Raw genomic sequence first — 124,202 nt, 5'->3', positions numbered from 1 at the left:
AAAAATGATGAGGTATATCCATAGCAATGAATACATATGAAATGCCTACAGGTTTCTAGCAATTATACATAGGCTTCATCAAAAGTGGATGAAATATCCAAATAAGCATCCATTTGAAGGTGGCATCCATATGCAGGCTGTTCAAGTATTGAAAGTTGTAATGTCCTCAATCCATTGCATTATAGGAAGTGAGCATTTATCCTTCCAATGTTGCAATATCAGTCTTTTAGCTGTCAAAATGGCATGGAGAATCCACTTATGCTAACCATTCATTGATTTCCATGAAGCAGGTAAATAATATAAAAGAGCATGTGCATCAATGAATATTAAAGACAGTTCCCGTACAAAATGTATCTGTCTAATAACCTCCTCTCCAAAAGAAGCAACTACTGGACATTGCCAAAACATATGTTCAAAAGAAGCAGTAGCTGCATTGCACTGCCAGCAATTAGCCAAATTAGACAATCTCTTATTAAAGAGACATTGTGGTGTCCAGTAGACACAAAACAAACGTTTTTGCTGAATAAGACGCAGCCTAAGATCCATAGATGTGACAGGCAGACCCCAAAGCAGCGATCCACTGATTAAGCATTTTGTGGTGGCGTCCACAGCAGTTTCTCAAATTCCCAAATGTGCTAATGGGTCCAAAAAGTTTGGTGACCCCTGAAGTAGACAGTGTTGAACTGGATTCTGTTCAACAGTCTGTCCTGGCATAAGGGTGCTTCCTATGGTCCTATGTAAGTCAGACATTCTGTCCGCTACATCACATCGGGTTTTATTCTGATGCATGCCTGTGTGCACACCGGTATGCAGATTCAACAACACTCTTTTTTAGCATAATTCTGAGCAAACCTTTTGGGGCATACGTTGAATCTAACCAGGCTATTTCTCACACTGGTTGTAAATGCAGCAAGCTGTGCCCTCTTATTTTGTGAAGCAGTTCCACTTCCCAAGGCCACAAGGTGGTAATTTCTGGGCAGATTCTTCTTCTCACTGACTCCCTGGTAAATTTCAGCAGGTTCTGTCTGACTTTGGATCAAGTCTGCCTTCCTTTTGTTGCCCAGATGGCTTCAGAAAACAGATTGCATCCATTGGGCGGGGTGGAGCAGAGGGGATCCCACCCAATTCTCATCACACAAAACAAGCAGTGGATGTTCTCAGAGTCACACAGCCGCTCCATCTCATGGGTCTCCAGCTGTGCTAGTCACAGTGCGCACGCCAGCATCTTAAGAGCTTCTGTCTTCTCCTACCCCCTGTGGGAAAACTGGGTGAACATTCCTGGGCCATCTTGGCCATCTTTCACTCCCTCTTTTGGGTTCCATGGCAGATGATGCCTGCAGCACTTTAATTTGCCTGGAGATGGATGCTTCTTGACTTGAAAACCTCCAGATTTTCTTGACTGCCTTCATCCAGTCACCCCTGGCTTGCGCCTCGACATGCACACATGCTAGAAAAGCTGAATGTCCTGAATAATCTGCCCCAAACAACATCCATGGCTAACTTTGAAAAGGGATTTGGCCTCTGCAGGGATGTAGACCGCATCTCTTTTATATGCGCAATATGTTATGGCTTGCTTTAAGGTTCATCATCTTTGGCGATAGAGAGACACTTTTTCATCCACCCTTAAACCCAAACTGCAACATGGGACCCATTTCACCACAGAAGCTGCCCTATACCGAGTTAGACCAGCTTTCCCCAACCTGGTGCCCTCCAGATGTGCTGGACTACAGCTTCCAGCATTCATGGCCATGCAGGCTGGGTCTTGATGTGACTTGAAGTCCAGAACATCTGGAGGCATCATCTTGGGAAGTGTGAGATAGATCATTAGTCCATCTAGCTCACTGTTGTGTACACCAACTGGCAGTGTCTCTCCAGGGATTCAGATAAGAGCCTTTCCCAGATCTACCTAAAATGATCAAGGGGCTGGAGCAACCTCCCCTCTGACAAAAGGTTGTAACATCTAGGATTGCTTAGCTTAGAAAAGAGGTGAGTGAGGGGAGACATGAGAGAAATGTACAAAATTATGCATGGTGTGGAGAAAGTGGATATGGAGACATTTTTCTCAGAACCCAGTGGGGTCATCCCATGAAGCTGATGGGTGGGAGATGCAGGACAGATGAAAGGAAGGACTTCTTCACACAGCACATAGTTAAACTATGGAACTCACTACCACAAGACGTCATGATGGCCACCAATTTGGATGGCTTTAAAGGGGGATTAGACAAATTCCTGGAGGAGAAGGCTATCAATTGAGGTCTTGAGGGCTATGTGCTACCTCCAGTACCAGAGGCAGTGAGCCTACGTACACCAGTTGCTGGGGAACACGGGTGGGAGGGTACTGTTGCCCTCATGTCCTGCTTGTGGGTTTCCTGTGGCCACTGTGTGAACAGAATGCTGGGCTAGGTGGACCTTTGGTCTGATCCAGCAGGGCTGTTCTCATATTCTTACCTGGCGATGCCGGAGATTGAACCCAGGACCTTCTGCATGCAAAGAGGGTGCTTTGCCACTGAGCACAGCGCCTCCTGAAAGGTGCCGTCCCCTCTCCTCACACTTAGGAGTTTGTCTTGGATCTCATATACGCCTGTTTCCCTCCTCCCCTCTTCTCGAGTGTTCACATGCACAGGAGGGCTGGCTCCTGTATTTTTAAAGATACTAAGGACAAAGGAACTCTGTAGTCCTTAGCATCTGTTCACCCTTTCTCCCTAGGCACATTTGCCTGGCACCGCCTTAACTACTGTTTTGGCACCTGGCAGGAAACCTGTCCTCTCTGGCTTTTGATAGCTTTTTACTTCTGTTCCAGGTATTTCTTGCTGGGTGTTTTTTTTCTGTTGTGCAGTTTTTGTTCACTACTCGGAGGCTATGCAAAAGGCGAGGATATGCATCGTAAAATAAATAAGCAAAGGTTAGGCACTCCTCATCCTGACCTGCAGCTTTGCTCATTGGCCACAAATGCAGGGTTGAAAATCCCGTCTGCTGCCAGATGGGTGGCTTTGCCCGATGCAGTAATCTTGCAAGTTTGTTTGGGGCACTGAGCGCGCACGCATACACACACACACACACACACACAGTGCAGTGGCACAGAGGGTCTTGTCTGTCCTCGGCTGTAATGGCTTGCAGAGTACTATCTTCTGCCTCAGGCAGTGGGAGAAGGTGTTTCTGGTTCCCAGGCTAGCTGAGACATCAATAGCAACCATGCAAGGAGCAGGGTCCTGCCATCGCCCCTACTGGCTCTGGACCCAAGTCTGAGATGAGCACCAGGTGTCACGTTCCCTTGCCCCCCCCCTCCTCATGCCCACACACAAGAAGAGAGGCTTCGGTCTCACACCTTTAATCCACTATCAACAGGTCCATTACAGATGCAAATCCTCGAAGACTCTCAGGCTACAAAGGAATAACAGCAGGGGATCCAAATGGGAGCTCCGATGTTGCCAGCAGTTTGAACAGGGACTTGCTGGCTAGAATAACTAAAGGAGAGAACCCCCCCCCCCTTCCAGTGATGCTCCCCTACCTCGACCCTCACGCATCGCCAACCGGGTTGACTGTCTGAGCTCCGCCTCTAACTTTTCCGGCTTCGCTCTGCGCCGCAATCTAGCATCCCGCAGGTCACACCCAGTGCTCTCCTCCTTCTACTGGGTTCTCACGGGGGGGGGGGGGCTTCAGGCCCAGCCATCTGGGTGTTAGCATCCTGAGAAGCAGGCCTATCCATATCTGAACTTCGCTTGGGAAGATGCCTCCCCCGGTTCTGGCTGTTCCCCTTCTGAAACTGAACTGCTAACTATCTCCATACGCTCAGAATCAATCCTGACACCAGGAGTGATTGCAATCAGCCACAATGAAATATCTTGGGCTGTTAGTACAGGGCTGGGAAGACTCCCTAGGCTTTTTATTTTATTTTATTAGTATCTTGGACTCTTACCAACTGGAGCCAGGTGCAAAATGAGTAGCTCATGCTAAGAATTAAGGAGCAGGGTTCCTGGGAGCACATGCTTTGCCCAGGAATTTGTGATCAGTGCCAGAACCAAGCCCATGAGACCTTTCACGCAAAATGCCACTCCTGGTCTCTCTCTCTCTCTCTCTCTCTCTCTCTCTCTTCCTCTCCCCCTCCCCCCCCCCCGCCTTCCTTTTTCAGAAACCTAATTTAGGAGAAACAAAGCTTTTTAGACACTGCCATTGTTGGAGCCAGAACCCAACTGGGAGTCAGAACCCCTTGCCAATTCATTGGAAATCACCAAGAGATTGACCAGTAGATCCCAACCAGGGAATGGACAGAAGTCATGTGATGCTACCATCCTACTGAAGCTAAACAGGTCTGGGTATAATCATTGCCGGGATCGGAGTGCACTTGGAAACTCCATGCCTTGAGCCCTTGGAGGGAAAGACGTGACATAAGAGCCATTGCATGTAGTGGTTAGAGTGCTGGACTTAGAATGGAAAGACCTGGCTTCAGATCCTTGCTCAGCCATCAAGTTTTACTGGGTGACTTTTGTTCAGTTGCCAGCTTAATTCAGCCTGACCCCTACCTCTCAGGGTTGAAGTGAGGATAACATGGGGAGGGAGGAACCATCGCTCCTGCATGGAGCACCAGGGCCACTCACCATCACCTTCAGCACGGGGTCGTTGTGGCCTCTTTCTTCCCCGTATGATATGGAGCCAGGCAAACCAGCAGGATGAGTAGAGCCAATAGAAGAGAGTTGAGCAAAGAGCCAGCCTTCTTTGCAGCCACGATTCAAACCTGGGCAAGGCATGGACTGAGGCTATATGATGGTGGAGCAAACTTGCCGAAGCTATCCAAATTTGGATCTAGAGGGGAGACCACCTGGGAACTTCATCTGCACCATCACCTTGAGCTCTGTTGTGGAATCAATGAGGGATGTACATGAAACAAAGAAATAGGCAGTGGTTCAGGATGTACCTGGAGCTTGGCGCATACTAGAGGTGTCCCATTTTATTATCTTCTGTAAGTTGTGATCTCCCATGTCATGCAATGGGGGAACAGCTATGTATGTAGGGTTCGGCTGTGCAACTGGAAAGCCCTGTCATCACGCTCACAGGAGCCACAAGACCACACGCCTTGTACCCCAAGCCCCAGAACACGTATTCCGTTGCTCAATGTGGTTACACTGTGTCTGCATCCAAGTTTGTTGTGCCATTTTAGCCGCAGAGGTGGTAATTCTGCACAAATGGAATATGTGGATGTCTAGATTTAGGACTTCCTTTTGAGAGAAGTTCTATAGTCCAAAGGGGCTTTTCATTGACCATTGCGTGTTGAATGTGTTCCCACTTTTGATCTGATACCCACCTGCCACATTATTGCTCCTGTCAATTTATCACTTAAGTTAAAACTATTTTCATTACAGGATTTATTGCACCAGACTGACCTGGCTTATTTATTTTTATAACTGTAAATGAAAATATTAAAAAATAATAATGATTGTCTACATGTTTAATTGTTTGCCTCTCTTTTTGGGGTTAGGGGAGCATTAGCCCATCGGTCCAATGCACTCAGAATTTATTTTAAGGGAGAAGTGATCACAGATGAAATCTGTTACATCCCCCCTTCCTCCCAGTACAGCCAAATTTGGGAGAAGCTTCAAGGGATGTACCCAGTTTCATGGGATGCCTCATTTAGCTTCATGGGATGCCCCCAGTTTCTAGAACATGGGTGGGCAACTTTGGGCAGTCCAGGGGCCAATTTCCAGGCCCTGGACTCCCATGGGGGCCGTACTCCTGCTGGAAAAAATTGGTGGCAAACCACTACGGAGACTCAAACCAAGTCCTATGAGGAATGGTTGAAAGAGCTGGGTATGTTTACCCTGGAGAAGATCAACAGGTAACGTAGTGGCTGTCTTCAAATATCTGAAGGGCTGTCATGCAGACGTACTCTCTCTTGCTCCAGAGGTAGGACTAGAGCTAATGGATGTAAATGGCAAGGGAGCCGATTTCGGCTAAGCATTAGGAGAAACTTCATGATGGTATGAGCAGTTTGATAGTGCAACAGACTCAGGCGCTGGTGGACTGTCCTTCCACCCTTGAAGACGGTTCGGAAGCTGCACCTGGTACAGAATGCAGCGGCTCGCCTGATTAAAGGCAGCCGCCGGCGAGATCACATCACTCCAGTGCTGAAGGAGTTGCACTGGTTACCAGTTGTTTTCCAGGCCCAATTCAAGGTGTTGGTTTTGACCTTTAAAACCCTATATGGTTCCGGGCCAGCCTATCTTAAGGAGCGCCTCCAGCAGCACCAGACAGGCCGCTTAACAAGATCAGCCTCGGATGGCCTTCTCTCTGTCCCATCAGCCAGGACAGCTAGACTGGTGGGGATGAGGGAGAGGGCCTTTTCTGTGGTGGCCCCCACTCTGTGGAACTCCCTCCCTAGGGAACTCCGCCATGTCCCCTCTTTAATGAGTTTCCGCCATGCATTAAAAACATGGTTGTTCAGGCAGGCATTTGGGGTGGGTTAGGGTATGTTAGAAAATGTTTTTATTGTAGAATTGTATTGTTTTAGACTGTTTTGTTGTATGCTGTACATTGCCCAGAGTGGCTGGGTGACCGGCCAGATGGGCGAGTAATAAATTTAATAATAATAATAATAATAGGTATTTAAGAGAAGCTGGATAGCCAGGTGCTAGGGTTGTTTTCATTGCAAGGTTCCTGCACTAAGCAACATGGCGGGACAGGAGGAGAGAGACAACTAGATGACCTCCAGGGTCCCTTCCAACTCTAATATTCTATTATTCTGTGAAAGGAACATCCATTCATGTTTTGTAAGCTATTGCGATAGTAGAGATGGTGGATGTTTCTGCACTTCAGAGTGGAAGTGGTTTCATTGTCATTCCCCCAGGGAAACCATGGAACTCTCCTTCTGTAGTGGATGGGGCTTAGAGGTCTTTCACTGAGAATATTCTGTGGGCAAAGCTGTGACAGTTAAAACTGTTATCACCCCCATCAAGTGTAGATATGCCAAGCGCAGACCAGAAGCACTGATGCAGTGCGCTGAGGTCAGCTGATGTCATTGGCACACCAGGCTTAGAGAGAAGGACTTGCTGATCCAAAACTAAGCCAGGCCTACCAGATTATTCTTGAACGGCCACCCACTGCTGCAGTGGTGTATAAATGTGCATGTTGCAAAACTCAGTACAGGTTGCTTGGTTGGTTGGTTGGTTTTCCCCAAAGGGAGAGAGAGAGAGAGAGTATTTACAATAGTTAAATTAAATTGTCTTTTTACTAGGGCTGTGCACTGGTTTGGCCCGAGGCCTGAATCCCAAGTCGAAGCGGGCTGCTTCGGGTCACTTTGTGCCCCTTCGAAGCAACCTGGAGTGGATCAGGGGCTCTCCAAAGTGCTCGGTGTGCTTCGGAGCTTCACACACATCCCGGCCCAGCCCCCCGGTGCCTCCAGGTCCTTACCTGAGCCGCTGCCACTGCCATCGTTGTCCTCGCTGCCGTCCTTGCCACCGCTGACTGCTGAGGCCTGGACGCGCGTGGCGACTCTTACTGCAGGGAGTCGCCATTTTTACAACGGCAACCTCCAGGTTTTAAAAATGGCGACTCCCTGCAGTAAGAATCGCCGCACGCGTCCAGGTCCCAGCAGTTGGCAGCAGCGGGGCTGGCGGCAGAGGAGGTGGCATGGACAGCGGCGGAGGAGGAGGAGGCGGCAGCAAGGTAAGGGGGTTTGTGCAGGGGCATTGGGGGGGACCCGAAGCGGGGTTCGACATCCAAATCCCACTTTAGGTTCAGGGCTGAGGCCGGTTGGGGGCCCCCGAATCTGCCCTAGCCGGATCGGGCCCACGTCAGACGCCGCAAAGCGGCTTCCAAGTCAGATCGGGGGGTTCCTGCACAGCCCTACTTTTCACATCCCATTGATTTGAAACAAAGTAATATCTGAAGCCATTGTCAATTGATTTAAGGTCTTTTTATTGGTGCTTCAGCAACACAAATGTTGGTAGATACTTTACTTTTCCCACCAATACTAGGAACATCTTTAATCTTAAAATATTTCCATAACATGACTAAGCCCACATCAGATCTTGTGGTTAATTCTTTGCTTTGCAAAGGCTCCATTTTTTTGGGGGGGGGGTAGATTTAAATCTTCTTTTGTGCATTCTCCCCTTCAATCAGACTTGCCTGTAATGCGTAATAAGTTTTTTATTATTATTAAAAAAAGTATAAAAATGACAAGCTTTGAACTTTTCAGATCATTTTGAATTCTAAAATTGTTATTCATTTATGAAGCACTTATTTTTGTCTAAGCGATGTATAGATATCAGAAGAGAAGACAGTTCCTACGCACAGGCTCACAATACAAACAGACACGATACAAAAGGAAAATTGGATGAGGAGGGAAGAGGAAAAGTGAGTCCTGGAGGAGCAGCTCCTTCTCCAGCTGATAGATAGTTCTAGGCTGGTCTTTCCCTTGTCACTATGTTCTTCCTGGGCAGAGAATTCAGTGTCCAGGAGGCTCCTAGTCTCCTTGCCAAAGGCAGAGGTCACGCTATGCTCCCCTTCAGCTCTCCAGTCCCAGAGTAATAGGCAGTTAGAGCGGAGTGTTCTTTCTGGCAGCGTACAGGGAAGCAAGCACCACTTTTCACATTAACAGTGCAATCCTGTGTATGTTCACTCTGAAGCAAGTACTACTGTGTTCCATGGGACTTACTCCTGGGCAGTGTATAGGATTACAGCGTACGTCTTTTCTGCTCAAGAGACAGCAATCAGTCTCTGAAGCGTTGCATTACCTGCAATAGCTGATCAATGAAACTTCCAAAAAGTTGCACGTGGCATGGGACTGGAGAGCCGAGTCATTCATCACTATTCTGGTCGCTGCCTTCCCCAACCTGGTGCCCTTAAAATGCCTTGGGCTACAACTCCCACAATCTTCATTGGCCATATTAGCTGAGGATTGTGGGAGTTGTAGTCCAAAGCATCTGGAAGGATGCAGTAGAGTGCTATCTAGGCTAGGGGCAGAAAAAATAGCATCCCGAGGTGCAAAATGTTGAGCCCCAGTGCTGGGAAAATATGTTGCAACAGAAGTGAAGGAAGATGTCTGAACTGTCTGCAAGATTAGAGTCACAAAGATGGGGTTCACTGGGAGATGCTCTTCCACCACCACCCCATGCAATTTCAGACTCCTTAAGAAAAAGATGAATCGGCCTCTGGCAATTTTACCTGGTGAGATAGAAAAGGAGACAGGTGGGATTCTGCCCATTTTCTCACAAGAAATAAACTTTCTCCAACCTTCCAGTGATCTGGCTAGCATTGCGCTGGAAATTTCTCCCACATTTTTTTCAACCATTCTCATTCAATTTGATAGAGAAGAAATTCCTTTCAAAAAGAAATTCAATGGTGACGAAATTTCAGAAAAATTCTCATGGGTTGCGTTTGGGTTTCTTGTGCTTACTTAGGAGTGTGGCTGAGGACTGAGTGTGAGTCTCTCTCATCATCATACAATTATCTCTCCAGGAGCCTGGAGCCTCCTCGGCTTCCTGCAATTCAGTCAAGGCCCAGGGGAAGACAGCAGGAGGTAATTCCTTCCATGGGGCTTTTTCAGATCAAGACGTGCAGGCAGCCTGGGATGCTGCAGAGCAATGGAGAAATGTGCCCCAGAAACAAAACAAACCCAGCGTCCTCAGCCACCTTGCAGTGATTAGGTAAGCTCAAAAACATCACAAAAAGAAATTTTAAAACACCCTGAGAATGAGGGGGAACATGGAAGCCTCTTGCATGGGGGAAGAAAGCTTTCAGGAAGTTGGAGGATGGGTTTTGGCTCAGCACTAGCTCCGCCTCTTTCCTGGAGCTGGATACAATGACGCCCCCCTCACACCTGCATTGTGGTGGATGCAAAATGGGGGCCAGCCTGCCAACACAGTTGATGTTATTGCAGCACAAAAGAAAAAGAACGAAAGAGAGAGAGAGAGAGAGAGAAGAAAGAAAGAAAGAAAAAGAAAGAAGCTGTGCTACAAAGCCTGCCAATGGTGAGCCCTACCCTTATTGAGAATTGCCCCTCCCCCTGGAGAAATTTTGTGTAATTGTCCCCTCAATTTCTCTGCGCACAAATAAGGCGGAGATTTCAAGAGGTCATGTGCGCACAGCTCTGGTGCTGGCCACTGAGCACGATGAAGGGTGCTGGAATAACTGATGAACTTGCGCAAATATGCTAATCTGTACTAGTTAGCACAAGTAGAGAGAAATTCTGGTTAAAAAAATAATCTGATTCTGTCAATGAGGGGATGACGGAACGAAAGATACCTGAGAATTTGCAAAACACAGATGGAACGGATTTAACACAGTACGTACATCCCTGCATGAGGTCAGCATCCTCTAAACAGGGCTTACTTACGAGGATGCCCTTCAGTCCCCTGAGGGTGGGGTGCTGGTGCGGCACATTGCATTCAAGATGCTGCAGCTCCCCAAGAGTGTCCATCTTGCTTGCAGTCTGCTTTGGAGGGGGGGAAAAAAGGACATATGTGGAATAGCTCACCATTAAGGCCCTGCCCAAAAGGAAGACACAGGTGTGCCTAAAATTTGCATACAATAACTTATATGTCAAGACACAAAGTTAGAAATCATTACCAGAATTTCTTTAATCATTTTTACTTAAAAATATTTCCAGGCCACCTTTCAGAGCAAAAGCCCTCCTCCCAAAGCAACTTACACAATCGAGTGCCATATATTAAAAAGCCATACAATGACAAAACAGCAAAAAATAATAAAATCGGCAAACCACCAGAAATAAAATATCTAGTACTTGAAAGCTGCAACACGATCGCCACTAAAAACCCAGAGCAGTCCAATAAAGCACAATCAGGAAAAGCCAGAGAAATTCTTCCAGGCTTTCCTGAAAGCTTGCAATGATGGGGCCTGACAGACAACTGATGGGAACCCATTCCAGAAGCATGGGGTCACTGCAGAAAAAGGCCCTCTCTTACCTACTTGTCTTTTTAACTTCCTTCAAAGGTGGGCAAGTGAGAAGAGCAATGGCACCAACAGGGATCAGAAAAAACAGCTGTAAGGCTGGAAACCAAAATCAAAGGAACAGCTGCACCAGTTGACGTCCCAATGCATTTCGACAGGGGTCTTTATCAAGGGAATTACGAACTCTTGGGGCACAATCCTATGCATGTTTAGATAGAAAAAAGGCCTACAACTCCCAGCATGCCCCAGCCAGCCTGGGTGGCTGAGGGATGCTGAGAGTTGTAGGCCTTTTTTCTGTCTTAAAATGCATAGGATCGCACCCTTAGAGACTTTTCTGCAGGATTCCCTCTCCCTTACTTCCTTGGAATCCTCCAGAAAAGTCTAGGAGTGTGTAATTCCCTTGATAAAGACCCATGTTGAAACGTGTTGGGAATTCAACTGGTGCAGCTGTTGCTTTTTTTGATTCAAGTGAGAAGAGCCTCTCTTCCTGATACGGGTGAAGGTGGCCCTTCAAGCAATTTGGCCCCACATTTACATAGAAATGCAATCATCTCACCCTAGTGGGGCAGTCTGTGACCAGGTGAGCTATGTGCCTGCTGTTCAGCTGCTAAATATTGATGGCAGCTTTGACGGTCTGGCTGCTTTCCCTTCTTAGGGTCCCTTATCTTTAAACTAGACAGCCTTTCCAATACAAGACACCTTCAGATGCAGGACTGGCCTCTGACAGCCTCGCAACTAGACGACTATCCTCTATAAAGTAAGACACGTGGCCATCCTAAAATGGAACATAAAGGGAACAGCAATTGAGCAGAGTCAGATGGCTGGTTGGTGCAGGGCCGGCTGAGGAAATTTTGCTACCAGAGGCAAACGACAAGATGGCGTCCCTCGACCAGGCCGTGTACAGAAGCTGACTGAATTGGCAATTGAATCTTATTTCAACACTGACGATGGGATAGCCATCAGGAGCTACATTTCAGGGGTCCAAGACCGGTTGTCTCTCATAGTCATATGCTATTCTGTCCTCCCACGCAATGGCTTCACTCTGCCTAATGGAAGGGCCGGCCCTGGGTTGGTGTCACAGCTGGAAGGCACTCTGAGCACCTTTCAGCAGCAGTGTCCAGCACTCCACCACCCATCTTTCCTGCTCCAGTGGAAATATACCCTGGTAAAAGGATCAGGTGTGCATCTTCACTTGCTCCCATCTCCAGGGGAAGTTACAGTCTCATTCCTGAAGGTCTTTGGTTCCCAGCCTGTGTAGCCAGAGATTCAGGAAATGGCAACACCGCAGCATTACAATATATTTTTTTAATTGATTGACTGTATTTATAGTCATATGATTCACAGCATATAATTAATTAATACAATACATAATTGGGTGTAGCCCCTAATTGCCCCACCCCCCCAGATGAGTTAATGGCCTTTGATAGAAGGACTGGGATCCAATGCCGGTGTGTTGGACTGGGACTCGAGAGACCCGAGTTCAAGTCCCCCACTCAGCCATGAAGCTCACTGGGTGACCATGGACCAGTCACTGAGTCTCAACCTACCTACCTCACAGGTTGTTGTAAGGATAAAATGGAGAGGAGGAGGATTATGTAAGCCCCCTTGGGTTCCTTGCAGGGAAAAAGTGGGTTATAAATATAATAAATAAAAATAAATGATGCAAAATAAGAGAAGTCCTGCCAATTTTCCCTAGGGGCATTATTTATTCAGTTGCAGAATGTAGTCTTTTGTCGCCGCAGAATTGCCATGACTTTGGAGCAGCATTCAGATTTGCTTTGATTGCACAACACACACACACACACACACACACACACACACACACGAGATGGACAACGTTACCTGAGTCAAGCCTTTGAAAGGTAATGCCTGATTTTCAAACCATCTTACCTCTTGGAAGGAGTCAATCAGATTGCCAGCATCCCTCTTTCCTCCAGGTTGGAAGCCGTATGACCAATGCTGACCAGTGCAGACTGACAAAGACAGGAGCATCAGGATGAAGCTTGCAAGCACAGCCCCGCTCTTCTCCATTCTGCAAAGATCCAAAGACAGTGAGGGGATCTGCATATGGGAAAATAAAATAAAACAGAGCAAGTGAATTAGCCTAATATGAATCATGCAAAATGCATTGCATTTATTGCTGTGGTATGTTACCTGACTGACAGATAATAAAAGAAAGGGAGAGAACGAGGCTTTCTCTGAAGACTCTTTTGGAGCCCTGTATCGTACTTTCTACCCTTTTATAGAAAACCATTTCCTATGCATAAAGCATCCACCACAGGCGGCCATCTCTCTCTCTCTCTCTCTCTCTCTCTCTCTCTCCCCCCACATGCTGACTATAATTGTGGCTTTTACTTATGTCATAATAAGTCTGAAAGGAAGGAAGTAATTGGACTCTTTCCTCTCTAGTTGATAAGCACAGCTGATCTTTTCCACCCTCAACGCTGCAGGGGTAACAGCAGCAGCCTTTCTTGAAAGAGGCTGTAATGCACTGAGTTGCAAATCCTGTTGATTTGTGTTGTTTTCTCCCGGGGTGGGGGTGATGCTGAGACTTTCCTTTTTCTGCCTGGTGTTAATGGCATTGAAATTTTCTAAAGAAGGAGTAACCTTTCAAGATTTCTTTGGTGATGATTCATACTGCTTGGATATCCTCGAGGCCTGTGGCCTGAGAAGAGACAAGGGAAGCCTAAAACAGCCTCCACTAAGCTATTGCCCCCCTTCATGGATCACTGCCTTGTTGTGGCGAAGGGGCTTGCGTAACTCAGTGAAGCCATAAGCTATGCCGTGCAGGGCCACCCAAGACGGACAGGTCATGGCAGAGAGTTCTGACAAAATGTGGTCCACCGGAGAAGGAAATGGCAACCCACTCCAGTATTCTTGCCAAGAAAACCCCATGGAACGTATCACAAGGCTAAAAGATATGACGCCGGAAGATGAGCCCCTCAGGTCGGAAGGTGTCCAATATGCTACTGGGGAAGAGCAGAGGGTATTTCCAAGTAGCGCCAGAAAGAGTGAAGCGGCTGGGCCAAACCCGAAAGGACACTCAGCTGTGGATGTGTCTGGCGGTGAAAAGAAAATCCGATGCTGTAAAGAACAATATTGTTTAGGAACCTGGAATGTCAGATCAATGAATCAAGGTAAGCTGGAGGTGGTCAAACATGAGATGGCAAGATTGAACATCGACATCTTGGGAATCAGCGAACTCAAATGGACAGGCATGGGCGAATTTAATTCAGGTGACCATCACATCTACTATTGTGGGCAAGAATCCCTTAGAAGAAATGGAGTAGCACTCATAGTCAACAAAAGGGTAGGGAAAGCAGTACTGGGGTACAATCTTAAAAATGATAGAATGATCTCAGTACGAATCCAAGGCAAACCATTCAACATCACAGTAATTCAAGTCTATGCCCCAACCACTGAGGCCGAAGAAGCTGAGGTTGATCGGTTCTATGAAGACCTACAACACCTTCTAGAACTAACACCAAAAAAAGATGTACTCTTCATCATAGGGGATTGGAATGCTAAAGTAGGAAATCAAGAAATCACCGGGATAACAGGCAGGCATGGCCTTGGTGTACAAAATGAAGCAGGACAAAAGCTAATAGAGTTTTGCCAAGAGAACATGCTGATCATAGCAAACACTCTTTTCCAACAGCACAAGAGGCGACTCTACACATGGACGTCACCAGATGGTCAATATCGAAATCAGATTGATTATGTCCTTTGCAGCCAAAGATGGAGAAGCTCCATACAGTCAGTAAAAACAAGACCTGGAGCTGACTGTGGCTCAGATCATGAGCTTCTTGTTGCAAAATTTCGGCTTAAATTGAAGAACGTCGGGAAAACCACTAAACCATTCAGGTATGACCTAAATCATATCCCTGATGAATATACAGTGGAGGTGAGGAATAGATTTCAGGGATTAGACCTGATAGACAGAGTGCCTGAGGAACTATGGACGGAGGTCCGTAACATTGTTCAGGAGGCAGCAACGAAATCCGTCCCAAAGAAAAAGAAATGCAAGAAAGCCAAGTGGCTGTCTGATGAGGCTTTACAAGTAGCTGAGGAAAGAAGGGAAGCGAAAAGCAAGGGAGAAAGGGGAAGATATACCCAACTGAATGCAGAGTTCCAGAGAATAGCAAGGAGAGACAAGAAGGCCTTCTTAAATGAACAATGCAAAGAAATCGAGGAAAACAACAGAATGGGAAAGACTAGAGATCTCTTCAAGAAAATTGGAGATCTCAAGGGAACGTTTTGTGCAAAGACGGGCATGATAAAGGACAAAGAAGGCAGGGACCTAACAGAAGCAGATGAGATTAAGAAGAGGTGGCAAGAATACACAGAAGAACTATACAGGAAAGATCTGAATGTCCCTGATAGCCATGATAGTGCGGTCACTGAACTTGAGCCGGACATCCTCGAGAGTGAAGTCAAGTGGGCCTTAGGAAGCATTAGTAACAACAAAGCTAGCGGAGATGACAGTATTCCAGCCGAGCTATTTAAAATCCTAAAAGATGATGCTGTTAAAGTGCTGCATTAAATATGCCAACAAATCTGGAACACTCAACAGTGGCCACAAGACTGGAAAAGGTCAGTTTACATTCCAATTCCAAAGAAGGGCAATGCCAAAGAGTGTTCAAACTACCGCACAATTGCGCTCATTTCACATGCCAGCAAGGTGATGCTCAAAATCCTACAAGCTAGGCTTCATCAGTATGCGAACCGAGAACTACCGGAAGTACAAGCTGGGTTTAGAAGAGGCAGAGGAACTAGAGATCAAATTGCCAACATTCGCTGGATCATGGAGAAAGCAAGAGAATTCCAGAAAAACATTTATTTCTGCTTCATTGACTACGCTAAAGCCTTTGATTGTGTGGATCACAACAAACTGTGGCAAATTCTTAAAGTGATGGGAGTACCAGACCACCTTACCTGTCTCCTGAGAAACCTGTACGAGGGTCAAGAAGCAACAGTAAGAACCAGAGATGGAACAACCGATTGGTTCAAAATTGGGAAAGGAGTACGACAAGGCTGCATATTGTCACCCTGCTTATTTAACTTATATGCAGAGTACATCATGAGAAATGCCGGGTTGGATGAATCAGAGGTCGGAATTAAGATTGCCGGGAGAATTATCAACAACCTCCGATATGCAGACGATACCACCCTAATGGCAGAAAGCGAAGAGGATCTTAAGAGCCTCTTGTTGAGGGTGAAAGAGGAGAGTGCAAAAGCTGGTTTGAAACTCAACATTAAAAAAACTAAGATCATGTCATCTGGCCCTATCACTTCCTGGCATATAGAAGTGGAAGAAATGGAAGCAGTGACAGATTTTACTTTCTTGGGCTCCAAGATCACCGCAGATGGTGACTGTAGCCATGAAATTAAAAGACGCTTGCTCCTTGGGAGGAAAGCTATGGCAAACCTAGACAGCATAGTAAGAAGCAGAGACATCACCTTGCCGACAAAGGTCCGTCTAATCAAAGCTATGGTTTTCCCAGTGGTAATGTATGGCTGTGAGAGCTGGACTATAAGGAAGGCTGAGCGTCGAAGAATTGATGCTTTTGAACTGTGGTGCTGGAGAAGACTCTTACGAGTGCCCTGGACTGCAAGGAGGTCAAATCAGTCAATCCTAAAGGAAATCAACCCTGAGTGCTCATTGGAAGGACAGATAATGAAGCTGAAGCTCCAATATTTTGGCCACCTAATGCGAAGAGAAAACTCCCTGGAAAAGACCCTGATGCTGGGAAAGACTGAAGGCAAAAGGAGAAGGGGACGGCAGAGGATGAGATGGCTAGATAGCATCACGGATGCAATGAATATGAACTTGAGCACGCTCCGGGAGAGAGCGCAGGACAGGAAGGCCTGGCGTGCTATGGTCCATGGGGTCACGAAGAGTCGGACACGACTGAACGACTGAACAACAACAACAAGCTATTGCCCTCTCAGTGGTTTGGACGACACCAACTCCTATCGTCCCTGACTTGGGCAGATGAGAGCTGTAGCCAGCGGAGGCTGGTGGCTCCAATTTCAGCGGGTGCTATGAATCCATTCTAGGTTTCAGTCAGAACCAGCCAGAATTCTAAAGAAGCCATCCAAGGTGCTAAACCCTATCCCCTATATAAATAGGTTCAGCACCTTGGATGTCTCCTTTAGAGTTCTGGCTGGTTCTGACTGAAACCCAGAATGGCTTCCCAGGCGCACTGAAATCGGATCCACCAGCCTCTGCTGGCTCTAGCAGAAAACATCTGGAGGGTGCCAGCATGGGGAAAGCAGCCCTAAAAAGAGGAGCAGATGTGGTGGTGCCATCAGGGCAGGTCTTGCAGCTCAGAATTCTGGGGTCCCCATCATCAGAGTGAATCATCAGGGTGCTTGCAAACCAAGATTTTTTTTTAAGGGGTGTTACCGAAGGATTGGTGCTGAAGGGGCCTCCCTCAGTGATATTCTGTTACCCAAAGGCCCACAGAATCCTGGTGCCAGACCTGCTCACTGCCATCTAAAGTTCCCCAAGTAAGACCATTAAGGGCAAATCCTTGGCATGTTTACACAGAAAAGAGCCGGACAACTCCCAGCATTCCCTAGCCAGCCATGCTGGCTAGGGAATGCTGGGAGTTGTCCAACTTTTTTCTGTCTAAACGTGCATAGGATTGCATCCTAAGTTCTTTAATATCTAACTGCACCACTGCGTGGATGTAGGGTGACCCTGTGTTCTCTTTTATAGTCCTCTATTTGACGGTGTGCCAGAGAACTGTCCTCTGTCTTGAAGGCATCCTCTGTTTGAATGGCTGTCCAGTCCAAGTGTGGTTTAAAGATAACAACTATCGGAAGGAATAGCTGGGGCTTGAAGTTGCCCATCAGCCACACCAGCAGACAGCAGATTAAACAGGCCGGCACAAAGGCCACATTCTCCTCCACTATGATAAGATCTACTACATTTTTATTTAAATTATAGTAATTATTTCTAAATGTGCACGTTATGGCTTGTATCCAATGTTAGTCCTATTTAGAGTAAACTAGTCCTATTCATTTCAATGAGTCTACTCTAAGTAGGATTAACATTGGCTAGAACCGTATATATATGCAAATTTTATGCAAACCAGTGTCCTCTTTTTTGCTGATTCATTTCCTCTTTTTTGGCAATTTATAAGTGGCTACCCTATGTGGATGGGATCTATTCAGTCTGCTGCTAAAAGGGGGAACGGGTTAGATCAGGGTCTTTAGAACAGCAGATCCTTGTAAAATGAAGAATTGCCCTCCTTCAAAAGATCCTGTGGTGTTTCTGCATATGGATTTCTGATCTTAGCATGTCTCCAGAGGTGGGGGGCGAGGTGGGGGGGGGGGAGTCTCCTATGACACCACCAGCCTAGTTTTGCTGAACCTTATTGTCTTGCTGTCTTTCATTTCCCTGGGCTGCTGTATTTTAACTGTATTTTATGTCATGTACATCTAGGAAAAACCTGCAGAGAAACCATCATAATACATAATACATGTCAGTTGCCTTACAGGCACCTAAACGTATGTCTTCTGCACCTGGCTCTGGTTGGAGGATCTCGGGGTTGTAGGCATGTCTTTTGACCCTGGCTCTGGTTGGAGGCTCTCCGGGTTTTAGGTGTGTCTTTTGCTCCTGGCTCTGGTTGGAGGATCTTGGGGTCCTAGGAGCATTTTTTGCCTTTGGCTCTGGTTGGAGGATCTCAGGGTTCTAGGCATGTCTTTTGCACCTGGCTCTGGTTGGATCTCGGGGTTCTAGTAAAATAATTACAGCCTGCTATCTGTTGACTGCTCCTATATTAGAGGGTGTGTTTGTGAGCTGTCTAAAAATGGTGCGTGTGTGCGTGCGTGTGTGTAACATGTCAGATGTGAGTGGGGAGGATGAACACAGGCTATTACACACAATATACCTGAGACTTTTGCACATCTTCCCTTATGCACTTACCTAGTCATATTTCCTGTCCTGCTGTCCACCAACGTATTAGTGGATTAAAGTAATTTGCTAAAGCTTAAAATAGTTGAGAAATATTAGAGATTAATTTTGATAAAGGTTAATGCTGTTGTGGGATTTTTTTGGTAACACCAGGATTAATGTGAGACTCCTACAGATGGTCAGAATCAAGTTCTTTTAGAAATTGTTAATAAGAAAGGGGGGTGGGAGTTCTTAGCCGGCTGAGATTATCTAACAACATGTTGTCAGCATCCCAGTGCACACTGAGACAGTAGCTGAATAGGTGGGTGGTTTTCTATAGTCATGAGAGGGCAAGCTATGGCTAGTTTCTCTCTCTGTCACACACACACACACACACACACACAGTGTAGTCTTAGTAAGATCCTTGGTATGGGATCTAAACATATGGCATTGGATCCTGCAACTAACTTAAGACCCATTGATTTCAGTGGGTCTACTCTACATGTAACTAATTCTGGATCAATCCAAAGTCCCGTATGCCCTTAATACCTTTTCTGTGATCCAATATATCATCAGAGCTGGGAAATATGCCCCCCCCCCAGAAGTTACCGAACTGTAACTCCCATCAGATCGTGCCAGCATAGCCAACAGTGAGGGAGGATGAGAATTAAAGTCCAGTAACGTCTGGAGTGCTGCACATTCCTCATCCCTGCAAACCCAGCCTCTATGTCATATTCCTACTTCTCTATCAATAGCCAAAATTAGGGCATTACAGCAAGATCCATACTGGATCAAACTGTGAACAATGAAGAACAAACTTCCTAAAGCAAAGTGTGCAAGGCCCTAAACCGCTGTCGGTCTGGGTTATTTGAGAGGCCGCCTCATCCCTTACATTCCTGCCCACTCCCTTTGGTCATTAAGGGAGGCTCTTTTGGTGGTTCTGCTTGCAGTCTGGATTCAGCTGGAGGCCACTCAAAAAAGGGCATTTAGGGCATAATCCTATGTGTCAGACAAAAAAAGTCCTACCACTCCATGCTGGGAGTTGTAGGACTCCTTTCTGTCTAAACATGCATAAGATGGCACCCTTAGGGTAGTTGGTGACCTTTAAGCATATGTTAAAATAATTTCTCTTCACCCAACCTTTCCCAGCTTACTATTTTTGTTGACTGAGTGTGTTGCTGGTTGCTCTTTTAGATATGTATATGTTTAAAAAAGGCATTATTTTTATATTTTATTTTATTCTGCTTTGTCACTGCATTTAAAAAAATTTATTTGTACACCACTTAGATAATTTCTTTGGTTAAGCAGTGTTATACATTTATTAAATAATATAATACATATATGGACCAGCCATTGGTGAACTGCAAGCAGTATCTAGCCCACCTCTCAACTGAGGTGTGTGCATGTGTGTATGTGGGGAGGGCAGCAACACTGATGCGGCATAAAACCAACCAAGTCTTGCCATCTTCCTTCTCTCTCCCCATCTCCCCCCACCCCCTTTGGGGGAATGGTGTGCAAAGTAGCAGTGATATGTGGCTAAGCCTTTGGTCTGGTAATGGGGACTGGATTGGTCCACTGTCCGATTTGCGGCCAGGATTGTAGAACTGTGTCTAAACTAGCCAAGGTAGATGATCCACCCAAGGTTGAGCAATTTTAGCTTTGGTACTATAAATCCTAAATATAGTTAGGTAGGGATGTATGGATTTTGTTAAGTCCACTGCATCTGTGTTTTGTGGATTGTCAGGCATCTTTCATTCCATCATCTGCTCATTGATGGGATTTTTTTTAAACAAGAGCTGTGCTAATGTGCGTTAGCGCAATGTGCATTTGCGCTAATGCGCATTAATTGCTGAGAATTAACACTAATGCAGATTAGCACAAATTGCAAGTCCCCAGAATCCACATGACTTGGGAAAAGCTGGTCTGCTCTGGAATCTGCAGGTCGGATTCATGGAAATCAAGACTCATTTGAATCCTTTGTGGATTTCTCTGACATCCCTATAGTTACCAGGAAGTCACCCTTGCTGAACTCAGCAGACGTTAATGCAGGGTTAAACCTGCTTCAAGTTCAACTGCACTTTAAATCTTTTTCGAAGAGAACTAAGTGTGCACTTACCTATCTTGCCTTAAAATCAGCAGGGGAGTGTTTAAATTTGCCTGGATTACCCTTAGTGCTTCTAAAGCCTCGATTCTCCAATCCCTCTTGGATGCGGTGTTTGAAAGTGGATTGACAAATATGCAAATTAAAGTCTGTCATGTGACTAAGCTTAGTAAGTGTCTGATTCAAGTAAGGGCTGTCATCACAGGATCCAAAGATCTTGTTTAGATGTGCTTTAAAGGCTCAAACATTCCTAGTAAGATATTTTGAACAGCAACCACCTTCTCCATGGTTTTTGTTTGAAGGGTGGGCATATCACAAACTGCTATGGGAAGTGACTTTCGTTTCAGAGCAAGTTTGCTGATAGGCACTCCAAAGTAGTTGCTCCTTTCTTTGGCTCCTGGCCATCTGTCTTATGTCAGGGTTGTTGGAACCGCTTTCAGCTCTATGGGCCACACTCCGGTGGTGGGTGGGGCTGAAGGTGAAAGGGGTGGGGCCAAAAATACAAGCATATTTTACTGCAAAGCTCTTACTGACAGTAAGTAGGCTGTTAAAATCCGTTCACCCCTGTGGTAGAGAAGAAGGCTGATGGATGGGTAAGGGGAGTCAGTTCCAGAGATGAGTTGCCCTTATAAAGGTCCTATTTGGTCACCACCCACCTCACCTCAGCAGGGTGGTGTTCTGCTGTGGGAGCCTCTGAATGACTTAGGAGCCAGGCATAGGCTTTTCGCCCTTTCCAGGCCTGCATTTCCCTTCCTTAGGTAACTGTCCAAGCTTACATTACAATGAAGAGGCAAGATTTCCTTGAAAACGTTTGATATTCTTTATTGATGCAGTTGCAACGCAGCCAGCAATCCATGCTCTCTGACTAGGCTTGCTGCAACTCTGGAGAAGGTCTCCTACACGCACGTGAACAATGCTGTGATTATTGAAGACGCACGAGCGCTGTGAAACGCACAGAATTTATACACGCAAGGTTTAAGAAAATAGAATTGTGCAATACAATATCTCTTACTCCTGTGTGATACAAACATGGTAAGACAAAGAAAAATAGCTACATTGATTTCTTCAGACTTGAAAGCCCACATAAAGTTCCCATGGAAGTTGGTTTGGTACCTTAGAGGAAGTAGCACCTTTTAATAACATAGCTCCGTCTCTCTCCTTCACCCCTCCTCCCAAAATTCTTTGGTGAAATCACCAGTGTTTTCAAGTCTTCTAAGCCACAAAGCGATTGCTCAAAATGCCTGAAGTGAATTTCCACAGTACCACCAAAGCAATATACCTACACCCCAATGTACGATTTCACACTGGTGAGTGAACTTTCCTACTTTCCTAGTGAAGACTGTGGTTGAGGACTTGTTTCAACCCAAGCTGAAAATGCAGCAATGTGAAACGGCACTGTGATTTTACTATTATTTGCAAACAGCGGAAGGAAAGGAATGTCAAGTTTTGGAAGGCCAACATTTCCATTGAAAATATTATAGTATAACTGTATTAGCCATCAGTTTACAAATTCAAGGGTTAAATGTGACACACATCCTTCATTGTCAGTGAACACTTTAACCTCCCTGGATGTAACATCAAGGACCTTAGGGTGGCAGTTCTAAAGCAACTGAAATCAAGTGCTTGCATGGAACATGAGATTGCAGAAGAAGAGATAACGACATCTGATTGTGTTAATCAGGGACTCAATTGGGACTATGGTTTCTATGCACATTATCAGGATAGTGCATTTTGTGGTTTGTAACTGTCACAGAGAATGGAATGCTTGCTGCAGATCTTTTAAAATGTCTTTTCATACTCAAAGGCATCAGCTCCGCTTATAGCATCTGATGAAGTGGGTTATAACCCACAAACACTCATGCTAATTTATTAAATAACTGAACAATTAAACAGCCTATATGTGTGCAACACTTAACCCTCGAATTTCCATTACAGTTACAGCAGCCTTCCCCAAACCTGGGGCTGTCCAGATGTGTTGGACAACCCCCACAATCCCCCAGCCAGCATGAGTTATCATCCAACACACCTGGAGGATGCTAGGTTTGGGGAAGGCTGAGTTAGAGCATAAAGTCCCAGGTTTAGCATTGAGAAGAAACGGACACCCCAGACTTCATCTAAGAAACAAGTTTCATTCTTTGAAATGAAATTAAACAACAACCCTGCATTCACTTGGTGGGAGTCATTTGGTCAAGGTAGAACGTAACTGTTTCTGCTACCTGAATTTAGAACTCACTGCAGATGATCCAGAGGTGCCGATTTCCTATCGGGACATTTACTTCTGCATAGAGGTAATTGCTTTTTCTGGCACCCAGTTTTACTTGGTATGGAAACTTTTGCCATGTGCTTGTTTTGACTGTAGATACAGAAATACACAAATACAAACCACTTTTGCATGGACATTTCAGTGGAAAATGTCTCTCGTGCTGACGCTTGTAGGACAAATGGTTAGGTGTTCGTTGGTACTCTCCCAAAGTCCACGATACCCTCTTTGCACAGGGAAATGAGGAGGAAGAAACTGAGCTGTTGGAACTGAGAGCCATGGTCCCTGTGCCTGTTCAAACCAGGGTTGTTCTGGTCATTCCAAAAGAAAGATCTACTAGTTCCCCATTTTCAGAACTCACCTAGATAGTTGCATAGGCTAGTATGCGCATAACTGCTACTTATTGTTCCTCTAGCACAGGGGTGGGGAACCTTTTTTGGCCCAAGGGCCAAATTGGTTCTGAGCAAGCACATTGGGGGAGGTCACATGCCAGCAGTGGCTGTGGGCAGGGGTACCCCACTGCTGACATGCAGGCCTGACATGATTGCCAAGACCCCATTCACTCTCACACACAAAATGACTAGATTAACCCACATTCAGTGGTTGAATGTGGATTGTTGTTGAACCGTGGGTTGTTCGTTGAACCATGGGTTGGCATGTTGTCTAAGCCCAGAACATTTTATGCACAGTGGCTTGTTAACCATGCACTGTGGCTTATTTTTCTCGAACAAGCCACCTTGAGAACCCATAGTTTGTTGTTGGATTGTTCAGGGTGGTTAACAAGCCACCCTGCAAAAAATGTCTTGGGTTCAGACAACACGCCAACCCATGTTTCAACGAACAACCCACGCTCAACCACTGAGTGTGGGTCAGCATGTTGTGTGAACAGCCCCATTTACACTTACATACATCACCTCTCCCCCACCCACTGCTTGATTCTAATGGAGGAGGGGTGATTTTTTGGGGGGAGGGGGTCACAGCACTGGGAAGGATAAGGTAAGACCTCATCTCACCAGCAGTGTTTGTCCCAGAAAATGTTTTCCCCACGCTGCAATGTAGCTTATAGGAGGAAGGGAACTCCAACAAGGAATAAGCCAGCAGAGAACTTCCTGTGGTTAGCAACCAGCTCACAGGCCAAAGATTCCCCATCTCTGCTTTAGAAAGAGTAGCAGTAGAGGACATGAGTACATACATCAAGGCAGGACAGCAGCCTGGGTGCCTTACTCCAGGTGCTGCTGAAAAGTCTGTGTATCTAAAATGGAGGGGGGAACCACAGCCCTCCAGATGTTGTAGGGCTATAACTCCCATCAGCCCCAGCCAGCACGATCAATAGTCAGGAATTTTGTGAGTTACAGCCCAACGACATTTGGAGGGCTGCAGGATCCCTACTCGATCTAAAGGCTGCCTGACCGTGTGTCTACATTTCCACTTCCCCCAACTAGGTGCCTGTATCTCCCAGCTTTCCTGACCACTGACTATGCTGACTGAGGCTGGTGCAGGTTGAAGTCCAAAAAGCCTGGTGGGCACCAGCTTGGAAAAGACTAGTATAAGGTATATAATGAAGTTACTGGGGTGGAGACAATTGTGAATAGTGAAAGGGTAACTGGGCTGACTCCGGCCGAAGGTTTTGATCGTTGAAAGGTAACTATTTTTTAGCCTTTCCTTTCCTTGTAGTGTTTTTCTATACATTTTTCTAGGGAAGGTTTTCTGCTGTCATAACTCCTGGACCTCTCTTTCCCAACGTCTTCGGCAACAGGTATTTTAGACTGCTCCTTCTGGTCCCTCCCTGACAAGAGACTTCCTAGCAGGACCAGCAGATGCTCAGCTTCTGGAGCTCAGCTTCCCCAAGCAGCATCAGGTTCAATTTTTGGCCAGGAAAAGCAGGAGCTCAGAGCAGGCCAGAAAGAAACATGACAGGTAACTCCACAGTGATGAAAGCCCAGCAACAGGATGAGACTGTTGCAACTTTCAGGGTCAACCCGGACAGCTCCAACGGGGTGGGGCGGGGCTTGATGGGCTACAGTTGGAACAGGGACATAGATAGGTGTGTCTGCAGAGAAATGACATGGTTGTTACAATGGAGAAGCCCACCTCAGGGATCTGGGGCAGATTCTGCCTTTGGCTTGCGTGTGCATGTCTGCATGTGTGTCCCCAATTACAAATTATCCTATACTGCAGCCTTCTGGAACCAAATGCCCTCCAGATGTATTGGCCTACAACTCCCATCATGCTCCAGCCATGGCTGGCTGGGGAATGCCAGGAGCTGTAGTCCAACACAGCTGGAAGGCAGCAGGTTCCAGAAGGCTGCCATAATAAGAAGCAGTAAGTTAGAGCACTGCACTTCTGTCTTCCATCACTGGATCAAATTGCAATTAACAAACAAGAACAGACTAACAAAACTGTGTGTGTGTGTGTGCGCGTGCGTGTGTGTACCTGCAGCCCTCAGCCTAATTTCAAAAGCCCTCTGCATGTGATCAGTTCAGAACTCTGGTAAGAGCGAGCTGTCCCTTTCCCTGGCAGCCCTCTGGGTGGAAGTGAAAGAGTGAAAGGGGTGGGGGAGGGATGGCAGAAAGAGAAGAGGGAAGACCCACCCACTTTTGGCTCCAGCCCTGCCCACCGCCACTTTGTCCCTGCCCACTGCTGACACTTGGCCCTGGCAGAAAAAAGGTTGCCTGCAATGAATTGAACCAAAGATCAGCAATTGGTGGACCGCGTACGGGGTCCAGCCCAAAGGCAGTTCTCACAGTTGCTGGCATGCTCGATTAAAGGGGCAGGGTAAGTACACACACACACATACACTCTCTCTCTCTCTCTCTCTCTCTCCAAGAATTCACTTTTCAGTTATCTTAGAACACTGCATAATTAAATTCAAGGTCATCGGCATGACACTTATGTTACCTGTGATGACTCTTTAGTCAGCAGCCATTTTTGTTTCCCAAAGAGAGGTTTGAAAGTAGACACATTTCATCCCCTCCCCCTCTCCCACACAATGTAATACACCAAAATGAGCATAGCAATGCAACTATCCCTACTGCCAAACCTGAAGTTTTGCTACTACGTATGAATTTACCATTTGAAAAAGATCCATACTGCAACTAGAAGTATAATAAATATAAATTGCATATATTGTGCTTTTATAAATAAAACAAAATATCTTAAGCTGCATTCTAGAGTGAGGTGGCCCAGAAGGGCCAACACACGCAGGGGGAACAGCAACACCTCTGGGTTCTAAAGCCAGCTAGCTTTCCCAATTGGGTTCAATATCTATTCCTATGCATATGAAAGGGAATAGGTCCCATGCCTGCATGACCAGAAGCACTTCCTTCAGCACCGCAGAGAAACCTGACCCATGGAAGTAACGCCTCTCCTAGGTCAAGGAGAAAGGACAGACTGCAGCAGGGCTCCCATTCCTCTGGACAACCTATCTGACGCTCTGAGACATGTGCAGCGGTGTCAGCATCTCTTCAAAGATGGCTCCTTTCACATTCGATCCTCTCAGGTTGGCTTCTTGTAGATCGCAACCCGATAAGTCGCAATTCTAGATGGCAAAGAGGAGCCGTTAGCCGACGCTTAAATTGCCTTTCATACATATTACACACACATTTACATCTACCTCTTACTGCTTCCATGTTATAAATGAGAAGAGATGCCAGCCTTCTTCAATCTGGCACCCTCCAGATGTGTTGGACTAGAAATCCCAACATCCCTCATATGGGGGGGGGGGGTAGGCTGACATAAGCCATGTGACAATGGGGCCGGCGTAGTTTCCTGTCCACTCTCGCCTCCTGTTAGATCCAGCACAAACTCCTCACTTTTACTTTCAAAGCCCTCCGTGAACTTCTGCCCCACGTCTCTCTCTACTTTTGTATGGTATTACACCCTTGCCTGAGACTTTTGCTCTTTCACCACCTTCAGCCACTCGTATTCCATTGCTGCTCCTTATGCCTGGAACTGAAGGATGCCACCTTTCACCATCTTCCTTCAAGTCCCTCCTTAAAACCTACATTTCCTGTGAAACCTTCAGCACGAGTTCCTGACGTTAACCACCCCCAAGCAAGTGTAAATTAACTGAATGCATATTCTTCCCCCGTTTATCCTTCCTTCCATCTCCCCTTCTCCCTGTGATGGCCTGCTGTGTTGAATTCTAGATTGCAATCCTTGTTTTTCTAAAAGTCTGTGCATATTGATAGCACTATATAAATGAATACATTAGGTTGGCTCCAGATTTAGTCATGCTTAGAGCAGTCCCACTGAATGCAATGGGCAAGTCAGTCATGACCAATGTAAGTCCCATTGATTTCAATAGGTCCATTCTAAGATGACCAACTCTGGAACAAACCCAATGCCATCCTTTTAGTGCCGGGCAAAAAACAGTTTAATTCACCCAGGCATATTAAACTTGTTCATAGTTCTTATTTGCGCTTCTGCTTTTAAGGGCTGTATTTGCAGTCTTATTTTATGATATAAATCGATTGGAGAGTGTCTTGAACTCCAAATAAGATGAAAGGCACTCTATTAAAAACAGCAAAAAAACCCGAACATCCTAAACTACTTCCATGTTAATTTAATGTTAGCCCTGAACAGGACTGATAAAATATTTTATAGACAAATGTTTGGTTTTTTATTACAAGTACAAAGGGACACTTCTTCCTTTAGCTTTCCAGAATTCTGCCAAATCAACAGTCGAACAGCATTCCACAACAATGTGAAATGCAGTTAACTGAAAAGGTACTCATAGCACTGAGAACCAGAGACCCTTTTAAAGGAAAGGAAAACTGAGATTCAAGAATATGGCAAGCAGAGGCCTGATCCATCTGTATTTCTTGTCTTAGTTGCTCATCAGCAGCTGAAAACGTTATTCACCTCTAAGTCGGTCCCTGCCAGAGTTGCTCCTCTCAGGTTGCAGTTTTTTAACTTTGCATTTTTCAGGGTTGCAACTCTCAGGTTAATGCCGGTCATTTGACTCCCTTCCATATCGACACCTTTCAAGTTGGCACCTAAGGTAGGAAATACAATGTTATGTTTATTTTTTTAAAGAAAGTGTGACAGTTTGTTCTCTCTCTCACATGCACACACATACACACACCAAACTTGGGGAACTGTGGCTTATTCTAACTGTACTTAGTTAATAAATCCAGAACATCAAACCGCAGAACAAAGTATGGCTAGTGTTAAAAACAGAGATGAAGCTCAAGGGTAGGGAATGTGTAAATCAGCCTTCCCAACCTGGAGAAATCAATCAGCCTTCCCAACATGGCTGAGGATGATGCAAGTTGTAGTCCAACACATCTGGAGGGCCCCAGGTTGGGAAGACTGGTGTAAATTTTCCAGATGATTCAGAAATTGCCCAAGTGAGTGTGAGGTTTTGTCTGAACTACATATATGAACATCTGAAGTTGCCTTATACTGGCTGGGTTCAAATGTTGGTCCCTGGCTGCATAAGCCATAGTTTTATGAAATCAGGGACAAGCACTGTGGCCGTGCGCATCTCCCTCACCTCCCTCCCTCCCTCATGCACTGGCTGTGGTACAGAGATCCTGGCTTGCATTAAGCAAGAGTGCCTTGTTGCATCCAGACCAGGGACCTCTGTTTGAATAGTAGTTAATAAAACCTGTATAAGACACCGGGTGCTCTTGACTTATTAACCAGAGCCCAGCTAATGGACCAGCAAGCCCAGTGGTGTCTACTCCAGCGTTCCCCAACCTAGCGCCTTCCAGATGGATTGGGCCACAACTCCCATCATCCCAGACAGGCCAGGGATGATGGCAGTTGGAGTCCAGGGCACGTGGAAAGCACCAGGTTGTGGCAACAGCTGGTCTGCCTTGACTAGGGCTCAGTGGTGGCTGATGACTTCAATTCTGGAGGGGATGTTCAGAACAAAACATTACTGGTACTACCCAAGGTGCTGAACGGTGCTACCTAAGGTGCTGAACCCATTTCAAAACACTGTTAGGCGTTTTGGCTGGTGGTAACTAAAACCCTGAATGAAATCACAACCCCCAGGGAACTGGAGTCACCAGTCATCACTGCCAGGAGCAGCTCTCCAGAGTTTCAAGCAGAGGTCTTTCCCACAGTCTGTTACCAAATGGTTTAAGCTGCAAATGCCCGGTGTCAATCCTGGGACATTCTGCATGCAAAGCAGGTGCTCTGCCACCCTACTCTAACGGCCATGTTTATGAAGCGATCCATCTTCAACGTTATCCAAGACCATCCATAGATCCTATATGGGAAACCCCCTCATTTCACCTTTAGCAATCCTCCAGGGAATTTCAGAACTTCTCTGTGACTGCAGCATATGTAACTTACAAAGAAAAGGCACCCAGGTGGTTTGTTTGTTTTTTATTTACCTTCCAGGTTAGCTTTAAGGCCAGAGGGGTCCTCAAAATTGCATCCTTTCAGTGATGCTCCCTCTGCATTAGAACACAGCATCTTCACACCTTGCAGGTTGGCACACTGCCAAAGAGAGAGGTAGACAAAATCATATTCGGAAGGGAGAAAGAACGTAATAGAATCATAAAATAGTGGGGCTGGAAGAGGCCTATAAGACCATTGAGTCCAACGCTCTGCTCCATGCAGGAATCCAAGTCAAAGCATCCCTGACAGATGGCTGTCCAGCTTCATCTTGAATGCCTCCAGTGTGGGAGAGCCCTCACCTCCCGAGGTAATGGGTTCCATTGTCGTATTGCTCTAACAGTCAGGACGTTTTTCCTGATGTTCAGCTGGAATCTGGCTTCCTGTCACTTGAGCCCATTATTCTGTGTAACTTGAGCCCATCATTCCATGCCCTGCACTCTGGGATGATTGAGAAGAGATCCTGGCCTTCCTCTCTGTGACAACCTTTCAAGGACTTGAAGAGTGCTACCCTATCTCCCCTCAGTCTTCTCTTCTCAAGGCTAAACATGCCCAGTTCTTTCGATCTCTCCTCATAGGGCTCTCTTTCCAGTCCCCTAATCATCTTCGTTGCCCTCCTCTGAACCCTCTCCAGCTTGTCTGCATCCTTCTTAAAGTGTCATCTGGTCCAGATGTGTATCTCTGAAGCTGGAGAGATATCTGCCCAACCTTTCCTTAAAAACCTGGAGATCCACAGCCTTCACTGGCAGCCTATGCTACTGTTGAACTGCTCCTACAGCCAGAATGCCAGTGGAGGCCGGTGGCTCCAATTTCGGTGGGGCTGCAAATCCATGCTGGCTTTTAGTCAAAGCCAGCCAGAACTCTAAAGGAGCTATCCAAGGTGCTAAAACCTATCACAGAATAACTTTGGGACCTCTAGCTCCTTTAGAGTTCCGGCTGGCTCTGACTAAACGCCAGAATGGATTGGTGGCCTACATTCCTGTACCCTAAAGCCACTGGTTCTTGTCCTATTCTACTGAACAAGGTAAAGAATCTGTGCTATCCTTTCTGAGGAATGGTTCTTGGTTCTGGCAGGAACACAGCAGGACAGTTCCGTGCCATCTCCTTTGCCTCCGTTGTACTTTACTGGTGGTGGGAAGAATCCCTGAGAGCCACGTGCATACTGGATGGAGCCACACACACAGGGAGAACTGGATCGATGACGGAGGGGGAAGCTAGAGCCTCTTCCCTCTGCCCACGACCTTGGTCGGGATTGCTGTCCTGGTACATGATCAGCTGGGCTCTCCCAGGCTCACGAGCCAAATGGAATGCATCTGAGGGCCGCAGGTTGCCCACCCCTGATGTATAGGTGGGACATTCTAGGAACACAGGCTCCCTTATACTGAGTCAGACCACTGGGCCATCTAGCTCAATATTGTTCCATCTAGCTCAATATTGGCTGCACTGAATGACAGTGGCTCTCTAGGACTTCAGACAGGAGTTTTTTTTCCCCCCCTAGCCCTACCTGGAGATGCTGGATATTGAACCCAGGACCTTTTACATGCAAAGAGGGTGTTCTACAACTGAGCTATTCCATTTGGCTTCACATCTTTTCAAGTTCTAGTTAGCAGTCGCTCAGCATGGGTACATCACTTAGGGGTAAGGCTGACATCCTATTAAATCCATCTTGGTTGATTTAATCGATCTGATTAATCTGCATAAATTTGCACAGAAAAGGGAAAAGATGGTAGTTCTAAACAGAAAGGTATACTTCCGTTGTTTTTAGCTCCAGTCGAAGCAACACTCACATCTAGAACCGATCCGGAGAGGTCTGCCCGTTCGAGATTTGCGCAGCACAAGTTGGCGTGGGCCAGGTTGCATCGGCTCAAGTTGGCCATCTTGAAGTTGATGTATCGGAGATCTAAGCGGGAGAGGTCTGCCCCGCTGAAATTTAAACCCTGAAGAAGGAAACAATAACACCCTGGTAACACTCTTCACCTTCTATGTGGCACTTCAGAGCATTCAAAGTACTTTACCTGTATGAGATCAGTAACCTTACAACCACCACCCTGTTAGCATTATCCCCACGCTGCAGGCAGAGGGGTGACACCAAGAAATCACAGCTTGCCTAAAGCCAACTAGTGTGTAAGCCAACTAAAGCCAACTAGTGTGTAAGCCAATAGCAATAGCCACTAGACATTAATTGGTAATAAAAAAAGATCAAACATGAAATGGAATCAAACATGAAATTGAATCCAATTGCCTCCTGCAATGAAGAAAAAACAACAACAACCCTAGCATATCACGGAGACAGATTCTTCTAGCCCAGCCCACTCCCCTTTGTGCTAGTTTTCTACTTGCAGGGTGTATCCAAAATTGCGATCCACCTCTTGCCATCAGAAATGGTACAGTCCAATCTACCATTTCAAAACTCTGCCACCTCGTACTGTTACAGGTGTGAGAGTCTGCACATTCCTCCAGAATAAAGTAGTAGAATTTGGAACTGTCCCACCTCAGAATGAAGAATTAAAAAAAGAATGCTGCCTCATATAAAAACCTCCCTGCATGTAGACAGCTAGCATATCAGAGATGAAGATTAAAACATCTCTCTCCCCTATATGCTGACCAGCTGCATGAAGGGAGCTTTTAACAACGGGGAGCATTGGAAAATGTCAGAGGTAGACTAGTCCCAATTCTGCCACGTAATTTTGCACGATTTATTTAAAGTATTTATGCACCACCACCAAATATTTATGCATAACCTTTCTGCTTAACCACAGGCCTCCAAAGTGGCTGACAATAAGTAAAAATTAATACATAATAAACATACTATTTTTAAAAAGAGACAGCAATGATTTATGAAGGTTCGGGGGGGGCGGGATGAGGTTAGAAAGTATCCACGCACCACGCCTTAGATGTTTTATTACTTATTAACAGTATTTCTGTGCCAGCCGGTAACTAAAGTTATCTGCATGGCACACATAAAAATGGTTAAAATACAATATCAACAATAAAAAAATATGAGAGCAACATAAAATGTATCACAGCACGGATTAAACAGTAAAACCTAAAAACACAGACAGATCTTTAAAAACTTTAAGAAAAAGGCAAAACCCATTAAGAAGCCACTAAAGGGCTCCTACAAATCTTGGGAGAATTTTTTAAAAAGTCTTTGCCTAGTGCCCAAAGTAAGTGCCAGACAATCCTCTCTGGGAAGGTTATTCCCTCACCGGGGCATTTTCACCTGCCAGCTCTTGCTTGGCGGTGGCTCCAAGGATGACCTCAAGGTCCGGATACAAATATATGGGAGGAGGTGATCCTTTAGATCAGGGGTCCCCAACCCCTGGGCCACGGACCAGTACCAGTCCACAGCCTGTTAGGAACCGGTCCGCAGGGCAGGGGGCAATCCGTCCCTCCCCCCCGGAATCATTGCCAGCCCCAGCTGGCTCCGTGGCAAGTCCGCAGAGCTGCTGGCTGGTTCTGGCCGCTGGTGGACTTGCGGACGCCATTTGAATCCCTGTTCTTCAAGTAATAGGCTATGTAAATATTTATGTAGCCTATTACTGCAAAGAACAGGGACGCAAATGGCATAACACACGCCATTTGCGTCCGTGTTCTTTGCAGTACTAGGCTACGTAAAGATTTACGTAGCCTATTACTTGAAGAACAGGGACGCAAATGGCATCTGCTATGACGGACGCCATTTGCGTCCACAGTCCAGGTGCAGCGGATGCTATTTGTGCCCACAGTCCGGGCGCAGCACCTACAGTCCGGGTGCAGCTACCCCCCCACCCCCCGAAATCCCCCCAGGATGGGCCCGGACCAGCCGCCGCCAGGTAGGTTTCGTCCTGGGGGGATTTCGGGGGGTGGCGGGGGGTAGTCCACAAAATCGATCCCTGGTGCCCAAAAGGTTGGGGACCGTTGCTTTAGATAACCGGGCCTTCAAGCCATTTAGAGCTTTACAAGTTAAAATCGGCAATCTGAATTGGGCTGGGAAATTGGCTATACGATCGGCAGGGGTTGAACAAGCCACCGTGGCTTGTTTAATCCCCAGAGCATGCAGGGTGCCATTAGCCTAGGTACCCGCCTGGGTGCAGCTTGCCGTGTCATCTGAACCTGGGCACCAACAACCCTCATGGCCGGTTGCTGGGTTATTTGAGGGCGGTCGCCCCTACCCAAGAAGCCATGCTGCCCAGGTTCAGACAACATGACAAGCTGCGCCCGGGTGGGGAACTAGGCCAATCGCGCCCAGCACGCGCCAGAGATTAAACAAGCCATGGTGGCTTGTTTAACCCCTGCCTATTGTGCAAACAAGCCCAGTGTAGATGTTGCTGCATCTTATCACCCAACCAGCTTGACAGCCTGCAGTTCTTTCTGGGGGAGGGGGACTGATGAAAGGGGGAGCATGATGGAAAATATCCACACCTCAGGCTTTAAACCACCCTTCCCCAACCTGGTGCCCTTTGGACTACACCTCTCTTCATCCTTGATTAGTCATGCTGCATGGGAATGATGGGAGCTGTAGTGCAGAACAGTTGGCAGACACCAGTTCCAGGAAGCTGCCTTAGACATTACTTGGTAATGTATACAAAGCTCTACCAAACCACACATACAGACAAACACAACCTTTTCTTTTGATACCTGACAGCGTAGCTCTGACTTGGTGGAGGTTGCAAGCAGGAACCGGACAAATTCCTTTCGGGAAATTGGAGAATGATCTTCTGCAGGTTGTGAGTTCTATAGGGAAACAGGGAGAGGATTTATATCAGGCCTGGGGGGTGGAGTGGGGCAACCTGTGGCCCTCCAGATGCTGTTCAATTACTACTCTCATCAGACCCTTGCATCCAGAATGGCCAGTGGTAAAGAATGATGGGAGTTGTAGTCAACAACCTCTGGAAGGCACAGAGGTTTGCCATCCTGATTTGCACAAAAGCAGCAAAAGATGGCACTGCTGTCATTAGCAATGAGGGTTTGAGAAATTTTTGAACTGGGATACTTTCTGATGCCCATGGGGAAATTATTATCATAAGACTCGTAAATATTTTCTTTATTTATAGCACTGGTATACCGCTCCACATCTAAACAGATTCTGGAGCAGTGAACAATAAAAGATAAAAAGAGTAAAACACCACATTAAAACATATAAATATTTTAAGACATGACCACTCAGAGATTTCCTAATGTTAACATTCTAAGGGGAGGAAAAAATGAAGGCTGATTAAAAACCAACAACTGTTACCATACTAATATTATCAATGCACAGTTCTTTGAACATGGTCTCTCTCTCTCTCTCTCTCTCTCTCAGCAGCCTTCCCCAACCTGGTGCCCTCCAGATACGTTGGACTACAACTCCCAGCATCCACCAGCCAGTCATGCAGGGAGTTGTAGTCCAACACAACAGGAGGGCACCAGGTTGGGGAAGGCTGAAATATAATCTTAAGGATAACCATATGAAAAAAAAATGTTAATTACAATTTTGATAGCACCCAAGTTGACTGGTATTGGCTCCATTCATTATGCTATTATTTAAATGTTATTGGGGTGGTGGGGCAAAGGGATTTTTAGAAATAGAAATATTTCCACAGGGGAAAAACCAAAAAATTTCCATGGAAGATTTTCAGCCTGCATCAGTAGTATTGGCAATTGGGTGAGGAAATAAAAATGGTACAAAAGCTACAGTTACCTTAATAGCTATTTCAAGATGTTCAATTAGCGAGTCAATCCCAAAGAATCTGGCTTCCTCTAGAACTCCTAGGAGAAGATCAGAGATACTTAACAAAGGACAAGAATGCAGCTTTGCAGTCACTAAAAATAGGATGGGATACACCTTGAATCTTCACATATGTTCAGTGTGCCTTGTTCCCTTAACCATGGTCACAGGTGTTGGCCACAGGGTTGTGCTCTGCAGCCCCCAAGGCACAAATCTTTCCTCCACTGAGCGAATACCCCTTGCGGGCTTATGTCAAATTTTAAGCACAGTGAGAGTTAACTGTGGTTTGTGGAACAATAAGGGTTTGAAGACAGTTTCAAGAGAATAATTAGTAATGAAGCCAGGTTAACATTAACCATGCTGGGTCACGGTGTTTTGAAATTACTGTTTTAACTACCAAAAATATTGACAGGTAGAAGACTCCAAAGAAGCAGTAATAGGTAACACAATCCACACTAGTTAAGATCAGTGCCAATGTAAGTCATCGTCATCATGTCTCCTGCGTTGACATCCAAAAGGTTAAGGTGAGCAGAAGCAGAATGTGTGTGTGGGATGTGAAGGAGAATATAAGAATCTGCACAGCATAAAGATCCCCTGACCATGAAGAGATCAGCAGCTTTATTATTACTCACATTGCTACCCACACCCTTCTGAACTCACGGTGGCACACATGGATAGGAGTTACTCCATTTTATTCTCACAACTACCCTGTGAGGTCCAGTTAGGCTGAGAGACAGAGTATGACTGGCCCAAAGTCACCCAATCAGTTTCGTTGCCAAGCAAAGGTTTGACCTGGGGTCTCTCCAGCTGAAGTCCAACACTAATGCAGCCTTCCCCCAAACTGGTGTCATCCAGATGTTTTGGGCTTCAACTCCTGTGAGCCCAAGCCAGCATGGCTAATGGTCAGAAATGCTGGAAGTTGTAATCCAAAACACCTGGAGGGCACCAGCCTGGGAAAGGTTGCTCTAACCCAGGGGTGTTGAACCTTTTTCAGCCTGAGGGCCAAATTCTATTTTGGATAAGGTCTCGGGGGCCACATTCCAGTGGTGGGTGGGGTCGGAGCCAAAAGGGGAAGGGCCAAGATACCAAAATACCCGCATAACTAAGTCTTAGGAGAAGTAATTCAACCTTTTAGAGTGGGGAATGCACAAAAGCCGAGAAACCATCAAAAGATTGGTTGTTGGGGGAAAGGAGGTGGGGCCGGGGAAAAGGGAGTTGCTTTGTGGGGAATCCCAGAGAGCTGGATTGGGACCCCAGGAGAGCCACATTTGGCCCCTGGGGCCGAGGTTCTACACCCCTGCTCTAACCCCTACTCAACCCTGGAGTACGTGTCCACTGGCCCCAAATCCAGACCTCATTTCCGCAGCAGCACAAATTCAATGTGTTTCCATTTTATGCCCATCCACATTAGCTCCTGGGAAGACGAATAGATGGTTCTCACCATTTTTTAACAATTCTGTATGAGCCACGCCATTTAATAAAAATGTCGGTCGGACATAGCTTATATTGGATGTAATTGGGGAAGGAGGAAAGGAGATTTAGTTCTTGGCCAAGAGGTCCCATAGGTCCTTCAATTTAGGACGGGTGTGCTTCCAGCACAAGCAGTGTTCTTTTCCATGAGGAATGTGGAGAGTCAGACAAAATTTAGGAGTACAGGATGCAAAGGTCCCCAATTACAGCTGCACATGACTGACTCTTCAAAGAGATGTCCCAAGCAATCATTCCAGCCTTTAATAAACTGAACAGTAACAAATACATTTGTGAGAAAGTATTGGTTCCAGTGGAGTCAAGCGGAGTTTGGGCACAGAATTCACTGATGTCATATTCAATATTATCCTTTCTCTGGTGCCTATCAATTAAGGGCCATGTTACAGATGATATGGGAGTGCCATAATCAGATCAGACTTCTTTAAAAGTTTGAAAGCAACCACAGAGGCCATGAATTGATTCAGGGCAGTGGTGGGGCGGGGGTAGTTAACCCTTTCCTCCAGCATCATCTTCCCAATTGAGAAAAAAAAATCTCATACCTCCCTCTCCCCCAAAGCTGCCAGTAGTTTCAGTAACGGGGGGCAGGGAGAAACAGGTTCCCCCCACCCTACAGCAAAACTATTAATTGCTTTAGGGCACAATTTTCGAGCCGGAAAATAGGGCAGCGGAAACAGGTTTAATCTGTGTCCCAACATCACGGTCCTAACCTAGTCTCTTCTCTCACCACTGCAACTGCTTTATATGTAAAATGTATAATTAAATTCATATAGAATTGACATAGAATTATATATTGTACGTCTGAGAAAAGAGGTCAGGTGATCCAATCACAGATCTCCTGCATCCCATGGAGTTTGTCTCTCAAGTCTGTAGGGCATACTTCCCCCCTCACCCCAAAGAAAAAGCAAAACTAAAACAAAAATGGACCAGTATTCAGAATCCCCAGCACTCCTAGCTCTACACAGGCAACACCTATCTGCCTTTTTAGGCTTGTCCGGGAACATTTGGCTGCAACACCAAACCCCACCAACACCTTATAGAGCTCCCGCCCCAGTAATACATACCCAGCAAATTAATGCCGTCATTCACAATGAGCTGTCCATGGCGCAAATAATTCAAAATCGGTTCGAAGTACTCGGGACTACGGTCAATTAGGAAGGCTCCCCTGTGATCCCGCTTGTTCCCCCAGGCATCTGTTTCCAGCAGCAAGTGTCACACAAAAATTCAATGATTTTTTTTTTTTTTAAAGAAATGCTTTCATAAATCAAACTTGTATTGCAACAAGCCAACTTTACGCGAGTTTAAGTTATTTAAAACAGACCAGGACCAAAGTGTTCGAACGGCCCCTTTATTTAAAAAAGAGATGAGAAAATAGAGATGAGAGTGTTACGCTTCCACTGAGACCTGGATTCAAATTCTGGTTCAGGCATATGGGTCACAGAGAAGTCCCTACTCTCCACAGATAAATCCTTTAGTGAAGCAGAAACATTTGCTTTATTTTGAACAACCTTCCCCATCCTGGTGCCCTCCAGATGTTTTGGACTACAACACCCAGTATTCCTGATCATTAGCCATGCTGACTGGGGCTGATGGGTGTTGAAGTCCAAAACATCTGGAGGGGACCAGGTTGAGCGAGGCTGATTCCCCAAAAGTCCATGTCCCTTTCCCTCAACCACTGATCATTTGGTAGTTTCCCAGCTTTTGTGCAGTTTTTTTTCCCCATTCGGCCCTTGGCCTGAAAGAGGTACTGCGCCCCAATGCAGGGAATAATGGAAAAAGGCCTAGTTCAGACAATCTAAGGAACATGGGTGGGAGAGTGCTGCTGCACGCATTCCCTGCTTGTGGTTTCCCGGTTGACAGCAGGTTGGCCACTGTACAAACAATGCTGGACTAGATGGACCCTTGGCCTGATCCAGCACTGCTCTTACGTTCTTACTCTAAAGCATGGTTTAGATAATTGCAAATGAACCACAGGAAACTTCACATATTCCCCCTCCCCATCTGTTTTGTGTATTTTTGAACCTGGTTTGTTTTAACTATTTATTTACTTATTACATCTCTATACTTCCCAATAGCCAAAGCTCTCAGGGTGGTTCACAAAAATTAAAAACCACAAGCACAGCATAAAATATAAAAGCTTCAAAGTGTAATATAAGTGTACATCCCGAATAAAACCTAGCAGCAATGCAGAGATTTAAAATATAGATTTAAAACAGCAGAGCTACAAGGTTAGAATGCTAAAATGCCTGGGAAAATAAAAAGGTCTTCGACCTGGCACCGAAACTAGTATAATGTAGGCGAACCTCTCTAGGGTGGGTTCACCAGGCAAACCTCTCTAGGGAGGCTTATTCCACAGATGGGGTGCCAGAGCAGAAAAGGCCCTCTTCCTGATAGCCAGCTGCCTCACTTCCTTTGGCAGGGGCTCCCGAAGTTACGTTATTGGCTGTAGGTTCTCCAGCTCTCACGGCATGCAATCTGGTAGCTTGTGAAATCTGAGTTTAGTGATGGGTTTATACAACTTTAACTTAGCACAAGGACAGAAAGGGAAGGGGCCATAGCTCAGTGGAAGAGCACCCGCTTTGCAGGCAGGAGGTCCCAGGTTCAATCCCTGACCTCTCTGGTTAAAAGGATCTCAAGCCAATAGGCTTGGGAAAGGACCCTGGAGAGTCTCTGACAGTCAGACTGGACAGTGACAGGCTAGTTCAGCCATTCCCAACCTGGTGCCCTCAAGATGTGTTGGATGGCAACGCCAACCGTCCTGAGACAGAAACTGCCGTTGTGGTCCAACACACCTGGAGGGCACCGGACTGGTCTAGCAGACCAATGGCCTGAGGCAGCGGGAGACAGCTTTTCAAGAAATTGACTATAAGAGATTTAGATGGAGGAAGAGACCCATGAAGTGGGAGCTCTTGGACGAAGGACTAAGTTCTAGAAACATTCAAACTCCTGACATTCAAATTCATGGTCCAACAAAACCAGAGTCCTCGTTGGTTCTTTTTAAAAGTCAAAGTATTATGAGTGAAAGCCAATTATACAAGTTAGACAACTTTTAAAAAAAGCATTCTACTTTTTGCGGCTCTGGTATTCTGGGGATCTGAAGCTCTTTCAGGAAGGACCAGTCTAAATTTACTCTGTAAAATGCCATATACGCTAATGGTACCATGTTAGAACAAACCACATTTTCCCCAAGCTCATACATAGCAGGAAACTGTGGTTTAGTCAAAAGTGAAAGCAGGTGCTTTCATTCTCTTCCTCTTGCACACAAAGAGGGGATGAGGAACCTCACTGCCGCAGTTTGCTCACGATCATCTAAACTGGGCCAAAGGGTATGTATGTTTACACCTTACAATAAGCAACACTCGCGAGATATAGGTTGGCGAAATCCAGCATGGGAAATGGCTCTTATGGATTCTTATAGCTGGACAGGAAGAAAAAAAGTTGCGGCAGGTACAGAACATGAGGGGGAAAGATGGTCAAACTTTCCTTGTAAAACACCACTGAAGACACAGAGGTCTGCTCTATGTTATAGAGTCATAGGAGGGTTGGACGGGGCCTGTAAGACCATCAAGTCCAACCCCCTGCTCAATGCAGGAAGTCAGAGCATCCCTGACAGATGGCTGTCAAGCCTCATCTCGAATGCCTCCAGTGTGGGAGAGCCCACCACCTCCCTAGTTTGAATCAGACCATGGAAACAACTGCCTAGGGAGGTGGCAGGTTTTCCATCACCGGTGGTTTTTCAAGCAAAGACTGCACAGCCATCTATCAGGGATGCTCTAAACTGGATTCCTGCACTGAGTAGCGGGTTGGACTTCATGGCCTTAATGGTCCCTTCCAATGCTATGAATCTGGAAATTCCACCTGAAAATCTATCTCATAAGAATCGCTCAAATATCAGCTTTCATTACTGAAGAACTTTTTTTAAAAGCTACATTCTTTGGTAGAGAACGAAGTATGTCAATATGTGCTAAAGATAAAGGGAAGAAGTGGCTGATCTGCCTCGCAGGGTTGTTGCAATGATAAAATGGAGAGAGGGAGAAACCACACGCTCCACTTTTAGTTGTTTGAAGATGGGCAGGAAAATCATTTGAGCTTCTAGCAGACCCATAATGGCCAGAACATATCAAACTAGATATGTGTGTTTGAAAACAGGTGGACAGATTCTCAGAGCAATCCATTTGGCTTTGCGAGAACACCTAATCTTCCTGCTACAATTGTAGTTAACCTCTTTATCACATAACAATTTCAATTCATACTGACCTTTATCTTTAAACATGCGAGCCAGCATGCTATCAGGTTCTTTACTAACTAAAGTGCTCCTAGAAAAAAAGCATCAACAACACAGAAGTATTAATGAATAAGTTGAAAGCCTTGCTCTTTAGATCAGCATACAGGTTGTGAATTATTATTTTGTTTGCACCCGTTCTGCTTTTGTGTGCAGAACGTATTTGTCTCTTTATGCTTTTATTTGGTACTCTTATCGCAAGCCTCCATTAGCAAAAGAATGATAGAGAAAAGCAAATAAAAGTAAATAATGGGTTTTTTTTTCCATAGCGGTGTTTCTAGAGAGGGCAAGAGCTGCCAGATACTGCTTCGAATCTCGAGCTAGCACTTTAGTGGGATGGCATAATTTTCTGGAATGTCAATATTGATTTTGCCCATCATCTCAGTGGCTTGGTAGAAGTGCGCAGTTGTCAGGAGCACCCTAGCTGCCTCTTGCAGTCCCCACCAATTGCCAACTCTGGACACAGATGACGAGGAATTCTTTCTGAGACTTTATTCCTTTATTACTTTATGACTCTTTCAGAATACTAATCACTAGCGACAAAGCAAGGAACAGCACTGGGGAAAGATAGCAGAGTAGCCTAAGCTCTGCTGGGTAAGGCAGTTACCTGGGTAAGGCAGTTACCTGGGTAAGGCAGTTACCTGGGTAAGGCAGTTACCTGGGTAAGGCAGTTACCTGGGTAAGGCAGTTACCTGGGTAAGGCAGTTACCTGGGTAAGGCAGTTGGTTCCCATTTGAAGGAGAATCACGGGACCTGAACTTATGGACTAGGGAGAGATCCTCCCTCTTTCCCTTGGGTCCTTGGGATGCGACTGTTTGCGCGCCAAACGAGCGCTATGCCTCCTTTCGGCGCCCTCCATCTGTTACCGCTCCCTGCGTCTGCGCCGAGCATCCAGCAAGCCCCCCTCCAGCGCTCTCTCACTGCCAGGGTCACTATCTATCCCAGGAATGCTGGCAGGAGGAATCTCTGCCAGCTGCTGTGCTTGTGGGAGATGAACGAGCTCCTCTCCCACGGATTGCTGTTCCTCCTCAGAATCAGAACTGCTCTGGGGCTCTATTGGCTCAGTTTCCACCCTGACAGCAGTCAAAAGAAATAGTGTTGTTTCACCAAAGTGTAAATTTTAGAGCAAGGAGACCTCTAGGTTCTTACCGGGTAGTTGTAAAGTACCGTCCTCCGACATTGAGTGTTATCCAGTCTGAATGAGATCCCGTTAATTCTTCCAGTGGGTTTACATCAGTCTGGGGATCTGCAAACATGAAATGTAAGTAAACACTTTTTGCGCCTCTGTAAACTTCTGACTGCCAATCTCTCGAGGCAAAAAACAACTGATCAAAACTCTGGATGCTTACCAATAAATGGTTCCCCTTCACATACAAAAAGAACATCATCATCCCTGTAGTGGGGCGAAAGAAAAAGCCAGCTGTTTCCATGTACAAATAAAAGGGAACATAACTCTTTCAGATAATATTAACTAGCTGATTACCGTCAATCTCGAAAGTAGTAAATCAAACTAGGGACACTAAGAACCAATGGAACTGCTTCAGAATAACTGGCTTGGTGCCCAAGAGCCAGCTAACGATACAGAAAAATCATGTGGCAAAGCCCTACTAGGACTTCTGTCATGCCACAATGTCTGTATGTTCCCACAATGCACAGAAACTAGCACATCAGGGAGAAAGCGATGCCTGAACCTTTGCAGCAGGAGGAAGATTTTGATGTGGGGTGTGGGGAACATTCTGGTCTAGTCCTAGGAGGACTGTACTATGTGACTTTCTTAAATGTATAGTTCCGCTCTTAGAAACCAAGCATCCAGTTCTGATCCCACCTTTTTACATGCTGTCACCATCAGTTATGTGAAGCTTCTCCTCATTTGCAGATGTTTAAACCAAGCTCTGTGTCTGAAATTTCTTCTTATACATCGGGTAGGGGAGGGGGCATCTGGGGGGCATCTGGGGGGCATTTTCTCCCACTGGACACCCCCCCACACACACACACCCCCCATGGCTGCACTCTGTGGGGTACCGGGAAAACAAAACAAAGGGGTTTGGGCAGGTGGAGTCGTGGTTTTAGCACTACAGAGCACTAAACAGGTCAAATTTAGCTTGTTCTGAAGCTAATTTTAACCCGTTTAGCACTCCATAGCACTAAAACTGCCATCTCCCCTCCACCTAAACCTTAGTTTATTATAAAATTATTAATTTTTATTAATAATAAACATTATATAATTATAAAAATTATTATAAAGCCTGCGTGTTGCCCACCTATACATAAAACATACTTTCTGGCTTCAAAGACAAAGTTTTTTGGGCATATTAAGTCATGTAATAGTCACTCGAAGTAGTAGTTGCCATGATTATACTCTCTGCATATTGGAGTTGTTTTGATATTCAACATATTGGCAAGAAAGTATTTTTTTAAAATGCCAGACATTAGTCCCCCCCCCCCTTTTCTTCAAATTGGAAAGGGAGAGCTATAGATTTTTCGGTAACCCATTTGATTCTTTTACACTTTTAACTTTGGATGATACTTTAGGGGAAAAAAATAGTCTTGAACTGAGTTTTAAGTATCTTTTTTTCCAAATCCAAGACTTTTACATCTGCTTTTTATCCAAAATCCTTAAGCTTAACAGCATGTATGGCTGGCAATGCTGGGAAAAGTTTGAATTAGATTCACATTCTTGCAGACTAACCCAAGTTAGGAAGATTTGCTTAAAGTACATTTTCCAGCAAATTTCTTCCAGCTTCAAAGGCATAAAACAAAGCTTTTAGCAGAGCAGGAATTATTTGTGAGAATGCAAAAAGATGAACTGAACACCCAGTTCTCCCACCCCATGCAGTGTGATGGAATATAATAATATTTGCTATCAATTCACAGTAGAATCCCCACAGAACTCTTGCCCAGTTCAGAAGTCACATAAAACACACATTTTGGCCAGCAGCTATGGGCTGGGAGCATGCATGTTACCTTCCTCCACTTCCTCATTTGTAGTAACCAGTTTACAGTAACATCTGGATTGGGCAAACTGTGGTTACCACTAACCCTGGCTCACCTCCAAACCAGAATCAGAAACCATGGTTTGAAGTGGGTTTCCATTCCTGGGATTGGATCCAGGATCCGCCTTCTTCAAGAGGAAAGACTCCGCTCGCAGAAGATCGCTCCGCCTGATTTGGGGGGGTTCCCACTCCCCACCCCCAATACCACAGCTCACCCCATTCAGCAGGGTCTCCTGACTCTCTGTAACGCATTTTCAGAGGACCGGGGGGGGGGGGGGCTGCCATGGGAAAAAGGAGGTGGTGTAGTCCATTTCCGCCACCTCAATTGATCCAGCTTAAATCTGGATCCAGCCCTTGGTTTACAGGCAGACCAATGTTAGAGATAACCATAGGTTGCTCTTTTCAGATGTTACGGGAAACTCTGTGTACTACAAGCCAGGAAATGGACAAGGGAAATCAAGGACACGAGTGGAGGAAGAAGCCCGCAACACATTCCAAAATACCAAAGCACGGTGTGGGCATGACCTCTGAATTGGGCCTCAGTGTAAGGAAATAAGTCCACAGCCACCCTACTTTCAGCATGCCAGAGAGTAATGGTGTATTCCAGTACAAATGTACTGTTTCCTGATTGGCAGTTTCATAGTCCCTTTTTTGAGTGGCTCTCCGTCCCCTTCGGTTTGTGCAAGGGAGTTCAGATTAGCAAACACTCCGTTCAGGCCAAGCTTACCTAATCAAAGCAATGTCATCAATGAGTCCACCTCTTCCATTGTACACACTGGTTGCTTTTATCCCAAGCTTACTACTAGCTACAGAAAGCAAATCAGACAGCGTCCCATAAACAGCCACGACCTATAAAGAGAAGATTAGTTTCTTAGCCCACTATGTAGCATGGTTAACTCCTTTGAGATCTCCCCCACAACCTTTTTTTTTTTTTTTACTGTGTTTTCTTTCTTTTCAAAGAGGTTGTGTCCCCCTTGTGTCCTTTGCCAAGGATAAAGCGTTCAGTTTAAGTGCAAGGACATTAGGATCTGAACCCCCAAGGACTATGTATGACTAGCAATGTTTCTTATATCTTTAAAGTCCAGTATCAGCCAAAGCAATCCATTTTTTCCAGTTATTTCTGCGTAAGTGAAATGCTGCTTTTAACAGTCCAAAATCTGATGCTTATTTACACAGAAGACAAGAGTTCAGTTTCTTTCCTTATTATTATTTCTATACTGCCCAATAGCCAAAGCCCTCTGGGCGGTTTACAAAGATTAAAAACATTAAAAATACAGCATACAAAGATTAAAAGCCATTTGCATAAAAAACCCCACACGAACAGACAATATACACAAGGGAACATATATCTAAAACAACTTCAAACAAGCAATCTCAAGCAAACAACCATAACCATAAAGCAATCCAGGATCGATTAAAAGTTATCATATGCTCCCTAATGCATGGGAGAAGAGAAAGGTCTTAACCTGGCGCCGAAAAGATAATGATGGTGCCAGGAGGGCCTCACTGGGTAGATCATTCCACCATTGGGGGGCCACCCCCTAGAAGGCCCTCTTCCCTGTTGCTTCCCTCAGAGTAGGCAGCCGGAGAAGGACCATAGATTTTCTTTCCCCCCACTCCATCTAAGTAGACCAGGGGTGTTAAGCCTGAGAACCAGCACTCTGGGGCTCCCCAGATGACCACGCCTCATTCCCCTTCTTCCACCCTCTTTCTCCCAACTATTTGGCAGTTTTCCAGCTTTTGCACATTTCTTCCCATTCCAAAAGGTTGAGATACCTCTCCTAAGCCTTAGTTACCGGCAGTAAGAGCTTTAAGGTAAAATATGCTGGTATTTTTTGTATTTTTGGCCCCAACTCCTTTGCCTTTGGTCCTGCCCACCAATTTAATGTGGCCCCCTAAGAGCTTCTCCAAAATGGACTTCAGCATTCGGGCTGAAAGAGGTGGGACACCTCTGATGTAGAACGTGACAAGGGACTCTGGTATGTTTTAGGCATTTTAAAAATACAGATAATGAAGCAAGTGGCACTGAGTTCAACAGGGAGCCAACTTGTTGGTTAAGCATGGATATGTTGGCAGTCTAACAGCATAACACTGTACAACCTTAAGTAAGCCCCACTGAACTCGATGAGACTTTCTAAAGAGTAAATATGCATAGGAGTGTGCCGTAAAAGAAGTCCAGGTTATCAAGTTGGCAGGGGAAAGGGATGAGAGAAAGGACACACACCCAGCATAAATCACTAGTGTATTGTAGCATATATTGACACTTAGGGTTGCTGGAGAAATTTGACACTGACTAAAAACAGCTCGGATATCTAAGAATCCAACCTGTGGAATCCGTTGTAGAGCAATCCCCTCAGGCTGCGCAGAGTCTGTGGACTTTCGGATGTTTTTTACTTTTCCAAAATCTGTGCATATTTATTCGTAGGAGAATGTGCAAGTTTCTGTGCAAGTTTCTGCTTGAGGACGAATGGAATGGGGGACAATATGCTAAATGTTATGTACTGAGGTAAATTATGTAAATTGTTACGAAACCTCTTGTGGAAAAATACATAAATAATTACGCATTTTTCCACATGATGGAAAAAATTTCGCATCGGCCTGTGAGTGGACGATGGAACAGAAGGCGCCTAACAATCCACGAGACACAGACGGAGTGGATTTTACACAGTCCATACATCCCTATTGACAATGCAGACATACAAATCAGAAGCATTAAACATATCAGGCAGGAAAACAGCTAAAATATCCTCAAGCCAGGAATGATGGTATGGTTGCAGGTTGGCTTATGAATGGTCCTGTTGCTGGTTGAAGCGAGTGGTGCCCATAAAACAGTCCAAAGAACAAGGTCATACCATGAGAGCAAAACAGTACATGAGGAATGCTACTACACAAGAGGGTGGGCTGAAATGGGATGACAGACCAGTGCACCATGGGCATACTTATTTTACTCACGTGGACTCTTCTTGTTCTTGGACTATTTCATTGCCGTAGCTTGCCTCATCAGTCACCAGGACCCTTCGTAAGCCAACCTGAAACTGTAGATTCATTCCTGCTTCAGGGAATTTTTAGCTGTTTTCCTATACCGGCTGCGTGATGCATTTAATGCGTGCACTTTGTACATTTCTGACATCAGTGTACATTAGAATATGCTAGAGTTTACGGGGAAGGAGAAAGTGGATGTTCCCCCTCTTGCTCTCAGCGCCTACGTTCCCCAACCAACCCAAGCAGCAGATGGAAAAGAGCCAAAAACGTGCACTGTCAAATGCAGTTATCATGAGTGTTCTGCTTCCAATCAGATCCAGCACCGATTCACACTACAAGCACAGATTCATAGGTCCGATAGGATCCTTTAAGAAGCCAGTAACTTCACAAAAACGCAGGCTACAGGCAGCCCTACAGTTGCCCACTATTCTGGTGGATGAAAAGGAAAAGGATCTTTGCTATTTGTCTCCCTAATGTTTCTTATTTATGGTTTCTGAAATTTTCCATACCCGTTCCTAATCACAGCCCTGCCAGCTGTTGTTACGATGAGCAGAAACAGCAACAGGAAGAGCAATTGCTATACATATTTCCACCATTTTCTATCTAGCCCCCTTGAGCACGTTATCACATCAAAAGGAACTTTGAATGAAAGCTGGCTGGAATGTTCTGGAAAACCCTGAATCAGGAAGTCTTCCAGAATTCTTCTGGTGCCCTAACACCATTCAGGGATCCGATTTTGCATGTTTGATTTCTATTTCGTCAACAAAGTATGCCATTTCAGTTTTATGTGCTGCATAAGGTCCCATCTCAAGGTCCCATCCCCCCCACTCCCCAACAGCCAAAAGTATTTTAACAGAAATATCTGGGAGGTGGTGGAAGGAAGGAATATCAAAAAAGTACATTGAGATGTGGTTTAAATTATATTTTAAGATGTGCAAAGCTTTACTTGGAAGCTACCTTTCCTGGAATATTTTAATTATTTTAAGATAGGACAACTCAATAGCATATACTTCCTTGCAATGGGTAGTATCCAATGTTAGACCTACTTAGAGCAGACCTATTGAAATTAATGGGCCTGTTAGTCATGACTAACTTAGAGTCATGGGTCTATTCTAAGTAGGTCTAACACGGGATACGACCCAATGGCCTGATTCACACCTAACACTTTTGCCTAGCGCACTTCCCGCCCCCCACCCCAGCATGGCCACGAGGAAGGAATTGGAAGCTTCCACTTCCATTTTAGGTATACCACAGTTTTGCATTACATCTGACCCCTAAGCTGGCCGATATTGTGTGGATGCAACGGTGGCAGAAAAATAAGTCTTTTTGGTTGCCATTGTCACCTAAAATGGTCTCTAGCTCATGTTCAGCCAGATTCATCCTGAGTTTCTTCACCATCCTTCTAGTCATTATCAGAAATGTTTAATTGGCTCTGGCAACCCCAACTATCAGGGGGCTGACCAGTTTCAAGCAAGGGAGAGCATTCTGAGGTAATCATGTCCACCACCCGGACTATTTCCATATTCTAGAGATCAATTAGGGCAATGGTCTCCAACCTTTTGGAATGCTGAGAAAGTGATGGGGTTCTCTCACAGAATGGCTGCCATGGGGTGGGGAGGCTTGCCCATTCACAAAATGGTTGGCATGCAGGGACATGGCTGGTCATGAAACACCCAGGGCTTTTACAGAACATTATGGGAACAGGAAGGGGGGGTCATCACCCAATGATAAGAGCACCTGCTGTGCATGCAAAATGTCCTCAGTTCAATCCCTGGCATCACCAGATAGGGCTAGAAAAGACACATATGTAACCATGGAGAGCCACTGCCAGTCAGTGAGGCTGTCCACACAACACACTAATCTACACACAGTGGTTGAGTGTGGTTTGTTGTTGAACCATGGGTTAGCATGTTGTCTGAACCCTGGACACTTTCTGCAGCATGCCTTGTTAACCACTCTGCACAACCCAACAACATACCATGGGTTCTCAAGGTGGCTTGTTTGATAAAAATAAGCCACACTGCATGGTTAATAAGACACCCTGTGGAAAATGTTCTGGGTTCAGACTACACGCTAAGCCACAGTTCAGCAAACAACCCAAGGTTCTATGGCAACCCACACACATCTACTGAGTGTGGGTTAGCGTGTTGTGCAAACCAATACTCCACTAGATAGGCCAATGGTCCGACTCGATATAAGGCAGCTTCCTTTGTTCCTAGCCCCTTATCAGGCAGATAATTCTCATAAGGCCCCCCAACCCTGACAGGGGGTCAACATTCCAGTGACGTTTTGGCTTTGTAATCCCCCAGCATAAACCTGTTTGGAGCAAAAGCTTTCTGATAACATTAGAAACAACTTTCTGCTTTTGAAGTCCATTTTCATCATATTTACCAGTTTCACAGACAGCTGTTGAAAACAACAGTTTTCCTCTCGGTGTGACTCATCTGATCCATCCCCAGGCTTGCTGAACATTGCCAAAGCAACAATTAAACCACTTCTGGAATGAAAGCTATACAAAATACGGATCAGGGGACACACCTATGTTTTCTAAATTCCAGAACCATCCCATTCTTTTCATGGCTAAGCTATAGCTGAACGTTCAGGACTGATTTACTACCTGAAATTATCCAGGGATTACTTTTACGAAGCCTCAAAGAAACCAACCAACCTTGAGTACAATGTAAGAATGTTAGCAGAACAAAGGCCACAGTGAAATTCAGATGACAAAACAGCTGTTTGCACACACAAAACAACCCCCAAACCAGTTCCTGACTTATAGCACTGCACAATGAATTTTAATTACTAGAAGGATGTCATGCTAGCAAAAAAATAGTTTTGTTTTTGTCAGTAGGGATGAGAAATCGGACACTTACGTTGTGTTTTGCATTGACATTGTAACCCATCACCATATTTGGGGTAATGAAGAAATCCCTCCCGTCAGAATGATTGGTGAACCTTTAATGGCCAGAATGTCCCATGACCTCTGCTGCAGTTACCCCTACCTCAGCTTTCTGGTTTTTGTTTTCCTGGATTCATTAAAGCAGGAGTGGGGAACCTCCAGCCCACAGGTCAGATGCGGCCCACGGGGATTCCCCATCCGGCTCGCACGCTTCTTTTGCTATTCTCTCTGATCAGAGATCAGGGATAAGAGGGTATGTACATTTTAACCTGAGCTGTGCTTTGCAGGCATGAAAGCTGTTGCACTGGGGCTTACTCCTGAGTACACATGCCTAGAATTGACCTGTGTTTTCTATGCCGGGTAGGGGAAATGTCCAAATGGGTAAGGATTACATCTGGCCCTGGCCACTTTCCTTTGGCCTCACCTACTCTTGTCTTTGGCACCGCTCCATGCCCTTAGCGGAGCCTGTTGCTGGAATGCAGGCCCTGAAATGCTTCCCAAACTGGAATTCAGCCCCAAGGTCAAAAAACAGATTACTCACCCGTTTTGAATGCACAGCCGTTTTGCTCCTGCCTGCTGTTTGCTGCTATACTATAATAATGGAACCCACAGACTCCAGTAACAACAATATTTGGTACTATTAACCAAGATCCAAAAAAGGGCATTGGGTTAAGACCAGGGAGAGCTGGATTCAAATCCCCATTCTGTCATGAAGCTCACTGATTGACCATGGGCCAGTTACCTATTCTCAGTCTGCTACCTCAAAGGATGATGGTAAGGAGAGCATGGGTGGAGGGAGAACTAAGTTACCCTGTTCTGGGCTCCTTGGAAGAACATAAGGAGAGTCATGCTAAAGTTAAGCCTTGAGTTCCAAGTATGGGTTGCGTCTCTTCCTTTCTCTCTTTCTCCAAGCCAGAGTTCCTTGTTCACACACAATGCTAAACAACTCAAGGATGGAGTGATCAGCATGCAGCAGCCCACTTGCTCGCAACAATCCCCAGGTCATCATGATGCCCAAACCAGACTGTATTTTCATAAACTTTGGGGTAATGACAAGTCAATAGGTTATTTGTGTTGCTGGGTTGTTTGCTGTGTTAACGGTTATGTTTTATCAGTGGTGCGGCTAGGTAATTTCAGGCTCCGGATTCAATGGTCTTACAGGGCTGGTTGTGTGTGTGTGTCTCTTTAGATGACAACGCTTATTATATCACTTACTTCCATATGTGGTAAGCCAGCCCTGTTGTGTTTGTGGGGGCCCTTCTTGCTCATTAGCTGGGGGGGCGGGGGGGCCTTCTGCTCCAAAGTGTTTTATGAGTACTGGATGGGTTTATATTGATGTGAAATTAGGAGCTGGGGGTGTTGGACAGGAGAGGGTTAATGGGAACGGATTGACTGCAAATACTCCTTAATAGCTAGTGGAAAAGATGCCAGATATATCTTTTATTGGGGGAGATTTCTGGCTAGATGCCCAGTGGATGCTTTCCTAGGAAATACCTGGGAGGTCCTGAAAGTGGACAACCTTCCTTCCTCTATTCCTAGCTAAAGATGATATAGTCTAGGTCTGTGTGCGAAGAGAAACTGCAGTTTGAGTCACTGGCCATGTTGAACAATCAAATCTCAGCTTAATAACCTGAGACACGAATGAGTCTCCTGCACCCACTTTGTTCCTCCCTTTGCCCAAGTGGGGAAACAAGTCCTGAAGTCACACTTAGCTTCCTGTTATATCTGTAGGCGGAACCTATGGTTAATGGCTTCCAAATAAGCCAGGATATGTAACCATGGTTTAAAGTTGGCTTCGTATCCTGGCTTGTTCGGAAGCAATTAACCATTTTCTAGTTCAGATCAAACAAGAAGCTATAGTAAACTGACTTCCTGGCTCGTTTTTCAGGAAGAAGCAAAACAACTGCATGCAGGTGAAGGAGGCCCATTCATAGCTCTGCTTCTTAAGCTGAGATTTGATCAGCCAAATGCTGCCACAGAGTAAGACAGACTGAGAAAGAAACAGAGAGAGGGCTGAGCAGAGTTTTGGGCTCTGAAAGCGCCTTTTGGTGAGCTGCCCTTCTCTCTGGAGGTCTGATGATGGGCAGGAGAATTTACTGCTGGAGTGAATTTTAACTAGCCTTCCCCAAACTGGTGCCCTCCATATGCTTTGGACTACAATCCCAGCATTCCTGACCACTGGCCATGATGGCTGGGCTGATGGGAGCAGAAGTCCAGGATGGCTGGAGGGGACCAGGTTGAGGAAGCCTATTTAAGCTACGTGCCTCTCTCCTTATATATGTGTAAATAAACTAAAATATTACCAAATTGACATAAGCTTCCAGTCATCTTGTCCCAAAGAAAGCTAAACCTGGGTATGCGCTTTGTCCCAGGAAATTCTCACCGCTCAGGGAAGCTGGGGTGAGCGCAAAAATATTTTTTGTATATTTATTTGTAAGCCTCCTTAAGCACATTGCATGGAAAGGGGGAAGGAAAACATTTAGACAGAAGGTCGAGCAATAACGCTCAACCGTACAAGAAACTACACATGGCTCTGATCATGTACAGTTAGGTGCTGACATAGATCTTTGTAAAACTGAACCTTGAAAAAACAACGTGGCTCAAAACAGACCCAGAAGGATGCTGCAGTCATTAATTTATATGCATCACTTTGCCCAGGGAAGAACACTGCAGGGTTTGCATTATCATCCATGAGAAGGTGACTTTGTTCCCACACTGAAGTGAGAGCACATTCACAGCATTGCATCATGACATGCTTCCCACTGTCAAAACAGGAAGAACATCCCATGGGTTTGTGTATGCTTCCAAGCTTTAGTAAAAGGGAGTATGTGTGGCAAAGGGCGAGTTTTTTTAAATTGTAAGTAAGGGAAGTGATCAGAAGTACTGGCTCTCAAGAAGGCTAGTTGAGCTTGATCATCCCTCTAATACCAAATTCAGGTCCTTAGTGCCGACACAAGCAGAGCCACTGAGAAACAAAGGGGAGGTATCAGCATGCTTGGGGGAACTCAGAGCTATTTGCAGAAGTACAAAATATCAGTTTTTAAAAAAAAAAAAAAACTAAGGGGCAACCCTCCCAGCGAACAGCCCAATGAAGATGGAGTAACCAACAGAAAATTGAGTGTTAGTTGGAAAAGAAAAAAAGTGGGGGAATTGGGGGTAGGGATTGGTGAGGGGAATGCCTTGCTTGTTTTTTTTCTATTTTGTAGAACCCTGGGACAGGGCACAACCAAGTAGCAGGAACTCTGAACAAACACACTCCTGCTAGGAGGCAAGGATATGCAGCAACATTTTGGGGCAGGACCCACTTATTTACAGCAGAATCATAGACAGATAGATCAAAGTAGCTGCTCATAACCCCCCCCCCCCTTAAATTATCATCCCTTATTACTTAAGGCTAAACCACATGGGGCCTTAAAAACACATTGTTCAGTGTTGCTGTATCATTATAAAATAGCAGACTGGGGGAGGGGGGAGAATCAGGATAGGAACCATAATACAGGTGCTGGGGGTTTAACCCTTTCCTCCCACTTTGCAGTCATTGATGCTAGCAGAAACCTCCATCTGGGGTAAATAGCAGCTTTGGGGTGGACGCCCAATTTTATCAGGACTTTCAGGGGCAGTGGGAAGAGGGTTAAATCACCCCTTCCCACATGCTGCAGGTTCAATCCTGATTGGTGCCCCCCATGGCTGCTATTATATAGATAGATATTCGAAATGCATACACACATTTCACATAGGGTTCATGCCTATCAATAAACTGTGTGCCAAACATTTAAAAAAAAGATATGGTCCTATCCGGACTTACAGCAAAGTTTAATAAAATATGGGAAATACACCAGGAAAGGTAATCAGAAGGGGATTCAATTGTAATTAATTCCATTTGTTACCCTCATATCACACTTGGAACAGCTTACGAATGACGTCCAGGTGCCTTGCCGCCCCCCCCCCCGCCCCCGCTATCAGGATATGGAGTGGCACCAGTCGGGCAAGCAGCTCCCAGACCACCGTCAAGAATAAAGCCATGGCCAGTGAGAAGACTTGCCAGTGAATGCCGTTTCAGGCAACAAGATGGGCAAGTGACCCAACTATCCAACTGCCCCCACTCCCAATTTCTCAGTGTAGCCTAGGTCTCTCATTTCCTGATACCCTCCTGCCACCCACACACCTGGAACAGTCTTCCCCCTCACTTTTAGCAATTCCTACTCAAGTTGTACTTACTGGATCTCAGCACAGACCCACTCCTTGTTTCTGATACGGGACGACCAGAACATGAAGATGGCAGTCTCCCTAACCCCTGTAAGTTTAATGATCCTCCCCAGGGAGGGAGGCACTGTTCTATATTGTGACATTTTGGTTCCAGCCTGATGAAGAGCTCTGGAGAACTCAAAAGCTTGCTCACTGTTTTGTGACATTTTGGTTAGTCCTAATAAAGATTATTGCCCATCTGTAGGTTGTGAATTTTTGTTCTTCTTCTCGTGGACAAATATGGCTTTAAAAAAATGCTCCCAGCCTTATTAGCGCTGTGCATTTCATTGTGGGTTTTGTAAGTTGCCCTAGAAGCTTTGCTGAAGGGCAGAATACAACACAGCAGTTCTACATACATCTACTCAGAAGTAAGCCCCACTAAGCTCAAGGGGATTGCTCCCAGGTAAACATGACCAGAACTGCAACCTAAATCTTTAAAGAAAGAAGCATACATGCTTATTCCGAAGTAAGCCCAAGTGTGTTCGGTGGGATTTACCCCCACGTATGTGTGCATAGGGCTTGCAGTCTCAACAGCGCAAATCTATACACACCTACTCAGAAGTAAATACCAGCAAGTTCGATGCGACTTACTTCTAGCTAAGTTTGTAGAAGATCGCAGCCAACAACCCTTAAACTTACGGATCAAACCTTGATTTCTAGCATCCCCCCCCCCTCCCTCTTTCACTTTAGTAGATTGTAAGCTCTCTGGGAGCAGGGACCTCGCTGTGATGCTTAGGCACGATGTGGACTGATAGTGTTATTCTTATTATTCCTAACTCCATTTCCCCATAATCCACAGCCTTCTTTCCAGACCGATTTTCCACACACGCACACCGATACACTCACCTTCCCATTCCTGGGGCTGCCATTAACAAACAGGGTGACTCTCTTCATGCCTTCCCACCCCAAGACTTAGTGAGGCTTCTGCGACTTCTTGCCAGCCTGGCTACAAACCCGGAAGCCAGTGCTTTTCAACTGACGCGCCCGCCCACCAATCCACAGCAAAACTCCTTCCCCCTCTCTCTCCTTGTCCAATGAGACCCATCATCCATGCGGTAGGCGGGTCTTGCCAACTCAGGAAGGTATCCCTTTATATGGGCTCTGCTCCTTGAGAGCAAGTCGGGGCGGGGTTTCAAGTACGAGCCTATCAGGGCACGCTCTCGAAGGGCGGGGCGGAACGTGGCAGGAGTCCCCGGGTGTGTTTTTCATGCCGAGGAAAGCCAACGCGGCTCCCGATTGGGAAGTTGACGTCACGTGGCGTTCCAACCGTTTTTTTTTGTTTATGTTTTACATTAACCGTTTTTCTTTCCGCCGTGCCGGCACTCGTTGCGGATGGGTGGGGGAAAGGGGGCATTAAAAAGTAGTCCCACGACGTGCAGAAGCGCCTCCCGGTTCGTGGGCTAGGAGGGCCGCAAGCAGCCCAGGCAGGTTCGGTTACCTGAGGCGAAAGACCGGCTGGAACCCGAGGTTGGAGAGAAAAGGAGTTGTAGTGGAGGTGGGCAGGGCGCCGCGGAGGGATACGCGGCTCGTCGTGCCGGTGGCGAGGCGATTTTGAATGGGGAGCGCGAGGAGGAAGCTGGTCGCCCGGAGAAGCGCGCAGGAGCCGCGAGGTAGTTTGGTCTGGGCTTAGGGAGGGTCGGGGGGAGGGTGAGAGGCCCAGCCGCCGTTGACCTTCGTCGGGGGGGGGGGCTGGAAAGGTGGGCGCCTCTGGCGAATCCCCTCCCGTAACTCCGTGATTCCGTTCCGTGTCAACTAACCCGGGGTAGCGCGCCTCTGCAGCCGTGCTGCGAACTTCGCTGCCGGGTGGTGAAGATCAAGGGTAGGAGACCCGGGATCCTCCGGACGTTTCGGATTACAACTCCCATGGACCATGCTGTCTGGGGCTGATGGGAATTGTAGTCCAAATCATTTGGGGAGTGCCAGGCTTCCTACTCGTGCTGTAGGTAATAAAGCTAGTCTCGCTGCTGCTGCTTCTCTCTCTCTCTCTCTCTCTCTCTCTCAAAGCTAAATAAGGACTGGATGCGCTCGATCTCGGAAGCTAAGCAGGGTCAGCCCTGGTTTGTATTGGATGGGAGACCGCCTGGGAATCGGGCTTCCTGCACTGAGCAGGGGGGTTGGACTGGATAGTCTTGTAGGCCCCTTCCAGCACTATGATTCTAAGTTAGTACCCCGTGAGTTCAGTGGGGCTTAACCCCGGATAAGTGTGCGAAGGAAAGCAGCCTTCAGGTGCAATCCGATGCACGCTTAGGAAAAAAAGCCCTACAAATCCCATGTTGGGAGTTGTAGGACTTCTTTTCCTGTCGAAACCTACATAGGATTACACCCTTAATTGCAGTATTTCCTAGGCGTTGTAGAGGATGAGGCCCAACCCTGGCATGTTTGCTCAGAAATGAAGCATCCTTCCCTTGCTTTGAAAATAAACCTGTCAAAATTATTAATCCACAAAAATCTTGCCAACACAATCTGCTCTGGTCAGAACCTACTTTTTGTAAATTTTCCCTGATTGGCCCTGTCCTAAGGTGGGTCACATCACGTGATCCTGCCACTACTTTACTTTTTTGTCTTGTGGAGTATGGAGGTCTTTCTAAAAAGGCTGAAAGGAGCATGGATGGCCTAGTGCAGAAGACAGGGTTTTTAAAACTTGTTTTGTAGAGGAACGTATGTCAGTAAATGTGTCTTTTTCACCTCACACAGCAAGTTGCAGCTACTAAAACGTTTGCTATACAGTTATTAAAATTACAGGAGTCCACAATCTTTTGTGGTATTTCACTTGTTCCTGATAGAGGTATTGTCCAACTGTGCATTATGGATTTTTTATTCTCATGAACCAGCGCAGCTGTCTGCATTTTTTAATCTCCCTCCCTCTGTACCATCATTCTAAAACCGACGTGTTGAACTTCTTTCAGCCTGAGGGCCAAATTCCATTTCCAAGAAGCTTTTGCGGGCTACATTCCAGTGGGGGGTATGGCTAGGGATGCATGGATTGGGTAAAATCCACTCCATCTGTGTTTCATGGATTCTCAGGCACCCTTTTTTAAAGCCATATCTATCAGGTTTGACTTTTTTTCCTGTCATGCAGAAAAATACACAAATAATTTCATGAGGGTTCACAACAATTTACATAATTTACCATAATACGTCCTCCATTCCATTCAACTTTTCCCCACATATATTTACCAGTCTCAGAAGAAAATTGTATATTTTCCTATGAATAAATATGCGTACATTTTGGGAAAGTAAAATATATATATATATATATATATATATACAGAAGTGCATGTACTCCGCGTGGCCTGAGGAGGTTAATCCGCAGTGGATTCTGCAGGTTGGATTCTTAGACATTCAAGTTCATTTTAGTCCGTCTCGGATTTCTCCAGCATCCCTAGGTGGGGCCAAAAATACTATCATATTTTAGTTTAAAGCTCTTACTGCCAGTAACTAAGTTAGGAGAGGCTTTTCAGCCACTTAGCATGGGGGGGGGGGAAATAGCACAAAAGCTGGGAAATTACCCAACTATCAGTTGGGTGCAGGGAGTGTGGCCATCTCAGGAATCCCAGAGGACCAGATTGGGACCTCATGCGTGCTAGATTGGGATCCCAGGAAGGCCAAATTTGGCCCATTGGCCTGAGGTTCCTCATCTCTGGTCTAAAATGAGAAAAAATCAGCACATCCCCCCCCCCCCCAGACTCTGTATTTGGGGTTAAATGTGGGGCCCGAGTATGAAAAGCCTGAATACGATTGGCCTAGAGACAAATCTTAAGCTGTACAGCAGGGCTGGTCAACCTATAGCCCTCCAGATGTCAGCCCACCCAGCATGGCCAATTATGAGACATGATTGGAGTTATAGTCCAACATCTGGAAGGCCCCAGGTTCCCCACCCCTGCTTTACAGCCAACTAGGCTAATGGTCCTGTTATAAGCCTGTCTGTACTGGTTTTATACAGTAACATGTAGCTGTGTTAGCTAATAGGGTGCTTTTCTCTCAAAAGCAGGATAGCTCCAGCTTTGCAATGTCGTTTAGTTGTAGACGTTCACGATTGGCAGCAGAATTGGTTTTTTCAACAAAGGAATGATTAGCATCGCTGATGAATTGGAAGCAACAAAGATGTTCCCAATGGAAAACCAGAGTAATAAGAAGGTACTTTCTGAATGTTCAAATATGCGAAGCAGCCTGTATTTGGGACATGGAAATGACATCAACTGTGCAAAGAAGGTGGAGTGTTGCTCTGCAAGCAGCTTATCCAGTGCCCTAACAGCAAACATGTCAACAAACACTTTCTTGTTCTCAAAGATGATGAGCAGCGAGGTAGGGGATCAGCCCACCATCTTGGGGAATGCAAATGCTTTGACCCCTACCAAAAGTGAATTGGAAGCCAAACCAAACTGTGAAGTATCACCTGATAAAGCTATGCCATTGGTGGACTTCTCTGCTCTCACAGCAGCTGATTTTGGCATTACACCGGAGTTTTTTACTAAACAACATAAAGGTAAGGTTGAGGAGAAAATAAATAATTTTTTGTAAGATGTCCTTTGTGTATCTGGCACTCTGTGTAATTTACATTAGAATAAATATGTTAATGGTATCCATGAATTGTTCAAAAGACAGTAGAACACCCTTAGCAAAACAAATCTTCTAAAATGTGTGTGTATGTCTCAGTCAGTGCAAAGGGCCACAAATACACTTGCTATCTTGTTGCAGATCTCTCACTACTTTGGTGACCACAGCAAGCCCCCAGTCAGTCCTCTTTATGAGCTTTGAGCTGAGAAACAGCGGGGTGTTTTTCCTGACTTTGTGCCACACTTCAGAGGAACTCCCAAGTGCCTCCAAATCTCAATGTAGCGTCAGAGTCAAGACCCCCACCCCTCCAATATTGGGGAGGGATAAGATTCTACTGATCACAAATATTGAATGGCTACCTCTGTGTCAATGTGAGTGAAACCATCCAAAACTTAACCAGAAGTCTGCTTCTGAAGAATTCACTGGATAATTCAGATCAGTTTCCAATTGGTATACGATATTCAAGGCTTCATTGCCTGCTTAAAATTGTCACAATAAGTGACAGAATTCTCCCTTCTGTGCAACTCTCAAAGGCAAACCAGTACTCAGCCCGGAAGCTGTGTGCTCTGTTGACTGTAGCCCACAATTCCCAAGCCTTTTCCTCAGATTCTATGTATCCAGCTTTTTCCTCAAATCCGTGTGAATATCTCTGCTGATATTTGTTTTGTCCCTTTCCTCTGGACGCTCTGCACCTTGGATCCAGTTCTTTCTGGGACCTCCTCCCAGTTGGTGTTCCAATCCTTAATCTGCCCCACACAGCCCTTCCCACCGTAGGGGCTGTACATGATTTTAATCCCAGCCAAAGTGACAGCTCTCTCTCACAGAAACTGGACTGTGAACCTTTTCATGCCGACAGCTTTGTGTCCTGGGTTGTTGGAATGTTCCGTGGCATCACTAGGGATGTCAGAGAATTCCGCCACGGATCTCGGTGAGGCCAAATACCAGTGCATTCGGCCCCCCAAAATCTGTGGCGGAACGGCCTGCCGCCCCCCCGCGGATCCCCCCGGGACGAGACTTACATGGGCAGATCTTCCGGGCAGCTCCGGCGAAGGCGGCGGTGGTGGCCGGTCTTCTGACCGGCTGCCACCGCTGCCACCATTTCCAGGCTTGTGAGGGGGGAAAAAAAAGACGTGATAGGCTACGTAAATCTTTACGTAGCCTATCATGGTTTTGGGTGGGTTTAAAAAACAAAACGCGTACGCAAATGGCAGCGGCTACGGCCGCCACCATTTGCGTTCCTTCTTTTTGGCCGTCTTAATCTACGTAAATATTTACGTAGACTCTGACAGCGAAAATCAAGGGGAACGCAAATAGCGTAGCGGGCGTTACTTGCGTCCCTTTTTCATTCACCGTTTTAGCCTACGTAAATCTTTACGTAGGCTAAAACGGGGAATCAAAAGGGGACGCAAATGGCGCCCGCTACGCTATTTGCGTTCCCCTTGATTTTTGCTGTTATAGTCTACGTAAATATTTACGTAGATTAAGACGGTAAAAAGAAGGAATGCAAATGGCGGCGGCCGTAGCTGCCATTTGCATACGCGTTTTGTTTTGTTTTGTTTTGTTTTTTTACCCAGAGCCCTCCGTGGCCGGAAATCCGGCTGCGGATGGCTCTGGCCGGGCCTGGCCGGCTGCTCTGCGGAGCTGCTGCGGAGCACAGCCAGCCGTTCGAGGACTCCGGGGGGGAGGAACGGAGCACCTCCCCACCCCGGCCAGGATTCCGGGCGGAGGGACGGAACGGCTCCCCCCATCATCAACATAATCCACGAAAGGTAAGTCACTTTCGTACATCCCTAGGCATCACAGCACCTCAGCAAGTTGATGTCAGAGGCTTCACTGCCAAAACAGCCGTACAGTATAAATGTAGGTTGTCATGGTCACTGGTTGATTAAGGCTTCGCAAAAATCCATGCGGCCCACCCACACACATTTATGACTTCATGAAATGATATGAAATGAAATTCTTAAAGGTATCTCTAGTATGGGTCTAACGTTAGTGAGTTAGTTAACCTTTGGATGTATTTGTCAAAGGAGGACCTAGTATTGATTTGAAGCAGGGACCCACACATTCACTTATGGTGAGCTTTCCCCTCCCCTGGGCTAAGCATTTCGAACAACGGGGTGTTTTGTTTTTAAACCACTTATGAAAGGAAAATCTACCTGTACTAATATACCTACCAACTTGGAAGACTGTTACGTTAGCACACAAAAACTTGTGCTGCAATATCATGCTTGTGAATAGCCATTTGTCTGCTTGCCTTTGTCATCTGCATATTGATCAGGTTCACACGTAATGACCACTGATAGAACTGGTGAGCGTGGGTTATTGTTGAATCGTAGGTTGTGGGTAACAACTCATAGTTAAACCATAGTTGAGGGGTCGCATGTAACAACCCACGATTCAACCTATACTCTGGGTTGTCGTTATGTGTGAACTAGGCCATTGCCTTTAGGAAACCAGGAAGGGAACCTTTACTTAAGCCACAAATGACTAATAGGCATGTATGAGTGATCAGGCTAGTAGGGTTTTTGGATTGTTCTGCAAGACCATACAATGTATTTTTTAGCCTTTATGTAACACATAAAAGTTGTTTTTGCCTGGAATACTTGTATTTGATTTTTCTCTTCTCTTTACACTTCTCTACTCCCAATACTTTGAAGATGTATTTGTGTCTTTTGCTGCTGTGTAATGTTCTTTTGAACTGGTGTGAGAAGGGAGTGAAAAACTTGATCTGTTAGTGGAGGTGAACACATTTTTAAAAATAATTCTTGCAAGATCGTGCCCCCCCCCCCTTTCTGATTCAGGAGAAGGGTGGATCCAAACCTCACACTGAGGTCTAAAAAGGATGGAAAGCAGTAACACGCCACTGCCTTCTGATGATTTCTTGAGTCAGCACAAGGCCAGTGAAATTCTGTTGCCTTTCCCCCAGCTTGGAAAAGGCGTGGGGGAATCCCCTAGACCAGGGGTGGAAATTGTCTTTCAGCCTGAAGGCCAAACTCTATTTTTGGAGAAGCCCTTAGGGGCTGCGTTCCAGTGGGCACAGGGAACAGGCAAAAGAGGTGGTGCTAAAAAATTTTTTAAGCATCCAGCATATTGTGGGTTAACGGTTTTATTGCCGGTGACCCCATTCGTAGGATCACTGCTGCCCATCATGGCTGAGGCATGCACTGGGCGGTTTTTGAATATTCAGGTCGCAGTTTGCCATGTTGTCCACACCTGAGCAGCTGGGGTTGTATGACAGTTAAATAAACCTCGCATAACCCTAGAACAACCCATGGATTATGCAAGGGTTGTTTAATCCTCACACAACCCCCACCGCCGAGGTTTGGGCCACATGTGACTTGAATATTAAAAATGGCTGCATAGATGGATCACAACTTATTTGATCATGTGAACCGGCTCAGAAATTAACCTTAGGAAAGGCATTTCAACCTTTTGGAAAAATAGCACAAAAGTCAACCACCAAAGGATCAGTGGCTGGGGGAAAGGGGGTGAGACCATTTGGGAAACCGTAGAGAGCTGGATTGGGACTGAGGTTCCCCATTCCTTGCTCTAGAAGGAGGTGCAAAACCTCAAAGAAGCTGCAAGCAGCAATGCTCTGCCCTCATGGGAAGAGCAGGATTGTATCCACTAATTTTTTCATGTTACTAAAGCCAGCCCCCCCAGAAGGGCAGATCTGTCTATAAACAGTGCTTGTCTAATTGATGGCAGTTCACTGTGTGTGCTGTATATCTTCTTAATCTTGTTTTCCATGAAGATCTTTTGGCCTACCATGTTTTCAGTGGAATAGTAGATCTTAGTCTTTCCTCCAAAGCAAAATAATTTGGGTTTTCCAATAGCATAGTTGGATTGGTTGAGGGTGTAAAATGTTCTCTTTCTTGTAATGAAGGCTGTCTTTCAAATCTTAAGCTGGTGCTGTACAGTAAATTATCATGGTTACTTTGAAATTTTATTTGGAGGTTGGCATTCCTTTCTGGCTTCACTGAACGTTCAGAATCTATTGCTTTTTGTTTTAGGAGAAACCAAGAGCTTGTTAAAGAAACTGAGACGGCGATCTACAATTGGAGTGCGGGGTTCTCCAGAAAATAATTCTCTTATCCGTCACATAGCTCACCAAAAGAGAACAAGGATGCAAAATACGTTGATGCAGGTAGATGTGCTGTGACTTGTAATATGGATATGCAGGCAGTTGTCTACACTGAATGCAGCAACACTTGTCCATCTCTAAAGCCTGGCTTGCAGATGGAAAGGGCGTAAAGTAGATAATGCTTCAGTGACAAAACAGAGTTTTGATTAAGCATATAGTCCTTAATTTGGGGGTGGCTCTTCACTGACCCTGCCTCTGTCCCAGAGGGTAGAGGTGTTTCTTGTCTGTGACATTAAACTGAAGTGCCTCCCCCAGCCCAAGTTCCAGGGAGGGAGAGGGGCTCATCCCTGTCTCACTGAGCCTTGGATACACTCAGAAACTAGTGAGACATCTTAAGAACATAAAGGCCCTGCTGGATCAGACCAAGGGTCCATCTAGTTCAGCATTCTGTTCACACAGTGGCCAACCAGCTGTTGACCAGGAACCCAGAAGCAGGGCATGAGCGCAGCAGCACCCTCCCACCCATGTTCCCCAACAGCTGGTGCACATAGGCTCACTGCCTCTGGTACTGGAGGTAGCACATAGCCATCAGGACTAGTAGCCATTGATAGCCTTTTCCTCCGGGAATTTGCCCAACCCTCTTTTAAAACCATCTAAATTGGTGGCCATCACTACATCCTGTGGTAAAATCTTGCTCCTTTTTTGAGCCACAGGGTGAGGTTGGTCAGACTCCCTCCTCCCTTTTCCAGGCCCCACAGAGGAACAGGCTTTCACCAGAATAATAATTTAAAAAATGTTCTCAACAGTGATAAACTGGGGAGAACGTTTATGGATCTCTGACAATAAGTTATTGGCTGGACGTCCCCAGTTCAGATCTCAGGGTGAGGGGATTATATTCCTTACAAGGTTGTTGTAAATATTCTTGAGATAGTATAAATGAAAGATTTTGAGCACTTAAGAAAAAAGAGCAGTATCAACTGGCAAAGTGCGTGCCATTATGACAAGTAGTTTTTTGTTGGAAAAAGGGCTTCTGTATGGGAACAAGCAGTTAATTTTTATTTTATTTTAAAGATTTATATACCACCCTTCCGTGCAGCCCAAAGCACTGTCCATGATATACTGACAACCACTCATCTACAGCTTTGGAACAAGCATGCCTAATAGTGTATTTGCAATGAAATGGAAAATTTTCTGTAGAAAAAGAAAGCACTGGAAAAATGTCCGCCCCAAATCACTGGCCACCACTGGCATGTGTGCTTCCCCAGAACTTTGGCAAGTGCACTGTTTATTGCACCCTTCTGTGAGTTCCTGTTGTCAGCGGTGGTGCAAAAATGTTGCTTTTGCTGCAGTACAATCCCCACAATACAATTCAGGTCTATGCTTGCACTGTTATTTGCAACTATGGAAGGTAGTCCTCAATAATATGGGAGGAAGTAGAGAGCACTGAGATACCACCTGAATGGAGCGGTTAAGAAATCTTAAAACAAATGTAAGATAGCCACATCTATGTCAGGCGTAATAAATCACAACTGAATTAAACTTGTGATTGTATATGTGGAAAGATGAGAGGGAAAATGTTTTTCTTTTAAATAAATAAAGCGTTCAGCGGTATTTTTTAAATGTAACCCTTTTCCATTCTTCAGGAATTGATAAGCTATGCTTAAAATCTTTGCATTTGTTTATGTCTCTCATAAATATAAAAATGTGCAATAAAAACAATATGTAAAATAAGTGTCAGTGGTGATGACACAACATGGATGTAACTAAATTTTTGGATGTACGAGGAGTTGTAGGTAATGCCATATAGGAAAAATAGTTGTTGGGTGCGGGAAGGGATTCTTAAAAATCCCTTGATAGAGAAGAATCCTGTGAGAATCCTTTGTTTTGCTTCTATGAGGCCTATAATGTTTCATCTTGAAATTGTTTGTAAACTTGTTTGTGAACAGGCCAGTCCTTTTAACCAACGGAACACTTTGCTAAAGGATAAAATAGCTGCCTTCCAATCATCCTTTAAGCCACTTGAAGAAATTGAGGAAAAAGTAAACCATCTACCCAACCCCTGTAAGTAAGCAGCATCTAACCCCAGCTATACCATGTATTTTGCTATTTAAATTTAACGAAGAATTTTACAAGAGCACAACTTACAGCACAATCCTATGGGATAGGCAGTCGCCTCTGAACTCAGAGGCAACCACCTGTCCAATGCAGGGCAGGAGAAGCACGGAGGGGATTGTTCCCTCCGCGCTTCAGCCGCCCTTCGCTGCTCCGCACTCCTCTTCCCAGCGCGGGGCAGTTCCGAGCTGACTGCGAGGCAGCATGGGAGTGGGGGAAGGTCAGTTCTCTGGGAACCATCCTCAGAGCACGGGCTCCAAGGTTGGTTCCCAGAAACCCACATATCCTATGGCCGTCTAGCCACTGACTAGTGGCCCTAGGATTGCTCCCTTAATCTCTGAAATTCATATTGAAGACTTTTTACTATAGTTTGCAATATGACTTCTCTAGTATCTTGGTCAAGATCTTACTACTTGTTTGTCTTAAATGACTTGAGGGGCTGGGCTTGGGGAAAACCTGAACTTTTGAGCATGGTAATATTACTTCCACATTTTGGGGAGGTTATATGCCTAAAAAATGGTATATACATTATTTCATATAAATAATATAATTTACATTATACTAAGGCATGTGTTTACAAATGTATTAAATACAGTTAATGAAGCTGAAACCGGACTACATGAACAATCTAAACTAGGCCATGTGTGGCCATCAGAGAATAAGAGAGATGTTTTTGAGGAAACCCTAAACCATAAATCCATCAATGGAGAGAGAGCATTGGCTGATATCCAGGTGCACAACATTGTACCTCCATCACAGAAACTTCTCACTGACTCAATTGCTGTTTCTAAGGTATCATATCTGTGTGTCAAAACTGATGGTATGAAATTACCTCTCCACCTATGCCCCTAATGCAAAACTGAAGGTGCTTTCAGTAGCCTCAGGCTATTCATATTTTACCCATGGAGCAGGGGCAGGGAATCTTCAGCCTGCAGGCCAAATGTTGCCCATGGCGGTTCCCCATCTACCAGCCAGCTTCTTCTGCTGCTATCTCCAGCCAGTGATCGGAGATAAGGGATATTAAAAGGGAAGTAAATGTGCAGTTCTGTTACTTCCACCCTCGTTGATCATAAGCTTCCAAACTTGGATGCTTACGATCATCCTATGCAGAGCAGGAGGTGTGGTGGAGGTGATCTTTGCCTCCCTGTCCTCCAACTCTGCATTTTCACTAGATGGGCTTTTTTGCTTGTATAACTGGGTCATTTTGGAGGGAGAGGGAAGGAGACTGGAGGCCTTGGGATAGCTTGTATCCAGTCCCTTCCCTTCCCACCGGAATGCCACTTTTCCGAAGTTGCATTCCCAACCTCAGAGAGGCAGCTGATGTGGTTCTGTCCATGCTGGCTGCTAGGGGGAAGGGGGTTGGATTCCCCCCTTCAAGGTCAGAACACTGTCTCCGACCTCAGATCCAGGTATCCGAAATATCCTATGGCCTCCCAGATGCTTTCTTGGGGCCATCGACATCAGATCCAGGAATCCGAAATATCCTATGGCCCTCCAGATGCTTTCTAGGGGCCATAGGATTGCTCTATAAACTTGCCTTTTATATCCTGCATAGAATTCAACTGTGCATTTCTAAATCTGTCTATTTTCTGCAGCCCTGGGGCATAGTAGACTTACATAGAATTGAGCTGTGTTTTGTATGCTTGGTTGGGAAACTTCCAGATTGTTAGGAATCACATCTGTTCTTGGTCCTGCCCTTTGTCCTTACTCCTGCCCACTGCTGGAATGTAGCCTCCAGATCTTTTCCAGAACGCATAAAAACGTTTTGTCCTCAAAGTTCATAGTTTTGTTTGTTCAGAGTGCTCTAATTTTCAACATGTACTGATATAAATTAAACCTTTCTCCTTCTACTCCAAATGGCTGAAAGCAGAACCATTTCTGCTTGAGTGGAAGGTAGCTGTACACAACCAGCCACAAAAAAGGGCAAACTTACTCCCAAAGTACTGTTTCCTTTGTCACACCAGAGAAGATACCAGCTGCTTTGTTAAATGGCTTTGGGTGTTGTTTTCACCTTGTTGCCTTCCTGCCTGCCTGAAGACAGAGAGAGAATTGTACATGTTAGGCTTTCAAAGCAGTTCTGAGACCATGCGCTTCAGAGAGCCTCCTGGGCTTTGCTGCTCACATCTCTGTTTCTCTCATGGGAGTTTGCCACAGAGAATGAAAAGTCTGCTTCTTTCCCTTCATTGTTGGACTCAGCGACAGCACCCAGTTCCAACTCCAGTCCCCCATGACTCTCCTGCAGGGCTCGGTTATTCTCCAGAGAAGTGGAGGAGATCGTACCTTCCCTGCATCTCCTCTTCCAATTTTCTTCTGGCCTTCATCTGAAGAGCTGGACAAAGCCAGTGGATGGGTTGGTGCTACAGCAGGCTCTCCGTGGTCTGTCTCCCAAACATTTTCCAGCTCCATTTTATCTCCCCCACCACGCCCTGGGTTTTTCTGCTCTCTGTGTTTTGTATGGCTGTATCCCAGAGCTTTGACGGTGGTCGGCATGCAGTCGTGTTAACTAGTGATGTGTCATTTGAAAACAGACATTTGAATACTCCTGACAGATGATCATTGCTCTTCCTAGGCTGTTCCAGCCTTGCTGACAAGTACTACGGAATCTGGATACGTGCCTTCTTTGGAAACGATTCCAAGTAGGGACATATCAAAGGCTGAATGTGGTAAGAATTCCATTTTGTTGGGGCTTTATTTATACACACAAATGTGCAAGCTTTTTCTTTTTGAATGTGAATTTGAAAAATAAAACAAAGGTCGTGCCTTCCATTTTAATTATTTTATTTATTTATTTATTTCATTTCTATACCGCCCAATAGCCGAAGCTCTCTGGGCGGTTCACAAAAATTAAAACCAAACAACACATATAATTTTTAATTATATAAATTGTGGTGGGAGCTCTGTTCATGGCATCAGATATGACCTACTGCAGTATTCCCCAACCCGGTGCTGACCGACTGGAACGTCTGGCTTAGTGTAAGTCACGTTGATAATGTATTTGAAGGGTGGTATATGAATCTCAATAAAATACATAATTAGTTTTAGAGCTGAATAAGTACTTCTGATAAAATATGGAAGCCAGTGTATTCAAGGGCTACTTAGAAAGACAGCAGTACGGCTTGTTAGGAAATTATTCTGAGCAACGAGATGAATCTATTCTGTTCATGGTGTTTGTCCAGAGGGCAGAAAACCAGCGTTTTGAATGGGGGACTATAGCATAATACTCACGACTTGTGCATTTCAGCGCTGTGAACAGATAGGGCTCTCCTATGGGTCAGGCAGCCCCACTGGAAAATGCTGCCTCACTTTTGCTCTATACGCCAACTTGATATTGTTGCATTTGTGAGCACTTGGTTTTTCCCCCTTAAATATTCTTTGACACAACAATTCTCCGTTACTTTATGCTAGAGAAACTGTTCACATATTTTAATACTACATTTTAAATGTATGCAGTGGGGCTTAGTTCTGTGTGTGTGTGTGTGTGTGTGTGAGAGAGAGAGAGAGAGAGAGAGATCTAACACACACACAATTACACTGTCCCAGTTTGGATGATTATGGACGGGAAAGAAGCCATCATGGCTTCCTGCCCCCATCATTTTCATGATTACCCACATAGCAGCGTGTACTGGCATGTTGTCTGAACCCAGTGCGTGGCATGAGTAGCTTCGTACCCACCCACAACTTACAGTAGGGGTTGTAGGGTGGGTACGAAGGCATCCCCACTGCGCCATGTGTTGGATTTGAAGGACACGCCAACCCGCGCTGCTGCTTCTGTAAACAATGGGCGCGCGCGTGGGGGAGAAGCCCTGATGACTTCTTTCTCCCCCATGATTGTCTGAACACCCTCACTGTGAACTTCCTAACTTCCTTTTTCGTGTGTGTATTTTGAAGGTATCCAGTGTTCACATACCAGTGAAGTATTAAGCATCAATGCTACAGCTCAACACAGTGGTAAGAAAGTTAGATTTGCAGAAAAACAGAGATTAGAAATATTTGATCAAACCAAGCCACCCATTACTCCTGTCCAAAAGGGTCATTTGCCTTCCAGTTCTCTGCGTTCTGTTCTGAAGAAAACACCAGTGAAGATGTTAACAAAAGGCATGAAGGTTGGTATATGATTGTTAAGTAAGCTTGGGATGGATAGGAAAACCATTTTAAAAATGCGGAGATTTCAACACAGCTTTGGCCAGTTCAGTTAGGGAATCACTACTGCAGGAGGTTGGCTAGGATGCAAACAATCTGTCTCTTGCCTCCAACTCTAAAATGAAAAACATTCATTCAGGTACTGGAATATTATTTTGCACTAAATAACTTGTATAGTTTAACGAATCTCCTGACGATGACCACCACTGTGTATCTCCCCTGCCCCATCCCTCCAATCTTCAGCTTAGGCTTCACAATATCATATGCAAGTACCATATGGGTAAGTTTTGGCCCAGATTATTGTCCAGCCAGTTCTCTCTGCACACAAGGTGGGAGGGTTCATCTGGAGTCAGATTATAGGTGACTGGCAACCTTGCCCCAGGCATGGCTTGAAGAAAATGATGAACCAATAGATATGTGATGAAAACTATACCAACTTTTATTCTGTGGTCAAAGAAAGGCAGGAGAAAGAGAGAATATTAATTGGTATCTGTGAGATATGGGGGCACACCTGACCCCAGAAACCTTCCAAAAGTTGGGGAGCAGGCAGGCACTGCTAAGAGGCCACTTTTCCCATGATGAACCTGTCCTTTCTGCAAAGCCTTCTCTTCAGCTTCCAGCAATGAAGGCTTTAAGCCCATGGCCTGATGATCAGATAATATCTCAAGGCATGCAGAGCTCAGAATAGGGTTCATTTTTTCTCCCAAAATTTATACAAATCAGTTGGCTATGGTATTTGAATATTCAATTAAAGGGTTAGCTTTTGACTAGATTTCATATGAAGAGACTAGACCACTCAACAATTAAAACATTACACCACTCTTTTTTTAGGAGCATCTTAATGATACAAGGATAAAGGAAGAAAGTGACAGGCTCTCAAACTTTGAAGGCTGTGGAATATTGCAGACAGGTCTGAAATGCCTCTCCTTCTCCAGCTGAATTCAAGCTCTTTGCATTACTCAAGTGGCTGCTCTTTAGCTTTTCTGGGTGGCCTGGGCAGGGGGGATGTATCTGTCACAGCTTGGAATGCATTGGCATTAGTGGAGATGTTCAGAGCACCATCTGATCCAGTTTTGTTGGTTCACTTAGACAAGGCGCTTGGTCTAGTCCAGCTGACCACTTCTATGCTCAACCGTTGCCCTTTGTGATTTATTAAATCTAGCAGGGAGGAGATGTTCATCTGGGTGCTGAAGGTTGTAAATGTCTCATTGAGAGAGCAGTTCCAGCTTAAAATAAGCCATAATTCTACCACACCTGAAGAAACCTACAATTGATCCAGACAACATTAACAGCTATTGGCTAGTGGCTAACATTCCCTTCCTGGGCAAGGTTGTCAAGAGAGCGGTGACCAGGCAACTCCAGTCACTCTTGGATGAAACTGATTATCTAGACAAACTTAAATTGGTTTTTAGGCATGGTTTTGGGACAGAAATTGCCTTAGTTGCCCTGTGGGATGACCTTTGTTGAGAGAGAGATTGGGGGCAGTGTGATCTTGTTGGTTCTCCCAGTCCTCTTGGCTGTTTTCAGTACCATCAACCATGATATCCTTCTCAATAGGCTATCTGAGTTGGGTGAGGTGGTGTTTCTGTTTCTAGGTTGCATGTAGTGGCGGTTCTGCTTCTCTTTGGATGGCTGTTTGCAGAAGGTAGAACTGGGAGAGTACTGCTTAACCCCTTGGCAGTTGTGCTTTGGGGTTCTGCAGGATTCTGTTCTTTCCCTCATTCTGTTTAACAACTACATGAAATCCCTGGCATCCTGAGATTTGGTCTGAAGTGGCACTAGTTTGCAGATGAAATCAGATGCAGATGAGGCTGTCCTGAACCTGTGATTAGGGGTTCGGTAGTAGGATCAGGATAAACGAATTGAGGCTCAATCTAGACAAGATGGAGGTTCCGCTAGTTGGTGGTTCATCCACCCAGGTGGATGGTGTTCAGCTTGGATGGGGTCATTACCCCCCTAAAGAATCAGTTTCTAAATCTGGAGGTGCTTATTGGTTCAGCACTAGAGGTTCAGTTTACTGACTGAGCCTCTAATCAGCCCAGGCGATTAGATGTGGCATCATAATGCACCTTTTATCAGTTTTGGCTGAAATGCCAGTTGTGACCTTGCCTGGATGGATATAGGTTGGCCACAGTTACCCACATTCTAGTAACCTCCTGTTTAGATTATTGCAATACATTATACGTGGGGCTGCTTTTAAAAACAGTTTGGAAACTAAACTGCAGTTGGTCCAAAATAGGGCTGCAAGATTGCTAATGGGGCCTGGGTGGTTTGACCACATTGTGCCTGTGCTTTGTCAGCAGCACTGGCTTCCAGTCCCTTTCCAGGTCCAATTTAAAGTGCTGATTTTTGTTTCAATCTTTAAAGCCCTAAACGGTTTGAGTCCAGGTTACCAAAAAGGCTGTCTTCTGCCATATATACCTACCCAAATCTTCATATGTTCAGAGGCCCTTTTTGAGTGCCCCCACCAAATGAAGTGGGGCAGGAAATTGCCAAGGAGGGGGCCTTTACATTATTGCCACCCACAGTTTTGAAACAGCTTTCATAGAGTGGTCCTGCTAGCACTATCTTTGTGGTCTTTTTCAATGCCAGGTGAAGACTTCTGTTCACCCAGGCCTTTTAAACAAGTCGTATAGTCTAGGCTTCTCAATTTTAAAATGTGTTGCCATGAATTTGGTTGTATTTCTGCTGCTTTCAATTTTATGCATATTTTGTATTTAAAATGTTGTATGTTTGTTTGTTTGTTTGTAAGCTGCCCAGACAACTTTTTTTTGTTATTGGGCAGTATATAAATGGTGCAAAATGAATTAAAATTTAGTTCATAAAATTATTTCAGAATCTGTTGACGTAACTTGCATTATCATTATGTACAAATATTTTTACAGAAAGAAGTACCAGACCAATAGATGAAGTGAAGGCGTACAGCAAAGATCTAGACTCTGACGTACCTATCACGCTTCTTCCTGCAGATATTCCATTATGCAGACGAGGAAGAGTCCCATGCAGTCCATCAGAGTCAAGAGAAAAAAGTTCTAACATAATTCCTCTCAAACAATCTTTTTCCCAACCAGACTTTGACCATGATGATGTAAGTTGGCTTCACATCAGTATGGGTGCTTTGCAGTTTATGCACTTGACTTTTCTCCCAGTTGTGATGTCCAAACTGGGTCATAGACAACAACCCAGGGTTTGGGGGTTTTTTTGAAACCCTTAGTTGTTGTGAGAGAACCGGGAGCGAAGGTGCTGCAGCCAGGTGAAGCTAAACAACATAGGGATACCTGTACCTGGGTTGCTTAGCTTAATGTCCAAATGCAGAACTTTGGGTTGTTGGAGAGACAACCCAGAGTTGTAACCCAAGAACAAACCATAGGTTACAACTCCATGTTGCCTGTCCTCCAACAACCCAGAGTTCCGTGTTGGGACATCATGCTAAACAACCGAGGCTTCCCTGGGTTCTTTAGTTCAGCGAGGAGTGGCTGGAAGCCTGCATGCTCACTCCCATCATTCACAGCTACCCAGGGTTTATAAAATCCCTGGATAGTTGTAACATCTGAACCAGGTCATTGTTAATAAAATGTGTATAATTCACCAGAAATTTCTTTTAGCTTTCACATTGGGAAGATCACATAGCCTTACTTGGTAATGCTTTCTGTAGTGCATCAACTGGCAAACCAGAATGTCAAACCATGGTTTTGAATTGGATTTGGGAACCAGGGTATTGCTACCTAAGGACTGTCATTATGTTTAAACCCATAAATCATAGTTATACCCATTGCTCCACTTTCAAAGCCATTGCACTTAAACTTGAGCACACACAGAAAGAAACTGGACAAGCAGCTCTAAGGCTGCCATCCTTTTCAACTTACCTGTGAGTAAGTCCCATTGAACTTGGGACCTACCTCCTGATAGATGTACATTGGATTGCACTGTAAGCCATGGTTTTCCTGATCATTTAGGACAGCCTTCCTCAACCTGGTGGCTAGCTGGGGGATTCTGGGAGTTCTAGTCCAACACATCTGGAGGGCACTAGGTTGGGGAAGGCTGATTTACAACCACAAACCATGATCTGAATTCTAAAGTATGTTTAGCGCTGCCACGGTTTGGCATGATGTCTGAATAAGAGAGTGTCTCTTAATTTTTTGACATGCCAGTAACTGCCATATCCATATATTCACATTTTATTTATTCATTCATTCATTTCATTTCTATACCGCCCAATAGCCGAAGCTCTCTGGGCAGTTCACAAAAATTAAATCCAAACAACACACAATAAAACAATTTAAAATATACAGAACATTAAAACCACAATATAACAATACAACCACAATAAAACCTAGCAGCAGTGCAGGAGTTTAAAATACAGATTTAAAACAGCAAAGATAAAAATTTAGAAAGCTAAAATGTTAAAATGCCTGGGAAAATAAAAAGGTCTTCACCTGGCGCCGAAAGGAATACAATGTAGGTGCCAGGCGAACCTCACTAGGGAGCTCATTCCAGAGCCGGGGTGCCACGACAGAAAAAGCCCTCCTCCTAGTAGCCACCCGCCTCACTTCCTTCGGCAGGGGCTCACGGAGAAGGGCCGCTGATGATGATCTTAAGGTCCGGGCAGGCACATATGGGAGGAGGCGATCCTTCAGGTAACCTGGCCCCAAGCCGTTAAGGGCTTTGAATGTTAACACCAACACTTTGAATCGGGCCCGGAAATGGACTGGCAGCCAGTGCAGCTGGAAAAGTACTGGCGTAATATGAGCTCGCAGGCCAGTCCCTGTTAACAATCTTGCTGCCCTATTTTGGACCAGCTGAAGTTTCCGGACCATTTTCAAAGGCAGCCCCACATATAACGCATTGCAGTAATCCAGACGAGAAGTTATCAGAGCATGGATAACTGTAGCAAGGCTATCTCTGTCCAGATAGGGGCGTAGTTGGTATACCAGCCTAAGCTGATAAAAAGTGCTCCGTGCCACTGAGTTCACCTGTGCCTCAAGTGAGAGTTCTGGATCCAAGAGCACCCCCAAACTACGAACCTGATCCTTTAGGGGGAGTGCAACCCCCTCCAGAACAGGTTGAATATCACCTAGCCAGGCAGACGAACCACCCACTAACAGTACCTCCGTCTTGTCTGGATTGAGTTTCAGTTTATTAGCCCTCATCCAGTCCATTACCGTGCCCAGGCACTGATTCAGAACAGTCACTGCCTCACCTGGTTTTGATGTAAGAGAGAGGTAGAGCTGGGTGTCATCCGCATATTGATGGCACCTCAGCCCACACCTCCGGATAACCTCCCCCAGCGGTTTCATGTAGATGTTAAACAGCATGGGGGATAAAATAGAGCCCTGTGGAACCCCATGGCTTAATTTCCCTGGCACAGAGCAGTAATCCCCCAGCACCACCTTCTGGAATCGGCCATCCAAGTAGAAGCGGAACCGCTGTAGTGCAGTGCCTCCAACTCCCAACCCAGACAACCTATCCAGAAGGATACCATGGTCGATGGTATCGAAAGCCGCTGAGAGGTCCAGGAGAATCAACAGGGTCGCACTTCCCCTGTCCCTCTCCCGTCAGAGGTCATCCCACAGGGCGACCAAGGCAGTTTCCGTTCCAAAACCAGGCCTGAAGCCCGATTGAAATGGATCTAGATAATCCGTTTCATTCAAGAGTGCCTGGAGCTGTCCTACAACCACCCGCTCAAGCACCTTGCCCAGGAAGGGGATGTTGGCCACTGGCCTATAATTGTTAACATCCTCTGGGTCCAGGTTAGGCTTTTTCAGGAGTGGTCTAATTACTGCCTCTTTTAAAGCGGCAGGCACCACTCCCTCTCTCAAGGAGGAATTTACAACCTCCTGGACCCAGCTGGACAACCCCTCCTTGTTTGATTTAATAAGCCATGAAGGGCAAGGGTCAAGCACACAAGTGGTCGATCGGACTTGGCCAAGCACCTTGTCCGCATCCTCAGGCCTCAGTAACTGAAACTCATCCAATAAAACTGGACCAGACGGTGCTCTGAACGCCTCTACCAATGGAACTGCATTAATGGTGGTGTCCAATTCATGACGAATCTGAGCGACTTTATCCTCAAAGTGCTGTGCAAACTCGTCACAGCGTGCTACCGAGGGTTCCACCGTCTCTCTCCCTGGCCCAGAATGTAACAGGCCGCGAACCACTCGGAAAAGCTCCGCTGGATGACACCGAGAAGATGCAATGCTGGTGGAAAAGAACTGTCTCTTTGCCACCCTCACCGCCACAGAGTAGGCTCGATAGTGGGCTCTTACCTGTGTTCAAAATGTACCATTTTGAAGCTGGAATGTTCAGATACCGCTCTGGCTTAGCTCTTTTCTTGTGGGATTTTGTGCCATAGGAGTTTGCATTTTATTTTAACGTGTTTGGAATATTTTTTGCCACAGGATGTTCTTCAAGGGTCATCGGAGATAGTGTCCACTACTGAATGTTCCATGAACTCTGATCTGGAAGGTGAAGTTATGTTCATGTGTTCTTATAATTTGTATTTAATTATCAAGAGGTAGATACTGTAGTGGTATGATAGATGTTACCATTGCAGTGTAGGAGCTGCTGCTTTCTGGTTCGGTCCCATAACAGATTGGTAATGTCTGTAAATGTGCGTGGGCAGAATGACATGATTATTTCCAGTGCCAATGTGGCTGGTTTCCAGGGTGGGGCAATACTGTTGTATGAAGTAATATGTAATTTGATTGGCCTATGGGTTTCCATTTACAAATTTTGCCTATGTGGTGTGGGACAGGACCACACTGCAGCATTTTCCGCATCACAGCAGTCATTTATGATGCCTAACATAGCTTAAACTGTTCCTTGTTAATTCAGTGTTGTAATCTGAGTTTGAATTTGCACCTTTGCAACCCAGTGGGTTAGAGGGTAAAGCGTGGTCTGCGTAAAAGACCACAGACTTGAGATTTTAATTGAAACAACTCAATAAGTTTATTGATACTCAGAGGGCTTTTACTCTAGTCACACTTTACCCTCTGACCCACTGGGTTGCAAAGGCACAAATTTAAACTCAGATTACAACACCAAATCAACAAAAGTATGTACCAAGTGTGACTATAAATGGTGAAAAACCAAGCACAAGCTACACGATAGTAGTTATGACCTACCAAAGTCATATGTGTGGGATGTGTTTTATCTTACTCTAGGTATAGATTTGTGGTATTTCCAGTAGATTATAAACACCTAAATACAAAGAGGCCTTACTTGTATGAGCTCTGGAAGATTTCTAACTTGAAAAGTTGTGAATTCCTGGTAAAAACTTTGGAAGGAGCCCAGTGCTGCTTATGCAGTAAGCTAACAATATACTGACATAGTTTAAATACAGGCTCAAAGCTTTGGATATAAACTGAGTCTTTATCTCATTTTTAGAAACGAAAAGTAATTCTTCTGACCTCCAGACCATTAGAATCACTCGGTCCTCTACTAAAAGGAAGGTGGGTTTATTATTTTTTCAGCAATGAGTACATCTTCCTTGAGTGTTAACATTTCAGTAGGTGGATGGCTGGGTGTGTGTGTGTGAGAGAGAGAGAGAGAGAGAGAGAGAACATTTTTGTCTGGATTTTCCCCTGTGAATGTACAGATATGCAATTTAGAAAATTATTTTATTTTTTTACTCCTTCAGCTAGGTAACACATGCTAGTGACTTTTAGAGTGGGTGATAAATGAGCATAAGACATGTCTTGCATAAACAAACTGGCAACAATGAAGTTTATCAGAGAAATCAGAATTTTAGATTTCTAAGATTGCATAAAACAACTTCTTTACATATTCCTTCTTTATATTTACATGTGTAAGACACAGTTTTTGTACTGTCGTAGCCTCTGGTCTTGCATACCCACTTTGTAATGTGGGTGTTTCCTAACAGGATGCCAGCAAAGAAGAAGAAACGGATCTTAGCCTAGCAAAGAAATTGCGAGCCAGGAATTCCAAGTGGGAGCACAGCAAATTGCAGAAAGCCAAACAAGCAACAAAACCTTCTTCTAAAAAGACACCAGTAAGTCACTTTTTATATTGCAGACGTTGACTTGGTGGGGGATGCCAGTGTATGCTTCTGTTTTTAACCGTATGGCTTTAACTGTGAATCCATGCTGTACATAGTTCAGAGGCAGGAGGTTGCCAGGGGCAGTGTTAAATTAACAGATTGGCCATACATTTCTCCATCCACAGCAAAGTATCCCTTGTGGCTTTTTAAAATGTGTAAATTCTGGGGAAAAACTATAATATTCTCACTGAAGAGCCATACTACTCCTAGCACTATAACTCGCAGACTTATTAAAATGCAACTATTTTTAATACAGTGCTTACAAAATGTGGGTTGTCAGAGAGAATCCCTCTTCTAAGATGGAGCCTGCTGCAACATGCAGTGAGTTGGACTGATTCACTGGCTATCCTTTTTTTTAAAGTTTGAACTAAAAAGAAATATGTTTAAAAATAGGCCAAACATTTCTTTAAAAAGAAGCTAAAACCACTTAAGTGTGTCCCCTCTTCAAACAAAATTCCTTGCAGTGACTCAGTTCAAATACTGCTTGACTTAATACGCCATTTGCTCTGGCTAGGTGCCCAGTTCACATATCACGGTAACCCAGAGTATTTAAACTCTGGGTTGCTCTGAGTGAGCCAGCACGCTAGTGCATGCAGCTCAATCTCATTTGGATCCTCCTGCCAGCAGGAGCAGCTGAACAGAGACATGGTGTCTCTGACTTGTTTAACATAATGTCCAAACTGGGAATTCTGGCTTGTCTCTCCCCCAACAAGCTAGAGTCATAACCCAGAGCTTGTTCTTAGGTTACGACTCAGGCTTTGTCTCTCCCCTGACAAGCCAGAGTTGTAACCTAAGAACAAACCCTGGATTACAACTCTGGCTTGTTGGGGGACAGATAAGCCAGAGGCCTGGATTCAGGTGCTATGCTAACCAAGCCAGGGACAGAGTGTCACTGCCTTGTTTAGCCGCTCCTTCTGGCAAGAGGAGCCAAGCAGGAGCAATCAAGCTGAGTGCACAAGCCCGCTGGCTCACTCAAGATAACACAGGGTTTAAAAAATGTTCCAAGTTACCGTGATGTCTGAATGTGGCCTAGGTTTGAAAATATACTTGAAGTTAAGGAACGCTTGTGCATGCAATACAACAGGAGAACTTTGGATTTGTCAGTGTTGTAAGAGGCTGTTAAACCTTTCTGAAAGGAATTCACTGTTACCACAGCAAAAAGGGAAGGGACAGTTTTCACACAACAACAACTTCATTAGAGTTATTAACTTTGCTCAATAGTGGTTTTCGAGGTTCTTTACAAGGAAATTGGGGTTCCTTAGATAATTGATTGGTATGATTTTTGATGAAAAAGCTGGCAATGGCAGACAGGAGTCCCTAAATGTCCATTTGCCTGCCATTGCCATTCTTCCCCTGCAGAGCAAGTTTGTAGTGGGGTGTTGGGTACATTCAAGGGAACACTCTTAATTCTCAGTCAGCAATGGCTAGACCCCACAGGCCTGGCAGGTAGCTTGTGTGAACTCACTGTACCCTAGAGTGTGCTTCAGAACTCCCTGCAGCAGAGGATTCCTCAGTAGACAAATTCACTTGAAGACACTCCCTGATGCTAGTCAGTCTAAAAATGACTCCTCAAGCCTTCCTAATTCATTTATTTATTTATTGCATTTATATCCCGCCTTTTTTCCTCCAAGGAACTCCAGGCGGCGTACATAATCCTCCATTTTATCCTCACAACAACAACCCTGTGAGGTAGTTTGGGCTGAGAATCTGTGACTGGCCCAAAGCCACCCAGTGAGCTTCCATGGCCGAATGCGGACTAGAACCTGGATCTCCCAACTCCCAGTCCAGCAGTCTAGCCACTTCACCACACTGGCTCTAAACACTAAACACTGTTTAAACCTAAACACTGCTCTTGTCCTCAGCATATTGTGTAGTCATCACTAATCCATCCAGGCAACGTCTCCTCAGCAAGCGCTTCCGTTGTTACTGTGTGTGTGTGTATTGTTTGGCTAAAGGCAATAACAAGCTCCCATTGTCAGCAAATCCCAGTTCCCTGCCTCCAGAGTGTCTGTGGTGTTTGTGCCCCAGCTCCTGTGTCTTTTTTACCACAACGATGGTGATTGTCCTAGTATCACAGATACTGATTGAATGGTATCTGTGACATCACTTACAGGCATGGAAAAACGAAGGAAGCCTCCAGGTACACAAGGACCCAACATATTTTGGAATAAATCTTTCTTCAGGTTCACTCTTGAATGACCGTTCTCAACCTGGTATAAAACCACTGTTGGGATTTTTATCTGGAGTGCCCATGAAGACGATTTATTCCTAAATGCGTTGGACCTAAATAAATAATTTTTAAAATCTCCAGTCACCTTGAGGTTTCCTTTTTCTTTTTCCAGTGTTCAGTGCCTTCCTGTTTGCTTTATCCCTTGACTTAGAAGCTCATCACAATTCCCCTCCCTGCATCCTTCCCAGATCATTTTGAATTGCCTACCAATTTTTTAATTGCTTTTGTGCTGTGCAACCCACTCTACGATCAACTGCTTCAGTACTTGAGTGTGCACATCTATGTTTCTTAACAGCCCACGCTTCAGCTACCCTCCTTTTATATGGAGGTGGGAATAGTGTTCAGTGCAGTAGTTCTCACTAGTACAGATTTGAAATTGGAGGATTATCCCCTCATGAAATGGAAATTGTTTAGAAAAGCTCTCACTGCCTTTACTGAATCTTAATAAATAAATAAACAGGGTGTTTTATGTAGGGACGGTGGAGAAATTTGAGACGGACTAAAATGAGCTCGGATTTCTAAGAATCCGGCTTGTGGAATCCACTGTGGAGCACCCCCCTCAGGCAACACGGAGTCCGTGGACTTCTGGATGATTTTTTTACTTTCCCGAAATGTACACATATAAATTCGTAAGAAAATACGTAAGTTTCTGCTGAGGAAACATTGAATGGAATGGGGGACAATACGCTAAATGTTACGTACTGAAGTAAATTATGTAAACGCTTACGTAAATACTTATGCATATTTTTCCGCATGACGAAAAAAATTTGCATCCGTCTGCGGGCGGACGATGGAATAGAAGGCCCCTGACAATCAGCGAAACACAGACAGAGCGGATTTTACACAGTCCATACATTCCTAGTTTTATGATGTCCTTTAAATATTTTCAGGCTGCCAGATGCAAAGTTTTTGGAAAGAGAAGAAGGAGAAAAAAGGAGCAGAAAGCACTGTATGGGCAGCGAGAGACAGTATCGAAGAAACCTCTCTTGAGTCCAATCCCTGAGATGACAGAAGATCTCTCCTTCATGTCATCTTATCAAAACACACCAAAATCACAAATGTCCATCTTCGGTATGTAACCCTGTTGTCTGCTTTTCTGTTTTCCACAACCAACTGCGAATTGTAGATGCAAGGAATGAGTATTGCCTACTGTAAACAGAGTTGTCTGTCTCCGTCAAGAGGCTTTAACACAGCTCAACCTGTTTGCATCAACAGGGTGTCACTTGAAACCTTTAACAATGCCTAGGCAATGCTGATACAGTTTAATGTAACAGAAATTACTTGTGGACCTTGGCGTTTAGCTTCTAAGATCTCCCAAGTCCCCCTTAGCACTCAGTGACCCGAGGCTGCACCGGCCCTCCCTGTAACATCAAAACAGCTAAGAAAGAGGTGGGGTAAGCATAGAAGGTAGAAGTCAAGGAGGATATTTCAAAAGAAAAGAGGTTAAACAACAAGGAGATTTTTGTGGAAGATCAAAAATGCAGCCTGTCGAATTGATCCCGACGTCGTCTTCCATAAATTGTAGGAAAACAGCCACTGTTGGTCATCATCTTCTAAGGAAGATGTTATGGGGCAAAACATTTTAAGTGTAAGGTCCTGGGTAACTTGTACTGAGCAGTTCTAGTGGGGCAAGCTCTGAACAAAAGCCCAATAACCCAATGATTAAAATGTAATCTAGTTTGTTCTCTAATTGACATTTGGTCTTAGGTGGTTCCAACTTGAGTGCAAAATCTATGAATGAAACTGCTGAAAGCAACAGTGTACTACATAGTAATGAAGAAGATGGCAGCTGCCTGCATTCCAGCCTCGATCTTCTGAAGGGAGATGACATGTCAAGCTCATCCCCACAGCTTCAAGGTGCTGCTATGTATGACATGGAAAATTTGCTTCTTTGGGACCCAGCTGAAAAGAACTCTCCTGAGAAAACGAAGAGCATCTTAAATGAAAATGAGCAGGTGTTGAAAAGTGACTGTCCTTCAAGCAAGACTGAGATGCCAAAGGAGTCCGAGTTACTAAACCTGCACGGAACTGATAAAAATAACAAAATTGAAGGAGCTTCATTCTCTATTGTTGATTCTGCAATGGAGCTGATGAATGAAAGCAACAGTGTGAACTTTAAAAGGTTTCCAAGGAGGAGCAGAAGACTCACCTGCTACCTTCCCAGTGTTGAGGACTATCAGTCTGAAACACCTGGAAACAATTCCAGTGTTTTTGGAGGTAATATGGAAGAACTACCTCCTGTGGCTCAGACAGGAAATGACTCTGAACTCTTAAATCATTTGCAGTGCTCTATAGAGGAGTCTTTCAGGGGTGTACCCAGAAAGGTGAGACGCAGCATGAGGAGACTTAAAGATGCAGAAAATGAGGGGCTTGCCTGGATCCAGATACCTGCTAATAATTCTATAAGCCAGGCTCCCGTGGGTTCTGCCTGCAAAGCCCAGAGACAAACGTCGTCCTCCAGTCCTCAGGAATCAGAGCTGCTTCATCAAAAGCAAGTAAATGGGGTCCAGATGTTATTGCCGATGAAGGAAGTACAGGAGAACATGATTGGCCCTTATGAATCAAGGAGACGGAGGAAGAGCATTTGTTTGTTGAGCCTTGAAGAAAATAAAAACGTGGTCTTGCGCGTCCAGAAAAACAGAAGAGCAAGCCTTGGGTACAAAAGCGATCACTACTACCACAAGGATTCTGAAATGAGAAAGTTCTTGGAGAATCACCCTGTGGTTTAATTTGGACTTGCCATTTGAAAGGTGAACCTTAAAGGTCTCACTTCAGCTATACATGTCAGAGTTGTTAAACTTGTGTTTAAAATGTGATAGTTGATTACTTACGTTTGGTGGGGGAGAAATCTGTGTAAGCCTTTGACTTACTCATGTATCTAATTTTTGGAGAGAGAACTTCAAACAAGGAGTGGGTGAACTAAAAACAAAAACAGGAATGCAAATAAGTAAAAGGATGCAAATAAAATAGGTACTGCTCAGAAGTAATGTAAAGATGTGGTTTATGATTGTGCATAGTTGGCAAACCCCACCCACTGTAGCTTAGTTGGCTTCTGAAGTTCCCTGATCTCCAAGCACTGCCAGAAAACTGACATTCTCAGCTGGTAATAGTAAGGAAATGATGTTGGGAGAGTCAAAACCAATCTAGTTTCTCTATGACATTTTACAGCACAACCCTGCGCGTATTTACTCAGATGTAAGTCCCACTGTGTTTAATGGGGTATACTCCCAACTATAATTGCAGCCCTGGGAGGTATTGGAAGTCCTGGCCAACAAGTTCTGTAACATTTATTGTGTTTAACATCAAGAAAACCATGTAAGCATCTTTTTGTTTTAAACGAAGTATTACTGAAATAGTATCTCTGAGCTGTATTTCAGTATTGTTGAGGTGAAATTTGTAGGTTTTTAAATTATTCTAAATACTGAAAATACTCCTTATGGTCTAGAATTCTAAAATCACAGATTGCATTTTTTGAAAGTTGAAATTGTAGTGTGTGTATTTACTTGTCCTGTGACCAAATAATTGGTTCATTATTCCCCCTAGATAACTGCAGTACTTTACAAGAAATCTCAAGACTGCGTACCATATAATTGAAGGCCATTGACATTTCTAATGTCTTGGCTTCTTGTCTTTCTAAAAATGTCATGCTGGCTATATTTTATTCTCTCTTGCATTTTTCCAGGGTTAAAATTGTACCCATTGCTAAAATAGGCACCATACATCTTTCTAAACACAAAGCTTAAGATATGACAACTCATTTCAAATTATGATTTATAAAATCTTCCCTTTCTTTCAGAGACTGTATCCTGCATATATCAGAAGAGGGCAGTATGGCATGACTTTTGCAAATGAGATTTTTTTTTAGGTTGCCTTTTGTTTTTGGAACAGCACTGTATATCTCAATCTTGAAGTCATGCAGAAGTTTTTAAAAAAATTCTTAGGCCCCAATCCATCTGATGTTAGTCTTTACTTCAGTTCTATTGAAAACAATAGGGCTTACTGGTAAGTAGGTAACAAATTTTAGCTGGATTGGACAGACTTGTCTGATCCAGGCAAAGTTAAGTATATTCAAGCCCCTTTGGTTTCAGTCGGAGAAATGTAAGCATGTGCTTAATTCTCCCATTGACATGGTGGACATTTAAAAGGGGTTTAATCTGGGTTGAATTGTACCCTGGCTGATGTAAAACAATGTTAAAGCTGACTAAACTTGCTATCTGTTTACTGATTGAAATAGAACTGAACGAAAGAAGCGAAGGATTAGAGGAAAAATTAATCCATCTTGTATTGAATTGTTATCATAGACAAGACTGGTCCTGCATTGCTGTGCTTGGTATAGTCGCCATGAAATGATGGCTGTTCACATTATTTTGCCAGCGTCTTGTAAAGATGCTTCTCATTTTTCCCACAAGAACCTTGTAAGATTATTTCTAGGTGGAGAATTTTATTTTCACAGGCAAGGATTTCTTCAGAAATGAGAGCAAGTTGCTTCAAATTGCTTGCCGAACCCAGTTGAACAAGGAATTGCATATAACTATCCCAGCATTTTAAGGACTCTTCATTGTCCTGTGAAGGCTGTTTACCAAAAAAAACACCATTTCTCCCTTTGGCATGTGTGTCCTGACACATGAGGAGCAATTTCATCACATGGAATGCACAGTATTTTTTTGACCCATATAAGCTTAACTTTTTAAAGGGTTAGAAGGAATTGCTCCTTGTAGCTGTAAGAAAAGTAGGAGAAGATTCTTTGTGTCTGAAAATATGTATATCACCTTAAATAGGATGGGTAGAGTTGACAATAACTGCAATATATTTCTCACAAGTGAATTTCTGTTTTATTTTCGTTGAATAGACTGGAACTGCAATCTGGTCTTTACTTTTAACTGTTGTAGCATAAGCTGCAGTAGGTAGCTTGTATAACAGCCTTCCCCAACCTGGTGCCCTCCAGATGTTTTTGGACTTCAACTCCCATCAGACCAAGCCAGCATGCCCAATTATTTGGCATGATGGGAGTTGTAGTCCAAAACACCTGGGAGTCACCAGGTTGGGAAAGACTGCTATACAAGGTAAGCTGGATACAGTGCTACCTTTCTTGTTTGTAAATATGGGATACAACTTCTTTTTTTTACTCCCTTAGGATGAGGGCTATGGAACAATCCTACACGGTGTCCATGGAAGTTCATCTGCACTCCCTTCCTCCCTCCCTGTCCCTCCCTCCACTCAAAACTTTACCTGCAGTACCAGCCAGGCGCACTGTTCTTCCATTGATCACATGGTTGCACCAGTGTGGGCTACTATTCTGGCTCAGGGAGTGGAATGTGCTAGAGCAAAGGGATGAGGTGTTTTCCTTGTACTAGTTTAGAAAGGTCTGAGCCCAATTCATTGATCTGTGGTCTTTATCCAGCAGAACATAGAACTGTTCTGTAAAATGTGTTGCCTCTTCTTGAATCAGCTTTAGCCTCATGGGAACTCCTCGTCTCTCTAGATCTGCTGTAGAAGAGCAGTTTCAAATGCCCCTCTGTGTGCGATAAGATCAGCTGTGTAAGGTGTAGCAGGTCTGTCTGAAGCTGTGGCCCTGGGATTTGTTTAGCTAGAGAGGCTCATGAATATCATTTTTTTAAATGCAGTGCGATATATTTCTTTTCAGAACCCTTCAGAGAGATCTTGTAGCCCAGTTTTGATTTTCCCAGTTCAGGACAGTGTGAAGTGTTTGTTTGTTTCTTAAGGTGGTTGTAATTTTTGTATATTTAAATTGTGCGTGTTAAATGGATGCTTGCTTTTATTGTCTTGATATTTTTGTAAGCCATCTAGAGCATTTTATTGGTACCATGAGACAGGTAATAAATACATTTCATTTTTAAGAATGGTTTTGCATTCCAGTCTTTATGATCTGAAATGTTCAATGCCTTAAATCATTCTACTTTGTGTATTTCAGTTTTATAGATCCTGTTAATTTTCTTACTGTTTTCCTATTTATAAGCAATAAGGAAATTGTGTGGGGAGGAGCATTATAGGCAGATTTACTCTGTGCGTATGATGGATTGAAGTCCAAGTGTTGATCACAATCAGCTGCTTAGGCAGAAATGCCGTCATAAGCTCAGGATGATATGGGATTTCATTCATTTCATGTATTATATTTCTATACCTCCCCATAGCTGAAGCTCTCCGGGCGGTTTGTTAAGAGCTGGGCTGTACTGCACACGTACGTGCGTGCGCGCGCGCACACACACACACACACATGTCTCCTGTAATTGTCCAAAGCTAGAAGTTGTAAGCTGAGCTAGGTTAAATCTAAACAGAGGCTGTGAAGTGCAAATAGTGAATGAACTGAGACTTGTTGAGCACTTACAGAGAAAAGGGTATTTGGGACCATTGTACTTGAGAGGGAAGAGGAATTGACAAGGGGCTACTCACTTCTGAACTATGTGTAAAGTAAAACACCTTATCCCGTGACCACACACCTCTGAAACACTGTTCCTTTGAGGAATGAAGAAATGCATACTTTGTGGCTTCTGCACAGTTTGGAGCCCCAGTGGTTACCAAAGAGCTGCTTTGGGTTAGGAGCCAGGGCCCACCTGCCTCCCATTTGGAAAATCTGGACAGTTGCCAGAGAGGGACAACATGAGAAGTTTCTAGACCGAGGCTTCTAAAGGGCTACTTCACCCATGACATTTTTCCTATGTGGGAGTGAACTGTATCTGGGGGAAAATGTGTGAAGCACAGTGTGTTTACTCTTTTTGCCACAAGTACTTTCCGGTATTCATATTAAAACAGGGATTTTCCCCCCTACAGTATGTATGAAAGAATGTGTCGAGCAATCTTTCTTATGAAGTCATAGTTGTAGGATCGTTCTTGCTTCCAGTTAAACTCCTGTATGCCCTACTTAATTGCTCGGTAGAAATATCAAACATGGATGAATTATGTACTATTTTATCTGTGCATGTTGATCTCTTAGTTCTGATAAACCTTCCTGCAGTCCTCAAATGGCCATGTTCTCACCCCCAACCACTGATCATTTAGTGATATCCTGGCTTTTGTGCAGTTTTCCCCCCATTCTAAAAGGTTGCAGTGATTCCCCTAAGGCTTAGTTACTGGCAGTAAGGTTTAAGCGTGCGTGTGTGTGTGTGTGTGTGTCTAGTATTTTTGCTCTACCCCTTTTGCCTTTGGTCCTGCCTACCAGTAAAACACAGCCCCTAAGAGCTCCAGAATGAAATTCAGCTGTTTTAGCTGGAGATGTCAGGGATTGAACCTGGGACTTTCTACATCCAAAGCATGTGCTCTAATTATGAGCTGTGTCCCCCCTCCCCAAGACCTCAAAAGGGTTCTTCTCCCTGATATGAACACTCCTTTTTTGTAAATGGGAACTTCCCAGACAGCTGTAGAATTCTGTGACTGTATGAGATCACAGAATTTAAAAAGATCTTGTCATAGAAGTTTGGCGAAGGTCACTTTGGCCATCTGATTGCCTGTCTTTGCAGGAACTAATACAAACCTACAGAAATTACCAGCATGATGTTTTTATAGCTGTCTTTTAGCTGGTGTCATACTGCCAAAATAATTCTAGATGTGTTAAAATTAGTCCAGGAGTTCTGTTTATTTTTTTACATGTGGAAATGGGATGGTTGTGCAACTGTTTCATTGTGCTGACAAAGTCAAATTAGTGACAATATGACCTTTTAAATTTGTTAGCCATCTTGTATGTTTTAAGGTCAAAAAGTGACCTTTCAGTTCTCCCCGTCTTCTGAATAGTGGTGAGTTCAAACAAACATGCATAATTGTGGTAGGATAAATTGTTGCCAATGCTATATGTAGATCTCCTGCACTGAACTTATCTCTGGGTTAGGGGCAAGAATGCTTTCTTTGAAGCAGCCTTAAGATTTGATAACAGAGGTTGTGCCTTTTCAACAGTGGCCTATAGCTGATTTCAATAAAAAGAGGGTAGGGATCTATGAGATACGAGCAACGCTGGGAACCACAGCTTGGCTACAGAGGCTGAGAGAGACTCTTGTTCAGAATGAATGCTTTGACCAGGTTGCTCATGCAGTTCAGCAACTGTCATGAATTATCTTCTGAAAAACTGACTCCAAAATAGCTGCTGTTGCAGAGCGGTATGGGAGTGCAGGGAAGATATTTTGGACTACAATTCCTAGCATTCCTGACTGAGGCTGATGGGAGTTGAAATCCAGAACATCTGGAGGGCACCAGGTTGCTTTGTTATTCTTCAGAATAAACAGCATATGTGGATGGCATAATGTGACAGCCCTGGGCCTGGACTTGACTAGGGAGGGTGACTATTTGGCCTATGGGTGAACTTGTAACCTGTGCCCATGTGCAAAATAGATTCCATAATAAAGTTGGTTGCTAAACCATGCAACCCCATTGTGTACCTTTCGCAATCTCACCTCTAAACACACTAAGACCTTAACACAGTGGTGCAGCTAGCTAATTTTAGACCCTGGTCTTACGGGGGGCCCTTGAGACCACCATGCGTATTACTTTACTTGTGAAGCATGCAACTAACATATCTCCCCCCACAGCCGCCATTCCATCCTTTACGACTAACATTCCTAATATGTTAGAACAACTGCACTGCTTGCCAACCCTGATTTAAAAATATTACTCTGACTGCATGCAGTTCTGCATTTTAAAACTCAGATCATAGCACCACCATGGCTACAGGAATAAAATGGGCATTTTCTCTTGCTGTTCTGATGCCCTCATCACCTGCCGCCCTCTGCTGGGTCATTTGGGGGGGCCCTTAGATGCAGGGCCCTGTATCTCAGCCCCAAGGTCCAGCCCTAGCTACACCACTATCTTAACCCTGCAAAAAAAAAAAGAGAGGGAGAGAAAAAGGCTCAAATCTGTGGTGCCTAGTGCAATAAAAAGGGATAGCATGGGTAGCTGTTCAGCAATCAGGGCAGCTCTGTCCAATGTAACTCCCTGCCCATGTCTAGTGAGATAAATTATGCAAATATCTGTACGTCTTTGTAGTTTGCATTAGTTACCGAATTCTGTGTATGTTTTTGGTACAGTATGCAATCGGGGCCAATTCCATAGTGGTGGACTGTGACTGACTGCATTCTCTGGGTACCATGCTAGTGTTTTGGAGCTAGGGATGGTGGGAAAATCTGCAACGGTTTCAAAGGAGTTCAGATTTCTAAAATCCAACTTCTGGATCCACAGTGGGCCGCCTTTTCCCAAGTCATGTAGATTCCATGGACTTGTGGACCGGTTTTTAACTTGGGGGGGGGTTGCACACTTGCACTAATGCACATTTGCATAAATGTACACTTGCAAACAAGAACAAAATTATCATGTGTCCCTTTAAAAGATCTGATTCTGTCAATGAGCGGAGGACGGAACAAAAAGACACCTGACAATCCGCAAAATAGATGGAATGGGTTGAACAAAATCCCTACGTCCCTATTTGGAGCTGCCATTTAAATTTCCTACTGCACTCCAGAGCATGACCAATGTAGTGCCAGTCTGGGACGTTGTGAGAAATGGTAGATCCAAACTACTATAGCACTCTAAGTGTTCAGCAAAGGTATCAGCCGTAGGCCCAGCCCTGCTGGGACTACAGCAGTTGCCCAAGGATACCAGGTGGCAATGCCAGTCCTGTACTCCATCCTCCGTACTTCCTGAGGGTGAAATTCACATTTACTGGGAAGGACAAAGAAGGACTTAATTGCACCACGGGCCTTACGGGAGGCCATAACTTTGTCTTTGACACTTAGACAAGAAGGCTAATGTATTAGTTTTGTAATTAAGCCTTGTAAATTGTGCATAACAGAGCAATTAACTACTTGAGCCAGTCTTTGGAGAGCGAGGGGGAAACCCAGTGTGCAATGGAAATGAAGGCATGGAACATATTCCCTAACTGAAACCTGAAAAACTTGGTGTTAGTCTTGGGTTATTTCCAATGACCTCTTGACTCTCCACTTCCTGCCCCCCTGCACAGATTTGGAACTGGTCAGTCATTATTATTATTTTTTGTTTTTGGAAGGCAGAGGAGACAGTTATAATGAATGGCTTTTATTGTGCAATATTTCAAAACCGTTTGACTGCGTTCGGATGGAATGGAAACTGTTCTACCCTGTGTCGTTGCCAAAGCAAACACAACATATTCCCCAAACCTGGATGTGTGCTTCACTCAAACTGGCAAGTAGTTACAGCTCTGCGCTCAAACTAGATTTTGGGTTGACAATTTTTAGCCCCATGTGCAGATGGTATGTTTAAGCCAAAAAAAATACTGGGGGTAAGGAGGAGAATGGGAATATATTTATAATATCCAGGTGAAAGTTTGTTTTAGATAAGGTAAAGAAACTGTAATTAGGCTAAAGAAAAGCCTGCATTTCAGAATACTTTCACTTTGCATGTTTATTTTGGTTTCTCCTCTGTAAACAGGCATCTCCCCTCAAATGGTGCCTCTCTGCGAAAATACATGTTTAGGGTTGCTCCCAGATGGGTGATAAAACCAAGCAGAGAATCAAGGGTTTAAAATTTTGGGGACTAGCTTGCTGCTGAAAATGCTACAAACTTGGGCAAACTTTGCAGTAAGTCCTCCTTGACAGAAGCTTTCTCTCTGGACTGTTTTCCAATCCCACAAACCCTTGGTTTTATATACCGGCCTCTTGAATAGTCTCAACTGCTGTTTTCTGCCACTATAAATCAATTTAGTGAATAGCTTGTAACATTCAATAAAAAAAGTATCACGTAATGCAACATCAGGTTTTATAGCATAACTATATTTGTTAATAATAACTTTGCATTTTATTGGCAGAAAGCCTCAAAGGCCTTTTAGGTACCATAAGAAAGATGTGAGCCAGTAAACTGTGCCAAACTGCTCAGAAAAAAAATATTTATCCCCCCCCAACATCCCTCTTTCCGAGTAAGATCTCTTTGAACAAATAATGTATGAAAAATTTCAATGATTTTACTAACAAAATGAAATACACACACATACACACACACACACAAATGGAACTGCTGCCTTTAACATTTTTTACCCTGTTAAATCAATGTGGGTATACCATACAAGCAAGAGATGGAATCCATCAAGAACCTCATCCACTGAAGTCCGGTTTGGGCTTTCCCTTCATCTCGGGGTGAGTTTATTTGATTATTTTTTAAATGATATAACAAGATGGAAAAAATCCCAGCAATTCTCCCATTGCTACTTGTTCTTGAAAAACACACACCAGGTGGGGAACCTCGGGCTAAATCCAGCCTGCCTGGTGTCCTCTGGGGTTTCCCAGATGGCCCCTTTCTCTGGCCCCACCTACTTTCCCGCGACCATGGACCCTTTGACGGTTTCCTGGCATTTGTACTGTTTTGTCCCCATTCGAAAATGTTGAAAAGGGTTAGTTAAGGGTAGTAAGGGCTTTGGGCCAAAATATACTGGGGTTTTTTTGGGGGGGTATTTTTGGCCCCTCTCCTTTTGCCTTTGGCCCCTCCCACCACGGAATGCAGCCCCTGAGAGCTTCTCTGAAATTGAATTGTGCCCTGGGGCTGAAAGAGGTTCCCCACCCCTACTGTAAATATACCCCACATATCTTCTTTTTTCTCTTCATACAAGGGACCAATGCAGGCATTTCACAGGTCCAAGGTGGGGACTTGTGGGCTGCCGCAGCTAATTCCGTGATGAGACGGATGGTACCTTGCCATTTTTCTAGCCAGACGTAGCTGTTGTGATGTTCTGTCAGTCTCCATATTGCACATTCCACTGCTCACATGAGTAAGCCGCTCACACGAGCAGGTAGTTGCACACAGCAGTCAGCTACGCTGTTATCTTTTTGGTGTCGGGCAAAGACCTTTCTTTTCACCCACGCATTTTGGAGAACTAGGTTATTCTGTCTGTTTTATTGATGTCTGTGCTTTTTATTGTTTGGCATTATATTGTATTGCATTCTTTTAAATATTTGTATTGTATTTTATGTTTTTAGCTATGTTTTAAAATGGCATTGGGGAGAGCAATCCTATGACCCCTAGACAGTGTCGGGTGTGTGTGTGTGATAGAATAGTTCGGATTCCTGAATCAGAGGTCAGAGGCAGCACTTGGACCCAGGAATCCAAGCTTCCTGGCCCTCACAGCTGGCACAGAGAGAACCGTACCAGCTGTCCCCGAGCTTGCAAAAGCAACCTCAGAGAGGAGGAAAAGGGGCAGTTCTGTGAGAGGAGATTGGGGAAAGCGGGGCTACGAGCTCTTCCCAGCCCTCCTCAGCCTCCCCCCCCCCCACCTCAGAGCCCTAGTTAGATGGGCAAAAATGCCCATCTAGCAAAAATGCAGAGCAGGAAAAGTGTGGAGATGATGATCGCTTCTGCACTCCTCCTACTTTGCATAGGATGCCCATCAGCCTCTGGGTTTGGAAGCTGACGGCCATCTGGATGGGATTGTGCCCTTAGTTTTTTAATTCGTTGTAATCCACCCAGAGAACATTACTTATTGGGTGGATTAGAAATGTTCTAAATAAATAAACTGCAGTAACGAGTGCACAATAAGGATTGTGTTCTCCTGTTTTAGATACCAATTTTTATCCTGTCCTTCAGTGCAGGTATTTCAGGGAGACTAACAACAGTAAAGTCATAAACGCATTAATACAAAAGTAAAACATCAACTTAAAAAGCTGCCTATTCTGTCCAATAGCTTTGGTCGGGATGTCAGCTCTGGAGGGTTCTGTTAAAGGGGCTGCCTTTCTACATGGGAATATGTGAGTTCCTTGTGACTCCCCCCAGCCCCCATTAATACTGTAATTCTTGTTCCTTGTCAACAGATGCTGCTACAATTCTGTTTGTAGTCACAGAATAATAAGCATCAGCTGGTAGAATTAAGGAAAAGGTTTCTTAGAAATAGCCACTCTGTAATATTGGGGTCTCCATCATGGTGCCTGTGGGTACCAATGTGCCTGTAGACACTTCTCTTGGGGCCAGTTAGCCTTCCTGCCTCTCCTAATTTTTATCTTATTTTTAAAATATAATTTATATTGATGCTGAAAAACAAAGTGCTGCCCTTCAGCCCCATCTTTATTTGGGTTCCAAAGAGGGTTTTTTTGTTTGTTTGTTTTGGAGCTCAGCCCCCCCCCCCCACTTCCTTGTACTTAGGTTACTTTTCTCATTGCCTCACCAGTTTGCCTTCTGGGAAATGAGTGCTTTGTGACTGGCCACGCCCACTATGGTAGCCATTTTATGAAAGCACCCACAACACTCACCAAGTCCCAAATATTTCCACCATCCCAAAAAGGTTGGGGACCCCTGCTGTAATTCCTTGTCAGTGGAATTCATTTCCATTGTTTTCCAGTGGATCGAGCTATACTTAGCTTATATGACCAGACAACCATGGAAGGTAAGGGAGAAGCCTAAATGTATTTGCTATACGTAGAGTGATTAAACCCACTCTTGCTGTGCAGGTGCCCTACAGTCAGGGCCAGAAATATTGGAACAAGGATAACTGTTTTGGCAGTTGGCCTCTGTACACCACCACATTGAAGTTGAAAGGAAACACACCCAGATGGGAGCGAAGCCGGGACTTTCAGCTGTAATTCAAGGGGTTTGACAGAAGTGGGGCACTAACAATTCAGGAAGGACAGCCAGTGGCATACACACACACACCCGTCATTGGTGGCTCATAAGTAATGGAACAAACCAACATCATTTCAAACTTAAGGGTCGCCTTTAATACCTGTGTGAAAATCCTTTGCAGTCAATGACTGCCTGTAGTCTGGAACCCATGGACATGACCAAATGCTGAGTCTTCTCCCTCGAGATGCTTTGCCAGGCCTTTACTGCAGCTGCCTTCAGCTGCTGCTTGTTTGTGGGTCTTTCTGCCTTCAGTCTTGTCTTCAGTCAGTGAGAAGCATGCTCTATTGAGTTGAGATCAGGTGACTGACTTGGCCATTGAAGAACATCCCACTTCTTTGCCTTGAGAAACTCTTGGGTAGCTTTTGCTGTATGTTTTGGGTCATTATCCATCTGCAATATGAAGCGGCATCCTATCAGTTTGGCAGCATTTGGCTGAATCTGAGCAGAAAGTATAGCTCTATACACTTCAGAATTCATCCTGCTGCTTTTCTCAGCAGTCAGGTCATCAATAAACACCAGTGACCCGGCTCCATTGGCAGCCATACATGCCCATGCCATAACACTGCCTCCCTCCACCATGTTTGACAGATGATGTGGTATGCTTTGGATCATGAGCTGTTCCTTTCCTTCTCCATACTTTTCTCTTCCCATCATTCTGGTACAAGTTAATCTTCATTTCATCAGTCCAAAGAATCTTATTCCAGAACTGGGCAGGCCTTTTTAGGTGTTTGCTGGCAAAGGCTAATCTGGCCTTTCTGTTCTTGAGCATTACCAGTGGTTTGCACCTTGTTGTGAAGCCTCTGTATTTACATTCATAAAGCCGTCTCTTGACTGTAGATGTTGACAATGACATGCCTACCTCCTCAAGAGCGTTCTTGACCTGGCTAGATGTTGTGAAAGGGTTCCTCTTCACCATGAGCAGCATTCTGCGGTCATTCACTTGAGTTGTCTTCCATGGTCTTCCAGGCCTTTTGCTGTTGCTGAGCTTGCCAGTTAATTCCTTCTTTTTCAGGATGTTCCAAACTGTTGTATTGGCCACTCCCACTGTTTTTGCTATCTCTCTGATGGGTTTATGTTGTTTCTTCAGCCTAATAATGGCCTCCTTCACTCGCATGGACATGTCTTTGGACCTCATGTTGGGAGTTCCAGTGAACAGCTACCAAATGCAAATGTAACACTCAGAGCCACCTCCAGGCCTTTCATCTGCTTGATTGGTCATGGGGTTCCCAGGAAACACCTGGCCATGCAGCTGCTTGTCAGCCATTCGTTCCATTACTTATGAGCCACCAACGGGGTGGTGGTGGTGTATGCCACTGGCTGTCCTTCCTGAATGGTTAGTGCCCCACTTTTGTCAAACCCCTTGAATTACAGCTGAAAGTCCCAACTTCGCTCCCATCTGGGTGTGTTTCCTTTCAACTTCAATGTGGTGGTGTATGGAGGCCAACTGCCAAAACAGTTATCCTTGTTCCAATATTTCTGGCCCTGACTGTATATATTTAGCAGCTTGTAAGCCTACAGTTATGTGTTATGGGTTGGATCCATACTTAGGCAGTGTGGTGCAGTGGCTAGAGTATTGGACTAGGACTGGGGAGACATAAAACTCACTGTGTGACTTTGGACCAGTCACTGACTCTCAGCTGAACCTACCTCACAGGGGTGTTGTGTGGCAAAAATGGAGAGGAGGAGGATCACGTATGCCGCTTTGGGATCCTTGGAGAAAAGGTAGGATATACATGTAACAAATAGATAAATAGTTAGAGTAGACCCATTGAAATCGATGGGGCAAGTTAGCCTTGACTAGCTTAAGTTCCATTGATTTCAATGGGTCTACTCTAAGCATGAATACGTCTGGATCCAACCCAATATTATTGCCTATTATTTCCAGTTGTGTATAAGAGGGAATTTGAACAACCCACTTTTCCCCTTCATGACAAGCTGTGTCTGTACTGAATATGCAGCAGCACCATCATCTTTTTCACCATCTTTTTGGGGATTACTTTGAGTCATAAAGGACTATTTGAGCAGATTGTAAGAGTCCTGAGAGTTTTAAAAACCAAGACATAACTCTAAAACAATCATTGCTGTATAGAATAAATATTATAAAAATTAATATTCTCCCTAGGCTGTTTAAAAACACAACAGCTTTATTATTGCTCTTACAACCATCTCTTTTGGCTATATTGTGCTCCTTTCCAGAATGTTGGTTAAGGGCTGGTGAGCCGCTAAGAGTATTGCTTCAAACTCTTTCAAAAGCCTGTATAACACATGCATTTATAACTGACGGGGTTTGCTGGCTCCAAATGTCTGTCTTGCTTGCGATGTGACATGTAACTGTTTGACGTGGCCAACAGTGGCCGTCTCACAGGCACTGTTTGATTTACAGTAGGGCAGATACTTTACCTTTTGCGACGGCCATCTTAGCTACTGTTTTTAGAAGACCACAAGGGAGTCTGTGATTTGGCTAAAATTGTGGAGAGTAAGGCTTATGGAGTTGATTAATGACATTTTTGGCTAAGATTGTGGAGTGTAGGGCTTATGGGTTTCAATAATTTAGAAGGCCACAGGGGAGGCCGTGATTTGGCTAAAATTGTGGGGAGTGGGGCATATTTCAGTAATTTAAAGATCACAGGGGAAGCTGTGACTTGGCTAAAATTGTGGGAAACAGGGTTTATGGATTTCATTAATCCCCCCCCCCCCAAAAAAAACCCTTTCTCCCATTGACCCAAATCTTTGGGGTCAAACGGACACCCCTAGTGCACTCTTGTTGCACGATTTACACAAAAGTAGGCCTACAAAGGAAGAATTTGTAAAGATGCAGACTAATTTACACTGAAGTAGACCTACAAAGGAAGACATTGTAAAGAAGCAGAAGAAATTACACAGTAGTAGGCCTGCAAAGTTGTCCTTCCAGGACAGGGGTGCAGAATCTTTATGGCCCCAAAGGCTGCATGTGATGCTTGGTGGTGGTGGGACCCATGCACACACATTCAAATGGGTACACAGTCACGGACGCACGCACGCACAATCCTGAAACGGAGCTCTTTCATCACTAGCAGTGGCAGGGAAAGAGCTGTTTGAGGAACTGTGGGGGGAGGGAGTGGAGATTACAGGTGGTAGGGAAATTGGTGGGAATGCAGTGGGAGGGGGGTCAGGGCTCTGGTGGTCGGGGCACAGGTTGTGCCACTCCTGTTCTAGGACATTGTCACTTGAACAGTAGTAAATGGTGTCCCCAAATTTCAGCCACTTGCCATTTACAGTTTTCTGTACACAATGCCCCTAGAAGCCAACTAGATTTGGAATGGGAGGGGTGCTCTTCTTGTCCCAGGCAATGTATCATGTTGGGACTTTTCAAAAAATCCCAGCAAAAACTGATCCGGTGATGCAGGCTTAACTGCTCAGACAAAGTTTTCTTGTAGAAAGCCAATGAAGAGCCTAGGGAGGGAAAATGTCCCCAAGAAATCTATTGATTTTTCCCATTGGCAGTGGGGTTTTTTTTTGTCCCAGTTGATATTGATATATTGAGATTAAAAACAAACAAAAAATGTCCATGCTGTTTTCAAACAAAGCCAGCAGAGGGAAGCAAACGTCTTCTGACACTATCCCCTTGCTTTCTTTTGCATACACTTACTAACCCAAGTTACATTGGAGCTTAGCTCATGGCAGAAAAATGTCATTAAATATTAAATGCCCTAAAATATTTTTCTAAGTTTTTTTTTTTTAAAGAAGCAATATGTCTGGATCACACTTAATTCAAGCACAGCTTTTAGGTCTGAGAGAGTTACAGATGCAATCGTTGGACACAAAACCGACCGAAGTGAAGGATTAAGTCCCCATTCACTCCAATGGCACAGATAAGCTTAACTTGCCCCCAGTGGAAATGGATGGTACCAAAGAAGTTCTTAATATTGCCTGTATTGTATGGCACCTGTAAGGAACAGTTATCATAGAATCATAGAATAGTAGGGTTGGAAGGGGCCTACAAGACCATCGAGTCCAACTCCCTGACCAATGCAGGAATCCAAGTCAGAGCATCCCTGACAGATGGCTGTCCAGCCTCGTCTTGAAGGCCTCCAGTGTGGGAGAGCCCACCACCTCCCCAGGTAATTGGTTCCATTGTCATATTGCTCTAACAGTCAGGAAATTTTCCCTGATGTTCAGCCAGAATCTGGCTTCTTTATCATTTATCATTGTTATAATCCCAGGCAATTAATTATCTATAACTACCAGAGGCATGCAACACAGTGTTAATGATATTGCTTGTTAATTACCCCAGTATTTTTGTGCCCATCTAACCCACAATGAAATGGAAATAAGCAAATACTGTGTGTGTGTCTGTTTGTGGACCCTGTTTTCAGGAAAGCATGTTTAGCATCTCCAAAGCCTCACAGTACTATGTGCTGGTGCGAATGTTGTTGTGCTAAACTCCAAAATGGGGAAAGTTTCAACAGGGATTATGAGAAATTTGTTTCAGTTTGGTTTTCATCAGGATTTTCCCCAGTTCTCACCGTCTGGACTGAGACGCAATCAGTGGTCGAAGTTTGTACATTTCCAAGCTTCCAATGTCATTTGCGGACCCCCAAAATGCATTCGATAGCTAGGGATGGCAGAGAATTTCTCCACGAATCTTCGGAAGGCCGAGCGCCGAGGCATTCGGCCCCCCAAAAGTGTTCGGCCCTCTCGGCGGCAGGTCCCGGCAGCGGTTCGGTGGTGGTTCGGCGGGGGCGGGGGCGGCGGCCGGTCTCTTGACCGGCTGCCGCCGCCACCATTACAAAATAAAAAAGTAAGTAAAAAACAAAACAAAACACACACCCGTGATAGGCTACGTGATGATTTACGTAGCCTATCACGGCTAGATTTCCAAAATCAGCCGTGATAGGCTACGTAAATCGTCACGTAGCCTATCACGGGTGACTTTGGGGAAAAAAAAGCGTACGCAAATGGCAGCGGCCCATGGGCGCCGCTATCTGCGTTCCTTATTTGTGCCCGGGTAGTCTACGTAAAGATTTACGTAGACTACGGCGAAAATAAGGGCAACGCAAATAGCGTTCCCTTATTTTTGCCATAGTCTACGTAAATCTTTACGTAGACTAGACGTGCCAAAATAAGGAACGCAAATGGCGGCGCCCATGGGCCGCCGCCATTTGCATACGTGCTTTTTTTTTCCAAAGTCACCCGTAATAGGCTACGTGACGATTAACGTAGCCTATCACGGCTGACTTTGGAAATCTAGCTGTGATAGGCTACGTTAATCGTTACGTAGCCTATCACGTTTTTTTTTTTTAACTTTTTCTTTCGCTGCCGGGGAGATGAGGCGCTTCTCCCCGGCCTGAATTTCGGCCGGGCGAGGCGGGGCACCTCCCCCCCCGGCCTGAATTTCAGCCGGGCGAGGCGGGACGCCTCCCCCCCCTCGCCTGAACTTCGGGGGGAGAAGCGAAGCGCCTCCCCCCACCGCGAATCACCCCTGCGAAAAGGTAAGTGACTTTCGTACATCCCTATCGATAGCATGCATATATTCAAAAATTGCGCATGAAAAATGTATACTTTTGAAAAATGCACACAAATATGCTTTAATCAATGGGAGAAGAATGTGTACATTTCAAAGATGTGCACAACTGATGTGTATTTTGGGGAAAATATGCACGAAAACATGCATGGATTTTCATGTGAAAAGAAAAAAAGAAACCTCACAATCTGATATGGACTCGATTCAGAACAAGCTTTGGGATGGAATTTGGAGAACTTCAGTGAGCCCAAGATCTGCTGATTCACATATCCATAAATTTCAAATCTGGGAATTTCATCCTCCTATTTTCAGGTTGTCAGTCTGTCTTCTGTATTTTGGGCCACTCATTCTATGTTAAGCCTTTCCCTCTGCTAGAGATGGGGGAGAATTTCTCCCCGAAACTTCGGGGGGCCGAGTGCCAACGTATTCGGCCCCCCGAAGTAGTTTCAGGGAGAAATTCTCTGCCCCCCTGCCCCCCGCCCCCCCCGGGATGGGACTTACCTTTCCCGAATGTCCCTCCCGGCGGCGGGTCCCGGCGGCGGTTCGGCAGGTTTTCGTCAGGGGCGGGGGCGGCAGACGGTCTTTTGACCGGCTGCCGCCACCGCCATTCCAAGAAAAGTAAAACAAAAACAAAAACGCCCCCGTGATAGGCTACGTGACGATTAATGTAGCCTATCACGGCTAGATTTGCAAAGTCAGCCGTGATAGGCTACATAAATCGTCACGTAGCCTATCACGGCGTTCCTTATTTGGTCGCTGTAGTCTACGTAAAGATTACATAGACTATGGCGAAAATAAGGGCAACGCTATTTGCGTTGCCCTTATTTTCGCCGTAGTCTACATAAAGATTTATGTAGACTACAGCGACCAAATAAGGAACGCGAATGGCAGCTCCCTATGGGGGCCACCATTTGCGTACGCGCTTTTTTTTTTTAAGTCACCCGTGATAGGCTACGTGACGATTAACGTAGCCTATCACGGCTGACTTTGCAGATCTAGCCGTGATAGGCTACGTATATCGTCAGGTAGCCTATCACGGGGCGTTTTTTTTTTTTAACTTTTTATTTCGCAGCCGGGCAAGGCGAGGTGCCTCCTCCCCGGCCTGAATTTCGGCCAGGTGAGGCGGGAAGCCTCCCCCCCGGCCTGAACTTCGGGGGGAGCAGCGAAGCGCCTCCCCCCCACCGCAAAGCAAGCTGCGATACCAGGTAAGTGGCTTTCGTGCACCCCTACCCTCTGCATTAAGATTTAGATTTTCAAGAATGGGACATTTGCCTCAAGGTGAACCAGAGAAATGTCGATGGTTCTCCATGCACAGTTAGCATAAGTAGAATGACTCAGTCCATTCTGGTTTCTCCTTCCTCGTGCCCTTAATTGTTTTTCTTTTTCCGTCATAAGAAAAGAGCTTTGCTGGATGAGACCAAAGGTCTATTGAGTCCAGTTTCCTGTTTCCCACAGTGGCCAGCCAGATGCCTCTGGGAAGCCCCACCAGCAGGACATGACTGCAATAGCCATCCCCTGCTCCTCATCAATTTGATATTCAGAGCAGCCTCATATTTAAGCACTAGCCTGGTAGCCATAGGCAACAAGAAATTCCATGCAGGTGACTACACGGAATTCCATGCAGGTGAGTGAATGGGGATAGTGGAGGAAGGTGCCCTCTGCCCCCATCTGTGCTCAGTATAGAGGGATTTGGGCATGGTGGGACTTTTCATCCCTTCCCTGCCAGGGCCGAGCAGGTTAGGTTTTTTTCTGGCTAGTGACTTTTGTGAGCTTATTTACAAAGCTGGTTCAGAGGCATTTAGTTATCATAATGAATTGCTGCTGATAGGCCAGTCCTGCCCAACCTGGTGCTCTCCAGATGTTTTGGACTATGGCTCCTCACTGCCTCAAGCAGCATAGCCAATGGTCAGAGATGATGGGAATTGTAGTCCAAAACATCTGGTTCATGAGTTTGTCTAATCCCCTTTTAAAGCCATCTAAACTAAGGACCAGCAACACATCTTGTAGCAATGAACTGCATGAAGAGGTCCTCTTTTCTTTATCTTTGGCCTCACTCACCACTCTACCATCAATCAGTGTCAGTGGGCAACTCTGATCTCCAGTCTGAGACAATAACCAAGGGGAGGAAAACCAGGCAGATAACAATATGTAGAATTAAAAACGAATGGAACTTTTCATATGTGCACCAGCTTAGGCTAGGATGGAGAGTTTCACCCTGTCTTTAACCCCATTTCCCCAAAGACTGCTCTGGAAGGCTCTCATGTAAGGCTCTCCTTCCCCAAGCTGGTGCCCTCCAGATGGGTTGGACTACAACTCCCATAATTCCCAGCCAGTGTGGTCGATGGTCTACTGGCAGGGAATCATGGGAGGTCAAACTGGAGGACACCAGGGTGGGGAAGTCTGGGCTAACGTATGGATCGGAATTTAGTTATTCACCGGATTTCACACTTCTGAATGTCCCGTCATAGTTTTTGGCTAACAAAAAGTATCAAAGTGCATTACAGGGAGAAAATACTTTTTTCAAAAAAAGGCTCAAGGCTGGTTTAGGCACCTCAGTCAGCTGCTGGGACCCTGGCATTTTCCTCAAGGCCCACCACAGACACTTGTCCTGGGTGCTCCTTTTCTGGTGCTCCACTGAGCACTGGGCAGCTTGGAGCTGCCATTTCAATTACCATGGTGGTGGATTGGAGCCATGCTATCTCAGGACCATCTCGGGAGGCTTTAAGAAATCGAAACAGTGGTTCCAGTTCACCACTGTGCTGCTGCCTCCTCCTCCTGTGTCATGATCCAGTCCAGACTGCCCCCTCCATGGCTGCTGGGTGTTGTTTTTTTAACAAGCCAACAAAAACAAACCATACACACAAATGCAAAGAGGCATTTAATCCATTCTCTGGCCTTTTTGATGTATGAGACTGCTCCAAAATGTACCTACCCAGACCCTAGGATCATCTTCAGTAGTCCTTCTCCAGGAGCCCCTGCCAAAGGAAGTGAGGTGGGTGGCTACCAAGAAGATGGCCTTTTCTGCTGTGGCACCACAGCTGTGGAATGAACTTCCCAGACAGACTCGCCTGGCACCTACATTGTGCTCCTTTTGGTGCCAGGTGAAGACCTTTTCATTTCCCCAGGCATTTTAGTCTGTTAGCTCTGTTTCCAATCTGTCATTGTATTTTAAATCTCTGCACTGCTGCTAGGTTTTATTTTGGGTATACTTTTATCCTGCACTTTTAAACTTTTACATTTTATATTTCATTTTATTATGTATTTTGTGCTTTTAATTGTTGTGAACGGCGCAGAGAACTTCGGCTATTGCGCAGTATAGAAATGTAATTATTGAATTAAAATGTGATCATCATCCCGGCTGCAATGTGAGATGCTACAATCCATTCATCACCTCCTTCTGTGGACCAGACCTTAGAACACGGATGGGAAACCTCTGGTTGGTGGGCCTGCCTACTCTGGCACATGACGTTTCCCCATTTGGCCCATAGATGCTTAGGTTCCCTGAACAAGTCTCCACCCCCAGAGGCTAGCGGGGAGAGGGATCAGCTATCAGAAATAACAGTGGGGCTTCCTCTCCCATCAGCGATCTGAGAGGACTCCCTGCATGCTCAGTTGGGAGGGGGAGCAGCACATGGGGGAATCCCCGCTATTATCTCAGATCACTGATGGGGATTCCCTTTAGTGGGCCACTCACCTTCCCAGCTGGGAAGCATCCTTGGCATTTTCCCAATTGGGAAGGCAAGCAACACGCTAAGTACTTCACCCACCCCCTGGCTTTGGGAGTGGATGATGTCATGGGGGGATGACTCCACCCCTGCCATCATCTAGCCCATGGAGGGGTGGGCAGGGCATAATCCAGCCCTCACCTTAAACACGTTTGAGGCCCCTGCCTTTGTCCTGACTAAATGTGTTTGCTCTGCTTAGCCTTGTTTTCTGTCCCTTTCAGTAACAAGAAAAATCTAAAGGCAGGAGGTCCCATCTCCCCTCCCTTGTCTCTAGTGAAAATTGGGGAGAGATGTTTCTCTACATTTCAGCACGTGCAGCTTTCAGTATTTAAAGCAGCAAACGAGCAAACACCCAGAGCCATTTAAGCAATATTAAGATGTTTTCTCCAGCCTTCTCCCTAGGAAGACACACTTTTGAGAGGAATGTTTTCCCTCGAGCATTACATCATGAACTGGTTCAGTTCTCAGAGTAAGAAATTGGACCAAATGGTAGAGGGGCTCTCCTGGGGAAACATACTTCTGCTGTTAAGTATTCCCATCAGAAAACTTAGGAACCGCTTACATATTACTATTCTGTCCACATTTAGCCTTTCACATTACTGCAGCTGAAGATGTAATTTTTTTCTCTCAAAAGGAAACTTGAACTCCTCTTGTTGTCATCGCTGTTTTCTCCCCTTCTCACATCTTGTGCACGAAACCAAAATGAAATAGAATCTTAACACTGACACCAGAAGGTGTGTTCTGTTGGATGGACTGATGGCTAATGAAACTGCAATTACAAAACATTCATTCTTTAGGAACTTGGAATTGACAGGACTCTGTGTGTGTGTGTGTGTGTGTGTGTGTGTGTGTGTGTGTGTTTGCGTTTTCTACAAATCCTTGAACTGAAGAAAAATAGACCTGCAGAAGAGGAGAGAGAGACTGGGGTGGATTTATGGAATAGCCAACCTATGAAAAATGTACTGAAACTTGCTTACCCCTCCCCTTCATTTGCAAAACAGTTCCACAGGAAAGATGGTATTTTTGGCTAATTTGAGAAATTGCACAGTGCATTTTACCAAGATGTAGGGATGGACTAAACTGTCCATTTTGTTTTTTTCATTCTTCCAGTCTTAAATTTGGTTTGTCCCAAATGCAAACTTAAAAAAAAATTAAAAAATAAAGAAATAAATCTCAACATGAAAATTCAAATGCATCATTGTGCGCATTTCTCCTAACACATTTTTTGTAAGTAGTTTTCTTAATATAATGCATTTTTAATGTTTTCACTTCTGTCTGCTTTTTTTTGTGCACTTAAGATACACATTTTTGTATGCATTTTTATTGGAAAATTCCATTGCAAAATTCAGAAAAGTGGGACTTACTAAGGATAACTGAATTTAAGTTCATATATTGGTCCAGAAGTGCAAAATTAAATGTGAAGGGGGATTTGGGGTGAAATTTTTTCTTTCCAAATTTTCCTGGAAATATTTTTTTGCCCATTTTCCTGGAGATTTTCTGATTTCTAACCTCTCCCAGCCATGAGCTCTCATTGAGAAAACATCACCCATCCAAAGTAATTAAGGGAGAAATCCTGTGGCCGCTAGTCAGCAGCTAGATGGCCATAGGATATCTGGTTTTCTGGGAACTGACCTCGGAGCCCATGCTCTGAGGTCGGTTCCCAGAGAACCAACCTTCCCCCGATTCTGCGCTGCCTCATAGGCAGCGTGGAACAGCCCTGCTCTACGCGCTTGGAAGAGGAGGATGGAGCGGCAAAAATGGGGCATTCCAGGGGGTGTTCCAGGGCAGGGAAGGCGGAAATGCTGATACGACACATCGTATGTGTCATCCGGCAGCCTCCTCCCCCGCTCTGTCCTCCGGCAGCTAGACAGCCGAAATCGGCTGTCTAGCCGCAAATGCAGGGCAGGAGGAGTGCAAAGGGAACGATCCCTCCATGCTCCTCCTGCCTTGCATTGGATAGGTGGTCACCTCCAAGTTTGGAAGTGGCCGCCCATCCCCATAGGATTGCATCCGAACTTGGAGGTGACTGACTATCCAATGCAGGGCAGGCAGAGCGGATCTTCTCTTCTGTGCTCCACCCAGCCTGCATTTGCTATTAGACAGCTGATTTTGGCTGTCTAGCTGTGGGACATTGGGGGGGGGCAGGCCAGACAATGCATAGGAAGTGTGGTGCCAGCCCTCGGCACTCTCTGCCCCTCCCTGCCCCTTTTGCCCTGGTCTGTGCTGCTCTTCTGAGCGTGGAGCCCAGAGACAATCTGCAGTGCCTATGAGCTGATGGGGGGGGGGGGGACAGGGAGCAAGTTTTCCAGGAACCGACCTTGGAGCGTGGGCTCCGAGGTTGGTTTCTGAAAACCAAACAACCCTGTGGTTGTCTAGCTGCTGTCTAGCAGCCATAGGATTGTGCCCTACCTAGCATTATCTGCTTAACAAAATAAATGGTCAGCGAATAATAGCAACAACCTATACATATAAATTAGCACATGCAAATTGCAGTCCTCTTTTTTGGTGACACATTTCCTCTTTCTTTGGCAATTCATAAACAACCAATGTATACCTCTCCTTTACTAAAGAAGGACACCAAATGGTTACTGCACAGTGGCATGGCTAGGGATGGACTTTGGGGCAGAGGTCTGGGCCCCCAAATGCAACTTCAGGGCCTCTGGTCTTCTTTCTCATGGCTCTTGATCTTTAATTGGAATTCAGTTGGACAGCCCTTCATATAATGTATGCCTGTGAATAGAGGACTATCTTCATAAAGTAGGGCACATGGACACCCTACAGATAACTTCTCTGAATTGTGCCAATAGAGAAGTTCTGAGAAGCTGAGGCAGTAGTCTGTGGACATGGCATCAATACTTTTATTTTAATTTTGCATCTAAGTTATTTTAAAAAGTGATTATTTCAAAATGCAGCCAAGCTTGAAATGTGAATAAAAACAAGAAGGACCATTAAATCCAGCTGTTTAAGAGCTCAGAAAAAGTCTGCCAAGGCCTACATGTTAATGTGATTTCATATCGTTTTAAATTCAAGTCTGCATGCTGTCCTGTTTCCTAGAATCAGCTTGTGGAGTCATCAAGTTGAAATGGAAAGAATGTAAGATACCCAGGAAAAGAATATGGAAGAACCCCCTGATGACCACGTAATTGACAGGGTCAGTTATAAAACTGGAAGCTCCATTCATGCCTTGGCTTGCATACAGAGGACATCTTTTACCTTCTCACACCGCTTTTGATGGTTTTATTTACTTGGTGAATTATACAATGCCACCAAAGTGGAATACTATAAACTTATTGGGCACAGGTTAAGTTAGTCAATGCTTGAATTCCATTGAAATCAATGGGGTTCAAGTTAGTAGGGACTAATTTGTCCAACTGATTTCATTGGGACAAAATATGACTAGAAATGTATCTGCCCCAGGAAGATTGATTGGGGGTGGTTTGTACCAGGCAGTGCCCCTCAGGAGAATCAACTCATGGCTTCAAACACACTGAGTTTTCTTTAAAACCCCAATGGGAGCACGAACAATGATCTATACCAACATTCAGGATTCAGTGCAATTGATGAAGGATACGACTAGGGATGATGGAGAAATTTGAAATGGAATAAAATTCAGATTTCTATGAATACATGGATCTGTAGATTCTGCAGTGGGCTGACTTTTCTCAAGTCACACGGATTCCTTGGACGTGTGGACCAGTTTTTCTTAATGTTCTGGAATGTTATGCAAATTTAGTAATAGAAAAATAGATGAAATTAAAAAAACCCACTGGCCCAAAATATGCATTTTCCCCATAGTCTAAAGCATGAAAATTCACATTGGAGTGGGGGGATTTGCACATTGTCGCAAGTGTGAAACAGGAAAAAATCTGATTTCATCAGCGAGCAGACGACAGAACGAAAGGCACCTGACAATCCTCGAAATGAGACAGAATGGATTTCACAAACCCACACATCCCTAAGTGCAACTAGATGTGCCTGTGGGAGATCCAGGATTGGATATTCCTGCTGCTTTAAAAAAAGTTTAATAGTAACCTGGAGGGGAGAGGGGAATTCAGTCAGGACTGTGACGCTGTGGGTAGGGGATTCCTGAAGAAAACTGATGCCTCCAAAACTGCTCTTGACCTGCTTGTTGGGGTGGGGTGGATTTTTATTAGGAAAATACCACAGGGAGAAGGATTAATTTCTTCTTGCCCCTGTTGGGAATATTGCAAGCTCATCTGCAAGTACAGGAAGGGGGCAGTGTTGCAGTTAGTTCATGGGAATTTGGGTCTTAGGATCTCTATAGCCTACAGTGTGGTTTCCTGCTCCTCCCCCTCCTGCTCCCTCTGACCTTCTCCATTGCTGGGAGCACAAATCTTTGCTCTCTCTCCCCTGCAGTTTTATAGAACACAAAGAAATGGACTGAACAAACTTTGTCTGAAACTTTATGCTGTGTTCCTGCAATTTTTTTGCAAGGAAATGTGAGTAAACCATTTTACCTTTTCTTCACCAAAGAAGGACATGCTCTCCTCTTTTTTTTGGCCTTTGTGTGCATCTGGTGCTGGTAAGCGCTCGTTCTGTTCTGCCTTTTGTTTTTCTCTGCTAACTGCCTTTTCATGGGAGTCAAATAATCCCGTCACCCCCATTATTCCAGTCTCCACTAGATTTGTTGCCTCCACCCTGCCATGGATGCTATTACAGTTCTTTAAACAAGTGGGGTCCAATCATAGATCTCCAGCTGCTGAATCTAGTTTGACCCTAAGAATGCTAGTCCAATACTGAATGGTGTATGTACTCCATCAATTACAATTGGGACCTCTCCAGGCCCCTTCCTTGATCACTAATTATGGAGAAAAGGGTCACACATCGCAGCAGGTGATTACCTATGAGTAAGGTAAATAATACGTTAATTGCTCAGTCCAAAGATGGTTGCGAAAACCTATGAGCAAACATTTCTACTGCTTCTGGGCTGAGTCACAAGTTGCCTTCCTAATGAAGAAATGCATCTCTTTGAGTCTCCTTTTGTTTGTTTTGGAAACCTGAAGAGAAAAAGCTATTAATGCCATAATCTGATGTGCCCTCCAAAGAAAGGGCTATATCACTAGTTATGGGCAACGCATGGACCGCCCTCCAGATGTGTTGCATGGTGCGACCTTGAAGACGGTTCAGAAGCTGCAGCTGGTACAGAACGCAGCAGCTTTCCTGATTAAAGGCAGCCGTTGGCATGATCACATCACTCCGATGCTGAAGGAGTTGCACTGGCTACCAGTTGTTTTCCAGGCCAAATTCAAGGTTTTGGTTTTGACCTTTAAAACCTATATGGTTCTGGCCCAGCCTAACTTAAGGAGCGCTTCCAGCAACACAAGATAGGTCGCTTAACAAGATCAGCCTCGGATGCCCTTCTCTCTGTCCCATCAGCCAGGACAGCAAGGCTGGTGAGGACGAGGGAGAGGCCCTTCTCTGTGGTGGCCCCCACTCTGAGGAACTCCCTCCCTAGGGAACTCCGCCATGCCCCCTCTTTAATGAGCTTCCACCACGCATTAAAAACATGGTTGTTCAGGCAGGCATTTGGGGTGGGTTACGGTACTTTTAGAAATATGTTTTAAAGTAGAATTTTATTGTTTTAAAACTGTTGTATTGCTGTACATTGCCCAGAGTGGCCAGGTGACCAGCCAGATGGGCAATCAAGAAATTAAATAAATCAAATAAATCAAACATACATACATGGACAGGGGCTGACAATCTTAGATTAATCATAAATCTAATTGCTTTAAATAGTGATAGAATGGACTAGACCGCCATTGTCTCTTTGGACACTGAAAAAGCCTTTGATAAAATGTATTGGCAAGTTGCAAACATGCATTTTTGTTACTTTGACTAAATTTGGCTTTCCTTTAGAATTTTTGAAGTGGGTTAGAAATTTATATTCATTTCCAAGAGCTAGAGAGTTATGACTACTCTTTAATCTTTTCTTTTTCTTGGCTTTTTTTCCACTTGAGAGAGGAACCAGACAGGGATGTCCACTTTCTCCTTTGATATTTGATTGATGTTTTGAACCTCTGGCTTGTGCTCTTAGGATAGTAGTAATCATGGATTTGTGCATCATTGTTCAGAATTTAAAATTATTTATGCTGAAGATCTTTTATTGTTCATTTCTGAACTCCAGACATCTGTGCTGGCTTTGATGCAGCTGATTAAGGCGTTGGGCAATTTGTCTGGTTATTCCATTAACTGGTCAAAATCCAGACTGATGCTGATCAGAGATTCTATATCTTGTAGTGTAGCACCAACTTAGGGATCTACTTTGCAGGGTTCCACTTTTTTTTTTCTTTAGAACCCTGACAGGCCCACCAACCAGAGCCAGCTGCAAAATCATGGCTCAGGAAGGCAGACATAATATCGAGGGACAAGGTGCCTCTGGGTACGTGCTCAGCCTGGGACTTCATTTTCAGCACCAAAAATGGAACTCAGACAAATCTCCTCCAGTTTCCCACCCACCCCAAGCTTTCCCAGCGGCCTGATTTAGGAGGAGTGGGGGAAGAAAAGACTTTTTGTTGTTGCTATTGTTAAACCACTGGGAATCCAGAAGCCCTTGCTGATCAACTGCAAATCACCTGGGGATCGACTAATAGATCCCCCATCTAGGCCCTGCCACCTGACCGAGGTGTGTATTAAACTCCATAGGCTCAGCTGCACAAAAAAGTGGTTCCCACTCCACAATTTTTCCCCACTGCCCAAAATGTGCCCAGGTGTATTCACTAGGATACTCTCTGCCCTGCCTGCCCTAGGGTGGCCATGTTTCCTCTTTTTACAGAGGGCAATCCTCTGTTTGAAGGCATCCTTCTATTTATTACTTTATTTTATTTATTACATTTCTATACCACCCAATAGCCCAATCTCTCTGAGCAGTTCACAACAATTAAAAGCACAAAATACATCATAAAATACAATATAAAATGTAAAAGTTTAAAAGTGCAGGATAAAAGTATACCCAAAATAAAACCTAGAAGCAGTGCAGAGATTTAAAATATGATGACAGATTGGAAACAGAGCTAACAGACTAAAATGCCTGGGGAAATGAAAAGGTCTTCACCTGGCACCGGAAGGAGCACAATGTAGGTGCCAGGCGAGCCTGTCTGGGAAGCTCATTCCACAGCCATGGTGCCACAGCAGAAAAAGCCCTCTTCCTGGTAGCCACCCACCTCACTTCCTTTGGCAGGGGCTCCTGGAGAAGGACTACTGGAGATGATGTTACGGTCTGGGTAGGTACATTTTGGAGCACTCTCGTACATTAAAAGGACCAGAGAACAGATTAAATGCCTCTTTGCATTTGTGTGTATGGTTTGTTTTTGTTTGTTTGTTAAACAAACAACAACACCCAGCAGCCATGGAGGGGGCAATCTGGATTGGTTCATGGCACAGGAGGAGAAGGCAGCAGCACAGTGGTGAACTGGAGCTACTGTTTTGATTTCTTACAGCCTCCCGAGATGGCCCTGAGATAGCGTCGCTTCAGAGGCATTCTGGGAAATTTAAATGGTGGCTCCAATCCACCACCATGGTCATTGAAACGGCAGCTCTAAGCTCATTCCACAACTGGGGTGCCATAGCAGAAAATACCCTATTCCTGGTAGCCACTTGCCTCACTTCCTTTGGCAGGGGCTCTCGGAGAAGGACCCCTGAAGATGATCTTAGGGTCTGGGCAGGTACATGTGGGAGGAGACGATCCTTCAGGTAACCTGGCCCCAAGCCGTGTATTTGAAATCCTGTCCTGGTCAGTTCCGGTTTAAAGATCAAGAACCATCAGACTTGTTGCCCATCCCCAGTTAACCAGACAGAACAGGCACACACACAGGCCATCTGGTCACAGTCTCCCACACTATGGTGAGATGTACTGTATTTCCACTGAAATTATAATAATTATTTCTGAATTTGCATCTATACATATAAATTAGCATATGGACGTTTTACGCAGATCGGTGTCCCCATTTGTGCTCTTTTTTAGTGATACATTTCCTCTTTGGGGGACAATTTCTGGCCATTTTGATCTGAACTGCTCAAGGATTTTTAGTATAATATACTAATAAAATTTAATATATTTAGTATATTCTCTGGTATATTAATGTATAAAAGTATTACAAATAAATAAAATCATTCTGAAGTGGCCATCCTACCATTGGCTAAGGACGAGAGGCTGGGGGAGAAAGACGTACAATATAACACTGCCACAAAACAGGGTAAGTATTCCTAGATGTTACAGGAAGTGGAGGAGACCCACTTGGCTGTGTGGTTGGAGGGTGCTGTTTTCCGGCGGCGGCCTGATTTCACCCATCACATGCAGGTCTGCCCACAGATGTTTAGGATGCAGGTGGCATGTCCTGAGTCCTGCAAGTCCTTCAGATAATGCCTGTTGTTGCTCCGACTGATTTATTTGATCCCGTTGCCGTTGGCAGCGGGGTCTGAAATATAACATAAGCACTTCCTGAGATGTCAGGACTCCAACGTTAGTGGTCTGAACAAGGATGTAATTCATCTCTGCAGGTGCTTATTCTGGTATCAAACACTTCAATAACATCATGCTTGTGGAATTCGGAGCTCCCTCGTGACCCATTTGTATTCTGATATGCCCACATCTTTCCTATGTGTGTTTTTCTTTCTTAAGGAGCTCTCATTTCCTTCAATAGGATATGTTTTATTTCATCCTTTTTCCTGCATTTACTCATATTAATGTCACCGCATTCACTGGCGTAATGGCTGGGCTTGGAAATAGCCCGTATATCCACAAAAAAACACCAGGCCCGAAATTTAAGGCGGGCGATGGCTTATTAAGGAAGGATGGTTTGTGGAATGGAGGGGGGCAGCCACTGCTCCTTCAGACTCTAATGTGATCTAACAGATGGGCAATAAGGCCACGCAGCTCTTTTCTTGCAGCTTGGTGGGTCCTCCATATTCTTGGCCTGTACCACAGAAACCATTGGTGATGTTCCCAAGGATTTTTTTTTTTTAAATTAGTAGCATTATGAGGGGGTGCACAGCAACAAAATGTTGCAGTGTGCAGTGCTCCTGCTCAGAGTTCCAGACAGCCCTGCACTTTTCGAGGAAACTCTATTCCATTCTCTCTCCCCCCTAGTTCCCCCCCCCCATCACACAGTGCCGTGGCTACTGAGGATGCTCAGTCTTCAGTGGGCTGTTTTGGCTTCCCCCTTTAGGTTTTCCCCCCATAAAGATGTGTGTGTGTGCATGCACCCCCCCCCCCCGGAGTTTCCCCCCCAAGCCTGCTGAAAGTGCTCCTGTGTGTGGACAGTGCTGTCTGGCTACATAAAAATCAGCATTTGGAGAATTAATTCACTATAAGTATATAGGAGTTGCAGTTGTTATGTACTGCAGAAGGAGAGGGAGATGAGATAAGAAGCATCTCATTCCACCAGCTCTGCTGAAAGACTGCTTGCTTTTTCCTCTTCCCTCCCCATTCCTTTTTCCTTTTGCGTCGTGTCTTTTTCGATTATAAGCTTGCAGGCAGGGACGTCTTATAGGTTTTTCGTAAGTTACTTGAAGGCCCATTTGGCTATGGGGCGGGATAAAAATACATACTGTTTACATAAATAACATGTCACTTCACAAAGAATGGATGGGTCCAGGTCCCTACCCCAAGGGGCTTACAGTCTAAAAGTAGAAACAACAGAGGAAGGGAAAGACAATGCAGGCAAGGATAAACAGGTAAGAAATTGCAATGAGATCAGTTAAGCAGGCTGTGTTGCAGAGGGCTCTGGGATGGGGAAGCTGTTTTCTGTCGAGGGCTTCATTGTCTTGGGGGTAATCTGTTGGAGGCCGCATTCTGGTACTGGACAGGACTGAAGTCAATGGTGAGTGGGACCAGAACCAAATGTGGGCAGTGCCACCCCTCTTTCCATCACCCTTTCTTTCCCCCCTGGTCACTTTTCCCTTCCCACTGCATAGACACGAAGAAGAGGACGATAGAGAAAATGATGGCAGAAAGACTGGAAAGTGGTGGCCACACCCACTTCCCCCAACAGATTATCCCTGAGGGAATGAGGCCCTCAACAGAGGAAAGGTTCCCCACCCCTAAAGGGTCGAGCTTAGGAGGATAGAGATCCAGAATTTGCTAGGCTCTAGTCTTACTTTAGCCATCTGACTTCCCATAGGAAATGTCCAAAATCCATTTCCCTGTAATGCCTCAATTAGGCCAACTCAACTCAAAGCTCACAAAATACTGTGCAAGCTTTTGAGTTCTCCAGAACTCTTCATCAAGCCAGATGGTAAACAAAGCAAAAACTGTGGGTGGGGCAGGGCGGGGTGGGTGAAGTGTCTGATGTTCAAGCCATGGAAATCTGCCTTTGGTTATAGGCTTAAAATGGATAGTGAGCAGAGGCAACAGCCATTCAAATTTGGCTCTACGCCGTAGAGAGAACTTGAATGCTTGCTCACTATTGTGTGACATTTTGCTTGTTTCTAATTAAGGTTATTGCCCATCTGTGGATTTTGGATTTTTTAGGGTCTACATGGTACAACAATGGTTTTACGTTGCACATGGGACCCTCCCAAGGACTGCTGGGAAGAAGAAACAAAAAAACCCAATGGTTGATCCACCATTTTCCCTTGAAACTTTGCAGCCATCACTAGACTATGTGTCAGGACACTGTAAAGAGGTGGTGGTGGGGAATGTACTGACTACATCAGCCATCCCAACCTGGTGCCCTCCAGAGGTTTTGGACTTCAACTCCCATCAGCCCCAGCCAACATGTCCAATGGTCAGAAATGCTTGGAGTTGTAGTCCAAAACATCTGGAGGACATCAGTTTTGGGGAGGCTGGACTACATCTTAAGAACCTGTGGCCTTATGGGTACTCAACTCTGGGATGAATCAGAGCCATCAAAAAAGCCTTTGGCTTACCCCTTTCATCCACGTTCCCAATAGTAACCAAAGGTGATTAACAATGGAGGACTCCTACTACTACCAACCAGAAGGGAATGGCTTGTATCCAATGTTGGCCCTACTTGGAATAGACCCATTTATTTATTTTCTGTACTTATTACATTTATATCCCACCTTTTTTCCTCCTAAGGAACCTAAGGTGGTGTACATAATCCTCGTTCTCCTCCATTTTATCCTCACAACAACAACCCTGTGAGGTGGGTTGGGCTGAGATTCTGTGACTGGCCCAAAGTCACCCAGTGAACTTCCATGGCCAAGTGGGGACTAGAACTCAGATCTCCCGACTCCCAGCCCAACACTCTAGCCACTACACCACACTGGCTCTCTAGATAGTTCTACCATTGAAATGAATGGGACTTAGGTTACACTAACGTTGGATACAACCCAGTGTTCAGCTATTCCATCTTCTCCTTAACAGATTTTCTGCAGTAAGAAAAAAGACAGAAGAAGTGGCTGGAAAACACAGGAGGGTTACGAGTGCAAGACACCATCACCTGGAAACACCCCCCCCCCATAAAATTGGGGGATGGTTGGGGGATGTTGACCTGGCATTGAATGGGGTGCAGCAGACCCTGAAGGACCAGGTCCGCAGCCTGGGGGTCATTTTAGACTCCCAGCTGTCCATGGAGGCTCAGGTGTCAGCTGTAAGCTGGACAGTGCTGTACCAACTCCATCTGATACGGCGGCTGTGCCCTCTCGTCTAGACTACTGTAATGCACTCTACATGGGGTTACCCTTGAAGACAGTTTGGAAGCTGCAGCTGGTGCAGAACGCGGTGGCTCCCCTGATTAAAGGCAGCTGCTGGCATGATCACATCACTCCGGTACCGAAGGAGTTGCACTGGTTACCAGTTGTTTTCCAGGCCAAATTCAAGGTGTTGGTTTTGACCTTTAAAACCCTATATGGTTCCAGCCCAGCCTATCTCAAGGAACACCTCCAGCAACACCAGACAGGCTGCTCAACAAGATCAGCCTCAGATGGCCTTCTCTTTGTCCCATCAGGCAGGACAGCAAGGCTGGTGAGAATGAGGGAGAGGGCCTTCTCTGTGCTGGCCCCCAATCTGAGGAACTCCCTCCCTAGGGAACTCCGCCATGCCCCTTCTTTAATGAGCTTCCGCCACGCATTGAAAAGTTGGTTGTTCTGGCAGGCATTTGGGGTGAGTTAGGGTATTTTTAGATGATGTTTTAGTGTGTAATTTTACTTTTTAAAATTGTATTGCTGTACATCGCCCAGAGTGACTGGGTGACCAGCCAGATGGGCAATTCAGTAAGTAAGTAGGTAAGTAGGTAAGTAAGTAAGTAAGTAAGTAAATTCCCATGAATGAAGCAGGATAAAAGCCTGGTCTGGAAGCACCCTAAGCTTTCAGCACATGTAACTGCATTTGCCCACATTCTTTCCCCCCTAGCCTTGTCTCTCCCTTTGCTGCCCCACCCTCGTCTGTAAGCTCCTTGAGGGTGGAGTTCTGTCTGTTTCACCTATGTAACTAGGGATGTCAGAGAATTCCGCCACGGATCTTGGTGAGGCCGAATGCCAGTGCATTCGGCCCCCCGAAATCCATGGCGGAACGAAGCCCCCCTCCCCCCCACCCTGTGAAAGGCACGCGAAATGGGACACTTACCTGGTGCCATTCGCTTCCCTATTTTTGCTGTGATATGCTATGTAAATAGTTATGTAGCCTATCACGTGTTATCATAATACTATTATGTAGCCTATCGCCATTTGCACCCCTGCGTTAGGGATGTCAGAGAATTCTGCGATGGATCTCGGTTAGGCTGAATGCCAGTGCATTTGGCCCCCTGAAATCCATCGCAGAACGGCCTGCTACCCCCCCCCCACTCCCCGTGGATCCCCCGGGGACGAGACTTACCTGGGGCGGATGTTCCGGACGGCGGCAGCTCCAGCGGCGGCTTTGGCGGCGGCTGATCTCCAAACAGCTGCCGCCGCCGCCATTTGCAGTCTGTGTCTCCCCCCCCCCCATAGATGTGATAGCCTACATAAAGACTTATGTAGCCTATCATGTCTGGATTTAAAAAAAATAATTTTCCATGGCAGCTACGGCCGCCGCCATTTGCGTTCCTTATTTTTCGCCATCTTAGTCTAAGTCAATATTTACGTAGACTAAGACGAAGAAAAGAAAGGGGAACGCAAATAGCGCCCACTACGCTATTTGCGTTCCCCTTTCTTTTCTTTGTCTTAGTCTACGTAAATATTGATGTAGACTAAGACGGCGAAAAATAAGGAACACAAATGGTGGCGGCCGTAGCACCGCCATTTGCGTACGGGTTTTGTTTTTTTTGTTACCTAGAGCCCTGCGGAGCACAGCCGGCTGTCGAGGATTCCAGGGGGGAGGACTGGATCGCCTCCCCCCTGTCGAGGATTCCGGGGGGAGGGATGGAACGCCTCCCCCCCCCAATGAACAGAATTGGCGAAAAGGTAAGTCACTTTCGTACATCCTTACCCTGCGGAGGCCATGATAGGCTACGTAAATATTTACGTAGCCTATCACGGCAAAAAAAGGGAACACAAATGGTGGCAGCCGTAGCCGCCGCCATTTGTGTTCCCTTTTTTTGCTGTGATAGGCTATGGAAATATTTACGTAGCCTATCACGGCAAAAGACAGGGGCACAAATGGCGGCCGCTACGCCATTTGCGCCTCTGGTTTTTTTTTGCCGTGATAGGCTACGTAAATATTTACGTAGCTTATCATGGCCAAAAAACAGGAATGCAAATGACGGCTGCCATAGACGCCGCCATTTGCGTCTGCAGGCTCCACATGGCGCCTGCGAATGCACCCGGCCAGCACCTCCGCGGAGTTGCCGCGGAGTGGAGCTGGCCGGGTTAGGATTTGGGGGGGAGGTGCGGAGCGCCTCCCCGCAACTGCGAATCATCCCGTCGAAAAGGTAAGTGACTTTCGTACATCCCTATATGTAACCCTGTCGTGTGCAGAGTACATCGATGATACAGTATAAGTAAACATTACTATGACTGCAACAATGCTGCAACACAGTTCTGTGGAATTGCCGCATGCACAAAGTCCCGCGTCCTCTCCTCTCTTGCTTCCATATGTTTAAAAATGAGCCAGACTCTAAGCTGGAAGCTGATAGGGAGGGGGTGAACTGGATCTGCTACTGTAAAGCAGGAAACAGATGACATCACCAGCCCTTCTGTAAAAGGATCGCTTCCAAGTGGAGAATCTAATTCATTTCCTCCCTTTAGCAGGTGAACTGTAATTTGTTCCAGCAGCAACTCCTCCTCCGCCGCCTCCGCCTCCTCCTCCTCCTCCTCCTCCTCTGTTTTTCTTTTCTTTTTTTGCATTCTTCTATTTGTTTGTTCCTTTCGGACACTGCCAAGGACTTAGTCATTTTAGTGAAATGTGTCTAATGTGCGTTTTTCCAACATGTCAACTGCAGTTCTGAAGAAATAAAAAAAATAAAATCACTTCATCGTGAATAGTCCCATGGATGGGAGTGCACAGAAGGAGGCGGTCAGTTTTGAACTGTGCCCCTGTTTTTTGTTTGGAAAGCAGATGTCCTGAGCTCGTCCCACACACCAGCATCTCTGTTCCATCTCTGCTTGTGTTGTGGAAGAACGAGAACAGGCCGGCGAGCGTCCCAAAGGAACACAGCAGGGTGCGGTGCTCGCCTTGCTGAAGAGATGGGACGTGACATAACTGCTGCAGAGAGGGTAGCTGTCAAAGGGACATCTAAAGGGGCAAATCCCAGTCCCCGAGTTTATGTTAGTGCCATGTCAGGGTTCAGCCCCTTGCCCTGGGTCTCTAGCAGGAAGGAGTGGGAGGCAGGAGCCTCAGTCTTGTCCCCTTTTAAAGCCATCCAAGTTGGCGGCCATCTTGTGGGAACGAGTCCATAGCTTAACTCTGCACTATGTGAAGAACTACTTTCTTTTATCAGTCCTGACAGAAGAGGGCGGGCGGGGGGACATTCAGGGGCAGTGGTCAGTTTGGAAGTGCAGACACTCCTCCCGACAGTCCCCATAGCCATGCCCCCAAGGACAGCCCCAAAACGTAGGCAGCCATGTTGATCCCTGTCAACAAACCACTTCTAGGAGCTTTCATCTCCTCCAGCAGCAGGTCTTTCGGAAAGCGAATGGACCTGAATTGTCCATTCAGGACCAAGCACTCCCCAAATACTTTGCATTACAACAGGGGAACAAGATATTGTTGCTGGGAAAATTCATTTCTCCCCAGCTCTTGTGAGGGCTGCAGCTCGGGTCAGAGGGAAGAGGGAATTCCGAGGGTCGGCAAGTGGGGTGGCAGAAGATGCCAGCATCCCTAATAATAAAATGGCGCTGGAGGTGCCTCCCGGGGAGCCCTGGTTCTACAACACCACCGCATGTGCACGCATAAACACTCTCAAGCCCTATGTAGCTCACAGTTCACATGCTACAAGTTATTTCAAACTGTCAATGTATGATACAATCATGACATTTTTCTAGCATATCTTTAACCCAAGGAACACAAACTTCCTTGGCTTTTAGATCAGTGGAGGACAGTGCAGAGCAAAGGAAAAGAACAGGGGTGTTGAACCTCAGGCCCGTGGGCCAAATCTGGCCTGCCTCAGGTCCCAACCTGGTGGGCCAGAGTTCCCCAAGTGGGCATGCCCCTTTCCCCAGCGACTGAGTGTGGCTCCTTGGCTTTTGTGTGTAATTTCCCCCATTCTAAAAGGTTGAAATGAGTGCTGTGCTGAAAATGCCTTCCACATTTTTTCCGACCATTCCCATCCAATTTGATAAGAGAAGAAATGGCTTTTGAAAAGAAATTCAAAGGAGGAGAAATTTCGGAGAAATTCTCATGGGTTGGATTTGGGGTTCTCGCGCTTACCTTGCTCATGAGGTGGCTGAAGAGTGTCCTGTCTGTCATCGTACAATAATCTCTGTGGCAGCCAGTCGCCTCCTTGGCTTCCTGCACTTCAGTTAAAGCCATCATGAGGAAGACGTCATGAGGTGATTCCTGCCATGGGGCTTTTTCAAGTGCAGGTGGCCTGGGAGGCTGCAGAGCACTGGAAAGATGTGTAATAAAGACAGAAAACACACACAGCAGCCTCGGCCACCTTGCAGTGATTATGTAAGCTCAAAAATACCACCAAAATAAACTCAAAATTCTGCCTCAGAAAAGTGGAAGCCTCGACACAGTTGATGCTGTTGCCCCCTACAGAAGCAGTGCAACAAACCAAAAGCCCTGAGGAAAAAAAGAAAGACAGAAGCTGGGCTACAAACCCTGCCAATAATGAGCTCTATCCGTGAGAAACTGTGGGAGAATTTCTCCTCCCCTGAGAAATTGGGTGAAATTGTCACCTCCACCCCCATTTCTCTGCCCACAAATAGGCTGGAGAATTTTGAGAGGCAATTTCTACCCAGCTCTAGTTGGAATGCCTGTCCCCGCGCTTAGTTACTAGCAGTAAGAGTTTTAAGCAAAAATTTGCTGGTGTTTTGGGTTTTTAGCTCCATGCCTTTGGCCCTGCCCACCAAGGGAATGCGGCCCTCGAGAGCTTATCCAAAATGGAATTCGGCCCTTAGGCTGAACAAGGCTCGATACTCCTGGAACACAACACCCATCACAAAGCTGGCATCAGAACCTGCCATTCTTGGGCAACAGCCAGCTCCCACAACACCAGCAGGGCCCACCACTGATGCTTGCCATGGCTGGCCCTACTGTTGGGTAGAGTGAGGCAACCGCCTCAGGAGACAAATGCTGAGGGGTGGGTAGTGGTGGCAAAGTGCCGCAGGACAATGCTATGTGTGCCATGCAGTCTGCCCTGCACCCGTTAAGCTAGTCTACTTCCCTCAGGTGTGGCGGATGGCATTGCCAGTGTTGAAGTAAGATTCAACCGCCAGTCTGGTCAGCTCCGGTGCATGGAACAGGGAGACCACCATCTTGTCTTTCGCCTCAGGCAGCAAAATGGCGAGCCCTGAGGCTCTGGGCCTCTCTTAAGTCAAGCAGTGCTTGTGGATCTAGCTGCCATTTAAATTTCCCACAATGCTCCAAAGCAATGCTATGTCAGGGGCATTGTGGGAAATTAAAACATGCATTCCCAGGGGCCAGGTGCTACTTAGAGCACTGCTGCTGCCACAGTTGCTTGTTGCTGGCAAGCCCGCTAGGGTCTGCTGGTGGAGAAGAGGAGCCATGGCAGGGCATTTTGCCCAGGGTTCCCTCAAACCTGGAGCCAGCCCTGATACCTCAGGGTAGATCAGGAGCGGGCAATGTTATTTTCCCCCCTCAAGGGCCACATACCCTCAGAGGTAATCTTACAGCAGCTGTACTGTATGCCAGCAGTGGCTGAGGACAGAGCCAGCCCCTGTGTGTGTGTGTGTGTGTTTCTCTCTGATGGGAATCACCACCCCTCAGTATTTCCCTCTCTTTTTCTCTCTCTTTTTCTCTCTCAAGAATCAAGGGGGGGGGAGGTAATGATAATCTTACAAGAGAAAGTGTGTGTGGGGATAGTGGTGATGGTGATGAGCATGAGAGAGAGAAAGGGTGTGGTGGTGGTGAGAGCGAGCGAGCAAGGGTGTGGTGATGATCTTATGAGAGAGAGAGAGAGAGAAAGAGAGAGAGAGAGAGAGAGAGGTGGTGATTACAGATGGTTGTCTTTTGTGGCTTGTCATGTCTCTTTTGTTCCATCGTCCACTCATTGGTGGGATTGGACTTTTTATTTTATTTTAGGGATATACAAGAATTTTGTTCCACTTGTGCAAATGTCCAATTGCGCAAACACGCATGTGCACTAATGCACATTAGCACAAGTGTGCATTAGCGCAAGTGAGCTTTTGTGCTAATGCACACTTGAATAAATCCCCCCCCCAAGTAAAAGCAAACAAACAAACAAACAAACAAAAAACAGTCCATTATTCCTTAGAATCCGCACGACTCAGAAAAAGCCAGAAGCCACAAGTCGGCTTCATAGAAACCTGAACTCATTTGAATCCACTGCAGATGTATCCAACATAGTTGCACCCTTTACCAAATGCATTGAATCCCTAGGTAATGATCTTAAAAGAAAGAGAGGGAGAAACAGTTTGGGGTGCTGATGAACTTGATTGAGAGAGAGGTGGTGGTGGTGGCAGTGGTGAGAGAGACAGATAAAGTAAGAGTGTGGGATGATGATGCTATCAACACACCACCCCCATGAAATTAGGCTGAGGGCTGCATGCGGTCCTGGGGGTGCAGTTTGCACACCCCTGGAGCAGAGCCTTCAACAATGTGTAATTGTGGGAGGCCTTTGCTTTGAGAATAGGAGTATTAGAAGCATGTCCCCATTTCAATCAGTGAAATGTGCAAGATTGTTCATGAGCGGAAAGTGGACCACTATACAGGGACCATATAGGCTCTGCTTGGATTTTCCATCTCAGATCCTGGGGGTCAGGGGGTGGGGGGAGCCATCCAAACAAAATAACCTTCCCCTATGAGGGAACATTACATTACCTGGGATTGTTTAGTTTGGAAAAAAGGAGGGTAAATGATACTGGAGACATGATACAGGTGTACAAAATTATGCCTGGTGTGGATAGGGAGACTTTTTTCTCCCTCTCACATAATACTTGAACCCAATGGGGTCATTCCATGAAACTGAGTGGTGGGAGATTCAGGACAGATAAAAGGAAGTCCTTCTTCACACAGCACATAGTTAAACTATGGAATTCACTACCACAAGATGTAGGGATGGCCACCAACTTGGATGGCTTTAAAAGTGGGTTAGACAAATTCCTGGAAGAGAAGGCTATCAATAACTACTAGTCCTGATGGCTATATGCTACCTCCAGTATCAGAGGCAGTATACCTCTCTACACCAGTTGCTGGGGAACATGGGCAGTAGGGTGCTGCTGCACTCATGTCCTGCTTGTGGGTTTCCCATGAGCAGCTGGCTGGCCACTGTGTGAACAGAATGCTGGACCAGATGGACCCTTGGTCTGATGGACACTTGGTCTGATCCAGCAGGGCTCTTCCTATGTTCTTAAAGTACACCTTTAAGAGGGGATGGTTCTTGCCAAAGATGGGCATTTCCCATTCCCACCGGTGACTAAGCTCTAAAGGTGAAAGAAAAACAAGCCCTGCAGTCCAGAATGGGTGGCATGAATCCAAACACCCACCAAAATGTCCGTTTTAGAGCTCCTCATTTCTTGAGCTAGATTTATTTGGCCTGCATTTGGGAGCAAATATTAATGAAAGAGGGAGAGCAGTTTACTTTATGACTCGTTCAGTTCTTTCATTTCTCGCTAGAGGTCTCTGGAGTAAAAACTAATTATGAAAGTTCTTGATTTAATTTGGGTTAGAAAATTGGATGAAGATTTTTTTTCCTCGTCTCCACCCCTCCCCCTTTCCTTCTCCTCCTCCAGTTTCTGTGTTATTATATTGTGTGGTCTCAAATTAACTTCCTTGGGTAGCTGCTTTGCCTTTGTTTTTTCCACCCATGCAGGGAGAGGCTACTCCAAATCTAGACAGAGAAAGAAGTACGTGTGTTTGTGTACTGATAAATACTGAGACCTGTATCCAGAGGATAATAAGCTAAGCGCATTTAACGGGTGGTGCTTTCATTGGTCATTTTGAAGGGCCAAACTCACCCCTCCCCTAAATTGCTTTTCAACCCATCAGGGAGGGACTACCTCTACTCATATACACCCCCTCCCCCTGATCAACCTGCTCCCTAGCCATCTGGAGTTCAATTGGTATGCAAGACAGGGATTTTTTGGTTGTGGTACCTTTCCTATGGCATACTCTTCCTAAGAAGGCCTGCTTGGCTTTGCCATTGTCTGGTTTTAGCTGTTTGGTGAAAAGATGGTTCTTTAGGAAGGTCCTTGGGGAGTTGGCAGCAGGTTGGTTATTAGTGGGTCTTATTGTTGTTTTCTTTCCTCTGCTGAGTTTTTATTTGTTTGATCATTTGGGTATGGCTTTAACTAGTGATGCTGCCAAATTTCATAATTAGCCAGTTCATTGGTTGAAACTGAACTGTTTGAAATGCTCACCCTTGAAGTGAGCTTGGATTGATGCATTACAATTCAGTATTAAGTTCAGAATTGATTGCACGCTTCAGAGCATGCGCATCAAAGTTTCAGAACATGCACAGTAAAGCTTCAGAGCCTGTGTGCAGTCAAGCTTCAGAGCATGCGCAGTAAAGTAGTACAAAGGTTCCTCCTCTATTTTCAGTTGCCCTACCACCTAGACCACCCCTCCCCACAAAATGTACTTGAAGCAGTCTCATTAGCTGCTTCCCTCAGCGTTGTCACCACTGCCACCACCACTTTTGACGGGATTATTTGGTAATGATGCCTCCTGTTAGAAAAGCCATTAGCAGAGAAAAAACAAAAAGGCAAAACAGAATGAGTGTTTACCAGTCCCACATACACACAGGCTATATGAGCACAATAAAAGGAGAGACCACACAGTGGAAGAAAGCAAGCAGCCTTACTCACAAGTATTCTTGCAAATACAATGCAGGGATAGGGTAGAGTTTTCAAAAGAAGTTTGTTCAGTCCATTTTGTGTTCCATTACACAGGCAGGAGTGAGAGAGCAAACACAAATGCTTTCAGTAACAGTAGAGGTCAGAAAGAGAGAGGGGTGGGTGGGAAGGAAGGGGAGGAGCAAAAGGAAGAAACCACAGGAAACCACATTGTGGTCTATAGAGATCCTGAGGCTAGCTGTGGTCAAAATTCCCACCTAACTGCTTCACTGCCCCCTTCCAGCAACTTGCAGACGAGGTTGCAATGTTCCCAGCAGCTTTGGCTCTGAGGAGGACTCTGTGTGCATCTTCGTACCAGAGATAGGTGATGGCAAGTAAATATGATATGGTATCATCAGGCAGGCTGGCCAGATTGAAACCACCACTTGGACTGGGTTCATATGACACATGACACATGTGATTCCAAACTACAGCTCCCAAGATGCACCTTGATATTGTGCATGCACAAAAGCTCATATACAGAAAACAAGATCTCACATTAAAACACAGCTCTCATCTGAGCATACACGGATGAATTCGTTACTTTCCAAATAAATAACAAATTCACTTGGGGTCAGTTTACCCACCACTCATTTTAACCTTTTTTTTTTTTTTAAAGTTATCTTTTCAGATGTTGTATATCTGTTTGGCTTTCATTTTGTGTTAGCCTCCTTGATTTTCTTTTTTACAAGAAAGGCAAGGTCTTGACCTTTTAAGACATATGTAAAAGAAAGAGATGTGGAAATAACATTCAGGGGAAAGAGAAGAAAAACTGCAGGCAAGCCATGGATAAAACACCTCCTCACCACCTGTTGACCCTCGGCTCTGGATTGCAGCCTCCCAGAAAGGGGGTTCAGGCAATCCATTCCCCCCCCCTTGACATTGAAAGAATGTTTTATCTGGGGGGACATTTGGGCTAGCCCTGCCCTCCCATTGGCACACAATAGCCAAGCCCCTTAATACATCCAGAGCATGCAGGGGCTTTATTCACATACCAATGTACACACGTAGACCTCATCCACTTGAGGGGGGGGGGTCCTGGCCCAATCAAAGATGAACAGTGAACCTTCTCTCTGGATGGGTATTTTGGGCTTGCTGGACAGAATCTGGGGCCGGTCCTACCATTAGATAGAGTGAGGCAGTCACCTCAGGAGGCAGATGCTGGGAGGCGGCAGCAAGGAGTTGGAGGAGAGAGCTGTGTGCCACATAGCCAGCCATGTGCTCTCTAAACTAGCCTGCTGCCTTCTGGTGTGATGGAGGATGCTGTCCCATTGCCAGTGTTGAAGAAAGATTCAACCACCAGACCAGTCAGATTATGTGCGTGAAATGAGAGAGGGCGCCATCTCGTCCTTTACCTCAGGCAACAAAGTGCCTTGAACCAGCCCTGGCAGAGTCCCGCTCAATATCTTTATTTCTTTTATTTCTCATAGCATGCTGTGGCAGGTAGCTTGGGAGCTGCTGTTCTAAAGACAATATCCAAAATCTGACAGCAGATTAGCAGCGGACCTGAAGGACCAGGCCATTCTGGGTGAGAGATATCTCTCCCCCCGCCCCCCCCCCCTGCCACCACACACACAATTCTGGGTCCTCCTTGCAGAAGGTAAGAAAGGTGTAGTGACACCAGTTTTTCTCTTCCTTCTGTCCAGCCCAGCATGCCAAGGCAATGTTCTGCCAGGCACCAGGTGATCCGCAAAACAGCAGGTGTGTTTGGATAGAGACATCAAATGGTGCCTTAAATAAAAGGAATGA

General features: G+C 45.3%; 3 protein-coding genes across 11 annotated transcripts; 1 reads left to right on the top strand and 2 right to left on the bottom strand.

Annotated features, from left to right (window-relative positions):
- Nucleotides 1-7,886: 7,886 nt before the first annotated feature.
- Nucleotides 7,887-13,220, bottom strand: GNRH1 (gonadotropin releasing hormone 1). Of its 2 annotated transcripts, none has more exons than XM_084803952.1 (4): nt 13,057-13,220; nt 12,793-12,963; nt 10,328-10,426; nt 7,887-8,118 (listed from the first exon to the last, which is right to left on the bottom strand). In XM_084803952.1, exons 2-4 carry the CDS (start codon nt 12,931-12,933, stop codon nt 8,077-8,079), a joined length of 282 nt encoding a protein of 93 aa, XP_084660078.1. In that variant the 5' UTR covers nt 12,934-12,963; nt 13,057-13,220; the 3' UTR covers nt 7,887-8,076. The 2 variants fall into 2 exon arrangements, with proteins under 2 accessions (XP_084660078.1, XP_084660079.1); XM_084803953.1 differs by having other exon boundaries at nt 7,890-8,118; nt 10,328-10,423; nt 13,057-13,219.
- An 8,492-nt stretch (nt 13,221-21,712) lies between these two features.
- KCTD9 (potassium channel tetramerization domain containing 9) lies at nt 21,713-55,061 on the bottom strand. Its single transcript, XM_084803942.1, has 12 exons — nt 54,939-55,061; nt 44,694-44,815; nt 42,323-42,366; nt 42,123-42,219; nt 40,949-41,007; nt 37,756-37,884; nt 35,180-35,247; nt 34,138-34,233; nt 31,305-31,454; nt 29,514-29,619; nt 28,030-28,163; nt 21,713-26,704 (listed from the first exon to the last, which is right to left on the bottom strand). Exons 1-12 carry the CDS (start codon nt 54,984-54,986, stop codon nt 26,588-26,590), a joined length of 1,170 nt encoding a protein of 389 aa, XP_084660068.1. The 5' UTR covers nt 54,987-55,061; the 3' UTR covers nt 21,713-26,587.
- A 200-nt stretch (nt 55,062-55,261) lies between these two features.
- CDCA2 (cell division cycle associated 2) lies at nt 55,262-85,130 on the top strand. Of its 8 annotated transcripts, none has more exons than XM_084803935.1 (14): nt 55,262-55,702; nt 58,081-58,578; nt 62,663-62,796; nt 64,680-64,794; nt 65,441-65,637; nt 67,415-67,508; nt 68,734-68,948; nt 69,817-69,895; nt 71,955-72,073; nt 75,384-75,450; nt 76,372-76,436; nt 76,868-76,996; nt 80,165-80,345; nt 80,982-85,130. In XM_084803935.1, the coding sequence occupies exons 2-14, from the start codon at nt 58,161-58,163 to the stop codon at nt 82,001-82,003; spliced, it is 2,835 nt and encodes a 944-aa protein (XP_084660061.1). In that variant the 5' UTR covers nt 55,262-55,702; nt 58,081-58,160; the 3' UTR covers nt 82,004-85,130. The 8 variants fall into 8 exon arrangements, with proteins under 8 accessions (XP_084660061.1, XP_084660059.1, XP_084660060.1 ...); XM_084803933.1 differs by having other exon boundaries at nt 71,871-72,073; XM_084803934.1 differs by having other exon boundaries at nt 55,604-55,702; nt 58,084-58,578; nt 71,871-72,073.
- Nucleotides 85,131-124,202: the final 39,072 nt, after the last annotated feature.

Source organism: Heloderma suspectum, chromosome 6 (assembly GCF_057233095.1).
Source record: "Heloderma suspectum isolate Gila_16-S chromosome 6, 16-S_ref, whole genome shotgun sequence".
In the NCBI taxonomy this organism is placed as follows: domain Eukaryota; kingdom Metazoa; phylum Chordata; class Lepidosauria; order Squamata; family Helodermatidae; genus Heloderma; species Heloderma suspectum.
This window is presented reverse-complemented; position numbering and strand designations above follow the sequence as displayed.

Bases quoted from the DNA above. Each gene is read 5' to 3' on its own strand.
- KCTD9 (XM_084803942.1), bottom strand. From the start codon at position 54,986: ATGAAGAGAGTCACCCTGTTTGTTAATGGCAGCCCCAGGAATGGGAAG. The intron at 42,367-44,693 runs GTAAGCTTGGCC...GCCCCACTACAG, and splicing joins GATGACATTGCTTTGATTAG to GGATGATGATGTTCTTTTTG. The intron at 28,164-29,513 runs GTAAATAAAAAA...TTCCTACCTTAG, and splicing joins CCTTAAAGCTAACCTGGAAG to GTGCCAACTTGAAAGGTGTC.
- CDCA2 (XM_084803933.1), top strand. From the start codon at position 58,161: ATGATTAGCATCGCTGATGAATTGGAAGCAACAAAGATGTTCCCAATG. The intron at 69,896-71,870 runs GTCTGAAATGCC...ATATTTTTACAG, and splicing joins CTGTGGAATATTGCAGACAG to AAAGAAGTACCAGACCAATA. The intron at 76,437-76,867 runs GTGGGTTTATTA...GTTTCCTAACAG, and splicing joins GGTCCTCTACTAAAAGGAAG to GATGCCAGCAAAGAAGAAGA.
- GNRH1 (XM_084803952.1), bottom strand. From the start codon at position 12,933: ATGGAGAAGAGCGGGGCTGTGCTTGCAAGCTTCATCCTGATGCTCCTG. The intron at 10,427-12,792 runs GTAAGATGGTTT...CCCCCTCCAAAG, and splicing joins TGATTGACTCCTTCCAAGAG to CAGACTGCAAGCAAGATGGA. The intron at 8,119-10,327 runs GTAAGTAAGCCC...TACGCATTACAG, and splicing joins GGGGACTGAAGGGCATCCTC to GCAAGTCTGATTGAAGGGGA.